The sequence below is a fragment of the Ostrinia nubilalis genome, chromosome Z, assembly GCF_963855985.1.
Source record: "Ostrinia nubilalis chromosome Z, ilOstNubi1.1, whole genome shotgun sequence".
Lineage (NCBI taxonomy): Eukaryota > Metazoa > Arthropoda > Insecta > Lepidoptera > Crambidae > Ostrinia > Ostrinia nubilalis.
This window is the reverse complement of record NC_087119.1, coordinates 4,623,638-4,767,816: the sequence shown is the minus strand read 5'-3', so window position 1 is coordinate 4,767,816 and position 144,179 is coordinate 4,623,638. Positions and strand designations below refer to the sequence as shown.

General features: G+C 40.7%; 5 protein-coding genes across 6 annotated transcripts in view; 2 read left to right on the top strand and 3 right to left on the bottom strand.

The window, feature by feature from the left end:
* Nucleotides 1-4,128, bottom strand: part of LOC135087168 (uncharacterized) — a 17,172-nt gene extending 13,044 nt beyond the window's left edge. The window contains exon 1 of the mRNA XM_063982009.1: nt 3,919-4,128. The gene's annotated coding sequence lies outside the window, so the exon portion shown is untranslated. The remainder of the gene's footprint in view (nt 1-3,918) is intronic.
* Nucleotides 4,129-21,554: 17,426 nt separating this feature from the next.
* On the bottom strand, nt 21,555-49,376 carry LOC135087160 (uncharacterized). 2 transcript variants are annotated; one of them, XM_063981996.1, is made up of 6 exons: nt 49,140-49,376; nt 31,070-31,322; nt 26,109-26,141; nt 25,601-25,773; nt 25,050-25,342; nt 21,555-24,961 (listed from the first exon to the last, which is right to left on the bottom strand). In XM_063981996.1, exons 1-6 carry the CDS (start codon nt 49,299-49,301, stop codon nt 23,323-23,325), a joined length of 2,553 nt encoding a protein of 850 aa, XP_063838066.1. In that variant the 5' UTR covers nt 49,302-49,376; the 3' UTR covers nt 21,555-23,322. The 2 variants fall into 2 exon arrangements, with proteins under 2 accessions (XP_063838066.1, XP_063838067.1); XM_063981997.1 differs by lacking the exon at nt 26,109-26,141.
* A 4,758-nt stretch (nt 49,377-54,134) lies between these two features.
* Nucleotides 54,135-123,533, top strand: LOC135087030 (E3 ubiquitin-protein ligase highwire-like). The gene is made up of 46 exons (XM_063981882.1): nt 54,135-54,151; nt 59,450-59,678; nt 64,410-64,544; nt 66,099-66,461; nt 66,834-66,935; nt 66,992-67,093; nt 67,150-67,251; nt 67,308-67,409; nt 75,217-75,423; nt 76,078-76,230; nt 77,855-77,951; nt 78,033-78,094; nt 78,174-78,268; nt 78,472-78,637; nt 79,124-79,258; nt 80,633-80,819; nt 81,264-81,401; nt 81,759-81,887; nt 82,382-82,487; nt 83,252-83,355; nt 84,372-84,548; nt 85,817-86,011; nt 86,388-86,590; nt 87,686-87,854; nt 89,008-89,246; nt 89,610-89,741; nt 90,360-90,568; nt 91,528-91,615; nt 92,055-92,282; nt 92,563-92,677; nt 94,480-94,667; nt 95,024-95,170; nt 97,237-97,407; nt 98,837-98,950; nt 99,123-99,211; nt 99,710-99,917; nt 102,304-102,476; nt 103,865-104,042; nt 111,396-111,564; nt 112,951-113,078; nt 117,133-117,333; nt 117,921-118,028; nt 118,568-118,768; nt 120,015-120,173; nt 122,070-122,178; nt 122,636-123,533. Exons 1-46 carry the CDS (start codon nt 54,135-54,137, stop codon nt 122,755-122,757), a joined length of 6,951 nt encoding a protein of 2,316 aa, XP_063837952.1. The 3' UTR covers nt 122,758-123,533.
* Nucleotides 72,154-73,887, bottom strand: LOC135087172 (putative nuclease HARBI1). The gene is made up of 5 exons (XM_063982012.1): nt 73,402-73,887; nt 73,050-73,331; nt 72,508-72,895; nt 72,294-72,427; nt 72,154-72,204 (listed from the first exon to the last, which is right to left on the bottom strand). Exons 1-4 carry the CDS (start codon nt 73,654-73,656, stop codon nt 72,297-72,299), a joined length of 1,056 nt encoding a protein of 351 aa, XP_063838082.1. The 5' UTR covers nt 73,657-73,887; the 3' UTR covers nt 72,154-72,204; nt 72,294-72,296.
* An 8,170-nt stretch (nt 123,534-131,703) lies between the features above and the next one.
* Nucleotides 131,704-136,860, top strand: LOC135087028 (sodium- and chloride-dependent glycine transporter 1-like). Its single transcript, XM_063981879.1, has 8 exons — nt 131,704-131,851; nt 132,371-132,608; nt 133,606-133,748; nt 134,258-134,298; nt 134,375-134,467; nt 134,963-135,223; nt 135,595-135,799; nt 136,636-136,860. Exons 1-8 carry the CDS (start codon nt 131,828-131,830, stop codon nt 136,858-136,860), a joined length of 1,230 nt encoding a protein of 409 aa, XP_063837949.1. The 5' UTR covers nt 131,704-131,827.
* The last annotated feature ends 7,319 nt before the right edge of the window (nt 136,861-144,179 follow it).

The following is a 144,179-nucleotide window of genomic DNA, read 5'->3' as shown; positions in this document are numbered from 1 at the left end:
TAAGTCGGAGATTCCGTTACATGTTTTTGACTTTCTTAGAGTGAATTAATATTGGGAATCCTCTAAGTTTACATTACGTAGAAGAGATTTATAGCAGTAACTGGACAGAACATGTTTTTATTCTCAACGAGGAAGCTCTTGCCCTTCATCACACCTGGCGAAAACTGATGATTGGGCTGAAGGTGGAAGGGAACTTCAACTACAGAGGAACTATAGCTTCCCACAATCGTATTACATACATGGGGGTTATTTAGGTAGGGGAGAGGGGGGCAGCTTTGGACAGGGGCAGCTTAGAACAAATGAATTTAAAAATCACTGGTTTAGGCTACAATGGTATAAATCATAATTTATATTGCCAGCACTGATGCGCATAGCCGTCACATCTCATTTTTAATATCTAACTGTAGGTTAACCGGCAAAAGTGGTTTTTTGTTTTTGATTGCCAATTTCGCACTTTTTTATTTTGGTTCTAAGGATTTTGTGGACGTAGTTTTATAAAATAGTGAGTGGTTTGTTTACTATATGGAAGTTTAAATAGTTTCAATGAAGATTTGATAAGAAATTGCGATATAAAAGTATGTTCCGTTATTACATTTATGTTTTTTTCTGGAAATATACCCATGGGGCAGCTTTGAACGAAATGGTTGGGGCACCTTTGAACTTTATAAATTTTCTTTTTTAAGTGGTATTATGAAACCTTAAGTTTTCTAATACTTCGTAGAAGGTTTTTACATATAAAATAAGCAGATTGCTTTACTGTGACAGATACAATTTCAAGCTGGGTGAAGTCCGGGCAAAAGCTAGTTTTAGTAGTTAATTGATATTTTTTAAATTATGCAGTTTTGTCTTTGATGTGTCATTAAACAGAAAGTTTATTAGTATTTAGTTAATTGATATATCTTATATTTACTTTTTTTTAATAATATCCCTAAGTTTTGTGTTACTTTGTACAGAGTGATGTAAAATAAAATAAACATGTTAAATTGATCCCAAATGACACTGATCATTTAAAATTTTGTTTATTAATTATTTTAAAAATACACATTCATAAATATTCAGTTTTATTTCATTGAAAAAAATACTAATTCAAAACTGCCCCAGGCGTGTTCAAGGCTGCCCCGACTACGGGGCAGTTTTGAACGTTTACAGGTCTGTGCAAAAATCTAAATATCTTAATAAGCGTTCATGAATAATTAAGAAGAACATCATTATTTTGTTGTGTGATAACCATGACCTCTATCTAGGAAGAAAAAATTAATGAAATCGTTCAAATTTGGAAGATATTTAATAAAGTATGAAAATTGTTCAAAGCTGCCCCCCTCTCCCCTACACCTTGATGTAAGGAATCTAAATTTTTCTTTTAGACCTCACTGTTTTGGCCACCCTGTATTTTATTACCATTTAGTCGTGATATTCCTAGAAATTAATTATCCACCAAGACCCACTTGAGGTGTAATAATGGAATTAGGCGAGATTGCATCGCGACCTCTCATGCGATCAGGTCAATTGGACAGATATGTTCTAATTGGCTCGGTCGTATCAGTATTTGAGTTAGGATTTATAGGATTAGTATTGGAGCGGTCTGTGTGTCTAAAGCCATTTCATCATATTAATTTATAGATTAAATTAAAAATGGATGTTTTGCGTTAATTAAATTTCAGGATGCGGCTTACAACTTACAAGCCGAATATATTCGTAACGCTCCTACGTTTCGGCTAGATAAACCTAGAAGGTGAAGGTATGTATAGCGCATGAGTCCTGAAAATAAGTAAAATCTCTATTATTACTTTTAAAACTCATTCACTTATTGAGCTTGGAGCTGAAATTAACTTGAAAATCTAAACGATATTTAGCAATTTTTTACTATAGTAAACTTTACAACATCATTGATGTAAAATGTCATATAAATAAAACGTTACATTGCGTATTTACATTGAGTACCATGGTGTTTAACATTTTTTGTAACCCATTTAAATATTATTTTAAAGATGAATCAGTTACTTATTCGATTTTAACTCCCACAAACATATAAAACATATTTTAGTACGATGCGATTTTAAATAGTCATAAATGGGTTGAAAAAAAAAACAACTCTCTGTGAAGAGGTTAATCGCGCATAAATATTTGGCTAACTGTTAACTTTATAGCCGGTTTGGCCGCGTTGAGACTTTTTCGTAATTGTATGCGAATATGTGATACATTTTGTGACTCTATCTCTGTCGTAAAATCATCTCGAATTTTGTAGGTCGCAGGTTTACATTTAATTTTGCTTTGTGAAAATCCAGATTTAACACTCGTATTGTATTTGCAACCTATACAACTGATAAGGACTTTAATGATTTCTAAGAACTAAACCTACACCCAGCGATAAGTATTTTTCAGAGTGGGCATTACCGAGTCGCACGAGTCTAAACAATTGACGGATTATATGCAAGTTGCTTTGTCCGGACTTTATGACCTTTTGCATCCATTGAAAAGAAATAGTGCTGTGCTGAGAACTGATTTATCAACAAGACCACCAAAGAAACAAAGACGCAATCGTTGGCTTATTGTGAGTTACTTATAGTTATTGCAGTAAGTATAGGGTTTTCGATCATATAATGGTTTGTTAAAAGTTATAAAGTCAAATTCTATATAGAGAAAAAATGTGTATAATGTTAAGAAAACGTTAGTGATTATGGTGTAAAAGTGTTTGTTTACATTATATGGTAAAATCTAGAATCAAGGTTTAGCTATAATATCTGTTGCGTTATAAGTTTGTTTGCCTGTTTGAAATAAAACTACAAATTAATTTTAAGGTCTTTATCTTTAAGGTTTAAGGTTTTTATCGAGCTTAGAGGTGAACTTCCACTTAATAATAACATGTTTGTTTATCTTTCTTATTGATTCGCGTCCCAGAATCTTACGTAGAGGACATTCGTCTTCAGAATTATCAAAGTCGTTTGGCAAAGTAGGTCCTCGGTGCGTGTCTGTACGTAGTATCCTACTAGGTAAGTAATATTATAAATACGAAAGTTTGGATGTCTGGATGTTTGTTACTCTTTCACACAAAAACTACTGAACGGATTTTGATGGAACTTACAGTATTATTGTTTATAACCTAGAATAACATATAAGCTATAATTTATGACGATCTGTGACAAACGAAATTTCACGCGGGGGAAGCCGCGGGCAAAAGCTAGTCTATAATAATTGCTACTATGACACAAGTTTTGAGGAGTGTCCCCAGATCGTATTGTGGCGAGAGCCGAGACGTTGGGCCGCCGGCGCACCAGAGGCGATTATTGAGTTAGGGCCTAACGAGCGGCTTCCCGGAGACAGAGTCAGGCCTTATTGAATTATGCAGTTTTCTACACCAGAACCTCTTGGTGATTCCATCTGTCATATAATTACAGTTTCCATTGGAATGCTTTGCAGTACGACGTAGTTCGTTAAATACGACTCGTGGATGTTATGATGGGTAAATAATAAATATGTTTCTGCATTAGGATTTAATCTTGGTGCACAAACATGCAACGATTGCATTTGTATATGTCTCGCATAAGCAAAACATATAATTTTACACTTAAAGTTTGTTCTCGTTAACACGTTTCATTTTGACATTGAGACAAGTGGGTGCCAAATGTTAGAGTCACGGAATTGTTTCCTACATTACGAATAAAGCATGATGTAATAGGTACGAAGAATGAAGATTTATGGATATTTGTTTTTTAAGTAAATTTTGGATTTCATGGTTTTATAATGAGAACTTTCCGGATTATCACGTGTGATTGAATTTTTTTTCAGTTGATAATAAAATACTTTATAAAATAAATAACATAAGTGCCTTATGTAAATATATTTTACCGATTCACTCGACTTGGTTCTGTTCCAATTGTTTGATATTGAAGTAACTAAAACAAATATTTGTATACCAACCTCATAAAGACCGGCTCCGGCATGTATTTCCCACTATGATGACGGCACACGAACTATAAGTCTACGTGTGTAAGCATAATGTTTTTTGACGTTCGTTATTATCACACTTCAGTCAGAATACACAATAAAACACGTAATTTGAAAGGGCAAAGCGAAATCACAGGAAAACAATGCGTGCTTCGTGTAGGACCGCGAGCGACTGATGCGTGCGCGCGCGCCGAGAGGTGCGCGCCCGTCTCGACCTTCGGCGCTAGGTATCGCGCACTGCTGAGACCAACTCTTCTAAGGTCGATAATACACCAATATAGCGCATTGAGTATTGACATCATATCGAAAATAATATGCATAAGCATATCACTACTCAGCGTCACTACTAGGTATATTATGTGCGCAGTAACTTGCATAATAACAGCTTTTTTGTACCTATACTCAATCAGAACGCAATATATCTCCATTATTTTTCTTAGAAATTATCCTAATTCCTAATTCATATTTGGAAAATAGTTGCTAATAGGTCGGTGTTTGCACCATATAAATAACCAATTTCCTTTCCTACTTATTAACTCCTTTAACTCATTATTGCAAAATTTGCATTGTGCAAAACTAAAGTTCAAATAGAAGTCTAAAGTAAATAGGTTTTTTCATTTTATTAAAAGTGTTAGGTTGCCGGAGGGCCCGCGGTGTGAAACAGGATAGTATGTTTAGGTTTGTCGCCGGGTGGCGCTGCTTTTTGCGGCTGCGGATTTTAGTTGGTCCAACGCGTAGCTTTTGTTTTCGAGGTATATTCGTCTCGCCTTGCCTAAGTGCCTAACTATGTGCGGAATAACGGACTACACGATCCGTAACGAACCACGGAACGTATTCAGTGTAGAATGCACTAATTATTTATAACGAGAACGGTCGAGTTGTATTCTATTTTGGACGGTTTCAACGTTTAATTCAACATAAGTATACATATTTAATTATTTTCTAAAAAATACAAACCTTAGCAGTATTCAGGTATGGAGATCGTGAGTTATGTTTATTTGTCATCTACATAGGTATCATTCGCTGAGTCACTTATTACGTGACCTAATTTAGACATTAATTTCGTAGATGGGACTCATCATTGTCACACATACCTTGTTACACATACACGGCTACTTGTGATTCAATAAATGCTTCAAAAATATGTTTTTGAAGCACCAGACTATTTTAGCAGGAATTAACATTGTTGCTGGCAGTTTGGCCAGCAATCCTTTTTGATAATTGTTTATGGTTTTTTACTTTTTTTTAATATTGTTTTTTGGATTTTTGAAGTTGCCTTTTGTACGCTCTGGTGTTCTAATGTATTGAGCAATATACCTACTGTTTTGGCCTCTTTTTTGGTGTTTCCTTGCTTCTAGCATACCTATAATCACCACCGGCAGGCCTATCCATCTAATACAGTCCACTCCACCGTTTTTAACATTCGTAAGAAAAATCCTATACTACTGCTATCACCTAGGTTTGTCATTAAATGTAAAGTATTTTTCTTAAAGTTTATGCCAAATAACTCTCTTTTGGAAAAAGCGTGAAATCTCATTTAAAAAAACCCTTTTTATAGTTTACAATTCGATAGTCTATCTCGTCATTCTCTTACACAATTTTTTCTTGTAAAATAAAATAATAAATAACATATCTTTATTTTTACTATAATAAAAAGGAAAGGTGTAACAACCCAACGTTAATAATAAAACAAAACTAAGTATTAGCGCCATTGTAATAATTTAATCATAGTTTACAAAGTAGTTATAACGCTCACCACTAGATAGCGGTAGGGTAGAAGCTGCATCGCGGTGTTAAAGTATTTTTTCGATTAATGACTCCCCTTCGATAAGTTGATTATTGTAGGTATTGAGCCAAGATTGTATCCGACTGCGACGTCCTTTCTGGTATTGTACGTTGGGACTTCCGAATGCGAAATACCAATTCTTGCCAGCTACTCTTTCGCGTCTGTCTCCAACGTCCTCATTGGATTTGGCTGTCGGACGTGGGGCGTCCTCCATGAGTACATAAGTACACATATTTTGTGTACCTCACGCTTGTACTGCGGATTAAAGTACACCCTTTTTGCTTTGTTAGAATAGAAACCTCGACCCTTCACTTCAGAGGTTTTTTTAGCTGAAAAAATGGCACTTACCAGAGAATGCCTCCACTGTTTTGATTTATAGCCAATTGGCTAGAAGTGCTCGCGTAAAAGTCCCCGCTGACCACAGACAAAATTATCGGCCAATAGTTTGGTCGGCTTCAGATTTGTATGAGGAATCGGCCTATATCAAATCAGTGTAATGTGCATACTTTCGTAGTTGTTCGTGCTGATTAAGAGCGTTTACGTCTAGCGTGGCATGTCAAGTTTAGGTAATTTCGATGCTATTTTTATTCACACTAAAATAATTGTGACTGTGTGCGTGTTCTCACGCTCTATAGTCAAACCAAAATACTTTGATCCACCATCGTAAAAGTGTGCCAGGCTGTCAAGTGACAGCTCAAAGAACTATAAAATCTTCAAATCTTCCAACACCGACTCCATAATTATAAATCATGGTATACATTAGTCCTAATAAATAATAAATACATAAATTCTTTATCAAATAGTAAATTATCAAAGGTTTTTTACTATTTTGAGAATATTTTGTACAGCCTATGTTCAGCAGAAAAAAAATTGAATTTTAATGGTGAGAGATTTTTTCAAATCGGTTCTATTCAATACAAACTTTTCCTGTTAACTATTCTTTTTTTATCCGGAAAATGCATAACATTTCATACCCACCAGCTGCGGGGGCAGCTAGTGGGTTATGTGGGGTTCTTCCTACCAGAAGGTGGGTAGCCCCTACACCCACTAAAAACCTGACTGTTTCTGCCATGATCCATATGAGTGATATGATGGAACGCGGGACATCGCCATTGGCTGTTGCCTGTAGCATTCGTCCTTAGCCGCCACTAGACACCTCCATGTCTAGCGACCGAGGCCTGTTAGGAAGGGACAGTTGGAGACCATAAGCTGTCCTCTTGTGCCCAGGGTGTCGGCGGCGGATAACCGGAGTGTCGGCTGAGGCCTCTCGCTCCCCCTTTCCACTGCTTCTTTCTGTGAAAGAACACTTTCACAGAAAGTAAGCACACTATACCATCAGATTATTTGTCTCATCCCAACTAATATTATAAATGCGAAAGTAACTCTGTCTGTCTGTCAGTCTGTTACGCTTTCCCGCTTAAACCTCGCAACCGATTTTGATGAAATTTGGCATAGAGATAGTTTGAGTCCCGGGAAAGAACATAGGATAGTTTTTATCCCGGTTTTTGAAACAGGGACGCGCGCGATAAAGTTTTTCTGTGACAGACAAAATTCCACGCGGGCGAAGCCGCGGGCGGAAAGCTAGTAAGAATATATTTTATACTAATGTAGATATTGTTTCCGAAAGCGAGCGGGTTCATTCCGTACCTGTACGCTTCATGCGTTCTCTAGCAAAAGCTGAAAATCAGTGTTCTGCCCTTTTGAGGGTAGTGTTTATACTGAGCTCTTTGCTTTTTGCATCGCTGCGGCACACATCACTCTAACGCAGGGAACTATTTGAAACGCTAGTCATCTTTATCTTCTGTTGTATTGTCACTTTTGTTATGTTGCAACTGTTGAAATTATTACTAACCTGTGTAACAAAATACCAGTGGTGTCACCTAGTGTGTTTCTTGACTAACTAACTTTATTTCGATATTGAATAGAATTTCAATAACTATACTTAATGTGTGTGTTACAACAAATAGACAATTTATCTATCTATCTCACGCCTCTTCCCGATTGGTAGGGAGAGGTCATTTCCAACCGCCGCTCGTTCGCTTAGGCTGGGTACTGTTGGAGCGTGTCAGTCTGCTGCGGTGACTCACGTGCCAAGACTGCAGTGTTAACTGACAACCATCTACAGGCTCTCGGCCTATACGGTGGAGGAATGGCCCGAAGCACCCATGGCCCGGTAGAACCTGGGTCGCCCTATGTGTGAGGCGATCATGCCGTCGCACTCACTCCTCTAATACAGGCAGAACTGCCTCTATGGTGCGACGTAAAATTTGGCTGACGGCCAGGCGTACCCTTCAGCACTCTAGGGCCTAGATCCTCAAGCCTCTACCTTTTGGTTTCCACCTCTCGTGGTGCACGTACACGTACATTTCCCCTTGGGACCTATGGTCACCTCGCAACTGGCGTCTATTCTCGGTTGTCGACACTAGCTTTGTCGCCACTGAGGATAAATGGCATAAATAATATCGATTGTCACCAGTGGCGACACATACTTTCCCAGTTGTAGCTATAGGCTTTCTCACAACTTATGACAAATTAGAAAAATACATCCCAATTATGCCTAGTGGGGACGTACACAAATATTGACGCAAATGTCATCGTGCATGACATACGTAAAGTAAAAGTCAAGTAAGACCAGATGAATACAAATATTATTAATTTTATTTTGAACTAGCGGCCGCCCGCGACTTCGTACGCGTGGACCTCGTTTTACTCCTTAGTTCGTAAAATATGTTGTTTGATATCATGTTGATAGATGGCGTTTCACGGCTTCCCCCGCATGAATATTTATGAACGTCAAAAACAGTAGTTTGTCCAGCGCTGTAGATTTTAACCAATGACGATAGATTGCGCTTTTTAGACACGTCTTATTTATTTATTGAAATTTATTTGTCACATATCGTCATAAATTATAGCCTATATGTTAATCTGGGTTATAAACAATAATACTGTAAAGTTTCAACAAAATCCGTTTAGTAGTTTTTGAGTGAAAGAGTAACAAACATCCAGACATCCAGACATCCAAACTTTCGCATTTATAATATTAGTTAAGTTATAGTTATAATATTAGAAGGATAGGAAGTAGGATTGTTATACGTCGCCACTAATGACAATAATTTTTTTCCCATTTATCCTCAGTAGGGACATAGTCAGTGTTCACAACCGGGAATAGACGGACTGCGGATACTATGCGGTATCCACGAATTACCTCAGCCTGTGCCTCAGTGATATCATGCGTTGCGCTTTTTTCAACAGTAGGATGCTCCACGACTACACAGCACTGTGCCATACTCGAGCCCCATATAGGACCAACGCGCGACGTAAAAGTATAGTCAGCGACTCAGTGCGGCCGGGCCTCCGAGATTAGGCATCAACCGGCTTAGTGCGCCGGCGGTAGCCAAAAGCTTAGGGGTGAGTAGAGGTGGGCGCCACGCCGGCGCGCCGCCGCCGCCGCGAATTTTGTCACGCCGCCGCCGCCGACGACCAGCTGTCGGCGCGCCGATACTGATACTGTACAAACTATTTGAAATTTATTCCTCTCATATACTGTACTAATTTCTGTTTCAAACGCAGAAGAACTATTTTTTTATTGAGTTGAGCGGCTATTCTAGTTCAATAAAGTCCTAGTATAACTGCGACCGGTACCGATCTATTGTGATCGCCGCTATTTTCCTTACAGTTCACCTCCGAGTCCTGCATCCATTAGGAATTGCAGTATCTTTTGGGGGGCGATATGTTTTACATCTTGTTGGCTTAGGATGTGTTTGCCCAGGTGTAAGCTCCGCTTGCGCATCAAAGGTCCGCAGTCCGTGAGAATGTGTAGTGGCGTTTCATCTGCCTCTTGGCACATCCTGCACGTTCTTGATTCAGACAGTCCCATAGTGGACAAGTGCTTGTTTAAGCTGCAGTGTCCAGTGAAGGCTCGAACTAAGATGCGCATTTTGATCCTACTCAGTCCTATGATCTGCTTAGAGCATTTTCGGTCATAGGCTTTTATAAGATCTTTGGAATGAGTTAATCCTGGCGTATCTGACCATGCCTTAAAGGATTTGTTAAAATAGATGTTCTCCAGGGTCATTCGAGCGAGACTGTTGGAAATACCACAAAAGGGTTCTGGACCATATTGTGTTCCCTCCGCTCCCGCTCTGGCCAGTTTCACGATTCCTGCGTGACCTGGAACCCATCTCAGCGTTACTCTGTTACGTTTTCCTAGGGTATTCAGTCGACTCATGCAGTTTTCTACCAACTTTGAAGTGATTAAGATGGAGTTTAAGGCCATCAGCGCGGCCTGACTGTCTGAGTTAATGTAAATTATGTGGTTGGCATAATTTTTTCGCAGGTTAGCTTCCGCACATTCAATAATGGCGTAGACTTCTGCCTTAAAGATAGAGGCAAATTTACCCAGGCTTTGAGATAGCCTAAGCTTCGGCTGCTCTCCATACACGCCAAAGCCTACGTTAGGGCCCATTTTTGACCTCCGTAAAACATATTTAACATAAGAACTAACTATAATATTTATTCTTTAATGCCGTATAAATTGGTACACAAGGCGAACTTAATGCCGTTGATATACTAATAACTTGATTGAATAACTTAATACTAACTATATTAACAGTTAATCAAGTACATTATTCAAGTTACTGCTTGGTCTAGTAAATAATTGATCGCGAGAGGCGCCGGTCCCTCTTGCTGTCAAGAAAAAAATCCCCGCCTTCGTCTGGCAGATAACCCACACTATTGGACTATAATTTAAAACTGACAAGAAAAATCTCAAGACTTTCGCTACATGACAAGCCGGTTTATTTAATTAAACCCATTGACACGGATAATCCCTTACTACCCTATACCTTAATAACCTTTCCATTGTGATTTGAGAGGGCTCATTTTGCATCTTTTCGTATGCTACTTCTGGACATTTTTGTACTTGACTATCTGAGGAGTTGACCGCCATGTTTCCGCTTACCCTCCTCAAGTTCAAAGTAAAAGATTGATTCCTACTACGCTAATTGAGGACGAAAGACGCAGGAGGACAAAGTGACTGACATAGCCCACAGAATCGCTAAAATCAAGTGGCAGTGGGCGGGGCACATATCTCGTAGAGCTGATGGCCGCTGGGGCAGTAAAGTTTTTGAGTGGAGACAACGAGCTGGAAGACGTAGCGTGGGCAGGCCTCCCACTAGGTGGACCGACGATTTGGGGAAGGTCGCAAGAAGTGCATGGATGCGAGCGGCGCAGGACGTCTTTCGGCTGAAACGAAAGAACTAACGCTAAGAGAGATGGCTAAGCTAAAGAAATAGCCAAAATGGACCCTCGTAAAGCACTTGCATTTGATCTGATCACCATGAAGTCCATGGTCTTGACAATGACCACACTGAGTTAGAAGAACCTCGCAAGTCTCTTAACTTTGGAAATGATCCATAAAGCTGGCAAGTCGCCTAACGAATTCTCTTATCGCTCAATTAATCTGACATTTGTATTGTTAAAATTATGGAAAAGGATCATTCTTGCTCGTTTATTCCCTTGCCTAAGTATGACCCATGTAATTATAGTACACCCGACCATAAAATGGCAGAAACCATACTAACCATAATCAGTACAATGTTTGGAAAAGAAAGAATCCTGTACGTCTGCTTTCGTTGCGGCTTCAGATGGGTTTATCATAAAGGACTACTCTATGAAATTAAAAAGTACCTTCTAGCACACTTCTACTACCTGCTGATGGATTCTTATCTCAGTGACAGGCAGTTTTAAAAATCAAACTCGGTGACAAAATGAATGCCTTATGGCATTAAGTTCGCCTAATGTTAATATTTTTGGCATTGAAGTATAAATAAATAAATAAAATCTTCTCTTTTTAGCTGCAAAGCTGGAGTACCCCAGGACTCTGTACTTGGTCCGATACTCTATAACATCTACTAGTAAAGTAGCCCAGATACCAGAAAGCTGCGGCATTCGTCAAATGTAACTGTGATCTTAAAGTGACTAGACTGTTGCAAAGTCAGCTGCTTGGCTGACCAAGTGGCGCATGTAATTAAGCCCCGAAGTCTCACCATATTATCATTTAAGACGTGAAACTTATCCTCCGGCCAATCTGGACCTCGACACATTGCTGCAATCAACCTGCATTAAAATCCTGGACCGTAGGATGACATGGAAAGACCATCAATATAAATAAAACAGAACTGAATATAATATTCCACCGACAGTCAGCTAATCCAACATTAATTATGTGCCTCCAAAGAGCTCAAAAATACATGTTAAAGGTACTTTTATCGGCACATTGTTACGCTCGCCTTTAGGAAGTACACGAGAACCTGATCTCAGCCAAACCCGCTATCCAAATATCAAAGTACCTATATGATCAAGAGAGCTAATTTACTAGGGTATACCATTGCTCTAGTGGCTCAAACTGCAAATCACCTGATTAGTCTTGACGACAGATACTAAAAAAACCAGATTAAAAAAAATACCTAATGAACAAAGGTCAAACAAGGTCACGCCGCCGACGCCGCCGCCGCCGAGGTCAAAAAGTCGGCGCGCCGCCGCCGGCCAATTTTATATCGGCGCCCACCTCTAGGGGTGAGACGATTCAAGTGGCCGTCAAATGACCACTGTCCAACTACAATCCGAGGTATCTACCGCAAAGATTTTCCAACTGTAATATGTTGTGCATGCTCCCCCTACAACTAGACGGGACCCTGCTGGCAGAGCATTCCTATTAACTATTCTGTAACCACCTATTTATGGCAAATAAATTATTAGTATTATTCCTCTTTATAATATTAGTATACATACATACATAACTTGCTGTTCCAAATTTTCGTCATTTGTTTTCGTTTCATCGCTAAAAATAACCTAATTTTATTTTTCATTACGTCTGAAATAGAATTTGTTGTAAAAATAGACTGTAATGAAAAATAACAATAAAATATTTTAATTACCACGTGATCGCAAAATCTACCACCAAGATTTTGCGGATACACTATAAAAGTCCAGCTACCTGTCAAAGATCAACGTACGCGTGACACATGTCAGCAGAGCACCGAGCGACGTGACCTTACTCTGGAACGCCTCGAGGCGGACTGAATTTGAACGATTCGTGCGCGGCGTTTTATAGTACTTTTCAAATACTCATAGAAAAAAAAAATACAATGAATTATTTTAAATTTCAAAGTAAATATTTTGGATAAGATATTCTTCTATTATATTAAGCTATTTTTGTGTTGAATAAAGGAAGAATATTGGTAAAAAAATCACTTTGATTTTTGGGTATTTCACGTTCTTTTAATTTGTGATTTCTTATTGTAAAATGCTTTAATCTAAAAATTTTCTCAGATAACTATTTGCCCAAGGATCTATGCTATAGGATATAAATGTTTGTTAAATCGTTTTCACAGTATTTTTATAAAAATTTCAGCTTGTAAACTGACGCTAAAGTGGAAATTTACAAAACCTGTGTGGACTTATCTTGATAGAATTCTTAAATACTAAACTAATCGTAATATTTTCTCAATTAACTATTTAGACGACGAAATTGCCTAACTATTTATGCCTATAACATATTTGTAATATTACTGGTTAATGATTGTAACGAGTTGAAAAAGTACTGTTTTTGCGCCAAACGGCGTAAACGCTCTTAATAACGTGGTGGTTAAACTGTCGGTCGATAAAAAGTCTGTAGTCTGGGAGGTCTTTAAGTGGGATAAGCTTGACTTCAAAGTTTGCCGCGTGCCCTTGCACCCTGCGATTGAGGGGCCATAGTGTTATCACTCGGAATTGCTTCGTGATATCTGTGCGAGAACAGTTCCTCGTTATTGAAACTTATCTTTTCAGTTACACATTATTCCATAAACAACTTACGATTACAAAATATAATCATCACTCGTGTAAATTATATTTTCAATAACTGATGATTAAATTCTGAAGAGTTTTCTTATAATGTTCACAGCTTGATTATACACTTACCTATTTCAGTAGCTCCCAAATATAGATTTTAGTTTAAAATAAATAAAATTGATTGAGAGAAAATTTGGACATAAACAATTGCAGACGTTGAATGGAGCGCTTGCGCTACCTTGTTTTGTAGGGTTGCTTTTATCAAAACACATAATTATCGTGTAAATGTTTTTTTTAAATTGAACAGTGAAAACAAGAAGAATTAAAAAATCATGAACGTATTAATTCTTGTTATAAAAACAAAATACCCTTTAAATTAATATTTCATTGATCATAATTGAGACTTATAAAAAACTGAATAGTTACATGAACATTTTGTAGTTCCATTAAAAAACTTACCATTTATTCTTAGTGTTCAATCATTAAAATCCTTATTAAAATTTTAAACCTCAAAAATGTTTGTATTTTGTGTCCCGTGTTATCGATGTGCTGGTGAGTGGTCTGAGGTGGTGACCCTACCGAGCACATGCTGACGTTGTCCAGCCACGATAGTGTTTGTTTGACTGGCCCGTTTACGCATGGCGAGTTATTTGTTTATTCCTATGCCCACTCGACTCGCCTTCTTTATAGCGCAGAGTTCATTCTTAACTTTGTTTAGTGTTAGAAAATAGACCGACAAAATCATTACTATTTTACCTCAACCAGCTTAGAGACCTGCGGCCTGAAATACGAGCTGCAGTTATCTTTATTATTTTATTTACATACATTGATTACAACTTAGCCTGATCGTCGCTTTCTATCAGATACCTAGAGGTCCTATTTATTACAGTTTCATTACTAAACATCTCGACCCCTTTTTATTCAAGTTTCTGATGCAATGAACCATACATAATAAATATATTGGTTTCCGATTTGCAAATAGTCGTCATGTGTTGTCGAATGTACCAACGTAGGGCGAGGAATGTCGATGTGTTTAAACCTAATTACTGCAAGGGCTTGCTAATTATGTTATTTTAATACTTCAACCGAGTTTCCTGCAATGTATGCGCGCGGTCTCGCTATGCGAGTAGCTCCTGTGCACCGGATGTTGTATTTTAGATCGCTCGCTCTGCCGTAAATTACTCCACCCAAACTCAGTCATTAGAATCTTGGAAATAGCTCACTTTGATTGATAACTCTAGCCATTGTTACCATCCTTCCAAGCAGTCGCATCTTCTGCGAGGATTGAGTCTCCGCATGCAGGTAGATAGGCGTCATTGTGCTCAACATTGTACTAGCAAATTGTTCAACTTAAAACAACTTATTACCAACTAGCTTTTGCCCGCGGCTTCACCCGCGTGAAATTTAGTGTCAAAGATCGGCATAAATTATAGCCGACATGTTAATCTAAGTTATAAACAATAATACTGTAGTTTCAACAAAATCCGTTCAGTAGTTTTTGCGTGAAAGAGTAACAAACATACCTATTCATGACATCCAAACAACCTCACGCATTTATAGTATTAGTAATAGTGGATTAGGCTGGGCTTAAATGTGTAAATCAGGACAGACTAGCCTCACTGCGTTTATACTGCTGCACCTTAAACTGTGGGGTGGTCGCGAGAAAATTACCTATGCATTAATTATTTAGTATTTACACACAGAGCTGCCAAGAGATATCTACGATTCTACAAGATCATTTTCCATAAACATGCAGATTGTACAGATAGGTAATGTTGTATTTCCCATTGCGCATAAAGGTCAGAGGAGGCACTAAGCGCTTTTGATCTTTACCCAATAGAGGCATAATTTACGGTAAGGTCTTAACTAAGCCATTCTAAACACTTGCAAGCCGACGTAATGCACAGGAATGCAGAGTTTATGTTAACCCAGTTACCGGTAACTACTCTCGTGATACAGGATGTTTTTATAATGTAAGTAATCTTAGGTATCCTAATGCCTAAATTTTAAGTGACACTGTTTTTGTCGTTCATATCATTATTCAGTCAATTAAATAGCAATTTGTCAACAAATCTACTAAAAAAGGGAGGGCACACAACCTTTACTTGAAACTTTATTTATCTCAAATTATCGCATGGTGGTGACAAGTGGCGCCGCGCTCCCTACACACTCTGAGACCCTCACCAAACAGTTTAGTTAGTGATTCCATCGTAGGGACATAGATGGCGCATGCTACTCATTAGTTCGCGGTATCATATTGTTTTTCAGTCTTATTTAAGGGAACGGTATTAATTTGTTATTTAAGTAAAGTTAGATTCTAGACGTACAAATACACATACAACCATTTTTTAATACGCATAAGTACCCCCTTTACAGGTACGTAGTTCATGCGTTAAGATTACCGCCAATGAGAATACTTTGGTAGACGGCACTCAGATGACTTGTTGTTCCTGCAATTATGATGAGTACAACTGATCTGATTTGGTGAAGACAAAAAAGAAAGAGAGCGCTTCAGTGGGACAGTAAACGAAAAGAAATAAAAAGGGACGCCATCTTACTTTTGTTGGGAGCTTGAAACCGATACATGAGAGTATCTGGTTCATGGTGACTCTAAGGCCCAGTTTTTTGATTCATGGTTAAAATAACTAATTGTTAAATTTTGCTACTAATCGTTAAATATTACCAAAATGTAAACTAATAGTTAAAGAATGTACTAAAAGTCTAGCTAACCATTGTTCGAGAAACATTTTTTTCTGTTATTTAATCACTTGTCATTTGACATCTGTCAAATTTAACAATTAGTTATTTTAACTAAGTAAAATTTGACAGATGTCAAATGACAAGTGCTTAAATATTAGAAAACTAGCAGCCGCCCGCGACTTCGTACGCGTGGATCCCGTTTTACCCGTCTTCATCTATCTTACGCGGTTTAGATTTTTTCATACAAATGTTTTTTCCCGCTAACTCCCGTTCCCGTAGGAATTTTGCAATATCCTGTTGTAACTAAGCTTTAAGTTTACTAAGGTACATGCATGCCAAATTTCAAGCGTCTAACTTAAGCGGTTTAGATTTTTCATACAAAAGGATTTTCCCGCTAATTCCCGTTCCCGTGGAAATTTCGGGAATTCCTTTCTTAGTGCACCTCTACGGTACCTAAGCTCTGTCCCTTCCAAATTTCAAGTGCCTACGTTTAGCCGTTTAGGCTGTGCGTTAATATGTCAGTCAGTCAGTCAGTTTCTCCTTTTATATATTTAGATAAGTTTTTTAGAACAATGGTTAATTTGACTTTTAGTACATTTTTTAACTATTAGGTTACATTTTGTTAATTTATACTTATTAGGCCTAGTTTTTTGATTCGTAGTTAAATTAACCAATAGTCAAATTTGACAGATGTCAAATGACAAGTGGTTAAATATCAGAAAAAAATGTTTTTCGAACAATCGTTAGCTTGACTTTTAGTACATTTTTAACTATTAGTTAACATTTTGTTAATATTTAACCATTAGTAGCAAAGGACATTGTCAGAAACCGCCTAAAAACCGCCCAAAAACATTAACCCATCATAATTATTTTCTATTTTTTTTAATACATTAAGCACCCTTTCATTCTAATGGACACTTAAGCATTGAAAAATTAAATAAATAAGTCTTTTAACGTTTATTCTATAATACTATTACAACTTCCGGACGTTTTGGTGCGTGGCATGGTCTAAAACCTATCAAGTTCCATAATTTTTGCCGATAAAATCTGTACGAGGCATTACCGTACTTTATTGCTGGGAGTCCATGTATAGTGATGTTCCTGCGGCCATCATAGACAATAAAATATCGATTTAGAAAATAAAATAAATCGATTAAACTGCTTTGAAGACTAGATTTGCGTTAAAAGCTAAAAAGATATTGACACTATTACAAGAAGCTATCTAAAGTGTCCAACTGGTCGAAGGTCGTAAATAAAATAAAAATAGATGGCAATACGTAGACGTGAGGTCCAAATGCTGCATGATTGGTTATTTTTGACATGACATTGACAGATATCCACCAATCATGCAGCATTTGGACCTCGCGTCTACGTATTGCCATCTCGCGGATTTTTCAATCGCGAAAACCCTCATTCATAGCACATGTATAATAATAGACCAAATGAACTTTTATAGATTGTGAAAGAGAAGATAAAGATTTTATTATTTTATTAAAATCTTGCCACGAGGTAGTTTTTCAGTAGAAACCAGGATTGGATAATCGCTACAGGCAAGTATCAGAACATTTTATAAATATTTTTAATCGATTATATTATTATCCTTGTGAATCGTTTTAATAAATTGTCATTTTACTTTTTCAATTAAAACTTTTTCAATCCCTAGTCTTGTCAAACTGTCATAATGTCAACAAATTATAAATGTCACGTCAGTTGACTCAATTTCAGTCTTCTGTGCGTTTATTGTATTTTTATTTCAATGAAATAGTGCTAAAGGGTTAGTACTAAAAGTGAAAGCCTTTTTTCAGAAAGAAAACCAATGTGGTGCCCTTATTATTCATACTGTTTGAAAGTTACAAGTCAGTGATACAGAGTTGCCGACATTATAACTCCGTAGTGATACCATACCAAAGAAGAAGTTTTCCTAAACACTTGTGTTATTTTTATAGTGATCAAATAAAAAGGATTAATTCTACTGCTCAAATGGAATAACTTATCCCATGAGAACGAATATAAAAAAAAACCTCTCCATAGAAATTATCACCATCACGAGGATGTGAATTTTTTTGAGAATTTGATATTGGTCCTGTAAGAAAAGTAGTTGTATTTCAGTAGTAGAATCAACCCTTCTTGTTTCATCAGCAAGAGTAACTATAAAAACGCCCTGTAGGTAGGTATTATTAAGCTGAAGAGTTTGTTTAGTGTCAAAGACTGTCACACAGTGTAACTTAAATTGGCATATTATGATAATGAACATAAAAACTTAAATAAATATTTATGTTAATATTTTTTCTATTTATTTATTTTCCCAAAGCTTCACAGTGACAGCTGAAACAGCAATACTGTTGTAAAACTAAACTTGGAACAAACTGTTACAAATATTTTACAAATTAAAATAAAACCGCATGTTGCTTTACTTTCTCGTATGGGTAATAAATGTAATTAATGGCTAGATTATTAATGTTACTTTGTTACCCTCAATAGTGAGGAGATCTTATAAAATGGTAACCCTGATTTTTATTGTCATTCAAGTGCTCTTTCTTCGCATAGGCTTCTGTGATTTGGCCAAGGGCCACACACATTGCGATAACATTATGCGACATTGATTTGACAGCAGCGGAGTGAAGTCTTGCGACTATGCAAAATGATACCCTGTAATCGTAGCGCATATAGACATAGACGGGGCGGGGCACATAGCTCGTAGAGCTGATGGCCGCTGGGGCAGGAAAGTTCTTGAGTGGCGACCACGAGCCGAAAGACGTAGCGTGGGCAGGCCTCCCACTAGGTGGACCGACGATCTGGTGAAGGTCGCGGGAGGTGCCTGTATGCGAGCGGTGCAGGATCGGTCTTCGTGGAAATCCTTGGGGGAGGCCTTTGTCCAGCAGTGGACGTCTTTTCGGCTGAAACGAACGAACGAACGATACGTATTACCACTATTTACCAGACATTACTACACTCGACAGCAAATAAATCGCACCACCCGCGACAAGCATTTTCAAACGTATGCATCCTTACTTCCCACCAATATTGGCACCATTTAAAAGCCTAGTTCTAAACTCCATTTTATTAAAGGAAAGGTTTTTACCCCAAAAATGTGTCTTTACAAGGATCCAGAGTCACTTCTTCAAAAAATAGGTAGTTACGCTATAGCCATTTTTTATGACTATAAAACTGTTAAGTTGGGATTAATCGCTATCCATCTGTTAAAGAGGACACGTGTGATCATTATTTGGTTTTATAACCATAAAATTTGGTCTAATTGATCCCAGAGGTGAGCCCAAAGTAAGGTCTTTTTTCAAGTCACATTTATGGTATATGTTAATCATTTATTAAGAAATTAAATGTGTTTTTCTTTAAGGATATTTATTGGGCTTTCAAATAACACCAATATTTTTGGGGCACCATTATTGTGTCAAAAGAAAATCTTTAAAGTTCGCGTCGCGGGTGGTGCGATTTATTTGCTGTCGAGTGTATTTATTGCATACTCGCCGGATTACACGTAGGAGCACGCGCGTTACAGCTGCGGCCTTGCATTATTATAAGATCTTGTTCCGCCCTTTTACGAACTTCCTCCGTGAGGATATCCCCGCCGAATTCTATGATGAACCTATCAAAAGTCATATTCTGCAATGTCAACCCACCACAAGGTGGACCGACAACCTGATAAAGGTAGCGGGAAGGCGCTGGATGCAGGCCGCTACCAACCGTGCGATGTGGAAGTCATTGGGGGAGCAAACGGAACAAGAGTTAAGCAAGCAAGCAACTATGTTCAGTAGTGGACGTCCTGTGGCTGAAATGATGATGATGATGATGAAATGAATGAAAATGACAAATCTTCGAACGTGTATAATACCGTGCCAAAGTAATCATATAATTTTGGCACCTTAATAACTATTGCCGTTTTTGTTGTAAAGATCATGCAGCGCTACTTGCGGATATTATTGGAAAGAAAACTATGTGGGCTCTAGATCTGAAGCCGCTTTAACGAACACGAAGTGCTCATACAATGCGGCGTATTTTCTTCCAGTCTTTAGTCAGGACTTTAGTCGAATTAAAACCCCGGTTGAACGTGATATAGCCGCACTAGAATACGATGCTTTTTTGCATAATCGCAAGACTTCGTTCCGGTGACGACCGAATGTTATCATGATGTATGTGGCCCAGGGGTTACCGTAGCCGCTAAGGTTTGAAACTTCTTGCTTAAAATATTGTAGTCTTTGGCATAGACTACGACGGTAGTCATGGAGATAGGAGTTTGTTATCTCGTGTCAGATGTAAATGGTGGAAAGAAAACTCATGATTCGTGTTATTTTTATGCAATATGTAGGTATTTTATAAAAGTGGAACCCCGAGTGATCTCCAAAACCCATTCTATTATTATATACGATTCGGCTTCGATATCTATAATACAATAGGAGTTTATTTCATGTGTCAGATGACAAGGGTGGAAACAACCTACGATTCATGTTGTTTATTTACGTGCAATATGTGGGCATATTATAAAAGTGGAATGCCGAGTTGTATTTCTAAAACTTGTTCTATTATTTTATACTATTTGGCTGCGACTCGGCGTGACGACAATACAAAACATTTTTCGCGAATCGGTGTTCAGTTCATACATTCACACAATACATTAGACGCCATGTTGTCATAAACGACATATTATAAAATCGCTGTGATTTAATATTCTTAATCATTAATTTTATGGCAAGTGTCCATCAGGAATCATTGTTCTTACACACAGAATCGTATTATTTCGCTTTCGGGTAGTAATATGTCAAAATTGTTGGTTCTTAGGCGAACAATGTATGGAGAACGAACATTGTCCTTTAACAATTTGTTATTTTAACTACGAATCAATAAACTGGGCCTTAGTTTTAGTAGCAAAATTTGACTATTAGTTATTTTAACTACAAATCAAAAAACTGGGCCTAAAAAGAATAGTCGTAGTACCTAGGTATATGAGAATCGGGAGTTCTTGTTCCGTTTGCTGTACCTCTAATTTAATCACGTTAGTTTTTCATTACATAGTTTAGACTTAGACCTTTGAATCTTCTAGTTAATTCAATATCATGAGAAACTTGCTAATAAAATCTTGTGGTACTTTTTGAAAACCAAAGGTAATATAAAATATGCTATAGACTAATATTTATATACGTCCATTATTTGTATTAGCTTTGTAATTATTTAAATTAATGAATTAATTCTGTCACGTATTACAACTAAAGTGATAGGCTGATATCTTACAATTCATCAGCTAATCAAAGATGTTTATAAAAATAATAATACAAAATTCTTTCACATTCAACATTTATTTAATTTAATTTTGTTTACAACATCTAACATGAAATTCTACATATTGAAGTGCTACTAGTACATTTATCTGAATAATTGTAGTTGTTGACTGTAACGTAATATGTAAAATATGGCATTTAAAGCTTCATACCAAGTACTACGTGACTATTCCTCCTACTAAATCGTATACTAATAAAAAAATTAACAGTAAAAGTGCATATTGACAAAGATTACACATTTTTTTTGTATTTTGAATCCCTTTCATGGATATTGCTCAAACATCAAGTAAATCTATCTTAAATTTTATTTGAATGAATCTGACAATGTGCCTTAATTTGTACGAATAAGTAAGTGATATTGAGTTCTAACACATACATTATGTGACTTAATAATGTGGATATCGAATAGATATCTTTTAACAACAGCTAATACATGACATATTTGGATTAAGATAATATTTATTAAAACCGTTTATGATGATCTAACATGAATTTTACGCCCAGGTGATCAAGAATTTGTGTTCGGTTCAACAACAATTCGTCTTAGATCTTATACAATAGTTATTCAATATTTTGTATATTGCTAACTCTTGTAAAATGTAATGTAAACAGGCTTGATGTTGTCTCGCCTCATCACACAATTAAATACACGTCCTAAAAACCACCAAAAATGTTTTTCTTTCAAATCTCATCTGCTACTAGAGTGTCGGACGTTCTACTTACTACTATAGCTACTCATAAAGCTTCTTACCAAATTTATCTTGCAGTTTATGGTAAACAACAATACAACATTTAGATCATAATATACATCGAGTTTTCAGTTAATTTACCTACACGTACAGTGATATTACATTTAATAATAATACATAATTTAATAAGTGCTTCATTTATACTAGTAATATTTATATTTGATATCGTAGGAGATAATAACACGCACTAAAAGGTATATTCCTTAATTCTAAGTTAATCAGCAAAATATGATAAAATAAATAAATAATACAAAATTGGCAGTAAAAAAATAATATTCAATTAACACATCCAGAGTTCATTCACGCACAATCTATTGTATGAGTTAGCGAAAACCTTTGTCTTTTGCATAAAAAATATAATTTGAATGATACTTGTCTTATTTTTCACAATATCAATATGTAAAATTTTATAAAGAACTAACTCACTCTACATTTTCACTAACCATATGAGTTAATTTGTAAGAATAATTTACATTAGAAAATATTTCTCGTCTTATCATCACACAAGTATCTTTGAGTCAATTATAAAAATACTTTTGAAAATAATACTCCATCCATATTACATAATAAACATTTTGATGTGTGGTGATCTAACAAGTGATGAAATACATACATTTGAAAAGAGATCTATCGATCTAATACACACGTTTCTATTCAACAATATGTATGTTATTAAAGAAAAGGTAACAATACATATTAATGATTATGTACTTTAGATTACTATTTTCATTGTCTCTCATACATTAATTCACCATAGTACACAGATACGAAGCATTACACATTTTTACGTAATGGCCTCAGGCCATTGAGTAATTAATAAAATTAATTAAATATTTAATATTTACAAATTATATTAAAAGGTGTCTGGCATGACACAATCACTCAAGGTATTGAGATAGTTAAAAGTAATATAAATCAAAATAATATCACAGCAAATAAATCGCGCAAGTCTCGCTGGGTGCTGCTACGGGTGCAGCATCGCAGCCCGCCGCGCGTGCCCCTCGACCCGCGGGCTCCTTTAGCCCACCATTGAAGGGCCTTCTCCAGGATCCGGACTAACCGGTTTTTCGGGGAGCGGCCGATTCATCATCTTTCCTGATGAATTAGATGCCGTAGATTTACCAGACTTCATACTAGAGGGGCTTTGTAGCGGGCTTGTAATTTGGCTTCCGCTGGGCCCAGTCATCGGGCTCTTTTTAATGCTATTAAATGACTTAGACGAGGGAGACGAAGCTGTGCTGGGACTAGAATTCTTTTCACGTACAGCACGAAGGTATGGTCCACGGGGAACCACTTGTTCTACAATATCTGGGATTATGCCCAGTAACGTGCGCTTTTCCTTGTCACAATTAGCTATTTCCGCGTACAGATGAACAGCAAAATCTTTGGGCTCAAAGTATTCGTGTGCTAGCGCAGTCTGTCTATTGTATGGCGACAGCGGCAGTAGCTTGTCCAAAGACGGGGCTCTAGTTCCAACGCTGATCATTTGCTTTTTGTTTTTTCCAATTCTAGGGGTGGTGTTCTGAAAAGGTAACTCATAAATATTTTCCTCCGTTTGCATCACGATCGGTGTATTTAAGTTGCAGCTCTCTTCGACTTTGATAAGTTCGTATAAGTGCTCGATCATTTCTCGGGCCTCAACATAGTTATCTGGATCTTCTAATTTCTCTTTTAAATTTTCCAACAGTTCCTTAGTTAATTCTTCGGGAAGTGTTTGTGTCGTTTTATCGTCCATGGGGGTTAAATCTAAACAAGGCGTTCCAGTTCCAGGCAAAACAGTTTCTACGATCATATTTTCCGGTATACGTGGCTCATTGAGTCGGCGACGCTCTGAATATTCATGTACTGATAGCTCTGATACAAACCTTCCGTTATCAAGTCCACTATTACGCCCACATCCGCAGATTCTGGCAAAAAATGCACAGCAAGTAGATATTAGTGACGTAAATATATTTCTTAGGCGAGCACAACATCCTCTATTCTTCAGCCATCTTCCAAAACTTATAAGCATCACAGTTCCGACGCACACTAATGCTGTTACTATGACAATACTTATCACTTTCTTGTTTCGTTCTGATAAAGTATCTTCTTCATGTTTGTGAGGGAATCGTGGATTTTTTATTTCCGTTGGAATATCTGATTTTTTCTTGTATTGTTCACACTGTACAGCGGATTTTTCATGACACACCTTGTCTATAAATGTACGAAGAATTATGTTTTGCTCGGGAGCATTGAAGCATCGTGCAAAAAATTCATTGACTGTGCAGTAGCTCTCGAGCGCATATATCCCGTCAGGCGTAGCCCCCAAAGCCTCGCCTATCTTCAGGCTAATGTTGCAACTGCACGGTGATCCAAAGTAATTGTTTCTGTAAACAACTTGGTAACCAAATCTGTTATCGATAATTTTCCCTACGAACTCCAAACTGTTTTTAGAGACTTCTTCTACTTCATTGTCTGCGAAGACAAATTCTTCAACCATAGTTGGATGTGCAATCATGGCATATTCCGGTAGAGCGTCGAATTTGAGTTTCTCCATAAAAAGATTGCTCCATGATGACAATTCGATTCCTCTTGTTAAAAACTTATGAAACTCGCTATTTGCTATTTTCACCGTTGCTACTGTCGAGTTGATAGCGCCCGTATCGATGAAGTTGAATCTGAAATATAAATTATATGACTTAGTACCTAAATCTGTTTTATTTATTACATAATTCAATAAATCCGTAAATTCGTACAAAACCATACCTAGTGTGGTTGATATTTAGATAAGTAATAGCAGATTGTATTGCTCTTTGATACATATGCTGTATTCTACAATCGAAGAAGAGCAGGTTGTTAATTAGTGACTTCTGTGCGAATGATTCGCCTTCTATGAAACTGACGATGCATTTGGTGGCGCTGATAACATTGTACGTGTTGGCGGAGAAGGCGCCCGACCGAATGGTGGTCACCACCATGGATTCCAGTATTATCTCAGCAGCTGACGAACCAAATGCTTGCGAAGGGATCTCGGGTGCTGTTAACCGTCTCAGTTCAATCTGGAATGCAATATTTCAATACCATTAATTTATAGTTGCGATTTATTTCACAACTGATAGGCACAGATAAATAAATAGTATAACTATTCTACAAAATAGTATAACCAGTCGCGTTGCATTAACATTCGCAGGAGCTCTTAAGCTTTAAAAAACATATTTGAAGCTTATAAACTCTATAGAGCGTTTTGTGGTTTGCCTGTGCCGTAAGTGGTGTACATAAAGTGGGTTATATTGTATCGATGTTAGGTGCATACTGACCGACATGCCGGGGCCGTGCTCGCCCACGTTGCCGGCCGTGGGCTCCAGCGTGAAGGCGCCCGGGCTCAGCACCAGGGTCCCGACGTCGGTGATGCGCAACTTCAACAGCCACGAAAACGCATCGCCCTCGATTGACACGCGATCGCAATGTCTTATAGTAACCGATAGCGGACCTGAAAGTTTTGTAAATACTAATTACAAATACGTATTCGCTGCGATAAATGACGTGAATAATACCAACCAATCTTATTCACAAGGCTGTATTCTGAAAACGAGATATCAAAGTACAGCAGTTGTAATACGGGAACACGGCTTTCATGATCCGTAATTGTTTTGAACCGAGGGCACACTTGTGAATAAGACTGTTAATAGATGATACATACAGTACATGAAAATTTAGCAATCGGAAAAATGAACAAAAAGAAATTAACAACATCAAACATGTATCTTCGTTTCACGCACATAAAAAGCATAGTAAAAAATATTTTATTCAAAAAGTTGAACTAACGTGGAAAATCATCCGTTAAGTTTACGTAAATACCTGTAAGGACACAAAATGAAAATGTAAAGTAGGTACAGATAAATTCGCACACTTGCGCCTTCACAGTGCCTGTTGTAAAGAAACAAAAATTTGAAATGTAAACATTACAAAACGCTAGTTGTTTGCACCAATAACCGCGCAACGAACACTCGCCTATTGTCTAAGATACATTCACGCTTTTGTATTACACTCTCTCGTCTCATGAGTCATTATCCTGTGAAACACGAATGCCGAGTCGGGGAAACGTGTATTTTTAGATGGCGATCCGTGGACGGACGCTCCGTGCGCGCTGCGGCCACCTATCGCCTTCAGAGATGTCCTCGATTTGGATCTAAATTAAATCATTTTTGGTCCTACTGCTAAGCCGACTCCTTTCTCGGCGGAAACGGTTTCGCTCAGTAGGCGCTCATTTCCAACTAGTACTAGTTCTCGATTATGTCCAGTTCTTGTAACTAGATATTTCCTAAAAGGAATATTAAATTATTTAAAATATAGAGTTGCATACGAGTTTTTAATAATAAATAAGGGAACGCGTCTATTCTTTATTTACTTTCTTTCATTACAAGCTAAGTTAAATGGTTAGTTAGTTACGGTAGTAATAATTACCCATATTTTCATCCGAAAATCCAAATGAAAAGATTAGCTCAGTTTGTTTTGCTTTCCAAAATTCAGATTCGATGCAATATGCAATATACATATTTGATTATAGCATCTTGTCGGTGAAGAAATCAACATAACTTTATTTTAATCATAAATGTAAGACTTCAGCGGACGAATGTTGAAAATCTGTATTTTTTCACCATAAATTCATGAACATACAAATTAAATTATCACATTAGTCAAGGTAATAAAACATTTAATAAAATGCCCATTGTGTGTGTACTTTGAAACTTCTAGAATTAATTGCTGCCTAACCATGTAACCAATTAATATCATTGATGAATGATTATACTAATTTATTGTTTTCAATAAAATCATTCACCCATAGCCACTATGTATTTATTAGAAACTCTTTAATTTTCATAATGATGATATTTTGTAATGTGCGTCATTGCTAAGCTACATAAGCACAGGCCTTGTGCACATGTTTCATTTCAAGCCGACATATTTTTTGCTGTCATTGTGTAATCAGTAGATTCTTAATCAGATGATAACTGTGGCAATTTTGATGATCTCCCTTTAATGAAAAGTTAGTTAAATAACAGGGAACTTCAATTATTAATGACCTCATGGATGTCAAAATAGTACTTTCCTAAAACTTAATCTTGACCTTACAGTATAACGAGATATTTGTTCATGTTCTTAATAAAATAGACGGCTCAATGACTAAATACACACATTTAATCAATTAAAAACCAGTTTCGTTATCGTGCAGCTATCTTATGACCTGTACCCTGCTGTGCACCTAGGTTCCTTTAAGCTTACTTTGCTGTCTTTTTATCATAGCACGATAAGTACTAAATTAAAACATTTATCCCCGATATCTTAGGAATGTTGTTTCACTATAAGAGTATATCTACGCAGGACCGCACTGTGTACAAGTACGGGTACAACGCTATAATCACGTTTGCGTACTGAACTTCGATAAAGCTATGCCACACAACACAGGATAGCGGCATGACCCTATTCCGATGTGACGGAGTTTATCAGTGGGTCGTCATTTCTCACGACAAGTGCACCCGGGTATATTGAGTTCTGCTCGGGACTGGGGTTCAAGTTCTGTGCATCATGCGGGCTCACAAATGCCAACTGCGTTTGCCCCCGACCGCGCTGTGCGCTAGTGCGCGATACTAAGATAAAAATTGCCTCAAGATATCTCAAAGACGGAAAATGAAAATGCGACTACAGTGCTGTACGCCCGTCAATTAGGCAAAATGGTTATGTAATTGCGCCCTTCAGCTGAAAATGATTTCCTTATTCAATTTTACAGAAGTCATATACTAAACATGAGACTTGAAGAAGTTTACGCCATATACATTTATGTAAATATTGGAAATGTGCTGTTTAAATAAGCATTAGCTTTCAAACGAGAAATACAGCTTGACTTTATGCTATAAGTAATCAGGCATTCCTAGTATGTTTACTTAAGTTCGAATTGCTTTCGTTTTTATTAATTAAAGTAAGGATTATAAATATGTTTTGTCCGTTTTGTTAAAATTTATTAATTTTGCATTACTTACACTCATCCCGCAGCAAAATAAAGCAGCAATGCATGTGATGTTTCAATATTGCGGAATCGTATTGCCCATTGCTACAACTCGACGTAATATTATTGTCAAAGGTAAACTGACGACGAGTGCACGTTGACGTTAACTATTAACGTGGGTAGCTAAAGCAATACAAGAGCGGTTCGCTTTACCTTATAATTAAACCGGAATATTAGAGACATGCGGATAGTTTATTATGAAATGAATGCAAATTACCCTTCATTTTTCTAACGTTAAATATTTTTTTCGGATAAAAAGTTTAATTAATAATAATTACTGTAGAGTTAGACAGTTTCATTGCACATATTATGCATTGGCTACATATTAAAATTTATTATTTATAGAATATAACGTACGAGCATGTAATGTAAATTATAATTATGATGCTTCAAAAAAACTCTTAGAACTTAAAATATGGATGCGCGCATTTTAAAATACCTTTGTAGGTATTAATATCGCATATTGATGCTCTCCAGCTCGGGGATGAAGGTTATCCGAATAAGATCACCAAGACAGATATAAAAATGTGGGCATAGACCTAGCATGGCTATTAGCTGTACCAGAAATATTCGTTGAACGCACTCATACACTAATATTTTGGACAGTGCAGTGATTATAAAAGCAGCGTTGTTTGATCATGAACCTTGTTTTGTTCCGTAGTGTATTTTCCTTGCTCTTTCATAACAAAAGAAAAGCTAACTTTCGACAGACACTGACAAGACGGGCGTGTTTTCATCGCATGTAGGTATCATGTATCGTCTGACATAGACTAGGGAATAAAGCCCGCTTATTTCAGGAAAAATAGTGAATAAAGAGGGCCAAAAAAATTGGCTCGCCAGATAATAGTGAATAGATTAAGTTACTCTAAAGTGGAACACGTCAGTTTCTGTGGAGCCGGCGCGTCCAACCTTCATCTGCTAACAACACCGCGCAACCTCGCCGCGAAGCGAGAAAAGCTTTCATTTAACTTACTTTGGAAATTTACAACAACTAACATCGTGTAAGTTTCTTACTTCACTAATTACGTGTAGTCACTCAGGAGCATATCATGTTTATTTTTTGTTTACGGTACCGGTACTTCTATGGCGACCTACGTACGAGGCGACCCGACCAGCGATTTGGTTTTGGAAAAAATATAAAATAGACTTTCAGTTGAATCCGTTGTGGCTAAGTCACAACATTTCAGTTTAGACATCCATAGTTAGTGTTCACTGATAGCCGTCGTCTATGATAGAAATTGTCGCGGTTACACAATCACTACAAATAGTACAATAAACGAAGTCCATCTAGTCGAAATTGAACGAGCCGATAATCGAGCCCATCCGGCGGCCGACCGGTTGCACTGGCCGTGCCGCCTAAACCGGTTCTTTCGCTGAGTAATCGCAACTCCTCATTGATACTTTGTTTTCTCTATCAGCTGACTCCGGATAACATAATTAACCAAGTACTTGCGTTGAAAAATAAATACTGATATCTATTTATTACAATTTATATGTCGCGAAGACCTGTCAACTGAAGTACGACTTCAAAGACATTAAACAAAATCTCAGAAAGTAAGAAGTCTTCCTGAGATACGACCACTACTTAATTAATAATTTTGTATGGAAATTCTATTTACTTTCCATTATCAATAGCTTTTCCAGCTAATCAATTGCAAGCGTAGGTAATTAATGAAATTAACCTTTGACTTTAATAATATTACTATTTATAACTCACATTATTAACCACCATTTATTACTGATTCAATCAAAATTGTGGCTGATAATTAAAACCCTCCAAGCGGATAAAGTTACAGTTGGGTTGCAATATTCGTTTAATAATTACGACGACGACAACTTCAATAAAGACCGAAAAATAATCTGTCATACATGTCACGCTTCCAGCGCCGGTCACCGCTACCACGAGCCCGACCAGCACTAGTGGTGCCTTACGGACTTCCATATACAACCGTAAATGATTACATCCATGGTCAAATCATGCCAACGGGCTTGGAATATTGAGTAGCTCGGGTGCATCGACGTTGCCGTGCTTCTTATCTGCTTCCTACTACGTAAATGAGTTGAAGTACTCTATAAATGAGTTAAAGATCGTTTTATTACAACTTAAAAACGCACGTTACCCCGCTCGCGCTCGTTAGAAATAACCGTACTAATACAATAGACAATTTGACACCATTCCCCAATAATTTGAAATCACAGCTTTTCTAAAAAGACACTACATACTTCATTCTGGTCTTAAAAACTTAATTAATTTTAAACTACCTGTAAATTACGATTTTTGGTCTCATTGTAATTGAAAAAAGTAGTTTAATTGAGTTGAAAAAATTGTGACGTCACTGGCTTGTAGTGCCATACAAAATTTATGGGAGAGTTTTGTTTTGACAGTTTAAGGGCTGATTTTTCAATGGTCAGATAACTTTTATCTGAAAAATAAGTTTGGCACATTGACAGTTTCAGTATGGGAAATATGACAGGGTTATTCTTCAGATAAAAGATATCTGAGGATTGAAAAATCAGCCCTTAATAAAGTACGTCAATTGGTTGGTGGTGTCAACATGTCTATTGTTCATCAAATGTTAAAGTAACTTATTTGATTGATTAAACTATTATTAAGCATACTTTTGAACTCTGAGCATTCTTAATTCGCTGTGCAAAAACTTGGCAAGCGAGAAAATTCTTAACATATCAATTTGTAACATAAAAGTTGTCCGGTTGAACTCACCGCGTAAGTTGCTGAATGCTTTCCCCTCGACGCGCAGCTCCGAGCAGTGCTCGACCTCGACGTAGGCGCTGACGACGGTCAGGTCGACGGCGGCGCCGCGGCGGAACACCACCAGCTTGCTGTGCGCGATGCGCACGAGTCGTAGGTCGTTCAGCGACGAGAACGCGCCGTGCTCCAGCGACACGTCATCGTAGCCGGTCACCACCAGGTCGGTGGTCTCCACAGGAAGATTTCCGCTGAAGATGGCCAGATTCTGGAACGATATTAATCATGTTAACAGGGCCGTATTTAAACTACCGGGAGCCGTGGGAATTAAAAAAACCTTGGGTTTAACTTTCCGTATTAACAGGGCCGTCTTTAGGCTCTGGTCGTTTAAGAATCGTGGGGCCTATTTTCCTTGAAAAATTTTAGCAAATCCTTTATACAGAACCTTTCCGCGATTACGAACTTGTATTTCTTTACAATCGTAATAAATTAGTAGCTTAGTTAGTGTTAATCATTTTTTTAAGGCAGGCGGAGGCCTCCTATACCGTGGGGCCATGAGTACGAGGCTGGTGGCAAAGAGGGGCCTGCGTATTAACATAAGTGCAACCGCTAAACAAAATAGAGCTGATGCGTAATTATCTCAGTAATAAAAGTGACTGAAATCGCTTCACACTAAACGCCTTCGTGGACATTACTCATCAGCGGTTTGTTATTTATTTATGACTAAGTTTGTTATTGCGAATACCCTTTATGTTTTGAAACTTAAGTTTAATTGAATCGGCTCATGCCGTTAATAAAGTAAATATCGTATGTGACTAGAGTTTAAAACGTTAAACAGTTTAGTAGATACACATGACATGAGCTTCTGTTTCATGGCGAAAAACTTTTCTACAACTTTTTTTTCTAAAGTTGTAGCGCTGTGGCTGTATTAAACAATACATTCATAATAACCTTGTAAAAAAGCTTCTTCCCGAGTAAAGTGTGTTGAACAATAATTTTATTGCCGAGATGCATATTTTTCCTGTTACAGGAAAAAACTTAGTTTTCCCCACTGGGATTAGACCTTCTAAATGTTTACAATGTAATCTGAACTCTTTAAAGTCATTATCAAAATTTTTTAACCGACGGTGGCCACCATTTGGAGCTTCGTTCAAAAAGAAGGGTAAGGGTCCAAACGGATACGGGCTACTAATTGAATTACGTCTGAAGTAGGGACAGAGCTCGGAGCGTCGCTGTGCGCTGCTTGCAAGCGGCCTGGACGTAGACTGCGACTGTTAGCTGGCCATGACCATTGTCCAACATCCGACAAAAGTGAGAGCGGTACTTTCGATCCTACCATTGTTTATTCAAATTCCCTGCCCAAACTGCCGCTATCGGACAAAGACTCGTACACCCATCCAACTAAGAATTTATGTTTATGAATATTATCACTGTGTATTGTTTCTGATAAAATTGGCTTCTTGTGTACCTATGTCATCGTCGGTTATCGAGCGTTCGGCTCATGCCCAGCGACGACAGATAAAGTTCGAGTGACTCACCGCGCGGTACAAAGATAGGCACCAAGTTGGAATGTTACGCTAAAAGTTAATACGAATTAACTTCTACGGAATTTAAAACGGAAATATACATTCATTATTAAAGTAAATTATACCAATATTTCACACGTTCCGAATACACATTAATTATATATAAAATATATATAAATATCCTTGGACATTTTACACTGCGCCTCTAGTCCCAAACTAAGCAAAGCTTGTACTATGGGTACTAGACGACGGGATAAACATTACTTATATACTTTTTTTTTTGTAAATACATACATATTATACATAGAAAACACCCAGACCCGTCACAGAAATAAAAATTCATCATTTCAATTTTTGCCCGGCCGGGGATCGAACCCGGGACCTCTCGGCATAGTAGTCCGTTCTGAACCACTACACCAAACGGCCGACGAAATAAATTAAACCATTTCTTTTCTTTTACATTTGTAATTAAATTATTTTAATATTTTAAAGTCATAAAGCTTGTAAGAAATATTTTTCCTGAAAAATATGTTGTCGATATATCGACGCAGTTGTATTCTACGTAAGCGATTTATTTTTCAGGATCAGTCTCCAAATTCTCTTGCGTTGTTTTAGAGTAAGATAAAACTACAAAAGGAAGACGTCCGAGATGACACGTCCGCTCTCACATGCGCGCCAAATAAAAATAAACGTATGCACGCACAGAAACAAGTCAACCGACGCCGCTCCTGGCCTTTCATATTAACCAACTTTCCTTAGGATCAACATCCATTCATAAGTCATTTGTTACGTAGTTAAAGGATGGATGTTTTATCGTTTAGGTATACCGTAGTCAAGTAGGTAGGTACATACTAATATTATGTAGCTAGCGTACTTGTAACACTCGAAATTGTTATTTTTAGACATAGTAGAGCTGATTTATTCATTCTCTATTTATTAATACTCAATTTTTTTATTTCATTTTATTTTTTACTAGCGGCCGCCCGCGACTTCGTACGCGTGGATCTCGTTTTACCCCCCCTTCATCTATCTTACGCGGTTCAGATTTTTTCATACAATTTTTTTCCCGCTAACTCCCGTTCCCGTGGGAATTTTGCAATATCCTGTTGTAACTAAGCTTTAAGTTTACTAAGGTACCTGCATGCCAAATTTCAAGCGTCTATCTTACGCGGTTTAGATTTTTTCATACAAATGTTTTTTCCCGCTAACTCCCCTTCCCGTGGGAATTTTGCAATATCCTGTTGTAACTAAGCTTTAAGTTTACTAAGGAACCTTCATGCCAAATTTCAAGAGTCTATCTTACGCAGTTTAGATTTTTTCATACAAATGTTTTTTCCCGCTAACTCCCGTTCCCGTGGGAATTTTGCAATATCCTGTTGTAACTAAGCTTTAAGTTTACTAAGGTACCTTCATGCCAAATTCAAGGGTCTATCTTACGCGGTTTAGATTTTTTCATACAAATGTTTTTTCCCACTAACTCCCGTTCCCGTGGGAATTTTGCAATATCCTGTTGTAACTAAGCTTTAAGTTTACTAAGGTACCTGCATGCCAAATTTCAAGCGTCTAACTTAAGCGGTTTAGATTTTTCATACAAATGTTATTTCCCGCTAACTCCCGTTCCCGTGGGAATTTTGCAATATCCTGTTGCAACTAAGCTTTAAGTTTACTAAGGTACCTGCATGCCAAATTTCAAGCGTCTAACTTAAGCGGTTTAGATTTTTCATACAAAAGGATTTTCCCGCTAATTCCCGTTCCCGTAGGAATTTCTAAGTATCCTATAACCTGCCCAGGAGTATGAAGAATAATTGTACCAAGTTTCGTTCACAGACAGACAGACAGACAGACAGACAGACAGACAGACAGACAGACAGACAGACAGACAGACAGACAGACAGACAGACAGACAGACAGACAGACAGACAGACAGACAGACAGACAGACAGACAGACAGACAGACAGACAGACAGACAGACAGACAGACAGACAGACAGACAGACAGACAGACAGACAGACAGACAGACAGACAGACAGACAGACAGACAGACAGACAGACAGACAGACAGACAGACAGACAGACAGACAGACAGACAGACAGACAGACAAAAATTTTACTGATTGCATTTTTGGCATCAGTATCGATCACTAATCACCCCCTGATAGTTATTTTAAAAATACAGTAGAACCTCGATAAGATAAAGACCAAGGGAAACGTTAAATAATTTGAGTTATAGAGGTTTTTACTTACTAAGGGTTTAAGTTAAAGAGTGTTTATCGGTTTATATTTTTACTTACAGAGGTTCGATTAAGGGCTTTGTTTAAGACTAATAAAGATAGACGAGGTAGGTTAAATAAATTACTTTATTTTACATTTAAAGGTAGGTAATTTTATTGAAGTTTATTCTGCATAAAATTCTCAGCATAAAATATGTTAATGCTTTCAGTTTTCGTTTTGAATTCATTTTCACTCACAGTGTGCAAAGAGATGCTGCCGAAACGAAGGCTAAAAGATACTGACACAAACAAACAAATAAGTTACTGTACTTAAACTTTAGTCTATTGTTTACATTTTGAAGCCATTTGGTAAACACGTGTAAGCAATGGACAATAACAATGGTCTACAGGAAACCTTCTTTGATTGCACATTCGTCTCACTGACAGATATTGAAGTTATAAAGGTCGTCGTCAGTACAACTTTGAGTTACTGAGGTGTGAAGCCCAAATTATTCGTTTAAGTTATAGAGGGTTCGTATTTTAAGTAAAAGAGGTTTTGGACTCCGAGGGGAAGGGAACACAACATTTTATGAATTTATAGAGGTTATTACGTTATCGAGGTTTAAGTTATCAAGGTTCTACTGTATATTTCATGTACAGAATTGACCTCTCTACAGATTTATTATAAGTATAGATTTAAAAAAAAGAGCCTTCATTGCATAAAAAAATGCATTAGAGCAATATGTGGTGTTCCATAGCCACGATAGCCGAACTGTGAATGGGTCGGACTGGCCGACTCGAGATCCGAGGAACGCGGGTTCGAATCCCACCGCCGTTCGATTATTGTGGTGAGCCCACTCGTAAAACAAGCTTATTTAGCTTACCACGAGGGGCTGTAGGGACTATTAGTAATTTGTGCAATACAAATCCTACTTCCAACTAATAGGCCAGTAGAATTAAACACAAAAATTGATTAAATCGGAAATAATTCCTACAAAAGATTTTTTTGCTTTTTGATTTTTGGCGTCGAACCTTAGACCAGGCATACGGCTAGGCAACGTAGTCGTGCAAGAGGATACAAGGAAGACGGGCAGCCACAGTAGGTAACACAGAGTCGTTCAGGTGAGTGCCAGGAAGAGGTGCAGCAACCGCAGTTAAGGAACGGCTGGGACGAACAAGGATAGGCGCATCCAGCTCGTAAGCCTTGATAGGGTTACACTGGTTGAGGTGGCCCTTTTCAAGACTTGGAAGCCTGTGGGTAACAAACCATTGGACGTGGAGAGGGTCATTAATTATACGCACATTTTCTACTTTGCTGAACTTTAGCGCGAGAACGGTTTGTCCAAAACATATGAATTTGGTCTTATTCAATGCAGGATTAAGTGCCCTTCAACCGTCATGTAGACCACTTTTTGATAGGGTAAGTCCTTTACGCGGTATAACCGGAAAACCGAAAAAATGCCTCTTTCGGGGGCCCCCACCACTTAAGCACAACTCCGTCGAAGTCGAAAACTTAGGAGAGTCTTAATGGGCAACCAATGAAGCCATTAAAACAATAAAATCTTTTGTAGGAATTATTTCCGATTTAAAAGCTAATTCTACTGGACTATAATATTATAAATGCGAAAGTTTGGATGTCTAGATGTTTGTTACTCTTTCACGCAAAAACTACTGAACGGATTTTGATGAAACTTTACAGTATTATTGTTTGTAACCCAGAATGAAATATAGTCTATTATTTATGACGATCTGTGACAAACTAAATTACAGGCGGGTGAAGCCGCGGGCAAAAGCTAGTTACTAATAATCTTTATAAAAAATGCAAAATAGGCATTTGTTTTTTTAAGGGCTTATGACATTTTATATGGCTAACCCAGAAATTGTAGAGATCCACATATTGGTTCTGCAAGATACTCCAAAAACTATGCAATACAACGAAAGCTGTTTGACTATGTGCGTAAAGGTTTTTTTTTAACAATATACCCAAAGAAATTAAAGAATTATTAACTCTAAGGCCTGGCTAAACCTATATAGCATTATTTTCGTAGTTTCTGTTTTCATGAGTTTTTACCATAATTTGCATGCTTAATTCTCTGGCGAAACATGTCTGAATTAACATTATGAATTGTATTGCCACGTTTACTAGCAAATAAACATTATGATCATTATGATTATCATAAACTAATAATTTCGTCATATTAAATGCCTGCCATTATTCTTATTGCGACTTAAAGATTACCGTCCATTAATATTATTACCACTAAATGTAATGTACCTAGTTAAAAATTATTCTTGAAAGAGACTGAGATTAATAAATATGATATTTAGTTACAACATTTTATAAATATTAACAGTTATTGATGCGCTTTTATTGCACAGCAATACAACGTCGAAAGGTAAAATTCGTTCATTTTATGATATGAGTTTTTAAACGGATTAAATCAGATGTCAAACCTTTCACGTATATCGTTTTCGACGTCAGTCCATACGGGTCCACTTAATCCAGCTTACGGCTTTATGGAATATTGGGGCTAAAACAGATGATTTCAGTGCATTTGCATGCTTTGAAGCTGGTTCAATTAAAATTAGTCGAGAAGATTACTTTGAGGGGAAACGAGACAGTTAAAATCAGGGATGTTATCTATATCCATAACCGTAACCGAAACTTTCGGATATCCGAAATAAAAAAATATCCGTAACCGTAACCGAAACCGGTATAATATTATTCCTATATCCGTAACCGTATCCATAACCGAAACTACATATCCATAACATCCCTAGTTAAAATATTAGTGTCATCAAAAATCGCAACAGGCGTAAGTGTCACCTATCAATAAGCTAGTGCAGCTGGACCGGGAGTGGGTCGTTTAAAGTTCACAGGCGGCCTGTTGCGCACAGGCAATCTTCACTGACTCAGAGTCAGGTCTTTACAGTTTTGTTTCGCAATCACGGGTCTTGCTCGCCTTTTATAGCTTCCAACTGATGGCCGCCGATACACTTGCCCCCGCCACCAATTTTCGATCCGTACAGAGAAATTTACATCACTCCTTACTTTTTAAATGTTACTTACTGGTTTTTAACGTTGGTATTTATTTTGTATTGGCCTGCTTTTAAACAGCTATTAAAAGGAAACGCGGGCAGGGTTTTATACCTCTATTTATTTTGTCCAGTTATAGACATTTAGAGGAAATATTTATCCGCATCTCTAGCACACACTACTTAGTCACTACTAGTCGACATGGTATGTTTTTTCCATAACGCTTTTTTTTACACCCCCTTATATACTTTTAATTTTAATTTGTCTAGATTAATACTGTGGAAATACTTAAGTTATTTTTTTCCCGCTAATTGGCATCGACGCGCCGAAGTTTACATTTGTTATTATTAGATAGATAGATAGGTTTAGATAGGTTTATTTTTTATACTAATGGCAAATAATAACTCTGTTTATTTAGTTATGATGATATATTTCTTTTATTTTTTTATGTTATGTGATTTATTACAAGAAGTACTCTGTACAAAATCGAGCCCGTTAGTGCTAGACTAGAGCTGCATTGAATGATTAAGCCCAGCAAATTAAACAGTATTGCGTGAGAAACCTGTTCTGCTGCGAGCCTGCCGGGCTATGGCGAGTCGGGCGGCCGTCCATTACCGCGGGTTTACGGTAATCGTAGCAAATTGTATCGTCTTAAAAAACCTATGGACCCAAACAATGGGCCGCGATCTAGTTTGGTCGTTAGTTTGCGTTAAAACGACGTAGTCTCAGCCGTTCGATACAATGCCCGGAGATTTTCGGTTGACTGTGATGGGGCATAAGTCAATTGGAACAATGGGTGGGTGCGATCGTGATTCTGGTCGCGGTGAGTGGAATGGATACTTTGCAATTGTTTTTGCCAATAATATAGTAAGTATGTAGATTCAACTATAAAATAATTGGTCAAAAGTATATAATGAAAGAAAATGTTAACAATGTGCATTACTTTAGCGAAATTATTTAAATTAGGTAAAAGTCTATCGATAATCATGTATTTGTAATAAGTATACATTTTACACAGAATTTTTTCACAAAATACTGCTCATTATTTGCCTGGATCGTTACTTTGTCAAATAAATTCTATTTCCAATATGATCAAGTCTATTTACAAATGATCAAAGCTGAGGTTTTACCTTCTAAAACATAACTTTAAATTTGATTCATACTATGGATGGAAGTTTTTGCTCGCGCGTTGACCTTGTGAGTTGCGAGCAAGGATGGATCATAAGAACTATATCATATGGTGTCATCGACTTCTACATGTTTATTTAATGATTTATTCAAACTGCTTGTTCTCAAAAGGTTGTGCGCCGATGTTAAATATGTACTTTTAGATCGCATTTATTGGAAATGTCTATGTAAATATAGTGAGCTTAACTTATCATTTTCAGCTGTAGTTAATACGAAATCGCGTTCACATTGTGACTCATGCTTGATATTGTGTTATTTATGCATCTAAGTACATGCTGAGATGCTAATTATGTAGCTGGATGGCATTATCGCAAACGAGATCTCTATTTGCCTGTTCGAGCTCTACAGATGTCAAGATTTCGTATAATGTGCCTTTGTCCTCGGTCTGTTATACTTCTGCAGGAAAGATTATGTGCTCTGCTTCAAAGATGTTACTACATGTTAATAAACGAAGTGCTAGTACTTATTCTGTGATACTACTTAATCCGCGTCGACAATAATTATAATAAATTGACAAACGCACTCATATCATTCACGAACTAAGTTGTAAAGGTACAAAACCATTTGAAAAGCAATTAGTAATTGCAGAAGTAATTAAATGCGAGCATATCTAAATTTAAGAAAAAAATAATGCTAATGAACAGTGATTAGATATTATGTAAACTATTTTATCATTTAGTGAACTAGTTTTACATTTCCCATAAATAGTTGTATTAACAAAGAACTGTACTATTTTTCGCTGCAAAACAGATTTAATCACTCGTAACATTTTTCAAACAAAATGTAATTTGCTGTGGCCTTTGCAGTCAGATTAAAGTTTGTCGTTACGGAGTGGCTGGATTTTTCCAGGTAAAATCTCGTTGCGCCTTATTATTAAACCCGATCGGGATAGTCGATGGCTTCATGACATTACTAACATGCAACAGCATAAATTAAATTCTGTTGAACAATAGAAACTCAAGTCTTCCTTGGAATTCTAATATTGGCTGGAATCCGTAACCTATAAAGGAGAAATATTGAAGACTCCGAGCATTAGTCTTAAGAAAGCGCGATATTATCAACAATGCGCGTCCCCACACCGACATTTGATGCAATGAAAGAAAAATAATATAGGAGTACCTAAGTCAAAAATTTCTTGTTTCCCACCTCTTGCATTTTGTTGATTGAATGTGACCTAATTGGCTTACCAGTGTAACCCGGTTATGGCACTACTACGCAACCAAAATAGCTTTTGAGTTATAATCGACAGTCTAGACTTCCCTTCGCCTGTCGATAAATCTGAACAACTCGATGATTTGTGTGCAGGTTGAAATGTTTCTTTTAGCTAACTAAACTATACAGCTGCTAAGCCAACAATGCAAAGGCCTGCTGTACGTCATAAAGCTCGCCTAAGCTCTGCTAGGTGAATACTGCTATTCAGTTTTATTGATAAAAGAACTACATGAATGCTTAGTTTTTATGCAGTTACGTCTATTTGAGGCTGTACTAACTTTAGCAAAACACCAGAAAACTTGTCGTTAATGGCATCTGTTCGGTGCGTATGCGCCATCTAACCAGTCGGATTCCACAAACCGCAACGGCATTCACTGCCACCGTCCATTTTAATATTAGACTTTATTCCCGGAATATGAGCGTTAGACGTATGAATGGATCGAGATCTGTTTTAAAATAGTTGCCCACCCATCTAAATGTTTCGGCTGGCTATAAAATAATTGAGAACTAGCGATCGCCCCGACTTCGTGCGGATTTAAAATATTCGGTAATTAGTGTTTAGTGTTTAGAAGACTGGAATTGCAGTCGATTTCACCATTGTTATCAAAATATTCATTTATGTAGGACAAGTGCAAGAATGAAGAAGTTATCACAGTTTTAAATTAACAGTATAATTATGTTCTTTCGGGTATTTTCAGAAGCTTTTGAAAAATAAAAACCCACTGATTCAAATGGCGCTAATAAGAACATAATACCGTAAGCGGATGTCAGCAATTCTAATTATTATATCAACTAGCCCATTCTGTGCAACATGATTCATGCACCCATTATTTTGACTCATCATTAGTAAAACACCTTCGGAATAACAAAGGTCTTCAAAAAACTTTACCTTATGGTACTTTGTATTATAAATTTATAATTAGTTAATGTAATGAAGAAAGAATAAAATAATTAAATAATGTGTGCGTTTCAGTCATTTTCAATGGTTATCATTGTCGTCCTTAATTTTTAAATTTACATTGGACAGCCTAAGTGTACGTGTGGGTTTGATGAATAAACGCATGCACAATGGCTTTAATATTGTCACTGGCTGGTGCTTGCGAATTTATCTGCATGGAAGTATGAAAATAATCACGTGTTTTAACGTGAAATAATAACCAATTTTACTTACAATTACCGCAATCATTTTCATCAAAGTCTTATTTTGACGGGTTCCACGAAAAACATTTCGTACCTTATTTTTCACCTTATGTGTTTTAGGACAAAAATAGCCTATATTTTCACAGTCTATATTATGTACGATACGAGTATGCCAAAATTAATCAATAATGGTGTACAGGTAGAGTCCCTATATAGTATTTCATTGCGTATTTGTATAAGATTAGAAGACTTGGAAAGTACTTTGTGTTCTTCTTGCAGGTACCATCACCATCGCTAATAGCTTTCAAAGTAATTAACTAACTGTAAAAGGTTGTTTATGATTTTACCATCATTGAGCTTTGTATTATATTTTTTAATTAAACTGCCTATAGAATAAATCAAGAATTTCCACTGAAAACTTCGTCAACGTTCATAACTAAAGAATGACGTCGTTTTGTTACAGGTTAAAAACTGTATGTTATAGTTTTATACATCACTGTCGATATTTTTTAATTATTACATACAATGAATTATATTTAACTCTATTACAATAATTTTATCTTATCTTGTTAAATCCTATTGATAAGCTAACGCGATCGTAGTCAATCGCTAATCTTGCTAAAATTAAAATGAATCCTATAGATTTTAAAATTAATCTTTTTATTGATTGATTTTCAGGATATTATAGTTTTATGGCTAACATAAATAAATAGATTGTTATAATAAAGCCATAGCCATTAAGTGTAGAAAAGTGATTTGCCCATACATAGAAATATTTTTTGGAAATTAAGACTTTTAGGTAAAGGGACCAGGCGTGTGCAGTACTGTGCAGGGCCGCGGGTATTAGTGCATATTGCCCTTTAGTCCGAGTCCGTTCGGATATCGTAGTAGGAGCCACGTTCGTCACAGGAAGCGATCCTCATTACGTTTTTTTATGGTTTGTACGTTGATCCCGCGCTACATGTTGCATAGCGTCCTCAATGCGAGCAAACATAGCGTACGATTATTTTATTGCTTTTTAACTTCCTAGTGATTCGTTTTCACGTAGTCCGAACTATGTGTCTACTGTAATGAACTGTGCTGTGTGAAATCACTTTTACTCACTGAAAATAAATTGACATGGAACAATTCACAATACGTTTTTGAAATTGCCGAATTTTTGGCACAGATTTCATAATATTTCTTAATTCAATAGTTATAAAACGCCTCAATATCATGGCACTCAATGAAAGTAGCTTATCCGTTGTTTTATCAATTAATTATACACAAAATTATAATTTGTAATGGACATTTCTATAAAATGCTAAATTATTTTGTGCAATTGAAGTTCTTGTTTGGCCCAAAGTTTTACTGGTAGAGATTGCGTTAAGTTTACCGTTGTTATGACTATAATCAAATAAACATTTTCCTTAAAATCTTTATAAAACGACAATTTAATAGGTGAACTTTCAAACTTATCGAAAGGAAAAAAATCGTATGGAATTTCAGAACCAAAGTGGGTTCTTTTTTACTAAAATGCATATATGTAGTAGGTTTGAAACAAAATATCCAAGACTCGATTTTAATTGACATTCCCAAGAGCAGTCATAGAGCAGTCGGCAGCATATTTTTATATACGAAGTAAGTATGTTCGGTATCAGATCAGATATTGTAAGTTAATAATGAATTTTAATCTGGATGAAATTGATTTTAAAGGCTCGCAAAATATCATATATTTTGAGCGTAGAGGCTGCACTGTAGTAGAGACGTGTCTTGAAAGAATCATAATAATCTTACAGTTTTAAATAATGTGTAATGTACGTTTCATTTAATAAACAACTGTGCAAAGTCACTGTTACATTTGCTACTTTCTTTAAAATCTTGTATTTCGTTCTTGTTTCCGAAAATCTTATAAACGGATATAATAGCTTGTCCTTGTTTCTTTGAGTGCACGCTTGGCTGGCTCAACATGTGAGAAATGGTGATTCCGGCGTGCATTCTTCGTTAGACAAGCACCATTAGTAATATCTATTATACAATTGATCTTGTTTAATCCTCTGTTATTGATTACCTCGTTACGTTTACGTCTCGCACTGCTGTTCACGCTATGACTCCGTCCGTCCCGCATTATGCGTTAGGCGCCTGCATCTATATGGAGATTACATTAACGCTACGCCCTTTTAAGTAAGTTTGCATCTTGCTCTTTCTGTCTGTATCTGCCAAGCAATAAGTGTCACGCATATCACTGACTTCCGCCTTAATGGCGAGCCTTACCGGCCCTTGTGATATTGATTCACTTAACTTTCTCTTAAGTGAGTTAAAAGTCAGTCAGTTATTTTAAGACCATTACTGCTTCTTAAATATTTGAACAAACTGCATTCACATTTTTTTACAAATCGAACAGATAAGGAACTGAATTGTAAACGCTAAGATATGGTCGTAAGATTTTCCACTGTTGAATTTCATTATATAATAACATTTTCAATGCTTAAATGACGTCACGTTTAGCTATCTCGTCCATTTGGGAAGAATATCAAAACTATTGTGTGTCATTGTCCCCCACTTTTAACTGTATAATGTATACAAGTGTGTGAGCATAATTATAGGTTGATCATACAAAATATTCGCCTGCCGGAGACCAGACAAGTCGGTCGTTGACACATATTTCTATTTTGTAAAAGTTGAATTGTAGCCAAATTCTGTCAATATACCTATTGTGGGTATTGCATTATAATAAGCAATGATCAAAAATGAATAATCCTTACTTCTCACGACCTAAAGTTCTTCGGACAAAATGGTTTTTCTGTATTTAAGATCATCATCAAGTTATTTGATGTTTATCTTCAACTTAAACGTTATGATATACATAGATGGCGTCAGAGAAGAGTTCCAATAATTTGAGTGCAACTATGCCGTTTGTTGATTGCAAAAATGCACCGTTTATGCGGGGCGCCATTATACCAGAATTTACGTACACATGAACTAGTCGTCAAAATCGCGAGTGCGTTCGCAGTCACCGCAAATAGCTCAGTCTGGCGGTGGCGCGCGATTTAGGTGTGCTTTTAGCTTCCTTACTTTTGCAGTTCCTCATGGAAGGTGACGACAACCGTTCGGGAACTCGCCGTTTGAGTGTAAAGAGATAGTATTGTTTACAAAGGATACCTACTCATTAGTTTAATTGAGCGGTTGTTACGTGCACGATTAACTAGGTCGTTAGACCACGATTATCTGAATATTGTACGTGACAAACAGCGAGCATTTTGTTGACGATTTGTGGAGGCTCTTTGGTGGCGCGGCACTTGTTGCGCGCTCCAACCCTCACCCGACCCCAGGTAGAAGCTTTGTTTGTTTACTCATTTTTTAACAACAGCTTCGTAAGGAGAAATCTACACATCTGATGTTTTGCTTTACACAATGATAACATTTGTGTCAATTTTGCACCATATGTCATATTATTTATCGCAGTAATGAGATGTAATAATGACATATCGCTTGAACCGATGGTTTCTAAAGGACATTGTCAGAAACCGCCTAAAAACCGCCCAAAAACATTAACCCATCATAATTATTTTCTATTTTTTTTAATACATTAAGCACCCTTTCATTCTAATGGACACTTAAGCATTGAAAAATTAAATAAATAAGTCTTTTAACGTTTATTCTATAATACTATTACAACTTCCGGACGTTTTGGTGCGTGGCATGGTCTAAAACCTATCAAGTTCCATAATTTTTGCCGATAAAATCTGTACGAGGCATTACCGTACTTTATTGCTGGGAGTCCATGTATAGTGATGTTCCTGCGGCCATCATAGACAATAAAATATCGATTTTGAAAATAAAATAAATCGATTAAACTGCTTTGAAGACTAGATTTGCGTTAAAAGCTAAAAAGATATTGACACTATTACAAGAAGCTATCTAAAGTGTCCAACTGGTCGAAGGTCGTAAATAAAATAAAAATAATTGGGACCATAAACTGATATTCATGGTATCATAACTGTAAAAGTGTCAGAATCCGATGTTGAATCCAATGCCATTTGAAGTGAGAGAAACATATATCAACCTAGTATAGTTGCCAGTCTCTCATAATCTATGACAATGAGGGTTTTCGCGATTGAAAAATCCGCCAGATGGCAATACGTAGACGTGAGGTCCAAATGCTGCATGATTGGTTATTTTTGACATGACATTGACAGATATGTCAAAATCCACCAATCATGCAGCATTTGGACCTCGCGTCTACGTATTGCCATCTCGCGGGTTTTTCAATCGCGAAAACCCTCATTCATAGCACATGTATAATAATAGACCAAATGAACTTTTATAGATTGTGAAAGAGAAGATAAAGATTTTATTATTTTATTAAAATCTTGCCACGAGGTAGTTTTTCAGTAGAAACCAGGATTGGATAATCGCTACAGGCAAGTATCAGAACATTTTATAAATATTTTTAATCGATTATATCCTTGTGAATCGTTTTAATAAATTGTCATTTTACTTTTTCAATTAAAACTTTTTCAATCCCTAGTCTTGTCAAACTGTCATAATGTCAACAAATTATAAATGTCACGTCACTTGACTCAATTTCAGTCTTCTGTGCGTTTATTGTATTTTTATTTCAATAAAATAGTGCTAAAGGGTTAGTACTAAAAGTGAAAGCCTTTTTTCAGAAAGAAAACCAATGTGGTGCCCTTATTATTCATACTGTTTGAAAGTTACAAGTCAGTGATACAGAGTTGCCGCCATTATAACTCCGTGGTGATACCATACCAAAGAAGAATTTTTCCTAAACACTTGTGTTATTTTTGTATGTGATCAAATAAAAAGGATTAATTCTACTGCTCAAATGGAATAACTTATCCCAAGAGACTGAATATAAAAAAAAACCTCTCCATAGAAATTATCACCATCACGAGGATGTGATTTTTTTTGAGAACTTGATATTGGTCCTGTAAGAAAAGTAGTTGTATTTCAGTAGTAGAATCAACCCTTCTTGTTTCATCAGCAAGAGTAACTATAAAAACGCCCTGTAGGTACCTAGGTATTATTAAGCTGAAGAGTTTGTTTAGTGTTAAAGATTGTCACACAGTGTAACTTAAATTGGCATATTATGATAATGAACGTAAAAACTTAAATAAATATTTATGTTAATATTTTTTCTATTTATTTATTTTCCCAAAGCTTCACAGTGACAGCTGAAACAGCAATACTGTTGTAAAACTAAACTTAGAACAAACTGTTACAAATATTTTACAAATTAAAATAAAACCGCATGTTGCTTTACTTTCTCATATAGGTAATAAATGTAATTAATGGCTAGATTATTAATGTTACTTTGTTACCCTCAAATAGTGAGGAGATCTTATAAAATGGTAACCCTGATTTTCATTGTCATTCAAGTGCTCTTTCTTCGCATAGGCTTCTGTGATTTGGCCAAGGGCCACACACATTGCGATAACATTATGCGACATTGATTTGACAGCAGCGGAGTGAAGTCTTGCGACTATGCAAAATGATACCCTGTAATCGTAGCGCATATAGACATAGACGGGGCGGGGCACATAGCTCGTAGAGCTGATGGCCGCTGGGGCAGGAAAGTTCTTGAGTGGCGACCACGAGCCGAAAGACGTAGCGTGGGCAGGCCTCCCACTAGGTGGACCGACGATCTGGTGAAGGTCGCGGGAGGTGCCTGTATGCGAGCGGTGCAGGATCGGTCTTCGTGGAAATCCTTGGGGGAGGCCTTTGTCCAGCAGTGGACGTCTTTTCGGCTGAAACGAACGAACTAACGATACGTATTACCAGTATTTACCAGACATTACTATTTATTGTATACTCGCCGGATTACACGTAGGAGCACGCGCGTTACAGCTTCGGCCTTGCATTATTATAAGATCTTGTTCCGCCATTTTTCGAACTTCCTCCGTGAGGATATCCCCGCCGAATTCTATGATAAACCTATCAAAAGTCATATTCTGCAATGTCAAAATTAATTTGCCGAAATTCGCCGAGCCAGCTATGTCAAATAATATTATTAGGTGTCAAACAGGATACGTTCAGAAATTAATATTACGATTTTAAAGATAAGACAAGACAACTTTTTATTGACGAAGTTGCTGGGACAGCTAGAAACTATTTTTTTTCCGGCACTTTAAGAAAATAATAAATGAATGAAAACGCAGCGTGGGACGTCCACCCACAAGGTGGACCGACGACCTGATAAAGGTAGCGGGAAGGCGCTGGATGCAGGCCGCTACCAACCGTGCGATGTGGAAGTCATTGGGGGAGGCCTATGTTCAGTAGTGGACGCCCTGTGGCTGAAATGATGATGATGATGATGAAATGAATGAAAATGACAAATCTTCGAACGTGTATAATACCGTGCCAAAGTAATCATATAAGTTTGGCACCTTAATAACTATTGCCGTTTTTGTTGTAAAGATCATGCAGCGCTACTTGCGGATATTATTGGAAAGAAAACTATGTAGGCTCTAGATCTGAAGCCGCTTTAATGAACACGAAGTGCTCATACAATGCGGCGTATTTTCTTCCAGTCTTTAGTCAGGACTTTAGTCGAATTAAAACCCCGGTTGAACGTGATATAGCCGCACTAGAATACGGTGCTTTTTTGCATAAACGCAAGACTTCGTTCCGGTGTCAACCGAATGTTATCACGATGTATGTGGCCCAGGGGTTACTGTAGCCGCTAAGGTTTGAAACTTCTTGCTTAAAATATTGTAGTCTTTGGCATAGACTACGACGGTAGTCATGGAGATAGGAGTTTGTTATCTCGTGTCAGATGTAAATGGTGAAAAGAAAACTCATGATTCGTGTTATTTTTATGCAATATGTAGGTATTTTATAAAAGTGGAACCCCGAGTGATCTCCAAAACCCATTCTATTATTATATACGATTCGGCTTCGATATCTATAATACAATAGGAGTTTATTTCATGTGTCAGATGACAAGGGTGGAAACAACCTACGATTCATGTTGTTTATTTACGTGCAATATGTGGGCATATTATAAAAGTGGAATGCCGAGTTGTATTTCTAAAACTTGTTCTATTATTTTATACTATTTGGCTGCGACTCGGCGTGACGACAATACAAAACATTTTTCGCGAATCGGTGTTCATACATTCACACAATACATTAGACGCCATGTTGTCATAAACGACATATTATAAAATCGCTGTGATTTAATATTCTTAATCATTAATTTTATGGCAAGTGTCCATCAGGAATCATTGTTCTTACACACAGAATCGTATTATTTCGCTTTCGGGTAGTAATATGTCAAAATTGTTGGTTCTTAGGCGAACAATGTATGGAGAACGAACATTGTCCTTTATGAAATTAATTATATTCTGTTATTCACGTTTACGATGTTCATTTTCATAAGAAGCCAAATAAAGACTTGTTTGCCTTTTATTTGGTATTTGGTACACCTGGATTTTTAGTTACTGATTGTTTCATCGGCCATTACTGTTAAAGTTTTAAGGTTTTTATTAAAATTGTGAAAAAGACCACAAAAACGTAGGACAATTGTAATTACACTTAAAGAACTACTAAATTAATGAAGGTGCACTTCACTGGTTGGTTGAGATTTGTCATAAAAGTTTAGTGCCGTTATCTAAACAAAGTTTTGCGAAAACTGTCAGTCGTTACATCCTAGAAACAAGTTAGAACCCGAACCCGAATACTGCTCAAACGTGCGAGTATCCGTCGGCAACACATCTGGCAACGCACATTCACTTTTGTTTGTTATAAAATAATTATGTCTTTTTACCTTTGTTGTGGTCATGTTGCAGTTGACAGTCTTCCATGAGGGGTGTCCGCTGTCCAGGCATTCACAGTCGTGTAGGTTGCACAAAGTATGTTCTGGGATCTCGTCGTAGATCACACATGACACGAGTGCCGGTAGCAGCAAGAGCACGACGAGACGCTGCATGGTGGTGCGCGGGGCGCGGGCGACCGCGCCGGACGAGACTCATGCACGGACTGCTCGGCTCGTCGCTCGCTGCTGCCGCGGCCCGTCGCTGCGAGTGCCGCTGCCCGGCCACTAGTGCCAGCTATATTCACGCCCACGTTGTTATCGATGTCGATGATGCCGCTCGTTAGAACCATTCGCACGTGCTAATTGTTGCATATCGACCACCCATACTCATTCAATTTGCTTCTTAATAATTACCGTGATAATTGATAATGAGTTGCTGGGCCGGTCGGTTAAATAAAATTAGCTAATTGAACGATGACGTCGGATGATTTTTTGCCATTTTTCCGCAAATATTGCCAACCAATAATATAAATCAGATTTGGAGTGCTTGTAAAACTTGTACTATAATATTATTTTTCAATAGTCTATTTATAATTTTAGTCTTATCCGTACCTACCAATTCTTACATTTAATAGATAACAAAATGTTGGTGTGGTGAACAAAATTTAACTTTCACTTACATATTTATAGAAAATTATTATTTTTAAGAAATTAATGTTCAATGTAAAATTTCAGAAAAAACTTTAAAAAGCAAAGTAATTACTTATTTATTAGTTAAAAAACCTTTTTGGTGCTTTAACTTAACATTAATAATACAACAAGGTTACTAGCGTCTTGCCGCGGTTCTTATGGACTACCAAACCAAAGATCACTATGCTTATTGTAATTATTAGAGATGAAACGGATATCCGGTAACTATCCGGTAGGCCGGATATCCGGCCTAAATTTACTATCCGGCCGGATACCGGATAGTAACTCACTATCCGGCCGGATACCGGATATTAAAAAACTACGTCAATTTCCTATTAATAAAATGAAATATAGAAAATCTTTGAGGTAAACATCAATAAAATGGCTTATAATAATAACGGCTTTTATTTAAAGTTCAAAAAGTTACAAAAAGCCATATTAAGGCCTTTGAAAAAACGAATTTCTTTTTCGGGGCTATTCACTCTAATGACGAATACATAAATAGTAAATATCTGAAGTCGAAATATTGCCAAATAAAATAGGTGATCTTTTTTTCACTGATGGTCTGATGTCATGATGCAGTTCAGTCAGATTACGCAGCAAGTAAACTAATTTAATTTTCGCTATTCAATCGCACACTCGCGATGGCAACCGAAATCGCCCGAATTGATCTGCCCCCTAGACAAGTGGCAAAATCTGACATTCTATTCGGACTGATTCGATTTTCGAAAAGTGTGACTAGTCTAGTCTACTAATAGACCCACTGATCGTGTTCGAAGCACCTGTGCGGCGCGAAACTCGTCACGACATGCAACGAGACAATGGGCCAACTATCCGGCCGCCGGATATCCGGCTATCCGGCCTAGCAGCTGGCCGGATATCCGGTATCCGGTATCCGGCCAAACAACTATCCGTTTCATCTCTAGTAATTATCATAGTTAAGAAAGCAGTAACAACGCTCATCACTAGATGGCGGTAAGATAGAAGCTGCATCGCGGTGTTAAAGTATTTTTTCGATTAATGACCCCCAGTGAGCCCCAGTCGATAAGCTGATTATTATAAGTCCCAAACTCGTCCCCCGGACTCGGTCCCCCTCGATCGGGCCCACTAGAGTGAGCTCGCCGTAGGCTAGACCTTGGTCCAACATCGCGGTGGGCAACCCAAACCCTCTAGTTGGGTTCGCCACTGATTGGGCGCTATAAGCGTTCGATACGGCTCGATCGCGAACGTCGGTTTGCGGCTCGTTGGCACAGGCACCGACCAAACGGCTAGCTAGAGTACCTTCTGCCGAGAGCAAAGAAGAGGGGCAGCCACACTAGTTAACACAGAGTCATTCAAGAGAGTGCAAGGAAGAGGTGCAGCAACCGTAGCAAAGGAACGGCTGGGATGAATAAGGATAGGCAAATCCAACTCGCGAGGCTTGACAGGAATACGCTGGTTAAGGTGGCCCTTTTCAAGGCTTGGGAGCCTGTGGGTGACGAGCCATTGGACGTAGAGAGGGTCATTAATTAAACGTATATTTTCTACTTTGTCGAAGATAGGCACAAGAACAATTTGTCCAAAATATATGAATTTAGTCTTATTCAATGCAGGATTAAATGCCCTTCAATCGCCATGAAGATCAGTTTTCGATACTTCAAGTCCTTACACGGTATAACCGTAAAACTGCAAAAATGCCCCAGTAGGGCCCAGTGCAGCCCCACCACTTAAGCACAACTCCGTCGAAGTCGAAAACCTAGGATAGTCGTAATGAGCAACAAATTAAGCCATTAAAACAATAAAACCTTTTGTAGGAATTATTTCCGATTTGATTGATTTTCATGTCTTATTCTACTGGCCTAACAGAAAAAGGGCAATAATGCACATTAGATTTAAATTATTGCTATGGGTGTCGATAGCTGAAATTTTAATAATATCTCTCTCTATTAACAACATTTTCGTTCATTGTCACTTAAAGGTCACACTGAACATAATGTTATCTACATTCATTCACATTTTTTCTTGATAATAATGCTCGGAGATAGTTTATATTAAAATATTAGTTTTATCGAGTATCGATGGGAGCGAGTGTTCCGTCACGGCACTCGGCCGCGGAGGTCGGCGGGTGTGCTGGTACATCACTGCGTATGCAACGCGTTCCCAACATATGTCCTGCGCTGTTTGACGCAGCGCCCAGAAGGCTAGAGATGTGTAACTTACAAGATAAAGCCCCATTGTATCGCTTCAACTTCTACTCATGTTAACACCCAAATAACATAACTGTTATCTGTTACTGCTACTACTTACCAAACTTATAATGATGTACATTTTTTTTTTAAATGGCGATGTATCAGCAAGAATTACTGTTCACACACATCTTTTACAAAGTAAAACAGGTCGGGTCCTAAAAGGTCCTAATATTGATCCCTGAGGCACTTGCATGGTTCTCCTTAAAACAAGATTCCATTAATTAAACGGAGATTATTTTGCCAGATTTCATTAAACTTCAAAAACGGCAATATCAATTGCAAGAACTAGATATGAAATTGTTTGTTTGAGATGCATTACTTGAATGTTTTAAAAGTGCTTGCGACATCTGTGTAAGAATTTATTATTTGATCTTAATACTCTTTCTGCATGCTTACTTATTTATTTAGCTCTATACACACGATATGCTATTCGGCTTAACTTAAGCCGCATAGGTAAGCTTTATTATTAGAATGTAATATCATTCTTCTTTGAAGCTTTACGAGTATGCACTGTCTCAAAGGTTTAATAATTTGAAACCTCTCCTTTTACGCTATGTATTTTATTAAATTATATATCTTAACGTAGTAATAGAACGTTATCAATATGGTTTCCATAAAATAACTTGAGGTTTAAATGTATGGTAAATTAATTAGCGATTTACTATAGCAAAATTAGTTAAGTAACTACACAGAATTGTCTGAATGAATGAACATAATCTAAACTTCACTAGCAGGCATTTCGTCGGTTCTCCATCATTCCTGGAATATTAACGAAGCTATCCGTCGCTATTGTGTGCGTGCGAGTGCCGCGGCTGCAACGGCTCTTTATTCCTGCACACACTGTAACATGCCTGCCACTAGCACTTAACATCCCGCTGTAGCTTTTCTGTTATTATATTCCTTCACCATTTCCACGTAGGTATTGACTTTCCGCCAATAACTTCAGCGCCACATTTCTAGCAGTCTCTATCAAACGTCAGGTACCCAGTACACAGAACAGTTATATCATTATAAACGTTGAACATTTCATAGAGGAAATGATTAGTCTCTACTCGGAAACTAATTTGAATTTGAAACGCAAATATGAAAATCTATTGAAGCACTACATATCAAATTCACATTATGATCCGAGTAGCTCCAGGAATCTGACACAATGATTGACCTAACATTGACCTAGGAAGACACGAAGGGCACGTGTCAATACTGTCAATTCAATGTTCAAAAACAGGTCAGCTACAATATTTATAATTGACCCAAATAAATATTATTCCTCGATTTAATAAAATTTAGATTTACTACCGAATTTCAATTGAAATGTCCACGTATGGTGTCACAATTAATTTCAAAGGTCCTATCTTACGAAATAGCGACGTAAGGCAGCAATGGTCTGGCCTTCGTATAACTTTTATTGAAATTCTAAATTGATTTGTGAATAATACTCGTATTTAATCAGTTTCTAATAATAATTTCCGCACTGCATACGGATGTCAACAATATCGTTGTTAGAGACGTGCTAGTAAAATTCTTTTTCAAACTTATAATGCCATGTACCTAGTAGGTACAAGAAGTGCCTACTTACCCAAATATACTTGATTAACCAAATAAATTTGTACGTGTATCCTATTTTGAAAAACCTTCAAATACTCAATATAATTATTACTCCCAAATCTCTAGAAATTCTTAGAAGAGGTGCCGTAGAATCTCTGGCCAGGGTTAGCCAGAGATTCTAGTCTGAAGCCTATCGATGCTTATATCATCAGCTAACACCCAAAGAAATCATTTAATTGTTACATTAGGTCTAAAATATAGCTATTTATTCTTCTTCAGTTAGTACTACAAGAATTTTTCGGTGCTACATTATGTAACAGAAGTCTGTAAACAAATTTATTCTCAGAACTTAATAAGATTAATATTTTCAGGGTTCTTTACATAGTAAGGAAAATCGGAATCAACCTTTAGTCTTACTGGCACTATTGGAGAGGTTAGTATCTCGCTAACGTAAAGATCTGCTTAGCCAACCATAATACGAATTTCAAGTGACATATGCACTAATATGTATATGCATTTTAATTTTTACTTTAAAATAAAAATGTCTTCTGGATCACGGTTAGATATGTGCGATTTTTACATTGAAGGAATCTTCTGGTGCATAATAATGAGGTCAAAGTCTAGGGGGTTGATAATGGAATCGAGAAAAGAAAAGTCAAATTGGCCGGAACATACCATTTGCCACGGTCTTTAGTCTTTTGAAAATGAAACCTGATTTTAACATTTTAACTACAAACCTCATCGTGATTCGACGGGACAGACGGGACCTCTTAAGCCTGTATTCTTCGCACTTCACCGACTTTATACACGCCAGTGCACAGAAATGATTTATCGAATGTTACATAATTTCACTAGTAGTCCAAAAACAATTTTTTGATTAATATCAGTACACAATCGAAAGATAATAATTAAATCTGGTATAATTTAATACTGTAGATTCATGCAACGAAATATTAATTTGTGCTACAATAATAATTAAGCAAGATATTTCTTTCTTCGTTAATTGGGTATAAAAGCTCTATTTTAAATGCATCAAATTTCTTGTGAACTTCATATTACATTTATTAATATTCAATGAATTTTACATAACCAGTATTACGTTTACTATCTATACGTAATCTGTGATCAGAGTAGGTAATAATGATGTGTTTAGTGACACTTAATTATAAAAGCCGATGTACCTACATACGTATAAATGCACGAAACATTGTGTTCTAACATAACATTACAAACTTAAGTGGGTAATATGTTTTAGTGACCAAAATGTTAATGTTAAAATATTTGGTAATCGTCAAATGACTCGCATAGTTTGCGCTCTACGTGCAAGCGACTCCACGCTGGCATGCGAGCGAGGTTGCTCCTTTTTACCAAAAACCTCGTAGCCTGAAAACATTGTTAATATAACACCGCTTCATTATTTTAAGAGGCAAAATTGCACCTCCAATATAATATGATGGTGGTATTTTAACACTACTTATTTTTATAACTTTCATAATAAAACTAATAACCTGTTGAAAAAAATCTAGGAAGGTATTAAGATAATCACTGCGAACGGCTTAATAAGGTTAAAGTTTGTATGTGTAAAGTGAAATGACGCAAGGCTAGTGAAATACAACCAAACATGATTTGGAACAAATACAAAGAACAAAATCAATTATATTAAATTTCAACCGAATGGCGTACGTGGTTGGCGTGGTTTATACACAATAGGTAGGTCTCAGGTTCGATTGTTAGTTGAGAGTCAATAAATTTTAATTGTACTGTAACTGTGGTTTTCTGAATAAAGAAAAACAAAAATAAAATAAAAGCTCTCGGAAAAAATATGATCTGGTTCTACGAAACTTTTACCTACTTCAAAGATAAATGTTTGCTGTATGATGCCACACATATAACCACGCCTGGATTGCGCAGTAAATAGTACTTGTACACAAAAGTGTAATTTAATTACTTATCAAGGTATCTCAAAATATAAATAAATAGTGCAACTATTAGCACTCACAAAGCCGGAGTCGACGGACAGTTTTTACAAAAGAAAGCTTTTAAAGCTGTTCGTTATTTCCAGCATTGGCTTAATTGTCTGGCAGATAGCGGCGATAGAATAAAATTAAACTGTTGAAACGAGATCGAGGTTAATATGTCAGGCAAATGCAGACCTAACACAGGCATTTAATTTGACAAATGAATTGATTGGACAGAGGAAGAGACCTGTAGGAGCTGAACACTGCGACGGCAGTCAGTTGCTTAGTGCATTATCCGGTATGATGGTTTACGGTTTAAGACGTTTCTCTAAAAGAATTACATTCACTTATAAGAGAAATTTAAAAAAAACTATAGATTACTAGCTTTTGCCCGCGGCTTCACCCGCGTGAAATTTGGTTTGTCATAGATCGTCATAAATTATATTATTTTTTACACAAAGGAGACTCATCACAATCTTTATCATCTTGTCCAATTTTATCCTATTAAGGCTTGGTATTTCTTCTAAAGTAGGTATTTCGCGCTGTCAAAATCTGCGCGCGCAATTCTTCGCCGAAAACAGCGCGTCAAAGAGCTCCCGCCACAATTTCCAGCTATACAGTATAGAAATACGCAGTTGGTTAGGTTAGGTTGACTTCCTTCCCTTCAAGCGTCACACTCACAACACTTTCTAATACAAATCATATCCAAGTGATACAAATTAAACCACCTTTCAGACTTTTTGGGAATATATTCTAGAATCGAATAAATATAAAATATAACTGCAGAAGTAAACACGGTTCAAAGTGGCCGTGGCGTCGCCCGACCTTCTGGAAGTTCTGCGCCGGCTTAAAGAATTTCAAGATTACGTCACCCGACCTATCGGTAGGCCCTTGGGAGCTTGAGCGATTGGAATTTTTTTTTATGATAAGTTACTCTTAGTAGCGATTATTTAGAGCTTGGATAATAAATTTAATTATAGTTGTTGCAATTCACGAAGCTTTGCATGTGGTTAATAACATTAATCAGTATAGGTACGCATCAATTTTGTTCAGTCTCTTTGTTTATTAATAAATAAAAATATCATACTAAAATTGCAGAAACATATTTGTTTGTATTGGTCTGGGTGTTTTCTTTCTATAATATGTATGACGTATGTACGGGGTTCTGTACCTATCGAAAATTGCTATGAGCATCACATGCGGTTACCTGCGTACCTCTGTGCACTCATGGGAGTTTAAGCAGAGGTCCCTAGAGTTTGACTTTGAGCTTTGTTTATAGTCATTACGAAGCAGACTGATGGGAAACTGCACTGTCTTGAATTCGAAATGGTAATTTGACGGTGTTTGGGGAATTCTAGGAATAAATACAGAGTCTCCTCATTGAGATTGAGACATTTCAATTTGAGATTTCACTTGACATTGAACACAATCTGAAATGGAGTTTTCAAACACTTGTAAAAATAAAAAGTAATTAAATCAAAGGCACTAAGTAGTATATATTGATATCAACTTCGAAGAAAATGACTGCCAAAATTACTTTCTACCCGTTCCACACGTCTTTCATGAATTATATTAAGGTATTGTTAAACTAAATTTCAAGTAGATTGAACCAAGGAATCACTTTATCCCATACAAACTTTGCCCCCTTTTTTCACCCCCTTCATTTCATGACCCCATTTCGGAAAATCTTTTCTTATGAGATGTCTACGTCATAAAAAGAACACACCTTCCAACTTTCAGGTCTCTACGATATCCGTCAGTCATTTAGGACAAAGCATTTTTATTAGTTGTTCAAAACTCTATCGTTCCAGGTATGTCATTGACAGGAGGGCGCTACTATCTTAATGGGTTATTCATTAGTCCACTTGACATTTCAGAATCATTTGACTTTAGATACCTAAGCGATTTGATATTCGGAGTCTTTTAATGAAATCAAGTTCTGAAATAACTTGAGGTGTTGTACCCGATCAAGCTTTTCATTGCAGGACAGTTAAATAGTTTTATTATTAGTTTCTTCTCTAAGTCTTAATTTGTCAGAGTAGGTAAAGGCTCCATGAGAGCAAAATTTAGCTTTATAATAGTTTTTAATTTTTTTCTTGAAATATTTGACGCCTTGTAATCTTTTGTAATCTCTCGTTAATATAGGTCCACACAAATAAAGAATGTTTGACTTCGACTTTAATAATTATGCTCTTACATAATTATAAATAAACTAGCTTTCCGCCCGCCGCTTCGCCCGCGTGGAATTTTTTGGTTTTTATATAACCTATTACACTCAGATATAATGTGGCTTTCTATTGGTGAAAGATTTTTTAAAATCAGTTCAGTAGATCCCGAGATTACCCCTTACAATTTAACAAATATACAAACACACAAACTTTACCTCTTTATAATATTAGATTATAGATAGGTAATTTGAAACCCTATTTTGTTTTATTCTTTTTTTTATTTTAAATATTTCACGATCCAAACTAATATTTACTGTAAGTAAATGCTAAATAGTAAATATTAGTTTGGATTGTGAAATATCCTACTAATATTATAAAGGCGAAAGTTTGGATGTCTGGATGTCATGATGTCTGGATGTCTGGATGTTTGTTACTCTTTCACGCAAAAACTACTGAACGGATTTTGTTGAAACTTTACAGTATTATTGTTTATAACCCAGATTAACATTATGACGATATGTGGCAAATACATTTCAATACATAAATAAATAAAACGTGTCTAAAAGCGCCATCTATCGTCATTGGTTAAAATCTACAGCACTGGACAAACTACGGTATGACGTTCGTAAATATTCATTCGGGGGAAACCGTGAAACGCCATCTATCAACATGGGTAAAATGAGGTAAAACATCATATCTAACGGGGGTAAAACGAGGTCCACGCGAACGAAGTCGCGGGCGGCCGCTAGTTTATAATAGGTAGCTTTCCCTCCGCAACCTTATTGGTATTCCATGTATGTGTCTTTTAACTGAGTTCTGTTAAACATTTCATGTAAAATTTGTTCAATTATAACTCTATTTACATCTGCATCTGTAAGCAAGGATTCATGTTCTCCAGCCCAGATGCCGAGTAAACAGAATCGTCTTTCAGTGACGTGCAGCTGCCCCTATATTTGACCCACTTACCTATTTTTTTATTATTTATTTGTGTCAGTGTGCTCTTCTAAAGAGTGAAGACGATTGTATGTAGGTACTATTAAAATGTAATTTTAACTCATTGGTTTTGTCTCATATTTGAGGAATGTATCATGAGTAGAGTCTTAGTTTAAAAGGATGCCAACGATTTAAATTTCAATAGGTAGACAAAATTCAGAATTCTTAATTATCAAAAATTTTAGCTTTCTCCAGTAACACTGGTATTATTATACTGTGACTCATCGAAGTCATCATTGTCAAAAATATTGACAAATCGAGAACTGTCACGGCCAAAAAACTGGCACGCGTCCGTCCTCCGTAAGCGCCACCGCGCGACTGATTGAGATTGTCCAAGCCGTCATGGGCGATTTTTTCCACATTTTTTAACATAGTAACTAAATAAGACGCAATATAAAAATTTCATCCGTTAAAAGCCCTCAAGTTATTTCTGAACTTTAGTTTAGTAAAAGATTCAGAATCTCAAATCGCTTATTTTAAAAATAAAACCATAATTAGAAAACGAATAGAGGTAACTTTGGGAATTTATTCTATCGAGTCAACTTCATCAAATCGTGTTTCCATCCGTTAATAGCCCTAGAAAATATCCTCAACTATGCCCAAAAAAAATCTTAGCCTTTTATTTTACTGTTTAGTACCTCAAAAATGAAAAATGAAAACATCATTTTCGCCATTTTCTCTGTTACCCGGCCTTAATAAATTCAATGTATCTCAACGTATCCTTTGTTTGTCCACAGGTCCATTTCAACGGAGCGTCAATTTCTGACCGACTTTGTGATCGCCAACGAGAAGTCAGCCGGCGGGCGGCTGGCGCGCTGGCTGTCGCCGGCGCCCTTCGTGGAGCCCGACAAGTGCGAGCTGAAGCCGCCCACCTCGCCCGCCCGGCCCTCCACGCGTTTGACCTTGCCCGTCATCGTGCGGGACCAGTATGGCGACCCAGTCGTGTCCCCTGCCCTCAAGGTCGAGGTATGTCCCACTTTCAGCGCAATAAAACCATTGAATGCAACAGGCTTTTAAAAAGCTTTTACGTCAATATAGAGCAACAATGAAATGAAACCTATCAAGGGGATTGTAATCTAAATATAATACCGCCATTCGTTGTGATATCAACACACAACTCTTTTACTAGGTAACAATTTAATTATCTAAAGTTCGAGGATTATCAGAATGGTATTGTGTACTATATGACTATTTTGTTTTATTGTGACAGAATTTGACGGTATGACTAATGTCACTTTTAGTAAAAATGCGCAAACAGTTTTTGTTACGAATATTGCACCTTATTATATATTATATATTAATTTACAAGCAACTACCTACGTGTTTTATGTAGAATCTTTGTTTAGACTATTCGTGGGCATTATGACTAATTGATTTATTGACTCACGAAGTTAATATTAACAAGAGAGCGGTGTCAGTCTAGGCTACGCGCTAGCAGGGAATATGCGCTGGTAGGGCGCTGGTAGGGCCCAAAAGATAAGGAGACATGTAAAGTGCCCCATAAGGGCTACCTTTTAAAAAAAATATATATTTGACGTTCATAAGTGCCACTTGTGGTCTAAACTGAATAAATATTTTTGATTTTGATTTTATGCCATGACACTTTTGTCGTAAAGCGCGCGCCTTCTCCCGTGCCCAGAAGTGCAGTGTGCGCGCGCAGATGTGCAGCGCGCATCCCGCTCATCCTATGCGATACAATGACCCCGCAATAGAGAAAGCTGTTATCGCACATAATGGGACGACAATTGGCAGACGCTGGCACAGATTTGGTCGCGATCTTTGCACCCGGCCTCTTATTTTGCACCCGTGGGCGCAGTTGGCAGCGCCTGCGGGCCGGCTAATAGACCGTTTCCGGATTCTGATACAATCGTTGATAACAGAGGACTGACCTTATGCGTGCGTCTGCCCTGTCAGTCAGGGGTTTCTCCTTTTTGCAGCATGGCTAACTTATGTCGTAATAAATGTAATAAAATTTTTGCTGTCCGCTTTTTTGTACAAAAATATTCATTGTCTCTGTTCTGTAAACTCATCAAAGACTTTTATCTTTAGTATTTTTCTTATAATACTTTTTAGCTTTCAAAGAAAAAATACTCTACGATGTTTATTGTATGCAGGCATTATGAGTAACTTCTGCGAAGAATGTCATTGCATAACAAAAACTGTCTTTCAAACTGCAGCTAGCTTGTTTGAATCGCGTGTTATCTGTGACCGTCATCATTATTTCAATGATAGCATTGATAGCGCATATGTACCGAAGGAAATATATTACAGTATTGCGATCGCCTCACCAACCCATTACCAATATCGGACATCGAGAAGCCTGCTAGTACGAGGGGTGTTCAAAAAGTAATGAGAATGTGATATTTCTAGCCATCACAAAAATCTGAAAAATTGGGTAGGTAGTTTAATTCTTCACTAGAGACTGGTAAAAAATATTACTTAGGTTCACCATTCCGTTTAAGAATTACATTCACCTGAACATGACCAGACGGAACGTCCTTGTTTTCTGTGGATGACTTTTTTTACCAGTTTGTAGTGAAGAATTAAGCTACCTTCCCAATTTTTCCAGATTTTTGTGATGACTAGAAATAGCCCATTCTCATTACTTTTTGAACAACCCTAGTATATTGCGGTTTAAAGTTCGTTTTCAGACAAACGATGTAAACACTGTAGAGGTACCGAGTGGCAAGCGCCATTGTCAGATGATTCGCCTAACGATGTCACCGTAGAATACGTACGAGCTGAAATTGTGAGTTTATTATTTCACTTCGTGAAAATATTTGGTAAGATTTCTTGTTATTTATATTTATTTGTTAATGCTTACTTGGTCTGACTTACTCATAATCCCTCAGGGTTTAGATATGTAGTTTCTGATTTAGGTTAGCAGTGATAAAAATGATTTTCAGGGGATTAATAAATAAAGTAACCAGCTTAAAATACGATCAAGTTGTTTGTCCATGAAATGATTTTAGTAGATAAACATGAAACCACTTCAGCAATAATAACAATTTTGGCAATATCAATTTCCATTGCTTATCAATAACTCAGAATTAAAGTTCAAATTGTGTAGAATACCAATTAGTAAAATCTAATAGTGTAAAATTATGTTAATTCCGGAAAATTGCGAGTAATTAGTTCAACATTTGTTTTGTTTACTCAGCCGATTTGTAAACATTGTTCAGAGCATCGGCGGCCTTGAGTCCAGCCAACGAAGTTATCGCGCACTAATAGGTCCGCCTAATGTATCCATCACGACGTGAATGCGCGCGAGCTCATGTGCCATTTTAATAGGCCATTCATTCAATTAAGTAATATGTCTCCGGCGAATCATCTTTTCATTAGCGGACTGACAAATCTGATTGAACCTGAACTCGATGACCCCAATGTTTGCTTGAGATTACAGATGATTTTATTAGTCCCATTTCATGGCATGGACGTCTAAGGCCTTTACCACACTTGACGGGAATGCCGTCGCGGATTTTCTGCAAAGCAAGTTTTTTATTGCTTACAAATTAGATCACGACCGGTCATCCGCGTAGGGTCCCCGTTGTAGAAAATTATAAGCATTAAATAGCATGTATTGGTGGAAGATTCGCGACGGCCATTTCTGTCAAAGTGTGGCAAAGGCCTAAGGCTTAGCGCGCATGAAACGCCAGACGCCACTTAAGACAGACATCTTCAGTAAAGTGTTGATTCAAGCTTCTAATTAGTCTAAATATAGATCAAAATAAGCTAGCATTTTTAATTAGTTTTAGTAATAATCAAGTTTTCTTCGTTGCGGGCCTAACGTTTTAATGACACAACTATGTAGGTAAATACTCTGTTAATTACTGACATAATTATGTTACTTCAATTTTGTTTACATTTTCTAAGTAAATGTCGATGATCATGAATTCATGAGTAAATTATCTGTTAGGTGCACGTTAAAAGTATTTCAACACAGGATTTAATGTCCAGACCTTCTTTGTGAAATTGCCTGGCAGTGTTGTAAAATTTCGAAACTTTGCGAGTGAATGATGTATGTATAATTGCCGTCTATAGCTCGGCTATGCATTATTATTTCTATGTAGTACCACCACCTAAAATAACTCTAGATACTTAAGTGTTACATATTAATAGGTATTGCATAGAACTAGGTGCATATTATTCAGTATAAAGTAAAATATATTTACCAACAATTCCAATAAGAACCTGTGCAGTTGAATGCTATTTACTGAATCCGTTCAGAAATCGAGAATTATGTTACTCGTACATGCTCAAATTTTCTTCAAATTGAATTGCTTTTCTATTCAATCCCTAGCATTCTTGATCTACCCCAATAAAATATCGACATCTCTTTGCACACTTCGAGTGAAGAACATGTCAAGTGCAAAAGTACGGAGAAAGCTTCATGTTATAATGTCGATTTTGTCATTTACGCCTGACATGGCGTACGCTCTTCAGTAATAGAGTACTGTTGTTGTTTTTAGGGACTTTTATTAAAAGCGTATATACGAGTAAAAACTAAAATATTACGTTACTACATTTTACGAGTATAAAGTAACATAGGGACATTAGAAACACATAGAAAAAGTCTATTTCATCAGCGTAAATAAATAACTGCTGACAAGTGAAAATTTTAAAAGAAATAATTGTACCTATGTAAATTAATTAATTTTTTAGTCAGCTTACACCATGTCACCGCCGATTAAACTTAAAAAAAATTCCGAGTAGAATAATTACAATATTACAATATCACCTTTAGATTTTCATACGTCAATTGAAGGGCATTCACTCACATACCTGAACATAATGCGTAGCAGACGTTAATTATGTACGTTTAAACGCCCTTTTGAAATCTGTCGACGCGTTATGAATATTTATAAGAAAATACATGTTATTGAAGGATCCACAACAACTAACGAAGGTGGGAGTTAGGTATAAGATCTTAGGTGTCTTGTTTATCCTTAGTGAATTTTCTTTCTTTGATTTCACTTATTTTTAAATCAATCAATTCTAATCCCGTATATGGTAATTACAAGCTTTTTACCGGATTAATTCCTCACATTTCAATTATCGCTGACACAGCTCATAATAATTCAACCAAAACAAAAACAAATCTGTGTTTAGAAATGTGTCCGCCTTCTGTTATGGTATGAGATAGAAGCAAATCCTAATAACGTAGGTAACATTGTTTGTAGGTAAGTTCGGCGTATTGTACGGCTCCTCGCGGTCAGTGCACATGCAACTTCGGACAGGACACGCTCCCGAGTTTTGGCTAACTGAATAGAGAATAGAGAGAGAGAGCACTGGGGCAGAATTTACTAGACGTTAACGATGTGTCATCTATGTTTAGTATCGCGTCGGCTTATTATTATGCGTATAAAATATTAATATATTTTTTAGAATCAGTAACTAATTGGGTACTTAATTTCTGAGAATCTGAGAGCGCGTTCACAACCAATCAAACAAACTCTTCAGCTTTATAATTTTAAGGTTTTAGTATAGGTTAGAAAACACCTAGGCCGAAATAATCACTTATGTTTATGTACGCAAATTTCCTCTGACATAGTCCGAACGCCGATACGAGATCCTCAAAGAAAGTTGTCCGCATCTTAAAGAAAATAGGAATAGCGTTTTACTGTAACAATAGGAACAACCCCGCCTGAAGCTGTGATTTGGTCATCGAATTCGTATGTAAATGTGGTCATTGGTTAGGTGGTGGTGCAGCGCGTGGAGGAGGCGCCGCCGCGTGCGCCCGCGCCGACAGGGGGCGCGCGCGAGCCGCCCGGCGTGGCCTACCAGGCCACCATGCGGGACAACATGTGCTTCCACGCCATCACCATGATGAAGGTACGCACGCAGTCACCGCACCAGCATGCCGTCCCGTTCACATGCAGGCCTACACGTAAACTTGCACTTAGGTTTGTCAAACAACAGCTAGTTTTTAATCTAGCGAGCCGCGCCGCAGTGCAATGCAACTCCAATGCCTACCTGGTTATATTACTTTTCATCAAAAACATTGACTTGTAAGCAAAAGTATGGATTCACCCTTTTTTATTTTGTTCCGATCTTAAGAAGTAAAATTAAATGACTTTTAACCGGTGTTTGAATTGTTATTTTTAGCTGAATGTATGTAGAGGTACAGGGTGTCAGGTAAATGAGCTATCAAGCAAACACTAGCCCATATTAACTTAATAATATGCTTAAACATCACTATGTTTAAGCATATTATTAAGTTAATATGGGCTACATAAAGTCAGAAATTTTACATATCATTAAAATATTAGATTCCAAACTTTTGCTCTCGGTAGTCGTTAGTTCGTAGTAGGCTTGTAGCGAGCTTTCGTAGCATTAACATCGATGCGGCTACAGCGTGTTGTGCACAGCCCTAACGACTTGCCTTTGCACGCATTTCAACGTCCGCATTTGCTGTTTGACAAACCCTGTTTTAACTTACCCCCTGCAGATTATAATAGAGTTAGTAGTTGATACGAGCATATTCTCCTATTCTGAAACGTCGCTCAAAACCGGACTATCAAACAAAGTTTCACAAGTTTAGGAAGCTGTAATCTATGCATGAATTTGAATCTGCAAGTGGTTTTGAGGGTCGTTTCATAATACCATTCATAATGTTGCAATTTTATCTTTGTTCATAATGCTGTCTATTTACTGACTCCTGAAAATATTGGATTGTACCTAGGTGTTAGTTTTGCAATTAGCAGTTTTAGTTAATGTAAACTTAATTGTTTTTATTTTCAAACTCATCCATAATCTTTGTAAATGAATGTGTGACAGATAAAAAAATTGTAACGAAATTTTTGGATGTATGTCTGACCTAGTTTGGCCATCCGGCTGAACAGAGATTTAAAATTGTAATCCCATCGAATCCAAATGCGGAGTGGAGGTTGTTTGTTACTAGAATAAAAACTGTAAAATGTTGTGACTGAACATAATCTGATTTTTTACTTTACGTATCCAATGATCAGGTAAAATAAATGTACTTTTTATCTAGATGTTGCTTGTATGTTACGTAATAAAAGTTCGTAATGAAAAAGAATGATAAATACTTAACGACAAAGTGCTTGAATTGTATTCAATTTGGTTCATGACAAAATACGTTAGACTTTCCAGCTGAACAACAACCATCCTCTCTATTTTGTGTAGTTAAATAGACATCTTGAAGTCACGAAAGTTTGAAGCGATTCAAACAACCATGAGTTTATTTATTAATAAAAAAATAAAATAGGTAACATAATGAAGTTTTTCAAAATCAGGTAGCTGATCGACCATTATATTTTATTTGTCAAAAAATCCTACAGTCTCTTGTACATTAGCATTTCATGTAACAAGTTAAAGTTGAAGCAAAAGAAGTCATGCGTAAGTTTGCTCGATGTTTACGTGTAGGCGTACCAGAGCTACTCGTTCGAGGAGCTGCGGCTGGCGGACGGCGGCTGGGGCGCGCGCGCTGAGGCGGCGGCGGGGCGCGTGCCCGCCGAGCGGCTGCCCGTGCGCGCCGCGCCCGACGGCTCCTACCACGCCACCTGGACGCCGCGCGCGCCCGGCACCTACGTGTTCCGCTGCACGCTGGACGACCACCCCGCGCCGCACGTGAGTCCCCGCCACGCCGACGCTCCTGCTGCTCCATCTCCTGGTCTCCTCCATGATCCCGCGCCGCGCCCGACGGCTCCTACCACGCCACCTGGACGCCGCGCGCGCCCGGCACCTACGTGTTCCGCTGCACGCTGGACGACCACCCCGCGCCGCACGTGAGTCCCCGCCACGCCGACGCTCCTGCTGCTCCATCTCCTGGTCTCCTCCATGATCCCGCGCCGCGCCCGACGGCTCCTACCACGCCACCTGGACGCCGCGCGCGCCCGGCACCTACGTGTTCCGCTGCACGCTGGACGACCACCCCGCGCCGCACGTGAGTCCCCGCCACGCCGACGCTCCTGCTGCTCCATCTCCTGGTCTCCTCCATGATCCCGCGCCGCGCCCGACGGCTCCTACCACGCCACCTGGACGCCGCGCGCGCCCGGCACCTACGTGTTCCGCTGCACGCTGGACGACCACCCCGCGCCGCACGTGAGTCCCCGCCACGCCGACGCTCCTGCTGCTCCATCTCCTGGTCTCCTCCATGAGGCCCGCGCCGCGCCCGACGGCTCCTACCACGCCACCTGGACGCCGCGCGCGCCCGGCACCTACGTGTTCCGCTGCACGCTGGACGACCACCCCGCGCCGCACGTGAGTCCCGCCACGCCGACGCTCCTGCTGCTCCATCTCCTGGTCTCCTCCATGAGGCCCGCGCCGCGCCCGACGGCTCCTACCACGCCACCTGGACGCCGCGCGCGCCCGGCACCTACGTGTTCCGCTGCACGCTGGACGACCACCCCGCGCCGCACGTGAGTCCCGCCACGCCGACGCTCCTGCTGCTCCATCTCCTGGTCTCCTCCATGAGGCCCGCGCCGCGCCCGACGGCTCCTACCACGCCACCTGGACGCCGCGCGCGCCCGGCACCTACGTGTTCCGCTGCACGCTGGACGACCACCCCGCGCCGCACGTGAGTCCCGCCACGCCGACGCTCCTGCTGCTCCATCTCCTGGTCTCCTCCATGAGGCCCGCGCCGCGCCCGACGGCTCCTACCACGCCACCTGGACGCCGCGCGCGCCCGGCACCTACGTGTTCCGCTGCACGCTGGACGACCACCCCGCGCCGCACGTGAGTCCCCGCCACGCCGACGCTCTTGCTGCTCCATCTCCTGGTCGGCTCCATGATGCCCGCGCCATCATATAGCATATACAGTGTGAGTCACGTTAAAGTGTACATATGAAAATAGATGAAACTAGACCTATTTTTATCGACAAAAAAGAGGTCAAAATTTTTTTGAGATTTTTTTTTAATTTTTTATAGATTTTTTTTTCTTCCAATTACTTATTGTAAAGAAAACGTAATAACTTTTAAGGTCATGAGTACTACAACAGTAAAAGTAACAGAGTAACAACAGGTTAATGTAAGCAATGCGCAGTGACGCCTAGTTGGCTGGATAGTTGCTCAATTTCAATATTTTTTTTTTGTTGAGCTAACTTTAACTTCTTTAATAATAATGTAATATGCCTTAAAACTTTCTAAATTCCTATTTTATTTCATGTTATAAACCTTAGCAAATCAGTGTAATTGCAAAGTTTTGTAGCAAAATTTTTACATTATTACAGATACACCAATTCAACCTGGTAAAATTATTACAATGTCAGTTACACCAAAATTGTGAAGGAAATCTGAAAGTTCACACCTGAAAATGTCCGTGTAATTGTATTTTTTTTAAAGCTAGAATTTTTTTACGTATACCATTCGAAAGAGCAGAAAAAACTAAGAAAAACTGTATATTTAACTCAAAAACCGTATTTTGTCAGTTACCCCAAGTGAACCTGCAACTGACGATATATGCATTTTATTCAATAAAACATCAAAATAACAATAACAAACAATACGTGGAGAAATCGCATAAAACAAAACCGTCATCAAAGGCAAACGCACACGTACTGACTTAGCTTTGACCTGCCTGAGACAATAATCGTGATTCGATGGTAAGATGACCACCATGCCGATTACTGATTTATTGCGATTGTTTATGTCCCATCCCTATGAGCAAAAGTTCCGACTAACGCAGAAGCAATTCATTTAATATTTTTTCACAATTTTTTCTAAATAATAAACTAATAAATAATTAGAAATTCTTGTTTAGGTTAATTGAGAAAGATTAGTGATTGATATTTTGGAAGGATGAAAACACACAAAAGTAATTGATTTTTACAACTCAATATTTTTATTCGTAGAAAGTTAGAATTAGAGTTGCCGCGAATAGTGGTTATAGCGAATAGTCGAATACCGATTAATCGCCATTCACTTTGGCGAATAGTCGAATAACTCGACATTACTATTCGACATAAAAACATTAAAATTATTTCTAATTTCTTCTAAGGTTGTGAGAAAAGAAAACAATAAAGTTAAAGAAATCTGTTTCATGTTATACATACCTACATATATGTAGTAAATTTTGGGCATGTTTTGAAGAATCATCTATAGAGCAACCTACTGAAGAGCACCCCAAGAATGCCACTGCTGAAGAAATCGCCCACTACATCGTATTGGCAACGGCTGACAGAAAAACAAACCCATATGAATGGTGGACTTTGAGTACCAATAAGAATAGATTTCCTATATTAAGTAAGCTTGCTAAACGATACTTAACCACACCAGCAAGCTCTGTTTATTCAGAAAGACTATTTTCCGAGGCAGGTTTAATTTACGAGGAAAAACGAAACCGACTTGCTCCCGAACGTGCAGAAAAAATTGTTTTTTTGCACCACAATCTGCCTCTGTTGGATTATAAATATTAATTAAAAAGCCTAACTAATTTAATTTCATGAATATGATAGGCACAGGTACATATTACAAATAATAATTGATATTGTGTATTGTTTTATTAGGGAAAATAATAAAAATATGATTATTTTGAACTCATTAGTTTTTTTGTTCACTAAAAGTTTATTTTAGACGACTATTCGCCGAATGCCGAATAATACTAGCTATTATTCGGTATTGGACGAATATCAAAAAAAATGTCGAGTAATGCCGAATACCGAATAATAGCGAGTATTCGCGGCAACTGTAGTTAGAATCATAAAACGAAACGTTTTATCTGTCTAAATCACCATCATAGGTTGAATGAACTATAGAAAGATTTGAGTACAAAACTTAACATTAGGTGTATAACCATTACATTAATGTAATCGTTCAATTCCCCGTTTTAGTTTTTAGCTTAGACTTCTGAAAATTGATTTATGTATTTTTAAACAAATACCTAGTTACTTCAGACTAACTAGATAAAGTTTCTTAGATCAACATACTTTTTGTGGCTTACTTACGAACCTCATGACATTAATACACCCTATGCATTTAAAATGCCGCGTTTGTTTTTCATAAACTCGCCTATTTTGCCACGCATAATACTTACGTAAGATGTGGCTGATGAAAACCGATGTTGTCCATTATTTTAAAAGCTTAGGAAAGTATTACGCACGTCAAAATAGATCCATTTAGTGTCCGACACGCGGTCACATTTAATGGAACTAAAAGCACTTAGGGTCTTATTTTCCACTCGTTGATTAAACCCATAATATTTATTACGAACAAAAAAATATTCTGACAATATTTGGCACATTAACAAGCAACATTTATTTGTTGTACTGACGTATACGTCAGATAACTAACGACTGACGGTCTTATTCATAATAAAATGCTAATATAGGTTTAAAACCTACATTAGCTAAAACGTTTGATAGGCTTAAAACACTCTTATAAACCTCTGATAAAAAACGTTATTCATAATCGTTTATAAACCTTTGATAGCTAAAACAGAGTTTAATATTTTCTTTCCACAGACTATACAAAAAGAATGAACGAAAACAGCTTTTTTGGTGATTTAACTTGATGGACCATGTAAAATCATAGACAAATCGCAGAAAAAAAAAAACAAAAAATTGGCAGCTGTGACGTTTTACTTACTGACATTGACATTTGGCACGAAAATTTAATAAAGTTTTCGGTTTTTTCGATCAACTCCCAAGTTTTATCAAACTTTTATAAAACTTGGGATTGTATGTTCTGGATTCTGTACCTCTTACCCTGTACTCTGCAATAAGCTCTTACGACGACCCGGCTAGTTACATCGGATACTAATTATGTCCATGACGAAGGAGAACAGACCGCCTAAAAGGCAACGATCAGAAAACTGGTTGGAGGAAGATAAGGTAGTACTTATTTTTAGCCTGATAAAGTGCCTACTAATTTTTGTAGCATGGTTTTATTTATGTTTGACGCCTAGTGTTTGCTTTTCAGTATTTGCTGAAAGAGTTGGTGAAAGAAAGAGTAAATGCAATCGAAAATAAAAATACAGACACTAACACGAATAAACGGAAGGTTGCGGCTTGGGCTGATTTACAAACAACGTTGGTACATCTTTTGATTTCTGCCTTCAATATAAAATTTTGCCTTTACCTGTAATTCAAAATCCTGTCATTTCTTTTTCAGGTTTAATTCAATGTGCGCTGGTATGAACCGCTCCATTACCCAGTTAAAATCGCAATGGAGCCTCATAAAAATCAGTGCGAAGAAAGACAAGACCATTGCTAGGCAGGCTCAAATTAAAACTGGCGGTGGTCCACCATTATCAGTGCCTGACGATAGGGCTGATGATATAGCATCTTGGTTGCCCAATGAATTTGTAGTCGATGTTAACAGATTTGACTCGGACTCAAATAAAAGTGAATTAATTAACATTCAAGAGGAGGAATCAACTCAAAATACGCAAGATCAGGAATTGATAAATAATGAAGAAATCCAATATGAATTGGTGGTACTTGATGAAGAAATAGAAGATACACATGCTTGTACTACTAGAGGCATATTGGAAGATAAAGAAAATAAAAAAGTAGAGGCAAAAGAAAATAAAGCAAAACCTAATTTTAAAGCACCAGCAATCAAAAAAAAAAGGAAACTGTTAAACAAAGAAGGCTTAATTGATTTAAGCAAAGTTAGGATTTCCGAAATTGCAGAAACAGAATCAAAATGCCGGATTGAACTGCATGAAGTTCAAATGGAAAACGAACGGAAGAAAGGGAGAAACTTGGATCTTGAGCATCAATTATTACAGGAAAAACTTAAATATTACACTCACATTAATAAAGAATAATAAGTCTTTTGATGTTAAAGTTTTTCAAGTACTAACAGATTCTAAATAATAAGTTAGTTCCTCCCTTACTTCTGTTTGTTTTTAATTTGTATTTTATGCAGTTCCAATCCGCATTTTGATTGTGTTTCTGCAATATATTTAGACGGCTATGAATATGTTTACTAGTCATAACTTAATAAGAGTTTGAGATTACTATTAACTAGCTGTTGCCCACGACTCCGCCTGCGTAGACTACTATTTCTGTAACCTACAGGATCTGTGCATTTTTCCAGGATAAAAAGAAGCCTATATGTTATTCGAGACTATATAATCTATCTGTTTTAGCAATTTATTTGTTTATAAGAATTGAACTGTGATTTTTAGTAAGTAAGTTTAATAATTGTACTTAAATTAGTGATATAAAGTAAATACACATATGCCTAGTCACAAACATTCGCCTTTATAATAATAGTGTAAATTATGGTTATTTTGTTTTAAATGTAGAAGGTTGATAACCTCCGAATAGAAACGTTTATACTTAAGCAATTTCTTTGTTTTAAAGAATTGAACTGTGATTTTTAATAAGTAAGTTTGTTGAAACTAATTGTACTTAAATTAGTGATATAAAGTAATTTGTTTTGAATTTTTGCAGAATAATTGCTTTTTTAAAGAGAACTACAGGTTTTGTTTTTGTGATAGTAACAAATTGGACTGAAAATTGAAATACAGGTATTTTTCAATCAAATATTCTTTTTATTTTCATTAAGATGCCAGGAACAGTATCTGAAAAATTAAAATACAACATTTTCATGAACTCAAATGACATTACATAAAAGTAAATCGTTGGAATTTATCAAAATGTATTTTAGTACCATTCAAAAATGTTGATTTATAAAATTTTGTAGTATCAACTGCGACCTACGCCTCAACAATGAAGGTCGGTTGTCGTGAACACTGTTCTCCGTCGAAAGTTGCGGAGTTACAGGGACCTGCTCCATATGTTGTTCTGAAAAATATTATGAATTTGTCAACATTTTGTCATAAAGATTTGTATTCCTTATGTACAGTCAAATTGATAACATTTACCTAACAATGTGTCATTCATATCAATGGCTATATTATGTAATACAGCCAATGCTATGATCACAGCTTTTCCATTTTGGAGGCTTACTGGTAAGCCATGGAGTAGGCATTGGAACCGCTGCTTCCACACCCCAAAACACCTTTCAACAGTGTTCCTAGTTGAGATGTGAGCATTATTGTATGCTTCTTCTTCTGGACGACTAGGCCTTAAAATAGGTGTAAATAGATATGGCAGAAGAGGGTAGCCCGAATCGCCAATAAGGCGTCCTCTAAACTGCCTATCCTCAAATCGTTGTTTTATATTGCTCTCCATAAAAATTCGACTGTCATGTGTACTGCCTCGCCATCTAGCCACTATATCCATTATTTTGAGGTCAGCATCACAGACAACCTAAAATAAAAAAAACAGTATCCTGTAGGTAATCCATCCAATAATATAGTGTTGAATGTTGCTAAAATTTAGATCATACAAAGTAAAAATTATAGACATTATTAAAACAAATCTTTCTCTGTTGTAAACTGTATAAAATCAAAATATATTTTACCTGAACATTCAGGGAATAATAGCCTTTTCTATTAATATAGTACTGGGCCATGTCACCTCCGGTTTTTTTAATTTTAATGTGGGTGCAATCTATGGCTCCTATCACCCCAGGAAAATTTTTAATTGCTCTAAATTTGGCACTAATTCTTTCCTGCTCTCCTATAGTGATAGGCATTTTGATGAAGGAATTTGCCTTATTCGCGATTGCATGCGCGACTCTGGCGCATATCCGGCTCACTGTCGGCTGACTTAGGCCATGGAGGTCACCAGCATCATCTTGTACCTGAAAATGTATGAAAATAATTATAGCAGCCACGACAAAGGGATAAAATAAAACACTTTTTTGTGCTTACCTCACGACGTCCCCAACATCTTATGGCCACTAAAACTTGCAGTTCAGGACACGTGCCACCACCTCTAGCGCTCTGAACCAGATCATCTTCCACCAAATCTATGATGGTGCGCACTGTGTCCTTATTGAACCTATATTTTATTTTAAAATTTAGGTCCCGCAAATCGAATGGGTTGCTTCGTTGGCGGTAGAGCTTTCTACGTCGCGCTGGGTCGGCATTATTGGCTAAATGCACAATTGCATTTATAGCATTCATTTTCACAAGCAAGGATCACAGCAAGGATATTTTGAATAAATAAACCAACGAAGTGACATTCATATGAAATGACATTTATAAAAGTTAGGTTAAAATAGGTTTATTAGAGCTTTAAACAAGGCCCGAGCTCTCGATAACTTATCACACAGTTATAAGAGGATTTTAGCGCTAAATGACGATTATGAATAACAATTTTTATCAAACGTTTTATAAACCTCTAATAAGCATTTGATAAAATGTGAAAAATGATTATGAATAAGACCGTGAAAGTTTATGAATGACTAATTGGCATTAGAAGTTTACTGCGGTTTTCGCCGAGCAGTTATGAGTGAGGAAACCTGTGCATACATGACTGTGGTGTTTACATTGCCGGACATAAAAATTAATTCAATAATTTAAATATATGTATAAAGTCTGTTCGCCGAGAGTTGATAAAAAAAATTAAATATCAGAGGTTCTAAACTCATTATAAATTGCGGCCAGCTAATTATTTTTGTCCATATAATGAAAAAGTTGGTAGATTATCATTATTATCTCTTTTAAATTTACGGGAATGATTCCGGTTAGATGGATGGTGGGGATTCGGATCAAACACGTGGCGTCCATGTGTTGGATAAAAAGTATTTCATTATTATGAAGTGGCTTATAGTGTATCCCAATGTTGGGCAAAGCCCTACCCACTGTCATACCATTAATTTCGGTCTTATGTAAAATAAATCTATTCCGTTTCACACATTGCGGCCCGCCGGCCGGGGCGCTTGACGACATCTGCGTGGCTCATACCATGGTACTCAGTGCGCGTTGTGACAAACGACGCCCGCCATACAGAATGCGATAATTAAGCGACAGTCGCTATTGCAAGACATTTCATAATATTTATCAACTCTCGGCGAACAGACTTTAGTTAAGGTAATTAATAAGTTGCTATTAACTATAACGTTCTATAACGAGCTTCTCGGTTCCCTCGGTTGTTTGCATCTGTTCACCCTCGGAAACCTCGTACCCTCCGTGTACCCTCGGAATCGGAAATTATGATAAAAATCAAAAAGGTAGCTTGTGAGGTAGCTTGCGTCCGAATATGCCTTCTGCTTCACGCATGGAACATCCTCATCTACGATTATTGTTTGAGTCGCGCTCTTGCTGCTGCATTTGAGCCCAACCTGGAACATTGCATGGTACGGGAGGCAGGACTGTTACATAGAAATTGTAAACCACATGCATATTTCTTGTACTGGTACGAAAATAGACAAGACATATTTAACGTTGCCTTTGCATAAAAGCTTCTCTCCCTCCATTATTCAAGTAAATTGATAATATGAAGCGAAGTTATTTATAATTTATGAAGGCGAAGGTTCAATCGACATCAGAAATCGATTCACACATATCGGCAAAATTCCGTCAACATATTCGCTCAGTTCATTGTCAGTGTTACAATGTTGCGTCAGTGATTCAATTCGCACTTGTCAGTACTAAGTTCAGTGACACGTCTGCGATCTGTGACACTGACAGCGCTGTGTGGTCACATCACATCATGTGTGTGACCTCAATTGTTTGGTGTAGGAGGTGACCATCGAGATGGGCGACGACCCGACGGAGGAGTGCGAGGAGCGCGGCGTGCAGGCGGACGGCGCGGCGTTCCCGCCGGCCAAGACGCGGCGCTTCATCGCGCGCTACACTGCCGGGCTGCGCGTGCGCGCCAGCCCCAGCCTGCAGGCCGAGGAGGTGGGCAGCGTGCCGCCTGGTGGCACTGTTGCCTACGTCGAGGAGGTGTGTATGCGTTTTTGCACCACATTCTTTTTTCAGGCGCCGTCGACGTGCGTTTGTTACGCTGCTAAATTAGATTGCTTTGCTAAACTATAGTTACATTGGTTGCGATAATATCGCGTCCACGGCGCGTGTTTCATTTACATGAAATGTGTGTCGCCGACGTCTGGAAAAACGTAGTGACCTTATGCTTACGGGACTATTCCCACCCCTCTTTCCCACCACTGCAACTCCTGTGTAGCCAGGATCTACAGCTTGACCGCCAATAAAAATCCAACCAGTGAAGGTCAAGTTTGTCCCGGGGGAAAGTTAAACTGTCATTGGAACGGCAATGAAATTAATCAGAAGAACATAGAAGGAGTTCGAAGTTAAGGTGACCTTATGCTTTTGGAGCTTGCAAAATAAGCGGGCTCCAAGCCCGGTAATTTGTGTGATACCTGGAAAATAATTTATCACAGTTCTTTCATTTCACGAAGACGACAGCTTTACTCGTTGTAGGTGTACACACACATGGCGACAGACAATGTGTTTGTTGTCTCAGTTGCGAGCGAGATGTCGCTCGGGTCATCAGTATTGTCGTGTAATTTGTGTAAGATTAAATGGATTGTTAATTTGTACATTTGCGAGAGTTTTCCATTGACACCGCCTTGTCTCCAGGTGACCAACAAGGACGGCACGTGGGTGCGGCTGAGCGAAGAGTCCGTGCGCACCTACACGGACACGGGTGCCGCGGTGGCGTGGTGCCTGCAGCACAACCGGCACATCGACCGCGTGCTGCTCGTGCCCGTCGAGCCTTATTCCTCGCCGCAGGTCAGTGGACTATCAGTCGCACGCCTTTCAGCTTGTAAGGCCCAGAACAGACGGTGAAACGCAACTGCAACGAAACTGCAACTTTCTGATGATTCTTATGAATGAAACTGAAACCAGGTCTGTTCATCTCCGCGAGTTTACATCAAAAACAAAACACGCACGATGGCCCACCTATAGGATACTATTCGACAAGGCCTCACATACGAGCGAACATTGACTCACGCACGCGTATTCTAGTGTATGATGGAAGAAAATAAAGAAAATGGTGTACTAAATACTGTACAGTATTTAACTGCCTCAATAATAATAAAAACACAGAATGTACTTTTTTAAGTTGCCTTAAGACACTGAGAGGTAAATAAGTAGTTAATATTATTCATGATAATTTAATTCATGCTAAATCATGTATTTCCTCCGCCATTTTCCGCAGTTTGGCACCTCACGTCACATCATTTTACCGAAGTCAGCCCTATAGTTGTGCCTATAGCTTCGGCGCAGTGCCGATTACTGACGTTTGTCAACAAAATGGTGCTTGACTCTTGAGACAGGCTAAATTACACCATATTGTTAATGACATTGAGCATCCATTTTTGTAAATACCTTCGCGAAGTAAAACTTCTGTACGTAGTACTTACCTATTATTATTCTGTGCTGAAACTGAAAGTTTCAAACTGGTCGCGCAATAATAATATGTGGTCTCTCAACGGACGCTATGGCAGAAACTTAGATGCAACTCAAAAGTAACTAGCAGTTGCAGTTTCGTTGCAGTTGCGTTTCACCGTCTGTTCTGGGCCTAACTGTTGGAGACAGAATTGATGCCACCGTATTTTAAACTTTAGTGAGGTAAGGTTCAAAACAAATGAAAAATATTTTTCTCTTTACCAGTTAAAGAGTTAAGGCACGAGTGAACAGGAATCTTTTGAGCAAGCTCGCTCCACTAAGATCGCACTATATTCCCCCCTAGGGTAAGATAGTTATCAAGAGAAAACCCAAGTAACATTATACCCTGTCGTTTCAACAAAAAGAAATCTTGCTGGACATATAGGTTTCCAAAGATTTCCAAACCGAGCGGTTCTGCGCTGTCCACAGTCAGGAGCCTTCTACGAGCTTCACTAGATCGTCTGTCCACCGAATAAAAAAATTAAAGTTTTTTACAGATGCAGAGGTATTATATTATTTTAACAAAACACAAGTTTATACAAACATTTCATTCTAATGTAATGTTTGACATACCTTTTTCATAAGTTTACAACCTATTTCTCTTTGTACATTTTTTCTATTCTAACTTTACACGCTTCATCGTGAACGAAGGCAACTCTCGGAAAGCAAAAGTACACGTTAGAATATATATTTTTCATTTTCAACAAAGAAAAATGTTGCAGAGTTCTAAAATATTGATGTACAGTGAACTTTTTAGCCTTGCATGGCTGAATACATTTCTTAGGTCTTGGAATTGTATCGCTTTTTTACATTATCAAATGCAGACAAACTTTTTACGCTTGTTTTGTTATAGATCTCCGGAGTTCTTGATATTTTTTATGGACGTGTTCTTGGTAGCGTCGCGTCGTTTACAAAAATGTCATGAAAAATGTCAAGAGATTTATCTCTGGTTGTTATATTGTAGTCGGAGTATATGGGTGTATGGAGCGGGTACTGGGAGACGCAAGGCGAGGTGCAGTGGCCGCAGGAAGAACCGGAAGACCTTGACGTTCCCGGAGCAGGTAATTAATCGTATATTTATTCTATTACTGTCTTTATCTGGCTCAAAAGATAGATTTATCACTGATTAATCTTTTTCCTAGAAATCCAACGCATTGATCGACGATGTCCTCCTTCTAGCAGTCAAACTGATCTGGTGAATGAGGTAAATGAAACAAAAATCTCGATGTCAGTCATCATTTATTGTGAATGAATATGAGAATAACCAAGCATTTACATTTCAGGGCGAAACAGCTACCATGCCTTTTGTGTACGCATTCGAGCCCTCAAAGCGTGCTCGAGTTATGCGCAATGAATCCACATCAATGCCGACCCCGAGGTTTGTATTAGTTATTTTGTAATCTGGGGAGTTTTATATAACACTTATTGCCTGCAATGCATAATTCAAATGTAAAGTGGGTTTGGCCGTATTCTATCACACATTACTTCTTTATGAATATGTGTGTGGCTATCTGTAATTTCTTAGAGACTAACGAGAAGTAGTAAAATTAAGATAAATAGTGTAATTGATGTGAATTTCAGACGAATCCGACGGTCGAACGGCAACGCAGACGAGTACTGGTCGCCGATGAAGACGCGCTCCAGCGACAACGTGCGCGACACCACCATCGTCGAGGCAAGTCCCTCGCTTGCTACCCTCGCACTGAATGTTGTCCAATGGAGTAATCCTGGAATGACACTTTTTTCGTAACCCCAATGAATGATATTTTTATTTGCTAATTTGAGAACTGCAAATTCTGAATGAACCCAAATCTATTAGTTCAAGCTACTTGTCCTTATTATTGATTTATGTGCTGATATCTAAGCTAACTATCGTTGTATACTTCGAGCGTTATTATGTAGAAACCAATCGGCAGTGTTTATTTCAAAATTCAGATATTTAAAATTTTATTTTGGCAGTAAATAAATGTTTTCCGCAAGACTACTCTATTTGAATGTTATGATTTGCTGCTGAATCGTGCCCCGTGTGTCCGTTTTTGTTTGTGGGGGGTGGCAGAGGGCGCGGCGCCGGGCCGCTGTGGGATGTTTCTCATTATTTTACCGTAAATGGTTTGCTAGATAGCGTCAACACATTCTGATAGCAGGGACTTAGACCGGATCCCTGCCAGCTCCGGCTCACGTTGTAGCTACGGACCTCCCTATTACGGACATAAGTAAGTAGCTGTGCTTGCAGACGGAGCTAGAGCCGGAGGAGCACGAGGCCGTTGGAGCGCGCCTCGCGCAGGCCGGCACTCAGACCTCGCCCGAGAGCGCGCTCTCGCTCGACGACGCGCCCAGCGCAGTACATTTGTACCTCGCCGGGAACAAGGTAAGTGCTTGTTCACGTAGGTACGCGCGGGTGCGGGTGCGGGTGCGGGCGCGGGAAACGTTGCGAGCTCGTGTTCACATTAACCACCAGGCGTTCGCGCGAGTGTGACGTACTATCGTTTCTAGCGACAAGTTCAAACTGGTTGAACTTACCTGACGTCGTGAGTGAAACGCGCGCGCCGCCGCTTGTTTGACATAAACACACACAAACATCTTCACGCGTTGAAATTACCGCGAGCGCTCCGCGCGCACCAGTCGCTAGCTTGCCCGCTAGTTAGACCGCACCTGCGTTTCGTACGTGAACACTTGGAATCACTACATATGTTTGATATTTCGTCACCGCGCCCGCCACCGCGCCCGCGAGTCAACGTGAACAAGCACTAACGCCTCCGCTATACCACTCGCTTCGGCGAACTACTGAACTTAGCCGAGTAGTGAAGTCAAACGCTTCGTGTTCAAACTGCGGAACGCCCTAACCCTTTGACTCGGGCTCAACAATCGGAAGTTGGTCGAAGGTTGCTCGAAGAGATGCGTGTCCACATTATCTTACTTCGATTAACCTCGACCAACTTCGCGAGTAGTGTAGCGGAGGTATAAGACGCTTCACAGAGTCATCGCACGTCACCGGCCACTGTCATGCTGCTGCAAACGGTAAGCTAGGCTTAAGTGACATCAATGATTTCAACTGTCCTTTATCGGCAATTCGGCATACTACACTTGACACTTTTATTACACAGTTAATTTAAAAACTGAAATAATAAATAATAGAAATAATAATAATCATAATCCATTTTAGAGATGATTATTAAATTGCTTCCTAGGCACAATACCATCTTTTGTATAATATATTTAGTCTTCAACTTAGCATTTGATAACTTAGAAAACAAAAATAGATATTAGTGCTTCTTCGTTGCAAAACCAGTTGAGCCATCATATCGATTTCAGTAAATTCACATAGTTTTCAAAAACACATTAATCTTAAAGGAGTTCGACATCAAGTTAATAATTTTGCTTGATAACAATTATTCTATTAATCAATCATCGCGGTGCACATTACACATTTCAAACCTAAAAATACTCACTCATACTACACCACCAAATGCTTGTAGTTTGTTTTAATCAAGCTGATACTGTAAAACTACAAGTCTCAGAATTTGTTCACGTTTACGTTTTGTGACAAAGAAATATCTCCATTTGCACACAAATCGTTCAGGACAGAATTGGTCCTTCGAGCCGGATAAAAAATGTTACATGTCACAAAAAATCTTTCGAATATCCTAACGTGATTGTGTGTCAGCTCGTTTAAAACCGCAAGTGGCGCGTAGCTACGATTGTGCAGGCATTGCATGTGTGTTGACATGCTTGTGTTGCGCAGGACGGGCGCTTAAGTCCGCGCGCGGCGGTTCGCGAGCGGTTGTCGGCTCGGCGACTAAAGCGAGCGTCGTCGCCGCCGCCGCTGCCAGCGCGCTCAGCGCCGCCGCCGCGCAAGCACGCGCTTAGCCCTGCGCAGGCCGAGTGTCTGCGTGCCATCTTCGCCGCTTTGCTGTGGCATGAGGGTACGTGTAATGATACAGACAATTTGCAGGCTGCTTTATATTTTAAGGAGTGGTCTTGATATGTCATATCGGTTATGGGTGGCATGGGTGTTCTAAAATGATGCTGAATTAAACCATTAAACCTTATGGCGCAATTTCACTAGTCGATAGGGTCCGCATGCGGCGTGCCGGAGATTTCTGGAACGCATGCCACAGGGCCCGCAATCTGGGTGCGAAGTTTACTAAAAAATTGAAACAGGCATGGCGCGTCAGACAATCTGAATGATGAATTTCATTGGTCGATAGCACGGTCGGTATAATGCATGCGGGGAATCCTCCAGGCGTTGTACCGAACGCGTATCAACTTGCAACTTTCATTGGTCGTTATCTCGCATGCGGGGAGTCCCCGCATGCTGTATACCGAACGAGTTATCGACTAATGAAAATGCGCCATTATTCCAACAGGCATAGTGCACGACGCGATCGCGTGCGCAGCGTTCCTGAAGTTTCACCCGCAGCTGCCTAAGCAGGGCGCGCGCGTCGTCACCCGCGCGCCGCACGACCACGCCGCGCGACACCAGCGCCACTCCGTTGAAGTTTCCAACGCTGGTTAGTGCCTATTTTTTATCTAATTCCTTAGCTACTCTACTCAAATGGTGCTTCGACGAAGTTAGCCGACTGGTGTAGCCAGACACTTCGTGTTCAAACTTTGTTTCGAACGCTTCAGGCCCTTTGACTTGAGCGCAAAAATCGACTACAGTCGGAAGTCTGGAGAGGAGACGGAGTTTAATCGAAGCGAAGCTAAGAGAAATGCGTGTGTACACATCTATTAATAATTCATAATCTATCCAATGAAGCCATATCCATGCTAAGTACTCGCGCTTTTAACCTTAATTGGTTTTGTTCACAGCACACAACCGGTTTGTCTCGTTTGCCAGCTTAATTAACAAGAATTTTATATTTCAGCTGGTCAATATCTCAGCATGCCGCCGGCCACCCTCGAGACGTTAACGCGTTCGGGCGAGGAAGCGAGCTCCAGCCGCGCTCGCAAGTCTGACATTGACACGCCCATCAACGAGGAAGACGCCGGGGAAGGTTTGTCATTTAAAGGCTCCCACAGACCAAACGCGGGTCAGAAGCAGTGCGGGTCAGTTGCAGCGCGGCTGAGGCACACTGAAAGCAGCGCAGTTTCAAAGCAGTTGCAACGCGGGCGGTTGTCAAAAATTTAAATATTCGAAAACCGCTTTCAACGCGCTGCTACTGCCCTGCGTCCGGTGTGTCATGCTAATATGGCCGCCATAGTAATGCAACAGCGCGGGCCCGCATTCGCGCCACTTCTGTCCCGCACCCGCGCCGCCTTTTTGTATTTCGGCAGTTGCAGGGCAGCGCGGTAGGAGCGCGGGCCCGCGTTCAAATTTGGTGTGACATACTTCAAAGAGTTTCTTGTTTTACAACTTGCGCGGGCCCGCATTCAAACTGCGCTGCTACTGCCCTGCGTTTGGTCTGCCCAAGGCTTCTCTACAATTCCTTATTCAATCATTTAAAGTTTCTCGGTGAATAATACGACTCAATTATGTATAATTTTTCAGCATCAACGTCCTCGGTTGTAAATGTATTGCCCCCTGCTCTGCGCGCTCTGGTCGCGTTGTGGGATGCACTCTATGACGCCAAGCAACTTAGAGTTGCAACTGAAAAGTAAGTCACTACACCCTAACTTTTAGATCTTTGGAAACATGAACGTGATATAATGCTTAATTCAATACAACATACATCTGTTTCCGCAATTTATTACACCGATCTTGTCGCGACAAGGAAAAATTTCCGTGCTTTTAAGCGATTTTGTGAAAAATATTATTGGCAGGTAGTTGCTAATTGCTCATAAGATAGGCCCCCTTAATTTAATTTATTGTCCGTGGTGCATAATCTTTTTCTTAGGCCCGGTTTTTTGATTCGTAGTTAAAATAACCAATGGTCAAATTTGACAGATGTCAAATGACAAGTGGTTAAATATCAGAAAAAAATGTTTTTCGAACAATTGTTAGCTTGACTTTTAGTACATTTTTAAACTATTTGTTTACATTTTGTTAATATTTAACCATTAGTAGCAAAATTTAACAATTAGTTATTTTAACTATGAATCAAAAAACTGGGCCTTAAAGGTTTTAAACCTTTGTTTGTCACCTGTCATCCGCTTTGCAATGCAGGGAAGTCGAACCTTAATTTCGAACTCCTCCTATGTTCTTCTGATTAATTTCGTTGCGGGTCCAATGACAGTTTAACTTTCCCCCGGGACAAACTTGACCTTCATTGGTTGGGTTTTTTATGGCGGTCAAGCTGTAGATCCTGGCTACACAGGAGTTGCAGTGGTGGGAACGAGAGGTGGGAATAGTCCCGTAACTTTTAGAAATTGACAAAATGTCTGATATTTAATACTAATCGTGAACTCGTTTCTTTTCTAGGATAATAAAAGACAACTTTGATAAAGAAGACGATGATCCACGACCTATAATCAAGGTTCGACAGAAGAAAGTGTGGCGGTCGATTACTAAGACTCCGTATTCGAGTAAGTATCAATCAAGCCGTTGGAGGCTGCAAGTTATGTGTGATTTATTATTATAACCGGGGTATGTCGTTATTAGCGGGATAATAGAGGATCGCGGCATGAATTTCACCGCCTCAGCAGCAATTCGGTCGCACCTACCGGTGTACGGTGTAGGGCTGACACCTAGGAGAGAACAATTGAGGCAAAATTCTATGCCATTATGTACCGAACGTCATATTGACTGTGTTTTTGTCATAAGCTTTATACAATTCAAGGAGTTCGCATTGTATCCGCAATAGCATGCACGGTGGCGATCATTGCGCTGCAAAAGTCGTATCCACTGATGCAATCTATGCTGTAGTATACTATTATTTGGGAGCTATATTAAAATCTTTAGATCTCGAAAAGTAAATAAGGAAAAAAAAACTTGATTTGATATAAGAAGAAAATACAAAAAAACAGAGGGACTTAAAACATTGTACGCATATTTTTGTGCCAAAAAAGCGCCCGCTCAGCATTAAATCGTAAAACTACTGTCATAAAAATGAATTTGTCAACAACCTGGTGTTATTATCACATCACGGGATTTTACAACAAAACTTTTATAACGGTAAATAAGATAGCTTATCTATTTACGTTTCAACTCGGTTGCACGAGTCATGATCGCGGGCAGACTGAAGAGATGCAGCTTCGCCTGCTCCGGCGCGATTAATTTTCTTCACCTACCCGCATTTGCACAATATTTTCGTCAGTGGTACAGTCAGTCCGACAACCTGGTGTTGTTCTACAGTAGAATAAATACAAATGAGTAGGTCATCTTCATAGAAACGCCCGAGCGCGGTTTGTATGTGAGAGCGCGCCAATACGTATGCGGCGCGCACGCACACACTGACAAAATTTAGCGTGGATTAGCGGGGTGTTGCGCCGAATTTTGTCAGTGTGTGCGTGCGCGCCGCATACGTATTGGCGCGCGCTCACATACAAACCGTGCGTTTCTATGAAGATGACCTACTCATTTGTATTTACTCTGTCTACAGTAAGCTGCGAGCTGTGCGGCGGCGCAGGAGTGCCGCCCCCGCTGGCGGCGCATATGCGGCACGCGCACCCGGGCTGCCGCGCGGCGTCCGTGCGCGGCTACGACCGCTCCGGCACCTACCGCCGCTGCGACACGCCGCAGGACGTCGTCGCCTCCGTGTGCGGACAGCTGGCGCAAGGTACCACCCGTATCCCACTGTAATAAGGTTTCAATTCGCACATGCGGCACGCGCACCCGGGCTGCCGCGCGGCGTCCGTGCGCGGCTACGACCGCTCCGGCACCTACCGCCGCTGCGACACGCCGCAGGACGTCGTGGCCTCCGTGTGCGGACAGCTGGCGCAAGGTACCACCCGTATCCCACTGTAATAAGGTTTCAATTCGCACATGCGGCACGCGCACCCGGGCTGCCGCGCGGCGTCCGTGCGCGGCTACGACCGCTCCGGCACCTACCGCCGCTGCGACAAGCCGCAGGACGTCGTCGCCTCCGTGTGCGGACAGCTGGCGCAAGGTACCACCCGTATCCCACTGTAATAAGGTTTCAATTCGCACATGCGGCACGCGCACCCGGGCTGCCGCGCGGCGTCCGTGCGCGGCTACGACCGCTCCGGCACCTACCGCCGCTGCGACACGCCGCAGGACGTCGTCGCCTCCGTGTGCGGACAGCTGGCGCAAGGTACGACCCGTATCCCGCTGTAATAAGGTTTCAATTCCAATGAAATAAATTAATAGAAGCCGCGTACCGGAAAGCGCAGCGTAGGACGTCCACCCACAAAGACCTTATAAAGATAGCAGGAAGGCGCTGGATGCAGGCTACCACCAACCGGCCATTGTGGAAATCATTGGGAGAGGCCCATGTTCAGCAGTGGACGTCCTATGACTGAAATGATGATGATGATGAAATTAATAGTTTAAAAAACTAAAAACACCCTTTGGTCACCTCCCGACTCCATCATCAGGACCTTGGACATCGTCTAGCAATAAAGTGCTCGAAAAGACAAAACCAATGAACCCAAACTCGATGCGATTCCGCCGTTTCATTTAGGAGTTCCTATGATCACCTTCCGGTCCCATCATCAGACCAGCTCGTAGTACCATTATATTGTATTGTCATCTAATTTACATATAATTGCCAAGTTTCATGATGATACAAGAAATCTGTAACTCAGATTCTTAGATTCCATCACATAGTTAGTTACATACACGACGATCTAATAAAAGCGTGTTAAAAACCTGTTTATTTCTGTCAGTGTCTAATACAGCCCTGTACCTTACGAGAGCAACAAATTGAAAGTTACCTGAATTCACTTTCATTGATTCAAAGGATCTACAGCCAATAAGATCATCCTTTCATCCTACATTCCACTTTAACTTTCGCTGTACCTGGTGACTTTAATACTGTTACGGATTCTCTCATAATACTTTTTACAATATCTTTTTTTTAAATAGCGTGCCAACTGTGGTACACATTCTGCGAGAGGTGCCGCGAGAAAGCTCTCAAAGCCGCTTCGTCCGTGAAGCAACCAAAGACCAAGTCGATCTCGGAACTGAGCTACGAACGCGTCATGTCCTCCGAGATAGACCACCAGGTCATCAGGGAGAACGCAATGTTCTTGCTCGACCTGGCTCCACTGACCAATTCAGGTAAGTGCATGTAGGGGTTATTTTCTCGTAAATGTTAATATTTGACATGCTTTTCTTTAACATTAATGATGTTATTATAAACATTTAAGGGGTTGGATCAGATTTTTAAGAATGGTCCCTCATACTTTTTTTATGCATGACAAGGCATGTATTTGACCGCAATCGCACCTGGTGTTAAGTGCGATGCAGTCTAGGATGGTACATAATTTGCCCTGTAAGTGCCTGTTCACGTAGACAAAAACGAATCACGTAAGTGTTACTCCTCGGTACGCCCATGAATATCAGAATAATCTGTCTGCATATTAAAAAGACCTATCACAAAATCTGCTCCAAGCTCAGCATTGATCGAGTTATGAACAGTCGCATCTTGTCATAGAATCGCTGAGCCGCATGTCGCCGATCCACGAGGGGCAGGTGCGCAGTCCGCCCACGCCGCCGGGCAGCGTGTGGCAGCCGGCGCCGCCCTTCCAGTGCCTGCCCGCCCTAGGGCTGGCGCCCAAGGCCGCCCTCGCCGCAGAGACCGCGCGCTACCACTCGCTGGGGCGCCCGCCGCCGTCAGCTGCGCATGCCGTAAGTGATGTACCTCTTTTCAGGGTCTTGGAAGTCAGGACTATTTTAGCTACTTCTAACAATTGAATATAGTCCGGTCGCCGAGCGCGTAGAATTTCGTCCAATGACAGCAATATAGTTACGCGCGAGCAATGAAGATGGGTAGCTTGGGGTCATTGGACGAAATTCTACGTGCTCGGCGACCGGGCTTGAGTTGACAGCAATAACCAGCTAAGACAGACCTGATGACGTAAAAGCCCCCTTTGATAGCTCACAAAATATATTTCAGTTAACTATGGATAACCTATCAGGACTATTTTATTTTGAATTTATTACTATCATAAGTCCATTGTGTGTTTAATATACCTTTGTCGTCCGTGCCACTGTCGAGCGGACACATTCTCGTCATTTGTGTTACTTTCAGCATAAATTACACGCCTCCTGGCGTGACATTCCGAAAATTAGCTTCCTACAGCGGCGAAATTGCATCATCCATTGCAAACATTATACAGGCTGGAATTTTCTAATGCCACCTGGAGGAAAACTACTCTTAATATTGTAGATAGAAAAATTTTCTCAAAGAAAACATTCCTTTATTTTTGAAAAGAAATAGAACTGCATTCAAAGATTTCCAAAAAATTGCTTGCCACACCCGGGAATCGAACCAACTAAAATATGTTAAAAATTACACCCTGTATTTTTATTGCATCGATCGTTAGGGTCAAGTATAAGGATGAAATCTCTCTAACAAACTTGATAAATCAAATGAAAGGAAATCCATAAAATCTTAAATTATTTTAATTATGTACAGAAAATTGTATGGTATGGTAGTGAATTTTCGAAAAATTTTCGAAAATCTATGAATGCAGTTCTCTTTCTTTTCAAAAATAAACGAATGTTTTCTTTCAGTAAAATTTTCTATCTGCAGTATTAAGAGTACTTTACCTCCAGGTGGCATTACAAAATTCCACCCTGTATAAAGGGCAGTCAAGGATAACATGCGACTGACGCGTGCAAGATCCGGAGACCGTTGTTCCAAAGTGACTTGAGTCTTGACTATCAGGGGCGGACTTAGACTTCAAACTATAGTTTGTGTCGGTAGCTCCTCAACAAATTCGGTTGCAGGAGGCGAGCGGCTCCGGCGAAGGTCCCAAGGAGGCGGCGCCGCGCGTGCAGCGCTCCGTGTCCATGGGACAAGCGGGCGCGCGCGACCTGGCCGCCGCGGCGCGCCGCTCGCACGAGCCGCTCGCAGCTATCGAGCGAGACATAGACCAGGACACGCTCTCAGGTACGGGTCACACTACCATTTATCAAACCCAAGATCGTCGTCATCATTTCAGCGCATGCCGCTCGTAGCTATCGAGCGAGACATAGACCAGGACACGCTCTCAGGTACACCCACACTACCATTTATCAAACCAAGATCGTCGTCATCATTTCAGCGCATGCCGCTCGCAGCTATCGAGTGAAACATAGACCGCTCTCAGGTACATACAACAGCCCATGAAATTCAACCTCATTGCTACTACAAAGACCAGACAGTACGAGTATATTGACGCACTGCACGTGAATGCGAGTCAAAAGCGGCATTAGCCTAACGGTGAAGGGCCGATCCGAGATCCGTGGAAGGCTAGTTCAGTTCTAATTAGTGCAATACAAAAAATACATCTATACTGATATTAATAAATAAATTATGTAGCATTTCCTCCGCCATTCTGCGCAATATTGTCAAATATTATAAGTGTCAAACAGGATACGTTCAGAATGTAATTTTGCTATTATAAAGATATACTAAGAAATCTTTTTAGTGGGCGGTACGAAGTTCGCCGAGACAGCTCGTCACAAATAAATCTCTGCGATAGTAAAATACTAAATTGAATTAACCTTTTCAGCTCGCAAACGTGGGTGTGCATTTTCAGATATCCCAGTGATTTGTCATTGGAATTTCCAATAATTAATTTTCCATTTCAATATGAAAATAGGATCGTGGCTAGTCTGCGAACTCAAAGGTCAGCTCTGTTGTTCACTCGCGAAAATACGTAGAAATGCGAATGCATTTATATCTTATTTTGAAACACGAATTTGATCCACGGCACGTGTAGAGTTCTGTGTTAATAAAATTATTTATTAACGTCGAAATACTGATTGTTATTTGTTGGTCTAGTATTTTGTAAGAAGTAAAAGACTAGCCTGGTTAAAGACTAAATGATGACCTGATGATGATGATATGAATAATTTACAAAAGTTTAAAATTGTTCTACGCGCTCACTATGTTTTTTTTTATTAAAAAAAAACAGATTTCTTAAACCAGGTTAATTATATCGCAACAGTGATTCGACCCCATACCCATTCGTAAAAAAAATAACTTCTAGCATGAGTGCGGCAGGATGTTCTTTAGATTGTGTGTCAATAGCTTTGCGATATTACATCGGCTTATATTACCGTAGGTGTCGGCTCATCCCTGCTGTCCCAGCCCAGCACGGCACTACAGAAGCTGGTCGGCTGCGGCGAGGACGCCGCCGAAGGCTGCACCGTCTCGGCCTTTGAGGCCCCACACGTTGACTCGGACGCGCTTATGAAGCGTCCCGTACTGGAGTTCGTGCTAGCCCGAAGGGACCTGCACGCCTTCACACAGAAACTGGACGGAACCGTCAGGATCAATACTGTTCGACAGTATGCTTTTGAGGTATGTGACATAGACATTGTAGTCTTTTAGTCGGCCGTTTGGTGTAGTGGTTCGAAACGGGCTACTATTCCGGAGGTAGCGGGTTCGATTCCCGCACAGTACAAACATTTGTGTGCATGAACATATTTGCTTGTTTTGGACTGGGTGTTTTCTATGTATAATAAGTATGTACATATGTATTTACAAAAAAAAAGTATTTAAGTATGTTTATATCCGTTGTCTAGTACCCATAGTACAAGCTTTGCTTAGTTTGGGACTAGAAGCGCAGTGTAAAATGTCCAAGAATATTATTTATTTTTTATTTTATTTTTTTATTTTGTCAGTCCCATGACACAGGGTATACAATAGTTGTTTCGCTGGCAGGCCCTGAACTGGCTGCTGCGCTCCACGACGCAGCCGACGTGCGTGCACGACGTGATGTGGTGGTTCTGCAACGCCCTTGAGAAGTACGCCAACGCCGTGCCGCCGCCCGCCAGCGTGGACGACAACAAAGAGGCAAGTGATCGCTCATGCGTGTCAGAGAAGCATTCTGTAATACGATTTATTTTATTTTATTTTATTTATTTGGTTCACCAACAGTTAATTACACCAATACAATTGTATAAATCTTAAGAAGAATAGGTACATGTTCAATGTATTAACTTATTACAGGCAAACACAGGATTTAGCTCAGTAGTCCTCTTAAAAAAAGCAGTTGTAGAGTGCGTGAAGTGGTACCTAAGCAATTTCTTTAGAAATTGGTTCAGGATGCTTAGAGAGTAAACAATAAACATACTAAAAGTCCCCGCCGCTAGAGGGGGCCCCGGAGTGGGATGAAGGGGTTAAAGTTCTCACTTTTGAGTTATTCGCTAATTATCTTTTAAATTTTGCTTCATACAGAAAAATATCTATCACGCGATGAAAGCCAATAATTTTTTCTAGATCTTTTGTCCTAAACACTTTCTTCAAATTCTTACCGTTTTCGAACTACACGTCCGGTAAAATTTTCAAAACAAACTCCAGCTGTTTCCCGCCCCCTTTTTGGGTGAACTACAGGTACAACACGCTAAGTTCATTGCTGGAATAGTTCTGCTGACTAAATCAAATCCCTTGCTACAGGCGGCTGCCAACGAGAACACCCGCAACGTGATAAAGTTCCCGGCGGCGTCGAGCATGTGCCCGGGCGGCACGTCGGCCCGCGGCGCTCGCACGGCCTTCCACGCGCTCCTGGGCTCGGTCAGCACGCTGGCGCCTTCGCTGCCGCCCGCCAGCGCTGCCGGGCTGCAAGCCGTGCGCTGCTGGGCGCTGCACTACGCGCCCGCCGACCGCGCCTTCCTGCACAGGTGACGTCACTATTCTTCTTCGGTCCCTAACTGATGAGGATCGCGACCACAGATAGTGTTCCTCCACAGACAGCGGTCATAAGCTGTATGAACCGCACGATGCAAACTTCCGCCCACCGCGTCCGACCATCTCGTCGGTGCCCCGAGCACGTCTGCCTTCCATTTGTCCCAAGATAATTTGTTTCTCCAGACAATGCCTTGGAGACCGCATAATGTGTCCAAAGAAACAGAGGGTACGCTTTAGGCATATAGTGGAGAGCCGCGTGGTGATTTTGAGCTCTTTTAATATGGACTCATTGTCGACGTCACTATACACCTTCAAAAAGTCATGGCCCACAGATCACAGAAACTAAAGGTAGATGTGACAAGGGGGCGGGGCCGGTGTCGCAACAATATGCCCAAAAATAGAACACATTGCTCGTAACAGCAATGATGACAGCAGCGACGTCCTAATGTAAACAGCTTACATTGCTTGCGTAGTACTAAAGATTATTCGAACGTTAAGTACTGAAACCGCAGTGGATAATGAGCACATATTTTGATTTCTTTGCGCATTAGTTGCAATCTCTATATTTCTATGGCATGGCCATATGTAGAGGTAACACTGTGTCGAATCAAACATCTTCACAGGTAACAAGTATCCTACAGCACAGCAATCATAAGCAAAACCTGTGTTGAACCTGTATCGTAACATCGGCCTAAGAAATATTGTATCGCACAACGCTACAGCTCAATGTTCGTGGTGAACGTTTCGGCTGGTCGACGATACGCTGTGTCTGCGATAAACTTAGATTATCTCAATAGAATAATGCTGTTTTCTGTGTAACGTTCTCGTGATACCATACTGACAATCTTCTTAATCAAAAATATGTAATATGTTTTATTATAATGCGACCATTGATGGTTATGTATTTTACGTTAATGCCGCTGGATAGATCGCAAGTGTTCAGTGTGATCAGCAAAGTGCTGTCTCACTCGGACGACCCGAATTTCGAGGAGGGAATGTTGGGAGCTCTACACGACAGCTTCCACAGCTATACTTACAAGGTAACGTATACGAAGGTGGCCATGAGAGTGCTACAAACGAGCAATACGTGTGGCTTTGAGAGTTACTTTTATTGTTTTGGTTTTTTGTTTTATTCTAAATTGTTTCGTTTTATTTTTAGGTGTGCTATGCAATGAGGTAGAAAGGAAAGAGCTTTTGTCGTAGTAGATATAAGAGTTATTTCATTATTTCTTTTTAAATTTTTGTTATTTTTTTGTTTTAGCTTAATTCTCTTATCGTAATGGTGACAAAATAAAAATAGCTAGAAAATAATACAAGATCAAGCTTGTCAATTATACACGCAGGTTGATTTTCAAAGGCATGAAAATTCAAAACATTCTTCGGGGTTCGTCGCGTGATACATGCTATTTAAAACTAGCTTCTGTGTTGTTAGAACAAACACTTCAAATTAATAATAATCAATCACGCATTCTACAGGAGAATTACGTATGGAGCTGTCCCGACGTGACGAGCTGGTGCGACATTGCCGTGTCGTCACGGCAGGGGATGGCGGGCGCCCTCACAGATGGCAGCACTGAAACGTTCTGGGAGAGCGGCGATGAGGATCGCAACAAGGCTCGCTGGATCGAGATAACCTACCCTCCCGGCACCGCCGAGGACCGTCCACACATTGTTTGTGTGCATCTCGATAACACCAGGGATACTGTGGTGAGTATATCATTCGCTTTTTATTTATTTAACTGCATTCAAACCTCTTTAGGGGGTTTACATGTGCCAATAATAATGTCAAGTGGAAATTGATATAATTCGAACATTGGCAATATGGCGGTGCAAGACCAGGGCATGAGCCTCTCCTTAACTCCTAGAAGATGCAGTTTAGCTAGTCAGATTTTGTCATTAGGGTGGCAGCAATTGAGTCACTGAAAACCACAAAAATATAATTTATGAATAATGATCTGATGAATTCAATTGATGTTATTTGTTTTAGAACAAGACAATGCTGGCTTCGTTCCTGTACAGCAGCGGTTCCGAGGAGCTGGTACATATGCAAGACATAGAAGTTGATCCCAAAGTAGCGACTTGGCTCTGCTATTCGTTGCCAAGTAAGTTTCTTGCTTCGAATTCGAATATCACAATGAATATAAAGTATGTATTTGATTCAGGTTGTGGTCCAAAATATTAGTAACCTGTCTGGTAGGGTACTTCTTGTGGAAATAATCCCACCACTGCATCCTTCACTCATATAACCAGCATCTACAGTTTTGCTACTAATTAAACACAATCGGGTAAGTAATTAAACACAAGCTAAGTAGTCACAAATGACAGCTGTCTTGGCTCCCGCAATGAATCTAATTAAATGAATATAAGAGAACTTCTAAGCATAATATCAATTATATCGATAGGGTTTTCAATTGTACTTGGATGAGAGGGGGTGTACGAGTGTTCATAAGTATAAACTTAATAAAACTACCTATAGATGGCGCTGTGCTTACTTAGATCGCGCAAGTGAAGTATTCCGCGAGCCTTTTATATGGTAAAATCGTCTTGGGAACAATACATAATAATATAGCGTTGTTTGCTATGTTGGCTTTTATTTAGTAAAGCCTACCTAGCACCCTTGACGAGTCCATGGAAGGCGTCTTGGTCGATTCTAGTACCCAAGGCGCAGTCCACTATGCGGTAGAGGGAACACTCCAGAGTTTTAGTGGGATAGTGCCCCCCATAACCTATTGCCCCTCGGCAGTAGGTCTGATCAACGGGCCATTTCCGTGTGTGGTATTGTCAAAGTTGCGCCCCCCTGCTGCGTTCTCCCTGCTGCCGGACTTGTGGACTCCTTTCTCTTCTTGCATCTCCGTCAGCAGGGGTACGCCGTGACGACAGAGGGCCCCCGCTGAAAATCAGTTTCAAGACAAGCTCTGGCGGTCTTCATGTACGCTGAGCGGGTGCCTTTTTGTCAGAGGTGCACAAGCAGTTAATTGTCCACTTGTTTCTCTCTATTTGAATCTACACTCAACATTAAATAAACCGCATCTTCCGCGACGCGAACTTTAAAGATTTTCTTCTGACACAATCATGGTGCCCCAACAATATTGGTGTTATTTGAAAGCCCAATAAATATCCTTACAGAAAAACACATTTAATTTTTTAATAAATGATAAAAATACACCATAAATGTGACTTGAAAACAGACCTCACTTTGGGCTCACCTCTGGGATCAATTAGACCAATTCTTATGGTTATAAAACCAAATAATGATCTCACGTGGCCTCTTTTACAGATGGATAACGATTAATCCCAACTTAACAGTTTTATAGCCATAAAAGTTGGCTCAAGCGTAATTACCTATTTTTTGAAGAAGTAACTCTGGATCCTTCTACAGACACATTTTTGGGGTAAAAACCTTTCCTTTTATGAAATGAAGATTAGAACTGGGCTTTTAAATGGTGCCAATATTGTTGGGAAGTGGGGATGCATACGTTTGAGAAGTGCTTGTTGCGGGAGGTGCGATTTATTTGATGCCGAGTGTATGTCTTGGCTGCTTGTATATCAGGGATCGCGAACCTTTATGTATCAACGTGCTACTTTTCCGAAAAAATGTTTGATAAAGTCTTAAACGTGCCATCAAATATCACCTAATGCTATCAATGAGGGGTATAGACTATACCCCTCATTGATAGCATTAGGTGATATTTGATACTATACCGTATAGTACAAGAGGGCAAATACGATAGCCCTTATATAAAACACATTATTTTATAGTGAATTTTGCAATAGGTGGGCGTGCCCTAAATATTGTGGCGCGTGCCATCAATGGCACGCGTGCCATTGGTTCGCCATCCCTGTTGTATATCTTTCTTGCAAATAAAAAGTTTTCTACAATAGTTTTGTAATGTGGTCTCCGCAGAGATGCCGAGCAGTTCCGTGCGCGTGCGCTGCGAGCTTCGCGGCGCGGAGCCGGCGGTGCGCGTGCGGCAGGTGCGCGTGCTGAGCGCGCCCGCGCCCGCGCCCGCCGCCGCCGTCGCGCCCGCGCGCGTGCTGCACGCCGTCGCCGAGGCAGACGCGCTGCGCGTGTTCAGGCTGCTCACCTCGCAGGTATTTACGGCGCCAGTGTTACCACACCTGATGCAAAATAAAATGCAACGCAATCATCCGACTATCTTCCGTAACAGAGTGTGATGTGTGACATACAAATAGCTTGATATAAAATGAAACGCTGCCTACCGTAGCACAGTTAAAAAAGTATTTTTTTTTGTGTTTAGGATATGGATTTAAAAAGTGAATTAATTAGGTCTAATGAAAAATTAACATGAACGATCCTTTATTGACTGTAAAATTATAGATACGCTCACGTTTGGCTCACACATCCTTTGATGACGTCACTTGTCAAATTATGAATTACCCCTTGTGTGTTCTGTGTTAAAATGGTACTAAACCCCCATTCTTCCCAGGTGTTCGGCAAGCTCCTCGAGTGGGAGCGTAGCGAGCCGGGCGAGGCGGCGGCGGCGGAGGACCCGGCCGCCAACGACAGCGACCTGCGCGAGCACGTGGTCGGCATCCTCTTCGCCGGACACAAGCTCACCTCGCTGCAGCGCCAGGCAAGTGTCGAACACTGCAGGGCACACACTAGGCACGCTCCTCGAGTGGACGCAGCGAGCCGGGCGAGGCGGCGGCGGCGGAGGACCCGGCCGCCAACGACAGCGACCTGTGCGAGCACGTGGTTGGTATCCTCTTCGCCGGGCACAAGCTCACCTCGCTGCAGCGCCAGGCAAGTGTCGAACACTGCAGGACACACACTAGGCACGCTCCTCGAGTGGACGCAGCGAGCCGGGCGAGGCGGCGGCGGCGGAGGACCCGGCCGCCAACGACAGCGACCTGCGCGAGCACGTGGTCGGCATCCTCTTCGCCGGACACAAGCTCACCTCGCTGCAGCGCCAGGCAAGTGTCGAACACTGCAGGGCACACACTAGGCACGCTCCTCGAGTGGACGCAGCGAGCCGGGCGAGGCGGCGGCGGCGGAGGACCCGGCCGCCAACGACAGCGACCTGTGCGAGCACGTGGTTGGTATCCTCTTCGCCGGGCACAAGCTCACCTCGCTGCAGCGCCAGGCAAGTGTCGAACACTGCAGGACACACACTAGGCACGCTCCTCGAGTGGACGCAGCGAGCCGGGCGAGGCGGCGGCGGCGGAGGACCCGGCCGCCAACGACAGCGACCTGTGCGAGCACGTGGTTGGTATCCTCTTCGCCGGGCACAAGCTCACCTCGCTGCAGCGCCAGGCAAGTGTCGAACACTGCAGGACACACACTAGGCACGCTCCTCGAGTGGACGCAGCGAGCCGGGCGAGGCGGCGGCGGCGGAGGACCCGGCCGCCAACGACAGCGACCTGCGCGAGCACGTGGTCGGCATCCTCTTCGCCGGGCACAAGCTCACCTCGCTGCAGCGCCAGGCAAGTGTCCAACACTGCAGGACACACAAATGGCACCCCTACACATGTCCCTACCGACATAGCGTCACTGGTAGGGATATTGTTCATTACAGCATCAGTCCCAGTCAGAGAGCGAAAAATAACTGATGTCTTTGTTATTCTTTAAAGAAAACTATACCCATCGAAGAAGTAGGTACTCGTTTTCTTGCAGCGACATGCTGCTGATGTAAGAGTGAGTGGTAGCGAGGTGACGGCGGCGGGAAGATCCATGGTGGACACACCTGCAAGGCAAGCTGCTGCAGTGAAAGCGCAGTTGCATAACCTCATACTGATCTCACGTTACAGATGTTTGATGTTAGCATATTTCCTCCTTAAGCTTCTTACGACATCCACAGGTAAAAGGAGAGATTGTCTTTACTCTACACAGAGATAAAAATGTTTATTTTTATTCTGAGGAATTATTAAAACCGTGCGTTATATGAACTAAATAACTTCTATCGATTGTTATAGGCACGATTTTAGTACGCAATACTTTTTTCATACACTAAGGGCTGATTTTTCAATGGTCGGATAACTTTTAACTGAAGAATAAGTTTGGCACATTGATAGTTTTAGTATGGGAAATATTCTTCAGTTAAAAGATATCTGGCGATTGAAAAATCAGCCCTTTAAACCTGTATTCATCCTATAAATATTCATACAAAATAATAAGCTTGCAATTTCTGATGAACTCGTTTGTTGTTCAGTAATTCTCAGACATCACAACATGGTTTACATTTACATAAATTATCTCATATGGCAAAAACAATTTGAATCTTCAATGACTTATGAATAGAAATTCGTTAAACCGCTTGGAATTTATTAGCGATGTTAGAATTTGTTTAAAGGGCAGGCCAAGGGTGTCGAAGGGTGCGGTTGTTGCCCTGAACAGAGCTGTGACCTCTCCTGAAAATGCGTGGGCGAAGCTTACTGACTGCAAACGAACAAATTGGATTTCAATATGAATATGGTGTATAAGTTTATTGACATTTAGCCATAATGAAATTACTAGCAATCTTATCATATAACAAAGATTTTTATAGTTTTTTAATGTTCGATATTGTGGTAAATTCACACGTAACTTGCTCAGGGATAACGTGACTGTTGATCATCATTATGCTAGCTACATGTTGCCATATAGATTTGCAATAGAGATTTGCTGAACCAACTAACATTGAATCCATTTTGTGGTGCCCAGGTGATGTCGCACATAGTGACCGCCATCGGCTACGAAGCGGCCCGCGTGCGCGACGACTGGGAGACGGCGCTGCTATGCGCAGAGGCGGCTGAGCGCTCCGGTGATGAGATCACGCACAGGGCCATCCCTCAACCTACTGTGGATAACTACTGCTTCGAAATGCTGGCTCTGGTAAGTGACAGATTCACCCTGTGCCTCGGCTAACTTTTTGAAGTAGATTGCGACCTAATTCTAAACAAAAAATGTACTTTTCAGACTTATTTACTGACTAGTGGCCGCCCACGACTTCGTACGCCTAGATCGCATTTTACCCCCTTAGGGGTGGAGTTTCGTAAAATGCTTTCTTAGCTGATGCCTACGTCATATTAACATCTACCTGCATGCCAAATTTCAGCCTGATCCATCTAGTGATTTGGGCTGTGCATTGATGTCACTATGTCAGTCGTCAGTCACTTTAGAGTTATATACGAGGTGTGTTCAAAAAGTAAGGTGACTTTGTATTTTTAAGAAAAAATATTGATTTATTTTTCAATATTTATGTTGTCCCCTTCAAAGTAATCCCCCTCAGATACAATACACTTATGCAAACGGTTTTTCCAATCCTCAAAGCACTTCTCATAAGCACTTTTCGGTATAGCCTTTAGCTCTTCCAGCGATGCAGTCTTTATCTCCTCAATCGTTGCAAATCTCCGTCCTTTCATAGGTCTCTTTAATTTTGGGAACAAGAAAAATTCACATGGGGCCAAATCCGGTGAATATGGTGGCTGAGGCATGATTGTGGTGTTGTTTTTAGCCAAAAAATCTCCCACAAGCAAAGTTGAGTGAGCAGGGGCATTATCGTGATGCAAAAGCCATGAATTGTTTTTCCAAAACGTTACAAAAAAATTCATGGCACGAGCCAAGCGATATGCCGATATCCTCAGCAACTTCTCTGATAGTGATTCGACGATTTTCCAAAACAATTTTCTTCACTGCTTGATCGTTTTCATCAGTTGTTGACGTGCTTGGGCGTCCAGAGCGAGGCTCGTCATTGGCATCTTCCCGGCCATCTTGGAAGAGATTGAAACATTTTTTTTTACTCAGAACAGTTTCACCGTATGCCACTGTCAACATTTCAAGTGTTTCGGAGCACTAAATTTAAATTTTTTTACACAAAATTTGATGCAAATCCTTTGATCCATATTTTTCGATAGCAAAAAATAGCCGAGCACGCAAAACACTTATAACCTTTACGCCTCTCTCAACCAAACGAAAAATGCTATACACTTGAAACTTGGTACAGATGTTCGGGAAGAGTGTACCAACATAACAAAACAAAAAAATCGATAATCGAAAGTACGTTGCCTGCGAAATTTGAAAAGTCACCTTACTTTTTGAACACACCTCGTATATTTAGATTTATATTGTTGGACAATTTAAAAAAGAACGAGTTTTTCGTTAAAAAAATAGTTATTACTTACTTATGCCAATTTTCGTTGAAGATTCCATAGAGTTTCTCCGACTAATGTTTTCTGAAATAATATTGTTCAGAATATTTGTCAATATGCCAGTACCCACAACCTTGGGTCTTATTGCGTGTAACGAAAGTGTTCGTTTCCAGCTGTTGGCTCTGAGCGGCAGTGCTGTGGGGTGCGCGCACCTGGCCCAGCGCACGGAACTGTTGGCAGACCTGCTAGCGCTGCTGCACACCGGCAGCGAGCGCGTGCAACGGCAGGTAAGCATTCCCCCTCCCTCCTCATTTCACCCCGCTCAAATGAACAAGCACAATGTGATGATAAAAATTACGTTTTGTAATTCGGCTTTTCATTTTACTTTACTGTAGATAAAGGTCTTTCTGTATTTTTTTGAATAAGTAAGATTGTGTTACATAACAATTTTGGTTTCAGGTTATTTCATTACTCCGAAGAATGATATCAGAAATCAAGCCACAGAAAGCGCTTGTGGCCATCAACTATGGAAATGATTTGAGCACTCGGTAAGTTTTTAATTCAGACGATCACAACACTAATTTACCATCTATTTATGGTTGTTTTACTTGCCTACTTCCATTTAGTAGAAGTTATTTACAAATTGGAGCCAGTGGCGGCGTAGCATAGGTTGGCCCGGGGTGATACATCAGTAAGTTAGGTATACATATAGCGGGGGTTAGGGCACCTCCGAATGGTCTCGTGCCCCCCAGGATTTTTGGGTTATCGACAGATGGATGTCAGTAAGTAACTAAGTCATGAGCTATATGATACCCCGTATCATGACATATCAGATACGCCCGCGCCGTCCTTGTCGTGTCCCAGATGCGCCAGTGGGTACTAACCTGCGCGCCCTGACCTGATGTTGGCACCCGGGGCGGTCCACCCATTACGCCGTTACTGATTGGAGCTGTACCGATAGAAAAGCCAATCAGCTTGGATAAACATTTCTGTATGATCCATCAAAGTGGCTACCGCATATTCGATGTTTCTGCCTTTTTTCGCAGCGTGACGTTACTGGACTACCTGCTGAGCTACCTCGGCAAAGCCATCACGGTGCAGATGAAGGTGAAGGGCGCCAGTGGGTCCAGCCCTGCCACGGTCACCATGGGCTCCAGCGTCGCGTCCACGCCGCCCTCCACCTGGTTCCTGCGCGGGGAGACCTCCAAGAAGCACGCGCACCTGGTCGCCAAGCTGCTGGCTGATATGGCCGAGGTACGTTGGGACGTTCTAGATGAAGGTGAAGGGCCCCAGCGGGTCCAGCCCCGCCACGGTCACCATGGGCTCCAGCGTCGCGTCCGCGCCGCCCTCCACCTGGTTCCTGCGCGGAGAGACCTCCAAGAAGCACGCGCACCTGGTCGCCAAGCTGCTGGCTGATATGGCCGAGGTACGTTGGGACGTTCTAGATGAAGGTGAAGGGCCCCAGCGGGTCCAGCCCCGCCACGGTCACCATGGGCTCCAGCGTCGCGTCCGCGCCGCCCTCCACCTGGTTCCTGCGCGGAGAGACCTCCAAGAAGCACGCGCACCTGGTCGCCAAGCTGCTGGCTGATATGGCCGAGGTACGTTGGGACGTTCTAGATGAAGGTGAAGGGCCCCAGCGGGTCCAGCCCCGCCACGGTCACCATGGGCTCCAGCGTCGCGTCCACGCCGCCCTCCACCTGGTTCCTGCGCGGAAAGACCTCCAAGAAGCACGCGCACCTGGTCGCCAAGCTGCTGGCTGATATGGCCGAGGTACGTTGGGACGTTCTAGATGAAGGTGAAGGGCCCCAGCGGGTCCAGCCCCGCCACGGTCACCATGGGCTCCAGCGTCGCGTCCACGCCGCCCTCCACCTGGTTCCTGCGCGGAGAGACCTCCAAGAAGCACGCGCACCTGGTCGCCAAGCTGCTGGCTGATATGGCCGAGGTACGTTGGGACGTTCTAGATGAAGGTGAAGGGCCCCAGCGGGTCCAGCCCCGCCACGGTCACCATGGGCTCCAGCGTCGCGTCCACGCCGCCCTCCACCTGGTTCCTGCGCGGAGAGACCTCCAAGAAGCACGCGCACCTGGTCGCCAAGCTGCTGGCTGATATGGCCGAGGTACGTTGGGACGTTCTAGATGAAGGTGAAGGGCCCCAGCGGGTCCAGCCCCGCCACGGTCACCATGGGCTCCAGCGTCGCGTCCGCGCCGCCCTCCACCTGGTTCCTGCGCGGAGAGACCTCCAAGAAGCACGCGCACCTGGTCGCCAAGCTGCTGGCTGATATGGCCGAGGTACGTTGGAACGTTCTAGATTATCTCGGCCTTTTTACTTGTCACTTTGAAGAAAAACTACCGGTGTTATTCGTACGTAGTCTGACGCGGGCCTATTGCTACAGGCCTAAGACAGTCCCGCAGTGTGCGCCCGCGTATGGAAACCTGTCCCACGCGTCCGCGCCACATTTCGCTGCTCATACTTTTTACCATAAAACCGTTCGCACTTTGTTAGAGTACCTACAGTTTACAAAGTAATTAGATTAGTGATTTTTGTTTAAACTCGACTAAGTGCCCGGTTCGGGCTCGTTTAGCCGGTGAGCGAGCGAGCGAGGATGCGTGGTGGGGAGTGCTACTCGCCTGTTATAATAGAGCAAAAGGGATTGACTCGACGAAACGACTCAGTAACCTACTCGATTTTTTTTTGTGGTCGGACACGTTTAGCTACTTTACCAGAAGCTTCCAGTCGAGTGAGCTCGTTCGTTTAACATTGACTATGGAAGTCTCACTCACTCACTCACTGTGATATGAGTGACGATGACACCATACATACACTCGACATCAAATAAATCGCACCTCCCGCGACAAGCATTTTCAAACGTATGCATCCCCACTTCCCACCAATATTGGCACTATTTAAAAGCCTAGTTCTAAACTTCATTTCATTAAAGGAAAGGTTTTTACCCCAAAAATGTGTCTTTAGAAGGATCCAGAGTCACTTCTTCAAAAAATAGGTAGTTACGCTTGAGCCACCTTTTATTGCTATAAAACTGTTAAGTTGGGATTAATCGCTATCCATCTGTTAAAGAGGACACGTGCGATCATTAATTGGTTTTATATCCATACAATTTGGTCTAATTGATCCCAGAGGTGAGCCCAAAGTGAGGTCTTTTTTCAAGTCACATTTATGGTAAATGTTAATATGTATAGTCGGCCGTTTGGTGTAGTGGTTCGAAACGGACTACTATTCTGGAGGTAGCGGGTTCGATTCCCGCTCAGTACAAACATTTGTGTGCATGAACATATTTGTTTGTATTGGACTGGGTGTTTTCTATGTATAATAAGTATGTATTTACAAAAAAAAAAGTATTTAAGTATGTTTATATCCGTTGTCTAGTATCTAGTACCTAGTAGTAGTACAAGCTTTGCTTAGTTTGGGACTAGAAGCGCAGTGTAAAATGTCCAAGGATATTTATTTATTATTTATATTTATTTATTAAGAAATTAAATGTGTTTTACTTTAAGGATATTTATTAAGCTTTCAAATAACGCCAATATTGTTGGGGCACCATGATTGTGTCAGAAGAAAATCTTTAAAGTTCGCGTCGCGGAAGGTGCGGTTTATTTGATGTTGAGTGTATATTTGTTTCTTCAGGATAAAATATCAGCCGACTGGGGCCAGGAGACGCGCACCGCGCTTGCCAACTACGTGGGCGCGATCGCGCAGATCGCCGAGAGCGAGCGGCGGCCGGCGCGCTGCGTGTCCTCGCCCGCCATGTGGATGGCTCTCGCCGCGCTCTGCGTGTGCGAGCAGCCGCACATCGACCTGTGAGTACTAAGAGCACAGAATAATAATAAGTACTTCGTACAGAAGATTTTCTTCGCGAAGGTATTTAAAAAAAATTATGCTCAATGTCGTTGACAATATGGTGTAATTTAGCTTGTCTCAAGAGTCGAGCACCATTTTGTTGACAAACGTCAGTGATCGGTACTGCGCCGAAGACATAGGGCTGACTTCGGTAAAATGATGTGTGACGTGAGGTGCCAAACTGCAAAAAATGGCGGAGGAAATACATGACTTATTCATTCATGAATTATATTTTGTGTTTCTAATATTATTCAGGCAGTTAAAAAATACTGCACAGTATTAATTGCACCACCGTTTTTACATATGGTTTAATGTCTTTACAATGCAAATGGATGAAGAATACGTGCGTGCGTCAATACTCGCTCGTGATTGTCCTGTCTATTTGGTATCTCAGGAGGGGTAGTCGCGCGTGTTTTGTTTTCGATGCAAACTCGCGGAGATGAACAGGCCTGCTAAGAGCGCTTTCACATATAGACGTTTTTGTCGCGCTGCACAGTGAATCTCTTCACACTTCGGCGGCTGTAGCGCGGCTAAATCGCGATGCCGTTGCTAGCGACAGCCGCGCTTCACAGTCGCGCTACAGACGCGCGTTGAACTTGGGGTGGAATAAAGGTGATAAAAAATATGAAAGAGAATTACACCAAGTACAACTGATCGCACGCGATTACGCGGCGTATACTGCCACCGTTAGACTGAAGCGCTGCAGCTGCGCTACATAAATATGTATGGATACGAGTCTCTAATGCTATTGCTACGCAATATTCACACTTATCACCTACTGGTTAAGGTGGTGGATCTTGGAATCATTTTGTGCTGTTTAGAAACTGACGCAAAATTTTGCTTGAATTATTTAGGACTACGTGACTTTGTGCGGTGTAGAACAGGCATGAATAAAGCGTCATTTGACAGAAGTTGACGAAGTGGGCAATATAAAGAACGTGGTGCACTATCTACAACATAGGCGATCACACTGCGCCGCGCTCCGCCGCGATACGCGGGACGACAGATTTAATCATTGTATGCAAGTACCTCAGTTTGTATAGAAAACACGCGCGGCACAACACACTGACAACACGTCTGCGCGCGGGATTTTTTATATGAAATCACGCGGACTGCGGCGGAGCGCGGCGCAGTGTGATAATCGCCATAATGTTGACCTTTCTTCTTGACTGATTTTGAGTCCTCAGTGTACTTTACAATACGTCTTCTGCCCTTCCAACTCCGTGCAGACTTTTTACTACTTTGTTCATCTTCACTGGTGTTAATCAGCCTCAGTTTTATTATGCAGCATTGTAGCCTGTATGGTCTGACTGATAAGCCCTTTGCTTCATAAAACACTTATTTGCAGGATCAACGGCACAGAAGGTCGCGAGTCGCGTCGCGAGCCAGAGGCCCGGCCGTTCTGCTCGAACCACGACGACGGCGCCACCGTAGCGGTGGTGGAGTGCCGCACATGCGGCCCGCTGTGCGGCGAGTGCGACCGCTTCCTCCACCTCAACCGCGCCGCTCGCACGCATCAACGTCAGGCAAGTACACTAGCAGCTGCCACCTTAATTGATATTTATTGTCCGTGGTGCATATTCTTTTCTTAAAGGTTTTAAACCTTTGTTTGTCACCTGTCATCCGCTTTGCAATGGAGGGAAGTCGAACCTTAATTTCGAACTCCTATGTTCTTCTGATTAATTTCGTTGCGGGTCCAATGACAGTTTAACTTTCTCCCGGGACAAACTTTACTTTCATTGGTTGGGTTTTTATGGCGGTCAAGCTGTAGATCCTGGCTACACAAGAGTTGCAGTGGTGGGAACGAGAGGTGGGAATAGGCCCGTATAGCAGTTGCAGGTCCCATCTACTGTGTGACGCAAGAATGTAATGGTTTAGGATCACACATATAAATTAGGAAAGGGATCGTCACTGTATCGACTCGAGACGTTCAGTATTCTGCGTATGAAACTACAGCAACGCACACTGATCGGAGTCGTAACGTAATTGCTTCACGCCGAAACAAGCTCACGTACTGCGGTGTATTCGTGGTCAACTTGTTTACGGCATGTCATCCGCGGGGTTATGGGTCTTCTTTCAGATTATACATTATAATAATATACAAATCCAATTTATATTTTATTTACTATCGGCCACAGTGTTAACTACCTATTCCCGGTCATGTCGTCTCGTTCCATCGCAAAGAATCAGCATTTGATGAGAGCGAGAGCAAAAACGAAAATGGATAGTTAACACTGTGGCCGATAGTACACTGCAAAGAGGAGGAGCTGTAGGAGATTGGGATAGGAACGGGATGGGATACCTTCGATTGAGCAGACTCCACAGGACGGTCCAAGCTTGGTTCTTCTTTCACTTTCACAAACACTTGAATTTTTATTGAGTTGAGTTTAGCGCGCGATTTGGGTTTATTTGAATTGGTTTATTTTGGATACTTATTTAGTAATTAACGCCCAGATAGGTAGGCGAAGCGGCGCGTTGCGATGCGAGAGCGAGACTGAAGGTGGGAGGGAGAGGATAGGAAAAAAAGGACTGTCAGAATGAGTGATAGAATAGTGTGACATGAGTTCGAAATGTATGAGGTTTTAATGCTGGCGCGTACAACTCCCCCGGCCTAGAGGTCTTCCTCTAGATTGAGTAGCGTTTGTAAAAAAAAATAAAGTTAAAAACGTAAAAAAACATGCGTTAGAGAGAACTAAACGAGTTAAATTAGCGTTAAAGTTGTGTTAAATTAAAGTTAAGGTTAAAATAAAGTTAAGAACATTATTTGAGTTACTGTAAAGGAAGAGGACAAACTCTAACTACAGGCCGAACATAAGTACCGGTTGCAGTGCGAATCTTTAAGGTGCGAATGATTTTGTCCTTTCCGGGATATACTTCCACAACCACACCCAATGGCCAACAAAGAGGATGCGCATTGTCATCTTTTATAACAACAACAGAGCCCACATCTATCGGTTTGGTCACCGTATTCCACTTTTCACGGCGTTGTAGAGAAGTTAAATACTCCTGACTCCAGCGACGCCAAAAGCTTTGCACTAATTTATTGACTAACTGATAACGCGTTAACCGATTGTCAGAAATATCAGAGACATCCTCTACTGGTAAGAATTTCAGTGGAGTTATATTGAGAAAGTGATTGGGAGTGAGAGCGGATATATCAGATGGGTCAGAGCTAAGAACACACAATGGTCTACTATTCAATAAGCCTTCTATTTGTACAAGTACAGTGTTGAACTCTTCGTATGTTAACACTTGAAGACCAATAACTTTATAAAGATGCGTTTTTACATAACGAACATTTATCTCCGTGATGCCGTTAAAGTGCGGACCATATGGTGGACTATGAAGAAACTTAATGCGTTGTTCAGCCAAATGTGAACTTAAATAATTTTTGTGAGAGTCAGATTCTAAAAGAGCGTAAATTTCGTCAAGCTTGCGTTTAGCGCCAATGAAGTTAGTACCTCCGTCGCTATATATCATGGAAACGGGGCCTCTTCTACAAATGAATCGACGAAAAGCGGCGAGAAATAGATCAGAGCTTAAGTCTGAAACTAACTCTATGTGTAGAGCCTTAGTTGTAAGACAGCAAAATAAACAAATATAAGCCTTCTGGCTTTTAACACCTCTGCGGCGAATGTGAGTAATAAAGAAGGGACCTGCATAATCGACCGATGTATAAACAAAGGCTTTAGCTTCTGAAACGCGAAATGATGGCAAGTCGCCCATAAGAGGGTTTGTAGATTTAGGGTTTAAACGAAAACAGATATTGCATTGATGCACTCTTTGACGTACTAAGTTACGTGCGGAAAGTATCCAAAATTTCTGTCTAAGCAGACTGAGTAGAAGTGAAGGACCAGTATGTAAATTACATACATGAAAGTAATCAACTAAAAGTTGAGTGAAGCGATGTTTAGGCGATAGAATGATTGGATGCTTTTGTCCATAGTTGAGTTGAGAGTGATTGAGTCGACCTCCGACACGAAGCATATTATCAGAGTCAATGAAAGGGTTAAGTTTGAGAAGCGATTTGTTAAAGGGTTTATTATTTTTAATTGCGTGCATATCTTGAGTAAAAAATAGTGCCTGTATATGGCGTACTAAATAGAGTTCAGCGAGTTCTAAATCAGAGGATGTAACCACTCCGTTTGAACGTAGTATTTTAGCGAAGCGTAACACGTACACAGTAGCGCGTAATAATTTTGGGTACGTGGAAATGCGATCAATTAATCGATCGAAAAAGTGAGAGTTCGATTGAGAGTTTGTCTCTGAAACAAGAGCGATAGTTTTCTCTTCCAGTCGAACACTGTTAGATGAAACTTGAAATGGCTCGATAGGCCATTGCGAGATTGGCTGAGCTGTCCATTGAGGAGAGTGAAACCAATTTAATTGATTTAATAATGCTTTAGGAGTTACAGGTCGCGATATTACATCTGCAGGATTTTCATTTCCATTAACATGATGCCAAATTTTTGCGTTGAGTTTCGAATTAATTTCAGTAATTCTATTCGCAACAAATGTGTGAAATTTGTACGCGGGAGAATGTATCCACGTGAGAGTGACAGTCGAGTCTGAAAATGCGTAAATTGAGTTAACAGGATAACGATTCTCTATACTATCGCGAACCGATAATAAAAGATTTGTCAAGAGCAGCGCTGCGCACAGTTCAAGCCGCGCAAGAGATATTTTCTTTAAAGGCGCGACGCGCGATTTGGATGCGATAAGAAAGACTTCACCGGGTGAATCTGCATCAGAGCTCACGCGCACATAAACTACAGCTCCGTAGCATACTTCGCTGGCGTCCGCGAAGCCCATGATAGTGACGTGACAACCCGCGGTGATTCCTATATGACGAGATATTTTTAATTGCGATAAATAGTTAATCTCACTATCAAACCGATTCCATTTATTTTTTATTGAGTCTGGAACTGGCTGATCCCATTCAAGTTCGCGCTGCCAGCATTCTTGAATTAAGAGTTTGAGAAACGCTGTCACAGGGCCTAGCAAACCCAAAGGGTCGAATAATCTAGCGGTTGCGGAAAGAATCGTGCGTTTTGTGCATTGGTCAGAGTTAGTAGAGTTAATTTTGTAAAGAAAAACGTCATCATTAGGTTGCCACTGCATGCCTATGATTTTTGTCGTAATTTCTGAGTCAGTGTCAAAATCGACGAGCTGTGGATTTTTATGCGAATCGGGAATCTTATTTATAAGCTCAGGGTTGTTCGAGATCCACTTAACCATTTTAAACCCCCCGGCCATGAACATCTTAACCATTTGATGGTAAGATTGTTCAGCTTTTTCTAACCCGTCCATCGATGAGACATAATCGTCCATATACATACAGGATTGAGCTTCAGACGCGGCGATAGGATAATTCGCGCGCTCGTCCTCAGCGAGTTGGCGAACGACACGCATAGCGAGGTAAGGCGAGCTAGAAACGCCAAAAGAAACCCTATTGTATTGATAAGTATCAATCGGTGATTCAGGATCAAATCGAAATAATATGCGTTGAAACGGGTGGTGATTTTGATCAAGCTTTACACAGAAATACATCTTTTCAATATCAGCAGATAAAGCGACTGAGAAAATGCGTAAGTTAATTAAAAGATCAACAATATTACTTTGTAAGTTTGGGCCAGTGTAAAGAACATCATTTAACGACTTTCCAGAAGTTGTTTTACAACTTGCATCTAAAACGACTCGAGTTTTTGAAGTGAGTTTATCTGGTCGGTATACTGCATGATGAGGTATATAATAATTTGGAGTATTTTCCTCTGAATTCGATGCGTTTTCGACTTTTGACAGAAAACCGCGATCGATACAGTCTTGAATATTTTCATTATAGTTAGTGCGTAAGCCCGGAGTTGAGTCTAACTTTTTCTCTAAGTTATAGAAGCGACGCCTAGCAGTAAAGTAAGAATCGCCGAGTTCTGATGGGTCGAGTTTAAATGGCAATGAAACGGTATACGTCCCAGAGTCGTCGCGAGAATGAGTTGATTGGAAAATGTTTTCACATATTTCGTCGTCAGGGCTGATGTGTCTCTTAGTAGGTACACTTTCAAGCTCCCAAAAGCGTTGCGTGAGTGATTCTAATGAGTGCGAGTCTACATTGCAAAAGAATGCTTTATTATCATTGCGTGAATGAGCTGAGTAGCACTGAGCGCGTCCCATAGCGAGATATCCGAGCGTGGTTTCGATGGCGATGACAGAGGATTGCGGTGAAGTTATTTTATTACTACCTAAAAGAAGCGGGAATATCTCATTGCCTAACAAACAATCGACTTCAGCAGGGATATCGAAGCTGTCATCAGCCATAGGAAGACCTTGTAAATGCGATAACTGGGTTATGTCAACCTTTACATTAGGTAAATAATCGGTTATTGTATCAATGACGCGTGCGTTAATTGTGTATTTACACCTGGGATCAAAGCGTGAGGCAATTGTGAAAGATACATATCCTAGCGACACACTTTCAGACTGACCTATGCCCTTAATAGTGGTAGGTAGCGGATTGACTTTTAAGTTCAGTCGCGCACAACATTTATTTGTGATAAAGTTGCTCATCGAACCTGTGTCTAGAAACACGCGTAATTTTTGACACGTCTTATTATTGTCATAAGTATACACTGACGCGGTGGGTAATAAGACCGTGGTACTAGATTCATCAGCGATCGACGGCGTGACTGCGGAAAGAGATACATTGTTGGTTGGCATCGATTGCAACGGCGGCGTGACCGGACCGGGCGCGGACATGGACGCGTCGGTCGGCGAAAGCGTCGCGCTGCAAGTCAGCTGTTGTGACGTCATAGGTCTATTCACGTTAAAGTTATCTATATGAATAAGAGTGTGATGTTTCCGTTGGCAAACTGAGCAACGATTTTGAGATCTGCAATCTTTAATGTTATGAAAGCCTAAACAATTGAGACAAAAGTTACATTTAGTAACTAAAGAGTGGCGAGTTGGCGCATTTTTCGAGAGAAAATAACTGCATTTGAACAGGGCATGTTCAGGTTCCGTCTTACAAAGTTGACAATTCTTGCGTACAGAGGATGGAGTGTATGAGCCTTGCGAATTCGGTTGAGATTGGAAGTAATGTTGCTTGGGTTTTACTCCAGAAGCTGTATTAGAAACAAACGACTGTGCCGGTTTCGAGTTTTTAGACTGCGATGCGAAATTCGTTTTATTATTAACGTACGGCTTATTCTGCGTAAAACATAAGCGTAAAGTATGGATTTTATTCTGTTCTTTTATAAAAGTCTTGAGATCATTAAACGTAGGCATTTTTACGTGCTTAATGGATTGTTCAAATAAATTTAGAGTGTCTTTGTCTAATTTACTGAGAGCAATATGAGTCAAAATGAAGTCGGAAAGGTCATCAATCTGTAAACGTCGTAAGGCAGCTTCAGCTGAGCAATACTGTTCCAAAAATTCATCTAAAGATTGCGATTTGAAGTTTATTAATTGTTCCAAATACATAGAGGCTTGTACTCTTATGTCTTGGTATTTTTCTAATAGGTTGTTCCAAATTATGTAATAGTTCTCACCAGTAGGTGGAATACCCGAGCAAATTGTAAGTGCTTTTCCGGAAAGTTTTCCTATAAGGTATTGAGCCTTTTCACCTGGAGACAAACCAGTGTTCTCATGAATAAGAGTTTTAAAATTTTGGTAGAAAACGGGCCACTTGGAAGGGGCTCCGTCGAAAGAGACTAGTTCTAAAGGCGGTAATTTTTTTACGAAATCCTGTTTGCGACGCTCTGTGTTGGCCTTTAGTTGTGCGATGGAGCTTTGCACCGAAAGGATGTTACAGTACAAATCGTCAAACGAGTTGAGTGCGGCAAATGTAGGTTTGAGTTCCTCATCATTTTTCATATAACACAAATTAAGCTCGTCAATAGTATCAAGAAAATCCGATCTTGTTTTTTCAATCGAATGCATGCGAGACATGAAAATTTGTTCAATCTGAGGGTCGGAGACCTTTAGGCTGAGGTCGTATAATTCCTGAACCCTCTGAAAAAGCGCTTCTTTTTTAGCTTCAAGCAAATTAATTTTGCGTTTTACTCCCTCCATTGTATTGGTAGGTGAGCAAACACACGCACGAGAGCTAGCGTTAAAAATGAGTTGAGTTGTGCGTATTTATTTATAATCCAGTAGGAAAATAAAATGCGTAGCGTATGTAAGCGAATTTGAAATTGAATTGAAATAAAATTTTAAAAGATTGAATTTAAAAATACACGTGTTTACAAACAACGAGTTGACGTTTGAGCGAATAGTAATTTCTAGAATGTGTCAAATGTCAAACGAATCGAACTTTCCAGAAAGAATGTGTCAAACGAGCGAATTTTCTAGAATTTTCTAGAGAGTTGTCAAAATGACGGATGCGTGAAAATGTGTAGTTGTGATTTTCTGTAAGTGTAAAGGATAGGAAATGAACCATGCGGCTCGGTAGGACCAGAAAGGAGCTGTAGGAGATTGGGATAGGAACGGGATGGGATACCTTCGATTGAGCAGACTCCACAGGACGGTCCAAGCTTGGTTCTTCTTTCACTTTCACAAACACTTGAATTTTTATTGAGTTGAGTTTAGCGCGCGATTTGGGTTTATTTGAATTGGTTTATTTTGGATACTTATTTAGTAATTAACGCCCAGATAGGTAGGCGAAGCGGCGCGTTGCGATGCGAGAGCGAGACTGAAGGTGGGAGGGAGAGGATAGGAAAAAAAGGACTGTCAGAATGAGTGATAGAATAGTGTGACATGAGTTCGAAATGTATGAGGTTTTAATGCTGGCGCGTACAAGAAGGTCTCCTTCAGGACGAACATATCAATAAAAAAAAAATCTGAAAATTTCGCAGCTAGTGTTCTAAACCACAAAATTTTATTTGTAGATCTGCAAAGAGGAGGAGAGTGCTATCCGTGTAGACATCCACGAGGGCTGCGGACGCGCGAAGCTGTTCTGGCTACTGCTGCTGGTTGACCGGCGCACGCTGAAGGCGCTGGCCGAGTTCCGCGGCATGGACGCGGCCGAGGGCGACGAACTTGGCTACGCGGGCACGTGCCGCTTCTGCGGCGCTCGTGGCAGCACCGGCCTGTTAGCTATAGGGAACGTGTGCGCTGATCAGCAGTGCCAGGTACGTCACTACTCATTACTTATACTCTCTTAAGCGGATGAAGTTGAGTCAGAGTTCCGTGGCATGGACGCGGCCGAGGGCGACGAACTCGGCTACGCGGGCACGTGCCGCTTCTGCGGCGCTCGTGGCAGCACTGGCTTGCTGGCTATTGGGAACGTGTGCGCTGATCAGCAGTGCCAGGTACGTCATTACTCATTACTTATACTCTCTTAAGCTGATGAGGTTGAGTCACAGTCCCGCGGCATGGATGCGGCCGAGGGCGACGAACTCGGCTACGCGGGCACGTGTCGCTTCTGTGGAGCTCGTGGCAGCACTGGCCTGTTAGCTATAGGGAACGTGTGCGCTGATCAGCAGTGCCAGGTACGTCATTACTCATTACTTATACTCTCTTAAGCTGATGAGGTTGAGTCACAGTCCCGCGGCATGAATGCGGCCGAGGGCGACGAACTAGGCTACGCGGGCACGTGCCGCTTCTGTGGAGCTCGTGGCAGCACCGGCCTGTTAGCTATAGGGAACGTGTGCGCTGATCAGCAGTGCCAGGTACTTCACTACTTATTACTTATACTCTCTTAAGCTGATGAGGTTGAGTCACAGTCCCGCGGCATGAATGCGGCCGAGGGCGACGAACTAGGCTACGCGGGCACGTGCCGCTTCTGTGGAGCTCGTGGCAGCACCGGCCTGTTAGCTATAGGGAACGTGTGCGCTGATCAGCAGTGCCAGGTACGTCATTACTCATTACTTATACTCTCTTAAGCTGATGAGGTTGAGTCACAGTCCCGCGGCATGAATGCGGCCGAGGGCGACGAACTAGGCTACGCGGGCACGTGCCGCTTCTGTGGAGCTCGTGGCAGCACCGGCCTGTTAGCTATAGGGAACGTGTGCGCTGATCAGCAGTGCCAGGTACTTCACTACTTATTACTTATACTCTCTTAAGCTGATGAGGTTGAGTCACAGTCCCGCGGCATGAATGCGGCCGAGGGCGACGAACTAGGCTACGCGGGCACGTGCCGCTTCTGTGGAGCTCGTGGCAGCACCGGCCTGTTAGCTATAGGGAACGTGTGCGCTGATCAGCAGTGCCAGGTACGTCATTACTCATTACTTATACTCTCTTAAGCTGATGAGGTTGAGTCACAGTCCCGCGGCATGAATGCGGCCGAGGGCGACGAACTAGGCTACGCGGGCACGTGCCGCTTCTGTGGAGCTCGTGGCAGCACCGGCCTGTTAGCTATAGGGAACGTGTGCGCTGATCAGCAGTGCCAGGTACGTCATTACTCATTACTTATACTCTCTTAAGCTGATGAGGTTGAGTCAGATTCCCGCGGCATGGACGCGGCCGAGGGCGACGAACTCGGCTACGCGGGCACGTGTCGCTTCTGTGGAGCTCGTGGCAGCACCGGCCTGTTAGCTATAGGGAACGTGTGCGCTGATCAGCAGTGCCAGGTACGTCATTACTCATTACTTATACTCTCTTAAGCTGATGAGGTTGAGTCAGATTCCCGCGGCATGGACGCGGCCGAGGGCGACGAACTCGGCTACGCGGGCACGTGTCGCTTCTGTGGAGCTCGTGGCAGCACCGGCCTGTTAGCTATAGGGAACGTGTGCGCTAGGGTTTGCTCCCGGGAAATCCCGGTACTCATTTTTCCCGGGAATTCCCGATAATCTAATCCTTTATCTAGTTCCGGTACTGACGATGCAATTCCCGGGACTTTCGGTACTTTCGGGACTTCAATAATTTATTTTTAATAACAATTTTTTGACTAGATGCCATCATCTTTTTACGTACACACTACTATCCTTTTAAGACTGATTGTTTTATCTGATTGTACTTAGATACTACTTATTATTTCTTTCAACAGCGTGTTTTTTTATAAACCTAATTTAGTTAATTTATGTTTTGTCCCTAAGAGTAGGCGCACACCGTTGATTTTTCGTCGGCCGATAGTTTAGTCGGGCAGTTGATCAGTATGCTATGGGCATGTATGGGAGTGCGCACACTACGCCGATTCGATTTAGCCGATTCTTCATACAAATTAAAATCGGGCACAACTATCGGCCAACTAAAAATCAACGGTGTGCGCCTACTCTAACTCTTGTCGCTGCCAGTATTTGACATTGATAGAAAGTGAGAAAACATATTTTAACTAAAATAGGTGGATTAAACGATTGTTGCTTTTTATGAATAATATGGCGGTTATGATTTTTAATAGTCATTTATAACTAGTTTTGTCGTGTTGTGTAACTGTTTGGACTGATTTATTATTAAGGTAACAAACCAATTGAACTGAACAGAAAAAGTTTAATATTTTTGTTAACCTATGTACATTTTTATTAAAATTACGTTCAAATTAGGTAATTTGTTTTAATAAATAATAACCATTCACGGGGGTACCGAAATTCCCGAATTTCCCGGTTTTCCCGGTACTGGCTTAGACCTGGTACCGGGAATTCAGTAACACTCCTTAGTACCGGGACTTGCAACCCCTAGTGTGCGCTGATCAGCAGTGCCAGGTACGTCACTACTCATTACTTATACTCTCTTAAGCGGATGAAGTTGAGTCAGAGTTCCGCGGCATGGACGCGGCCGAGGGCGACGAACTTGGCTACGCGGGCACGTGCCGCTTCTGCGGCGCTCGTGGCAGCACCGGCCTGTTAGCTATAGGGAACGTGTGCGGTGATCAGCAGTGCCAGGTACGTCACTACTCATTACTGGCCGTCCTATACAGGGCGGAACGATAAGTGATCTCACTCGATTATTTCTAAACTAAGTATACAAGATTTCAAAAAACTAGTTACTGATCCTGAAAGTGCTTCATTAGCTCTATCAAATAATAGGTTAAAGAATAAACTGGATCTGTCCGAAAATTTAATATTTGCAGCTATCATTACACCTTTTTACGCAGGAGCACGGGCGCGAGGCGTGCAACCGCGTGCTGAACTGCGGGCACATGAGCGGCGGCGTGCGCTGCGAGCCGCTGTGCCTGCCGTGTCTTTCTGATTTTTGTCCAATTCTAAACCAGTCTAATCGAAGGCTAAGATTCCCTTTGCTGTACCATACATCCTAGGGCCGTCTTTAACCTACTAAGGGCCCTGGGCACTTAAGGATCAAAGGGGTCATCAAGACCAACCCTTATCATTTGGAAAAAGGTCTTTTGAGCAGATGGAGGCCCCTTCGGTCGCGGGTCCCTGGGCATATGCCCATAGTTTGATCGTTCGTTCGTTTCAGTCGAAAGACGTCCACTGCTACACAAAAGCCTCCTCTAAGGTTTTTCACAAAGACCGGCCGCCCTCATCCAGGCACCTCCTGCGACCTTCACCAGATCCTCGGTCGACCTAGTGAGAGGCCTGCCCACACTACGTCTTCTGGCTCGTGGTCGCAACTCGAGAAATTTTCTGCCCCAGCGGCCATCTCTATGAGTTATGTGCCCCGCCCACTGCCATGTGCCCAAAGTGGCCAGTGGGAAAGAGGGGCCTGATACGAATGTCCCGCAGGAGCACGGGCGCGCGGCGTGCAACCGCGTGCTGAACTGCGGGCACATGTGCGGCGGCGTGCGCTGCTAGCTGCCGTGTCTTTCAGATTTTTGTCCAATTCTAAACCAGTCTAATAGAGGGCTAAGATTCCCTTTGCTGTACTAATACATCTTAGAGCCGTCTTTAATCTACTAGGGGCCCTGGGCACTTAAGGATCAAAGGGGTCATCAAGATCAACCCTTATCATTTGGAAAAAGGTTTTTAAGCATATGGGTCGCGGGTCCATCTGCTTAAAAACCTTTTTCGCGGGTCCTAGGGCATGTGCCCATAGTTCGATCGTTCGTTCGTTTCAGTCGAAAGACGTCCATCATCATCATTTCAGCCATAGGACGTCCACTGCTGAATATAGGCCTCCCCCAATGCTTTCCACGTTGATCGATTGGTAGCGGCCTGCGTCCAGCGCTTCCCTGCTACCTTTACGATGTCGTCGGTCCTGTAGTACCTTGCAGGTGGACGTCCCACGTACGCGGCCTCCATTCCAGAAACTTGCTGCCCCATCGGCCGTCAGTTCTGCGTACTATGTGCCCTGCCCTGCGAAAGACGTCCACTGCTACACAAAAGCCTGATACGAGTGTCTCGCAGGAGCACGGGCGCGAGGCGTGCAACCGCGTGCTGAACTGCGGGCACATGTGCGGCGGCGTGCGCTGCGAGCCGCTGTGCCTGCCGTGTCTTTCTTATTTTTGTCCAATTCTAAACCAATCTAATCGAAGGCTAAGATTCCGTTTGCTGTACCATATATCCTAAGGCCGTCTTTAACCTACTAGGGGCCCTGGGCACTTAAGGATCAAAGGGGTCATCAAGATTAACCCTTATCATTTGGAAAAAGGTTTTTAAGCAGATGGGGGGGCCCCCTCGGTTGCGGGTCCCTGGGCATATGCCCATAGTTCGATCGTTCATTCGTTTCAGTCGAAAGACGTCCACTGCTACACAAAGCCTCCTCTAAGGTTTTTCATAAAGACCGGCCGCCCTCATCCAGGCACCTCCTGCGACCTTCACCAGATCGTCGGTCGACCTAGTGAGAGGCCTGCCCACACTACGTCTTCTGGCTCGTGGTCGCAACTCGAGAAATTTTCTGCCCCAGCGGCCATCAGCTCTACGAACTGTGTGCCCCGCCCACTGCCACGTGCCCACAGTGGCCAGTGAGAAAGAGGGGCCTGATACGAATGTCCCGCAGGAGCACGGGCGCGAGGCGTGCAACCGTGTGTTGAACTGCGGGCACATGTGCGGCGGCGTGCGCTGCGAGCCACTATATGGGGCTCACCAAGTCAGAAGGACGAGGCATACCCAAAGAGAAAAGAAAGAGGGGCCTGATACAACCAAGAGGATTTAAGACACTATTTAAATCAAAGATGTAACGGCTAAATATTATAAATGTGAAAGTTTGGATGTCTGGATGTTTGTTACTCTTTCACGCAAAAACTATGGAACGGATTTTGTTGAAACTTTACAGTATTATTGTTTGTAACCCAGATTAACATATAGGCTATAATTTATTCCTATCTGTGACACTAAATTTCACGTGGATGAAACCGCCGGAAAAAGCTAGTAATGTAATAAATAATAATAATAATAACCTGTCCCGCAGGAGCACGGGCGCGAGGCGTGCAACCGCGTGCTGAACTGCGGGCACATGTGCGGCGGCGTGCGCTGCGAGCCGCTGTGCCTGCCGTGTCTTTCTGATTTTTGTCCAATCCTAAACCAGTCTAGTCGAGGGCTAAGATTCCCTTTGATGTACCATACATCCTAGGGCCGTCTTTAACCTACTAGGGGCCCTGAGCACTTAAGGATCAAAGGGGTCATCAAGATTAACCCTTATCATTTGGAAAAAGGTTTTTAAGCAGATGGGGGGGGGGGGGGGGGGGGCTCGGTTGCGGGTCCCTGGGCATATGTGCCCCGCCCACTGCCATGTGCCCAAAGTGGCCAGTGGGAAAGAGGGGCCTGATATGACCGTCCGAGTGTCCCGCAGGAGCACGGGCGCGAGGCGTGCAACCGCGTGCTGAACTGCGGGCACATGTGCGGCGGCGTGCGCTGCGAGCCGCTGTGCCTGCCGTGCCTGGCGGGCTGCGGCGCCGGCCGCTGCGCCGAGAACGCGCCGCTGCGCCAGGACGCCGACGACATGTGCATGATCTGCTTCACCGAGCCGCTGCAGGCCGCGCCCGCCATACAGGTAAGTACTACACATCCAAGGCTCGGAACTGGTTTAAAAAATACCGTTATTATTTTGTTTTTAACGTTATTTGCATAAATTTCGTTCCGAGCGAAAACGAAATTCATTTCGTTCTATAACCAAAAAAACCGGTTGAACCGCGCGGCCAACGTTTTGCATAAAGTGGGGGTGCGTGGGCCACAGGCACACGATAGAGCGACAACATCGGCTGTGACCCGATATAACGGTTTATTGTGGTAAACGACAATTGTGGTAAGAAGACAACGTAACCGAAAACTTGGTTCTGAAAATAACGTTATGAATACCAGTTTCGAAGAACGAAAACGAGATTATTTCGTTCTTATGTACTGAAAGCTATTTGGTTTGAAAAATTAACCGATATTCGAGCCTTGCTAAACATACCATTCACCCGGTATGGTACCCTAGCATCGGATCGGGAAACTACGCTGACAATTCTGACCAATAATCAAAAAAGAATAATCGAAATAAATCAGAAAAGAAGAGGTTGGTTGATAATCAGGTATTTTCTAATCTTTACAAAATATTTATAAAATCGTGTAAAATAACTCGTTATTTCTGTTTGACAGCTGAAATGCGGGCACGTGTTCCATCTGCACTGCTGCAAGAAGGTCCTGAACAGCAAATGGATTGGTCCGCGAATCACATTCTCCTTCGCACAATGCCCCATCTGCAAGGTAAAGCAATTCTTTATTATATTTGGTACGAAGCAAATAATCGCCCTTTATTAGAGTCACCATGCTTTTTATTAGTAAGAAGAATTAATTTATTGATTTGCATTACTGCTGTCAAGTTGAACTTAATTTCTACAAACGTACGCTCTTGTCAGAGAGAGTAGCGTAGTGTCTGAGTCACGTCGATGTCAAATGGTCTCAGAGTAACGTATGTCATAATGTGTCTGTGTAATATGTTTAAAATACCTACAACATGCCTTTTTGTTTTAAACTTTCATGGTCACCAACATAATTATTATTAATGACCATAACATCTCATCCGCAAGTTTCCTCAGTTTACTCCGTGACCATGGCGCTTGCAACAGTGCCGAAATATCGGAAACTCAAAATTAAGGTACAGACAGGCACGTCAACGTAACCACTATGGGTTCTTGTACAGTTGTAATAGGGGCGAGTTTGCAACAAAAATGGGTAACCTGCTGTGCTGTCGTGTGTACATGGTAGCAATCATAATAATGAACATACCTTGTTTGTTCCCACAGGAGGACATGGACCACTGGACCCTCGAAGACCTGCTGGACCCGATCCGGCGGCTGCAGGACGAGGTGCGGCGCAAGGCGCTGATGCGGCTGGAGTACGAGGGCGCCGCCGTGCCGGGCGCGGCGCGAGGCCGGCCGGTGCTGGACCCCGCTGAATACGCTATGGAGCGCTACGCCTACTACGTGTGCCATAAGTGCGAGCGGGTGAGTTGCTCCGATAGTTCTCTCTCATTCGCCCTCTCTTTCCCTCTCTCTTATTTATTTATTTTATCTACTATACAGGGTGTTAGGTAAATGGGTATATGAGCCGACACTAGCCCATGTTAACATGGGCATATAAATGGTATGGTGAAGTCAGAAATTCGAAATCATCATTTTATTTTTTTTAATTTTCATACAAAACAAATTTTATAAAATCCGATTTGTATGAAAATTAAAATAATTAAAATGAAGATATCAATTTTCTGACTTCACCATACCATTTATATGCCCATGTTAACATGGGCTAGTGTCGGCTCATATACCCATTTACCTAACACCCTGTATAAAAATAAGTCGGGTTTTCCTTCCTGACGCTATTACTCCAGAACGCACGAACCGATTTCCACGGTTTTGCATTCGTTGGAAAGGTCTCGGGCTCCGTGAGGTTTATAGCCGCGCGATAAAGCTTTTCTGTGACATACAAAATTGCACGCGGGTGAAGCTGCGGGCGAAAAGCTAGTTAGGTATACAAAACAGGACAATATCGTAACAAGCAATACAACGAAGATATGAATACTTACTTATACTGTCTCTCTCACTCTCAATTTGTTTCGATTCCTCTTACCCTATCGCCATATCTCTATCCCCAATCTCTCACTTTCCCTATTTCCTCTTCATTCTTATCCTATCTGTTGCTCACTCTCTTCCTATCTATCCTCATCCCACCCTCGCTATATTTCTATCCACCCACTCTCTCCTTTTCTCTGCCTACGGGCCCATCTTCACTTAGATGGACTGTCTATTTTCTTGTCCGTCTATAGAGACGGAAATGCCAGTGGTAGTAAAAATTATATGACACTGTTCACCGTGTTGTATCTATTATTTTTGTATGAGGCTTTATTGAGTGTTGGTTGTATCCTTGTGCGTAGGAATATTTCGGCGGGTTAGTGTATTGGTGTTATGTATATTTTTATGGGGATCGAATGTTGTTGTTATTGGCACTTTGCATGGATGAACCAAGATCCCTGGGCCAGGAGTGGAGACCCCGCAACAACACCCGCGGCAGGGGAAGACCGCCTAAACGGTGGACAGACGACATCCGGCATCAGGCTGGAGTGAAGTGGATGCGAATTGCGAGTGGCCAGGGACAGAAGTCGGTAGAGGGTTGAAGAGGAGGCCTATGTTCGAAGGCGAACCCCCTAAAGACTGATTAGATAGATTGATAGAATGTTGTTGTATGTTTATTCAGGCATACTTCGGCGGTCTGGCGCGCTGCGAGGCAGAGACGAGCGGCTGGTGGGAGCCGTCGGAGCTGGTGTGCGGCGCGTGCAGCGACGTCGCCGGCGCGCGCACCTGCCCCAAGCACGGCGCCGACTTCCTCGAGTACAAGTGCCGCTACTGCTGCTCGGTCAGTACATTTTCGTTTCAGCCAAATGACGTCCACTGCTGGACAAAGGCCTCCCCCAAGGTTTTCCACAATGAACGGTCCTGCGCTGTCCACATCCAGGCTCTTCCCGCGACCTTTACCAGATCGTCGGTCCACCTAGTAGGAGGCCTGCCCACGCTACGTCTTCCAGCCCGTGGTCGCCACTCGAGAACTTTCCTGCCCCAACGGCCATCGTACATTAACTCAAGCTAATGCTAGAGAAGGTTCAGAAGGCCTTTTTACGATATTAAGAGAACTTTTGGATATTATCCATTTTTATATCCTACGAAGTTTTTATTTGGTATGCTGGGCATGTGCTCGTTGGACCAGATGATCACGGCATTAAAAATACTGCGTGGCCATACTCAATGTCCCTAGCTCCTAGAACAATTATCGTGTTTATTCGTGCCCAATAATTTGTTCGCCCGGCCACCAAGCCGCACGGTAGCGCACGCTGAGTCCCCACTCTGCCGAATACACACCGCCCTCAATGCACTCCTGGAAGACTACCCTCATCATGTCATTTTTGCGGACCCTTGGCATAAAATATTGTCAACTTGCCAATCCTTTTGTGAGCAGTGTTCTCTTTAGTCTTTAAGATGTTGTTATTATGTTTGTTGTTACCTAACTATTTAATTACGTAATAAGGTATAAACTTGTGCAATTAAAATAAATAAATTAATTAAGGCCCAGAACAGACGGTGAAACGCAACTGCAACCAAACTGCAACTTTCTGATGATTCTTATGAATGAAACTGAAACTGAAAGTTTCAAACTGGTCGCGTCATGTGTGGTCTCTCAACGGACGCTATGGCAGAAACTTAGATGCAACTCAAAAGTAACTAGCAGTTGCAGTTGCGTTTTCACCGTCTGTTCTGGGCCTTACACTGAATTTTGAAGGTTATTGAAATAAACTGAGGTTCGGAGTTTCAAGGAAAAATTAAGACATCCGCAAGAAAACCAAAATCACCAACATACCTCGCAGAATCGTATTTAAGTGGCAGTGGGCGAGGCACATATCTCGTGGAACTGATATCTGTTGGTGCAGAACATTTTTCTAGTGGTAACCATAGTCTGGGAGACGTTGTGTGAGCAGACCTCCCACTAGGTGGACTAACGATCTTGTGGAAGGTGACGGGAAGGTATCTAGTTGAGAGCAGCGCAGGACCTGTGGAAAGGTGGAAACCCTCCAGCAGTAGACACGCGCGAAGGGAGGCGCTCGTGACTTGTACCAGGCCTGTTCATCTCCGCGAGTTTACATCGAAAACAAAACACGCACGATGGCCCCTACAGGAGTACTATTCGATAAGGCCTAAGCGTGAGTCAATGTTTGCTCGTAATGCGTGCTCGTATGATGGAAAAAAATAAAGACAATGGTGTACTAAATACAGTGCAGTATTTAACTGCCTAAATAATAATTAAAACAGAATGTACTTTTTTAAGTTGCCTGAAGACACTCCTCTCATCAATAAGTAGTTAATATTATTCATGATAATTCATGCTAAATCATGTATCCTCCGCCACTTTCTGCAGTTTGGCACCTCACGTCACAACATTTTACCGAAGTCAGCCCTATAGCTTCGGCGCAGTGCCGATCACTGACGTTTGTCAACAAAATGGTGCTTGACTCTTGAGACAAGCTAAATTACACCATATTGTTAATGACATTGAGCATACATTTTGTTAAATACCTTCGCAAAGTAAAACTTCTGTACGTAGTACTTATTATTATTCTGTGCTTGTACTAGCGGTGGCCGCCGCGGAGCGCAGGGCATTAGCCATCCAAATCAAGCACATATGCTCAGAGCACCTGCGCAAATCTTTGCGTAAGCCCTAATAGCCAAACCAAATGGATCAATAAGTGGTATATCGTTTCAGGTGGCGGTGTTCTTCTGCTTCGGGACGTCGCACTTCTGCAACGCCTGTCACGACGACTTCCAGCGCGTCACCAACATCCCCAAGAATTCTTTGCCGCAATGCCCGGCGGGTGAGTGAATTATTTCATGTTCTTAGAAAAAATATGCTTTAGGGCGGTAGTACCGAAAGGGGTTACAAAAAAATGTAATCTGCTCATTTTATTTGAAAATGTTTGCCATTTTTGCTATATTCTTGAAATATGACTCATTTCAAGCACACTAGTCGTACTCGTACAGCAAAAATGACGGAGACGCCCATTTTTAGGCAGGTCATTTCATGTCCGCTGTCTTATGTTTCACTATTTCGACAAAATGTATGTAATCATTACTCTTAAATTCCCGAATGAGTAGCATAATTATCATTATACATAATGTTTACCCCGGGCAAATTTGACCTTCATTAGACCAACTTAAATCCTGGCTACACAGGAGTGGCGGTGGTGGGAATAGTCCTGATTATTATGCAAAACAAGTAATGAAAGAATCATTTACAAGGCAGGAGTATCACAAATAGCTATTATTCCGCAGGTCCCAAAGGCGAGCAGCTGCCCGGCTCCTCCGAGGAGTGTCCTCTGCACGTGCAGCACCCGGCCACAGGCGAGGAGTTTGCGCTCGGCTGCGGCATATGCCGGCACTCGCAGGGCTTCTAAACCCGAGGGCCGCGACGCCCGGCCGGGCAAACCAGGCGCACTGCAGTCTTGCACTCGCTTATAACAGCCTGGCTGGGCTAGTGCTGGTTGGTGTTTTCTTTCTGTTCCATTTTGTCGTATAATTTTGAATTAATTTAAATTAAACATGTAGGAGTAGTGGCAATAAGTCTATAACAGATTGTTTATGACGATTCACACTAATTTGCAATGTATGTATTTCCTTTTTAAAATTACATAATTTCATTTGCTTCGATTATGAATGTTAATCCTAATTTGTGTTAATAAAATTGGTATGTATGCGCATACAGACCACATGGACGTACTATAAAAATATTCCAAATATGACACAAACTCGATTTTGATACGAGCCTGGTGGCACTTAATGTATTGTGCCATTGGGCAGCGACGTTATACAAACCTAAGACCCCTACACGTCCACATGGACGTCCTAAAAACATTCCAATATTACAAAAACTCGATTTTGACACGAGCCTGGTGGCACTTAATGTATTGTGCCATAGGGCAGCGACGTTATACAAACCTAAGACCCCTACACGTCCACATGGGCGTCTTAAAAACATTCCAATATGACAAAAACTCGATTTTGACACGAGTCTGGTGGCACTAATGTATTGTGCAGTTATTTCCGCAGTTTGGCACCTCACGTCACATCATTTTACCGAAGTCAGCCCTATAGCTTCGGCGCAGTGCCGATCACTGACGTTTGTCAACAAAATGGTGCTTGACTCTTGAGACAGGCTAAATTACACCATATTGTTAATGACATTGAGCATACATTTTTTTAAATACCTTCGCGAAGTTGACAGATGGCGCTGCCATCACGTAAACACAAGGCTCCGTAATTTTTAACTCTTAAAAATAGCTAAAGTTCTCTTTTTGTGTTTCTATGTCTTTTAATTTGCTTTTTAAGATGTTATCTCTAAGTGAAAGCGTTATCTACAACAATGGTGAAGATTTGACTAAGATATTTGAACATGGACTGAAAAGTGTGTGCATCTACTAAAATAGTGTGAAACAGACTATGAGTGTAAATAAATAAACTTAACATAAACATTGACGAAATCTGTGAACTGTGACCATTATTATATTTATTATCAATCAATGCAATTAACTATTTTAAATAATGTGCAAAACAGTGAGTGAATAGTATCCTTCGAGGGTAGACAGAGCAAAATATTCAAGTGCAAATTAGTCCTAATAACGAACACTTTCAAACACTGCTGTCTACAGTACTTCAATTTCGTCCAGTCTTGGGAAGGACGGATAGCCTTGCGGCTACTGTGTCATACGATCGACGAAAAATAACTAACTTCAAATCACGCACTGCGGAATCTTTTTGTAAGGAAATATTTTTCTGTGAACAATAATTTCATACTAAAAATGAATTTCCTAGAGAACATAACATTCCGGCGTACTCGAACACGATCCGACTCTAAGGACAGATCCTGCATTGCGTCCTCACTAGATGACACTGCTAGCAGTCTACCAGATTTATCAACCGAAGATGGGAATGACCTATTATTGAGTAAGTATAAGGAGCAGATAAATGAACTCACTACTCAATTAAACAGCGCACACACAGAAATTGAAACCCTTTCTTTGGAAAATAATAAATTGAAAAAATTGAACAATGAGCTCATGAAAAAAAATGACCTATACAAGAAAATTACTGACAGTCCAATTAAAAAACAAAAATCGAACACACCAAAGAAACAGGTCCAAACAATAAAAGCATCTTCTAAACAAACACAAACAGATAAAGATGAAAAATCTAAAAAAACAACGGAAACGAGAAATTATAAAGTTGACACAAATAAACAAAACTTGGACATTGCTAAGCCTGCATGTAAACGTAAACAAACTGAGCATCCTAAAAAGTTATGCATTTTAAGCACTAATAAAAACAATAAAATACTTAAAATCGCAGAAAAAAGCCTGCAGGGTTACTTATTGTGTCACTACCTGTACCCAGATTGTGGCATCAAGCACCTACTGAATAATACTGAGCAAAAGTTGGCGGGATACACTATGGATGATTATTGCGTAGTAATGATAGGAGAAATGGACTTCAATACGACCAACGATTATTTTGAATTAATCTACTATATTCGTGACACTATACAACAGATCAAGCACACGAATATTATAATATGCTTACCGACCTATAAATATGGACACCTACAAAACATGTTTAATTGGAGGGTTGAAACATTTAATAACCTCCTACACTTGGACATAATGACCCATGAACATGCATACTTATTTGACTCTAATAAAAAACTGAATTATGACTTCAACATGTTTAATGAAAAATTCGGTTATGTAAATAATTACGGAATGCAAACTATATTCAATAATCTGCAAGAATTAATTTCTGAAATTGAAGATTACAACTTGAACGAGAAATTATCCAATAGTAACCAAATACCTACCAAAGAAACTGAGTCAATATTTTTTCGAGACTAAGTTTCTATACATTCTTCATCAAAACATTGCGGGTTTGTTAAGCAAGTCTGATGCCCTAATGATTAATCTGGATGAACTACTTGATAGACATATGAGTGTTGATGTAGTTTGTATCACAGAACATTTTATGAAGGCAGGTTATGAATCATTTCTAAATCTCCCAAATTATGTATTGGCGGGATGCTTCAGCAGAGAAAACGCTAAGAGAGGTGGTACCTGCATATTAGTCAAGAATGGACTTAAATGGAAAGAACTTGTGGAAATTAAGCTGCTTTCTTTGGTTAATGTATTTGAATGTTGTGCAATTGAATTAACTGACTACAAAATTGCAATCATATGTGTATATCGGGTACCAAACCGAAATAATAATTTTGATGTATTCTTTAATAAATTGGAAAAACTTCTAGTGCATAGTTTAAATTTAAAATGTAATAATATACTCATTGCTGGCGATATAAACATTGACATGTTAAAGAATAATAGAATCACATTGAACTTAGAATGTTTGCTGTCAAATTACAATTTTAAATTGGCTCTAAAGCAACCTACTAGACTTGTTAGCAATACATGCATAGACAACTTTGCCCATAACTATGGAAAACCATGTAAGACAGAAGTGTTTGAATTTGGCTTGTCAGACCATACTGCTCAATTAATAAAATTACCAGTTAAAAATGTAATTAAATTAAAATATTGGTATAAAGAAATACGGGATTATAGCAGGGACAACATAAAAAAGTTTAAAATGTGTATAGGAAGTCTATCCTTTTCCGAAATGTACAGTACAGATGACCCAAACTTGGCATATAAATATTTCTTGCAAGAATATCGTCTGTTCTATAATTTATGTTTTCCACATAAACGAATTAAAATAAATGTAACCAATAAACCAAAGTGGATATCACACGGCTTAAAAATTTGTAGCAAGAAAAAAAGGAATTTATTGTGGAAATATAGAAAATCACCTTCTAGCACGAACAAATTACATTACAAAAAATACACTAAACTCTTTAAAAAAATTATATCTCTGACTAAACTAGCTCAAAATAATTATAAAATAAAAACAAGTGACAATAAATCCAAAACAACATGGCAAATTATCAATAAAGCCCGTTTGAATATCCCAACACAATCCATTTCAAAAATAAAGGTTGAAAGCCAGTATATAACTAATCCTAAACAAATAGCGGAAGCCTTTAATAATTATTTCATCGACAGAATTAAACCATTGCAAGGATATGATAATAAAGCTATCTTAACCTCAAAACACATGCTCACTTCCATGTTTCTGGCTCCGAGCCTACCGATACAAATATATTACATAATAAAAAAACTAAAAAACACAAGTAGCGTAGGTCATGACGGTATTGCAACAAAAATTATTAAAACAGTAAATAAAGAAATATGTCAACACCTAAGTCATATCCTTAATCTTAGTATAGAAAGAGGTATTTTTCCCGACGATCTTAAAGTGACTATTGTCAAACCTCTATTCAAAAAAGTTGACAGAGAATCTATGGAATATTATAGGCCTATTGCTCTAATATCGATTTTCTCCAAAATATTTGAAAAATATTTATATAATGAAATAAATAATTATTTGGAAAAAAACGATATTTTGTGTCAGGAGCAGAAAGGTTTTCGCAAAAATAAAACTATAAACATGGCAATTTTTGACTTCTATAAAAATGTAATAACTCACGTTGATAAAAAAACACCGGTATGCTCGTTATACTGCGACATGACCCAAGCTTTTGACTATGTTGACCACAAAATCTTAATCCGAAAGCTTGAAGCATATGGCATTAGAGGAAATGTATTGGATCTAATCGTATCTTATTTAAGCGAACGTCGCCAAAGAACTGAAATATGTAGACTAAACACTAGCTCCAAATCTGAGGAAATAAGTTTGTCGTCGGAGCGTTTAGTTAAATATGGTGTGCCACAAGGCAGTGTACTAGGTCCTCTCTTGTTTATAATATACATAAACGATCTACCAATTGCTACTGCACAACCCATGACTTTATTCGCTGACGATAGTACAATAACTATAAATTGTAATGACATTAAATCATATAAAAATGACATAAACAATTCATTAAATTCGATAATTGACTGGCTAAATAATAATAACTTAAAAATTAATCTAAATAAAACACACATTATGCACTTTAATCAAAGATCCCTTTCTCCGTCTAATATCGAAATATGCTACAATGATATTTTAATCAGTGAGGTGGATACAACACGATTTCTCGGTATACAAATTGACAAAAAACTAAATTGGAAAAACCATATAGAGGAACTGAGCAAAAAAACCTGTAGTTCAGCTTTTGCTTTGTTTAAACTTTCCACCGTAGTAAGTACTGATGCTCTGCTCACAGCCTATTATGGACTGGTGGAATCAGTCCTTAGATATGGTATCATTTTTTGGGGAAACTCAACGGATAAAGAAATAGCGTTTAAAAGTCAAAAACGATGTATCCGAGCTATGTTTGGCCTTCAGACAACCGATAGTTGTATTCCATACTTTAGAAAGCATAAAATTCTTACACTTCCGTCATTATATTTATTGGAAATAGCACTATTTGTAAGAGCAAACTGTCACCTGTTTCCGCGGCTTGCTGACAAAGTTGTCCGCAATCGTCGCGATGGTAGCAAATTATGCTTGCATAATGCAAAGACAACTCTGATGCTGAATAGTGTAGTATGCATGGCTCCCAAAATTTATAATAAGATTCCCCAGGCCTATAAATCGCTTAATAATAATCTCTTCAAGAATAAATTTAAGAAACTATTAATTGAAAAATGCTATTATTGTATAAATGACTTTCTTAATGATAAATTTTGACATTATATATTTTTAAATTAATTTGTATTTGACTTCGATGTATTGACTTTTCATTTTTTATCATTATATAAAAACAGACTAAGTAATTATAATTTTTACACGCCGAATATCGGTAAGACATGTTGATACTAACAAAATCTACTAACACCAAAAATATATTTCTGTATTGTCTCACACATGGTCTGATAAATAAAAATATCTTTATCTTTATCTTTATCTTTAGAAGTAAAACTTCTGTACGTAGTACTTAATTATTCTGTGGTAAAACATCCCAAATATGACATATATTCTCCATTTTGTCATGTACCACAGGATATACAAACCTAAAAGACCCTTACCGTCACGTCCACTTAGACGTACCTACTAGAAATAACATTCCAAACATGACACATACTTCCGATTTGAGATTCCAAAACAAAATACATTAACATTACGAATTTAAAAGGTTATAAAAAAGAGTATTATTTATCGAAATGTCTCATACTACGTCACGTGTGCTGCTTTAACGATTTTTTACACCATAAGTACTTCTAAATCCTCATTATTTCGACTATAGATGCCTATCATGATCTTTTGGATTGCAAACTAGTTTGTAGCCCGAATAACCTCAGATGAGTTGTAAACATCATGATGAGACCTAACGACAACATGCGTTATTGAAGTTACATTTCTGTGGCGCTTGTGTCACTGCGTCGATCAGTCGAATGCAACAAACAAATGAGTCACTCTGCAATAACAACACAGGTCAACAACAACGTAATATGACTCTGTTATCATAACCAACTGTATGATGAATCTGCATTTAAAATATTTGGGGCAAACTAATAATATTTTCCGCCTCTTGAAAAGTCAACTTATTTCGTCTACTACATGAATGACTGTCAGTCATTCAGTTGACTTGTGCAACTCCTTTGTTTTTAACTTTATAACAGTAACATGTAGTAACAACGCAAAATATTATCAAGGTTTTATTAGTAGCGATATTAATCAGTAGCGATTTACCGACATTTAAATTTAATATTATCACTGTCGATGGTAATTTTAACCAAGTATACAATAGTCATTATTCGATTTTAAATAAATAAAGTATAATAATAATAATATTACTCGTAGATGATGAATGGTTTGTGTCTGTTTAATGAGATGTTTGAATGGGCGATATTTTAGCTGAGTTGAAATGTAGGAGGGAGATTGACTGTTACTTAAAGTAAAAATTGTTACTTGTAAATTAAGGGAAAGTCAATTCTTGTCCTTCCGTGAGATCCGAATTGTGCGATACTAACATCGAAGCGCGAAGCTGCACGCGACAGGCTGCTGCTTCACGCGACGCGACATCGCGCGCTTGTCTGTCGCACTCGTCTCTCTCCTTGAAGCCGATGCCATTAAAGATAAATGTTTAGCTGTATTTAACACTCAGCATCACACAAAATTTCACCTTTAGATCCATAACACAAACCAGCTTAGCCACATACTCTCATTTTATATTAGTCTGTAGGTAAACATATACATATAAGGGTATACTTAAGCATTTTTGAGCTGTTTAAATCGAAACCGTTCCTTATAAGCTATACTAATGTTTCAACAGGGATATCGGAGTTTAATATGGCTCCAAATATAGCATGCTTAACATTTCCTACCACTTTTCTACACTGCTTCATTTCTTGTATAGGCAAAAATGCCATGAATGTGTAAATTGCGCGTTAATATTTTGCATGTAGGTATTGCCGGTACTTCGGCTTTGTATATTAGTGCTAAATTTGGCTATTTTTGATATGTTTTGATCGCACCAAGCCGCGGGCGCAGCCGCCAGCTTCTTCCGTCGGGCGCGGCCGTTGTTGTCTAGTTGCGTAGCGAACTGATTGTTGTCGAGTTATAAAATATTTTTACACCTACGAATTTCACACTACTTTCATTTTAATATTGTGCAATACATTAGGCAGAGTTGATCTATATTTTCTATAAAAAGTTATATCAATAAACTAAATTAAGTAGAGTAGAACATTACGTTTGTTAAAAGAAATTAAATATTTTAATTTTTATGTTCTACTTGGATGTGAACCAGTTCAGTCGAAAGGATGTCGCTCCCTGACCCTCCTCCAACGCAACCCCGATTCTTTGCCACGAACTGTCCCAGCACTCCGGCCTCCGCTGAGGTCACGGTAGCCCCGTTGTTCTAGTACGTACATAGATATTATTCAAACATAGTCATTGGTGTTAAGCTGGCGACGCGGTGTAGCCACCGGATTATTAGGTTTTGAGATTCTATCGGAGATTGATGATTGGGCGATGATGAGAGAGGATGAGATTTTGAAGATAACTGATGAATGAAGATATTGGAGAAGGCTCGTGCACGTTGGTTAGTCAGGCGGCTCTGGCGCGCAGCCAGCTCGATTGATGGAATTATTCGTAGCTAGTAACTCGTTTAATGGAATCAGTGTGAATCAATAAATGTGGTAGATGAGATTACTTTCAATGTGAATTAAGTAGATAGTCTATCAAATATGACTTTTGAATGATTTACAATGTTAAGTAGATGTTTTAATCGATGGAATCCATAAATTATTATCTAGTGCAGTTTCTTGATAGGTGTTTTATGTTTATTATTATGTTTTTATTTTATAATTTATGTTACTTTACTGTATTTTTCTGAGTATGTTATTTTATATTAAATTTCATGTATGTATTGCGTTGTAAATAATAATATGTTTGTTTATATAATTCTATTACTTATAATAATAAATTATTTTAAGAATAATGTACCCACTTTCCTCCTTTACCGTGCCTTTTACTTGATTATGTGATGTAGTGCGCTGCCCGTCCGTCGGCGGCGCTAGTAGTATCGATGAGTTTAACTGTACCGTTCCTAAATCTTTGTTTATTCAGAATTATGTAAAGTAAAATCAAGAAACTGTAACATTATTTATAAATCTCGGTGTTTTAGTGACGATCTATGTATTTCTCAGATACATTACTTATATAATATTGTAACAGTATATGTTATTTATCAATTTTAATGCACCTTTAGGCATATACATCAGATCAAAATTATTAAGTTAAGAATTTAGCTGTTAAGAAATTTTACAAATAAAATTTAAAAGGTCATATTTGTGTTTTATTCCATTTTATTTATGGCTTCTTTTCTTTCTTATTATTAGTCAACTTACTAAGTGTCGTTTGTTTTAAAAATAATAATAAGCATAACCTCGGTACAGTCGACAGCAAAATTGTCTTTACAGCTGGTGCTCAAAAACTGTAAAAAATATATTTACAAACGGGCAAAATAAAAGGGGATGAATTATCGATCAAATTGATGCTAACAATTTATTATTAATCAATCTCGTAACAATTTGTCGTTTGAGTCTTTCTCTTACACACTCAAATTATTATGATAATAATCATCGAATGACGAAGGTCGGCGCATGTTTAAAAACATCTGTGTGAAAAACAACAAATTATGTACTTTCCAAACATGGACTGCGGTGACCGGCGACCTACTGCAGTATCTTGCCGCAGATAAGTCGGTCACCATCCAGGAGACACTTAAGGCCTGATAACCGTTTGAGACCGATTGATTTTTAGGATCGCCCTGAGATAACTTTATCTCACTTATCAAAGCGTTGCAAAACTGTTCAGTTCAAGAATTCTTTCTGCAGTATCACCATAACAGTTCAGGTGCATTGTAAGAAACATTATGTGATTCTGTTGATTTATTTTGTTAATTTTTGGATAAAAATGATTCAGTACTACAAAGTGAAGGTAAGCATATCAGTATTTTATTCCTACTTATTAAGTTAGCAACAACTCAAAATGTGATATGTGATAATTAATAGCTGAATAAAATCTTCATAATACATCTTTTTGTTACCAAATACGCTACTTGAGACAGTAGCCTTATCTTTTGCCGAGAGGTTTTGTTATTATTGGGGCATGTTTCACTGCTCTCTGATAAAGTCCCTGATATCCTAAAGAAATTTGATTTGATTTAGAAATTTATCTGCCAGATGAATAGGTCTTTATCTTACTTAATGCACGTTGGCGGCGAGCGCTGGCTTAAAGGTTCAGGCAAACCAACGGCGATTACACGCGATCAGCCGGCGTGTAGCGATGGCGAAGGCGATCAATGCATTTAAGTCTGATCGCGATCGTTTGGCTGAACCTTTACTGCACGTGGTGCGCTCTTGAGGCTATCGGCTTCAGAGGGCTGCGTCAGCGGCGGCGCTGCATACCTGAGACCATGAATTGGTTAAAAGTAAAACTGTTATTTTCGTTGTTTAGCAATGGATCAAATGGCCGCTGATCCGTGCTCACCTATGCACCCTGGCCGTGAGCGTGGGCTTCAGTTCAACGTGGCGCGCGCCGCGGGAAGCTTTCCGCTTCGGCGGGCTTCAGTTCGCGCTGGCGGCGTCGACGGCGGCGCTGCTGGTGCTCCCGCTGGCGCTGCTGCAGCTGGCCTTGGGGCAGCTCAGCCAGCAGGACGCGGTCGGCATATGGCGCGCGGTGCCTTTCTTCAAAGGTTCAACTTTATCGCACTCAATAATTTATTGTGAAACTATACAGTTTCAGTCAAGTGGTCGCGCCGGTGAGAGCCACACGTAAAGCGCGCCATGTCTCGCAGGGGTGTCACAGGGTGTTTATAACCGTATAAAATAAGACACATAGATCACAGACACTAAAGGGAGATGTGACAAGGTGGGTGCAGGTGTCGCAGCGCAGCAATATGCCCAAAAACAGAACACATTGCTCGTGACAGCGATGATGACAGCAGCGACGTCATAATGTAAACAGTTTACATTGCTTGTGTAGTCCTACTAATATTATAAAGGTGAAAGTTTATGTGGATGTTTGTTACTCTTTCACGCAAAAACTACTGAACGGATTTTGTTGAAACTTTATAGTATTATTATTTGTAACCCAGATTAACATATCGGCTATAATTTATGCCAATCTGTGGCACTAAATTTCACGCGGGTGAAGCCGCGGGCAAAAGCTAGTACTAAATATTATTCGAACGTTGAGTACTGATACAGTGGATAATGAGCACACATTTTGATTACTTTGTGCGTGTGAATTTCTAATGCGACACTGAGTTTCGAACATAGCGCATTAGTTGACATCTCTCTATATCTCTATGCAGAGGGTCACACACAACTCAGGTGTCTTGGTGGTGGATTCTACGGACCACTTCTGCAGATTTTACTTAGACTCTGAGAGGCAAACTATCTTTTGGTTACAGAAACATTAATTTGTAATGTATGGTGGTATTGGTGGTATAGTCTGGTCCGTGAGCACGTAGAATTTTGTCCAATGACGCGTAATTATGTTGCTATCGCGCTCGCACTGCGGGTGCCAGTCGCACAGTCGCGACAGCAATATAATTACGCGCGAGTGATAAGGATGGGTAGTTAGGGGTCATTGGACAAAATTCTACGTGCTCACGGACCGGGCTTTAGAAATGATGTTTTAAGTCAAGTGCTCTAGGTCGCCGGAGTATATGTTTATTGTAATTCCAGGCGTTGGCTACCTCCGTCTGCTGGTCACTGCGCTGGGCTGCGTGAGCTCGGCGGTGTACCTGGCGCTCACCGTCGCCTACTTCCTCTACACGCTCAGCAACTCCATCCCCTTCCGCGCCTGCTCCGACCCTCGCCTGAACGAGGTTGGTAACCTTTGCCTGAATATAAATAGCTATGTCAAATCGTTAAATCTAGACCAGACCTTTAGCAGCAAAGAAGGAATCGAAAAAGAGTTCTCCCCCCTAATCAGACTCTCGTCCAAGATCAGACCCAATCTGGATCAGATTCCCCTCTGAATCAAACTGCGCTCCGATCAGTCTCTCTGGTTCAGATTAACCCCCCAGATCAGACTCTCCCCCCATGAACCAACTATCCTTTTTAGATCAGACACCACCTGAATCAAACTATGTCTCCTAAATCAGACTCCCCCTGAATCAGACTACTGTGCCTGATCTAGGAGACGTAGTCTGATTCAGATACAGGAGTATCAAACTCCTAGATCAATCTCCCCTTGAATAAGACTCTCAAGCAGTAACCGTTAAGCGCAATTAGTAGCCGCAGTAAAAGGTTACTATTTTAGATTAAGATTGTCGTAGATTTATTATATGTATTACTTACTGTCTTGTTTAGTAAGTTTTTTTTTCTTTTACAGGATGGCTTCGAAGATATAATAAACACGACCAATTGTTTAAAGTAAGCTTTAAAATATTAGAAATTCTACTTTATTCATATTTAAATACACCACTATAAACTTACATACAATTTACAGCGCAACGTTCCTGGCTCCAGTGAGACAGAAGCCCGAATATTTCATTGCTATGTCATTGATTATTTGTTTCATATGGATAGCATTGCCTTTTCTGTAAGTATCACTTTGTATGATATGTATGTATGTATTATTATTATTATGTATAATATTTTAATCTTGGAAAATGTCCTAGCAATGAGGGCTGTCGTTTTAGCGCTCACTATTTAGAGCCAATGTAGAGTAAGGTCGCTGTCACTTGCTAGTGGCGAAGATGACAGCGACTTGACCTTTACTGGTTGGGCTTTTATTGGCGGTCAAGCTGTAGATCCTGGCTACACAGGAGTTGCAGCGGTGGGAAAGAGACGTGGGAATAGTCCCGTAGTGGGGAAGATAGTGGCGCCAAGTGATGATCGCTGAAGCGGTAGGAGGACGATAGCATCGCATTTGAATTTTCCAGAATGGCGCCACCTTAAGAGTCGGTGGTGCCAACCGTTAAGTATAAAAACGATAGCTTTCATTAACCGAGTTTATTTTGGATTTTGTGGAGTTTAGTCAATATTTCTCAAACTTTCTATTGTGGTTGTTTACGTTAGCCATTTGTTCGCACAGCCTTTACAGTCCAGTGAAGTTGATGAAGCGTGTCTTCTATATCCTGGGCCCGACGCTCGTAGTGTTGGGCTTCGTGGTGGTATCCGGCATCGGGTCGTGGGGCCGCCTAACGTGGTTCCACGAGGCGCGGCATTGGCGGCACTTTCTGGAGCCGCGCGTTTGGATCAGCGCGTTAACGCAGGCGTTGTTGGCGACCCATACGGCCGGCGGTTACTTGGTCTCGGCTGGAGACGCTATCTACAGCGTTACCAATGTGCAGTGGTTTGTATAATTATTTTATTTAGGCTTGTAGAGTTAACAGTTAAACGTTTAGTCGATCCTCCGATCACTGATGCTAATGTGATAATTATTAATTATTTTATAATTATCACACACATTAGTTAATTAAAAAGGTTATTTGTAGTTTAAAAGCCATTTTTCTAAGACCTGAATAAGGATTAGTAAATTCGCAGCTAAATAGCTGCGATTTTAATAACTAAATAGTTTGTCTACTATCGTCCATGGAAAAAGAAAATGTGTAGACTAGGTAGTGAAGGCCCGGTATACAAATGACTAATTGATTGTTAAAACCACCTCAAATTCTTACAACTTTTGCATTTAAGTCAAGTGCCTACCTTTATCGTTCATTCCAGGACAGCTATAGCCTTCGTGGCCACCAACATCGTAGCGGGCTGGCTTGGGCCTCTGTTCTGGTTCGCGCTGGGTGCTCCTGAACCCGACACAAGCGCGGCCGCCGTGCTCGAGCAAATCTACCGAGCTGCCTACGAGCGCGACCTTAGCATCGCGTGGCCGCTGCTCGTGTTTGCCGCGCTGTTCCTATCAGGCGTTATTACCATGGTGTGTAGCTGCTTCGTAAATTATTAGAAGACTGTGTTTGGTTTGCGGGCGCTAATGTGACGGACTTAAGTCACTGTTTTGGTTAGTCGCAGACGAATGCTTAGAACAATAACTCTCGGTTCCGTTTGATTTGCCCTAGAGGACACTGTCGGGTTTTAGTAAGTAAGCCCCGCCTCTTCTGGTCTACATTATAATACACTAGCTGACCCCATCAGCCAGTGGGTACCTAAGCGCAATTTTTCGGCGAAAAAAAAGGTCGATGTTCAGGTCGCTTAGTGCCTAGTAATACCACAGAATAATAATAAGTACTACGTACAGAAGTTTTACTTCGCGAAGGTATTTAAAAAAATGTATGCTCAATGTCATTAACAATATGGTATAATTTAGCCTGTCTCAAGAGTCAAGCACCATTTTGTTGACACGTCAGTGATCGGCACTGCGCCGAAGCTATAGGGCTGACTTCGGTAAAATGATGTGACGTGAGGTGCCAAACTGCGGAAATACTCATGATTTAAAATGAATTATCATGAATAATATTAACTACTTATTTACCTCTCAGTGTCTTGAGGCAACTTAAAAAAGTACATTCTGTGTTTTTATTATTATTTAGGCAGTTAAATACTGCACAGTATTTAGTACACCATTTTCTTTATTTTCTTCCATCATACACAAGAATACGCGTGCGTGAGTCAATGTTCGCTCGTATGTGAGGCCTTGTCGAATAGTATCCTGTAGGTGGGCCATCGTGCGTGTTTTGTTTTCGATGTAAACTCGCGGAGATGAACAGGCCTGGTAATACTAAAATCAATACATATCAAATCTATCGTCAATTCCAGCTAACATTCCTGTACCCGATCTACGACCGCGTCCGGCGTTCCGGCGGCGCGCGGTGGCGCGTGGCGTGCGCCGGCGGCTCGGCGATAGGAGCGGCGGGCTCGCTGGCGGCACTGGCCGGCCGCTGGGACGCGCTGGCCTTGATTGAGGATACCGCTGTGCCACTGTTGGTTTGCCTCGCTACTGTGCTGGAGGTCCTCGCCTTCGTCTTCATCTACGGTAAGTAGCTACAATAATGGCTGTCGTTGTAGCGCTCACCAGTTGGCGCCACTGTAAAGGTCCGGTGGCTCGCTGGCGGCACTGGCCGGCCGCTGGGACGCGCTGGCCTTGATTGAGGATACCGCTGTGCCACTGTTGGTTTGCCTCGCTACTGTGCTGGAGGTCCTCGCCTTCGTCTTCATCTACGGTAAGTAGCTACAATAATGGCTGTCGTTGTAGCGCTCACCAGTTGGCGCCACTGTAAAGGTCCGGTGGCTCGCTGGCGGCACTGGCCGGCCGCTGGGACGCGCTGGCCTTGATTGAGGATACCGCTGTGCCACTGTTGGTTTGCCTCGCTACTGTGCTGGAGGTCCTCGCCTTCGTCTTCATCTACGGTAAGTAGCTACAATAATGGCTGTCGTTGTAGCGCTCACCAGTTGGCGCCACTGTAAAGGTCCGGTGGCTCGCTGGCGGCACTGGCCGGCCGCTGGGACGCGCTGGCCTTGATTGAGGATACCGCTGTGCCACTGTTGGTTTGCCTCGCTACTGTGCTGGAGGTCCTCGCCTTCGTCTTCATCTACGGTAAGTAGCTACAATAATGGCTGTCGTTGTAGCGCTCACCAGTTGGCGCCACTGTAAAGGTCCGGTGGCTCGCTGGCGGCACTGGCCGGCCGCTGGGACGCGCTGGCCTTGATTGAGGATACCGCTGTGCCACTGTTGGTTTGCCTCGCTACTGTGCTGGAGGTCCTCGCCTTCGTCTTCATCTACGGTAAGTAGCTACAATAATGGCTGTCGTTGTAGCGCTCACCAGTTGGCGCCACTGTAAAGGTCCGGTGGCTCGCTGGCGGCACTGGCCGGCCGCTGGGACGCGCTGGCCTTGATTGAGGATACCGCTGTGCCACTGTTGGTTTGCCTCGCTACTGTGCTGGAGGTCCTCGCCTTCGTCTTCATCTACGGTAAGTAGCTACAATAATGGCTGTCGTTGTAGCGCTCACCAGTTGGCGCCACTGTAAAGGTCCGGTGGCTCGCTGGCGGCACTGGCCGGCCGCTGGGACGCGCTGGCCTTGATTGAGGATACCGCTGTGCCACTGTTGGTTTGCCTCGCTACTGTGCTGGAGGTCCTCGCCTTCGTCTTCATCTACGGTAAGTAGCTACAATAATGGCTGTCGTTGTAGCGCTCACCAGTTGGCGCCACTGTAAAGGTCCGGTGGCTCGCTGGCGGCACTGGCCGGCCGCTGGGACGCGCTGGCCTTGATTGAGGATACCGCTGTGCCACTGTTGGTTTGCCTCGCTACTGTGCTGGAGGTCCTCGCCTTCGTCTTCATCTACGGTAAGTAGCTACAATAATGGCTGTCGTTGTAGCGCTCACCAGTTGGCGCCACTGTAAAGGTCCGGTGGCTCGCTGGCGGCACTGGCCGGCCGCTGGGACGCGCTCGCCTTGATTGAGGATACCGCTGTGCCACTGTTGGTTTGCCTCGCTACTGTGCTGGAGGTCCTCGCCTTCGTCTTCATCTACGGTAAGTAGCTACAATAATGGCTGTCGTTGTAGCGCTCACCAGTTGGCGCCACTGTAAAGGTCCGGTGGCTCGCTGGCGGCACTGGCCGGCCGCTGGGACGCGCTGGCCTTGATTGAGGATACCGCTGTGCCACTGTTGGTTTGCCTCGCTACTGTGCTGGAGGTCCTCGCCTTCGTCTTCATCTACGGTAAGTAGCTACAATAATGGCTGTCGTTGTAGCGCTCACCAGTTGGCGCCACTGTAAAGGTCCGGTGGCTCGCTGGCGGCACTGGCCGGCCGCTGGGACGCGCTGGCCTTGATTGAGGATACCGCTGTGCCACTGTTGGTTTGCCTCGCTACTGTGCTGGAGGTCCTCGCCTTCGTCTTCATCTACGGTAAGTAGCTACAATAATGGCTGTCGTTGTAGCGCTCACCAGTTGGCGCCACTGTAAAGGTCCGGTGGCTCGCTGGCGGCACTGGCCGGCCGCTGGGACGCGCTGGCCTTGATTGAGGATACCGCTGTGCCACTGTTGGTTTGCCTCGCTACTGTGCTGGAGGTCCTCGCCTTCGTCTTCATCTACGGTAAGTAGCTACAATAAGGGCTATCGTTGTTGCGCTGAATGAGGAGATCAGTAAACGAACTAAAGTCGCTGACATAGCCCGACGGATTAGCAAGTTGAAGTGGCAGTGGGCAGGGCACATAGTACGCAGAACTGACGGCCGATGGGGCAGCAAGGTTCTGGAATGGAGGCCACGTACCGGAAAACGCAGCGTGGGACGTCCACCCACAAGGTGGACCGACGACCTGATAAAGGTAGCAGGAAGGCGCTGGATGCAGGCCGCTACCAAACGTGCGATGTGGAAGTCATTGGGGGAGGCCTATGTTCAGCAGTGGACGTCCTATGGCCGAAATGACGATGATCATGATGGTTTTAGCGCTCACCAGTTGGCGCCACTGTAGAGTAAGGTCCAGTGGCTTGGTGGCGGCTCTGGCCGGCCGCCTTCTTCTTCATCGGTAAGTGGCCAAAATCCTGAACTTCGTTCTTTTTAAACTCAATCAGGAAATATTTGGCCTGGCAAGCCGGAAGCCGGAGGTGAAATCGAGCTACACCCGGAATCTTCTGGTTAAAAATATTAACTGTTCACTTGCATCTCTCTCTGCAGCAGATATGCGTAACGTATTTCCTCCGAAAAACTTAAGGTGTCATGGCAGTGCGCACTAGTTTCAATGACCCTAGATTAGCAACACAATAGTTTGTCTAAGGCAGGTTAACGTTCGCATCTAACTGAACGGTTTGACTGTCGCGAACACATCCCGTTTGTCACCTTGGTCTTATTTTAGAGAAATGCGTTAAGAGGCAAATAAAAAGAAACTTGAATTATCTTTCAAGTTTCACAACTTTTTTGCCATGGAACTATAGGATTATATCGAATGAATTCTAAAGTTAACTTTGAGCTGCTCGTCTATTTGGAAGTTCTAAAGGTTTCAAAGAAGCCTCTAATTTCCTAAATAATGTGAGCAAATCCTTGAAAAAGAATGTGATGAGTGAGATAGCCAATAACTCCTAATGAGGGCTATCGTTTTAGCGCTCACCAGTTAGCGCCACTGTAGAGTAAGGTCCTGTCACTTGCTAGTAGCGAAGACAGTGGCACTAAGTGGTGAGCGTGAAAGTGGTAGGAGGACTATCGCATTTGCACTCATCAAGATGGCACCACTGTAGAGTAAGGTCCTGTCAATCGCCAGGGGTGCCAACTGTTAAGTATAAAAACGATAGCTCTCATTGAATTTTTGATTTCCGCAGGTTGGAAAGCCCTGATGGAAGACGTTGAGTTCCTAACTGGGCGAGCACTGTCAAAGTTCTGGATGCTGGGCTGGTGTACAGTCCCTGGCGTGGTCGCGCCGCTGTTGCTTTGGTGGCTGGTGGTGGCGTTAACTGACGGTGGCTGGGCGGCGCCGCCCTGGGCTGCCAGTGGCGCGGTGGCTACCGGCGTGGTTACCATCTTAGTGGTGCTGGCGCTAGCGGCCGTGACCGTGGCTCGCCAGGTCCAGTACGACGTTATCGGGGTGAGGAAGATGATTATTAGGGTATTAGTTCAAAAGTTGGTGTGTTGCGCGGTTGTAACTAAGAATCAGAAAAAAACCTAATATTAGTAGAAAAGTAATAGTCTTCTCTTAAAAAAATTGCAGTTATCAACCTACGAGTAATCTTAAACTAAGTTTTGTCAAGTTGCTAGAGTTTCTTAAAGGCACATATAGCGTGTTCACGCTCGCTACTAGTCAAAGCCTTAGTAACGGCTTGAAATCATCAAACATTTGGTACTATTATCTTGATGTCAACATCGATATTAATATTTATGCTAATGGTAGCTCTAATGTTGGTATGTGCGATCTGCTTGCGATGCAAAGCGAGCGCTAAGGGCCTCATGCAAATGTGTCAAGCTCCGCTTCCTATATATGTGATTTCCTCTGCTCTGCGAAATAACATAGCACTTTTCCTCGACTGACATCTGCTACTATTAAGGACGGGGCCTTGCCTAGTCTAACCGTAACATGCACGCGTTGTGAATTTAATATTGGATTGTTTCCTGTAATTTGTCTCGGAAGGAACGAGTGTAGAATGCGTTAATCCGCAGAAACTGAAGTCGGCGTTCCGTCCGTCGCGGCACTGGGGCCCGCGGGACCCCGTGGCGCACTACTACTGGCTGGCGCGGCGCGAGGACCCGGCGGGGTCGGCGGGCGAATCCGGCGTGCGCGCGCGCCGTTTCCGGCGGCGGCAGGCGGGACAGCTCTCCGGCGCGCGCGGCTCCCTCGACGTCCCCGCCGCCGCGCCCGCCGGCACCGACTTCAACAGCAACGAACTCAAAAGACGCTCCAACTCCGACGATTGGATCTATACCGTGTACAGAAGAAAATACCTCGAAACAGCGTTCTCCCATTACTTAGCTAAGGGCAGAAAGTTCCGGTCGCTGTCGGTGGACTGGGCCCAAATGCCGCGGCAACACAAAGATTCTATGGACTTAAAAATATTGAACAGTAGTGTTTACATGACGCCGGCGGAGTCTATAGAGATCGTCAAGGAGGGTTACTAGTAAATAAGTAGGCAGTAATTTATTTTATCATAATTATAGAAATGCAGTTTGTTATTTGTTGAAGAATAAATGGTTGTTTCTTTCGTTATATCATTATTTTCCGATGTTTCAAAGAAAATTAACTTCAAAGTAGAAACGTCGTCCGTCAGACAGGATCCCATTTGGGAATTAGTTATTGCCGTTGATACTTCCGTTGATTCTTCGCGCTCCATGGGTTTAATTTTTCTTGTGTTATTGTTCGCTACTGAGCTGTGTCAACTACGACGTATCTAATAGTTTTATGATTTTAAAATTGCGACATTAACATGTAAGTACATACACAAACTTGTTTTCTTGACGGAAGTGGGCAAGGTTTTTTGATAATATCATCAAAATTTAGGATATACTCGTTAGATCGTCAGTAGGTAGGTAATATTGTCAACGACTAGGAAATGAGCCGGCCGACGTGACATTTGTTCTTGTTTGCCGACCTTCCTTAGGAAAATGACGTCCCTTATACGGCAGGTCCATTGTGGCGAGATGCGCCATAAGTATTCGGCGCACAGCCGCGTGGCGTCACTGAAAGGATGCGGTGAAAAAGAATCACTCATCAAATAATGAATTATCCGTGCTTAGAAAAGCTTGCTGTCTACTCGAAGCGAAGAGATGGGTGTAAATGTGAATGCACCTTCAGTAGCTACGAATAGCGACCAAGTGACCACTTTACTACTCGCAACAATGAGTTGTCAAGTTACATGTAGGGTCAGTTTTTAATACCTTGTTTGTACCACGAAAGGCGATAGGAATACATATTTGATTTTTAACACCTTTGCTGCGGCAGTAACTTTCTAATACTTTCCATTCCTTCGGTACAAGGTCAGTAAACCTGGTATTAAAACTTACATTGTGGCGGCACAAGGCTTAAAGACCTTGTAATATTTAAGATATATTAATTTAATTTTTGGCTTCATGTTAATAGATATTGTGTTTTTTTTCTTTGAATATTAATAATAATGCATTTATTGACATACACCTGAAGGCGTTCGTGAATAACTTGTTTATAGCCTGACCAGGAACATAAAAACCCTCGCCATGTTGCGGAAAATTAATGGTACTAATTTCTTTTAATGGCAACAGTAACTGAAAACTTCATTGACATGTCACCTTACATGTCAGTCTATTGTTGTCAAAGTGTAAACAAACTTTATTTTAAATGTGCGCAATTGATTTTGTGAATTAAATTGCTAAAATATTTTTATAGTCGTGAAAGAAAAGTGGTTCACAATGTGTTAAAGTATTTGTCGAAGAGAAATACTAAGGGTTCGGACAATATTTTCATTGAATAATGTTTCCGACAAAGGTTGTCAAATTGACTGACATGTTTATCGTATAGTACAGTCAACTATGAAAATTAGCTGTGGTTTGTTTCAACTACCTATTTTAAAGTTTTTTGTAACTTTGTAAGTGTTGAATTTTATGGAATTGGGAAAGAAGTACCGAGTTTGAAGCGTTCATGAGCAGACATTGTAGTTGAATATTCAAGTTTAGAATTTGATTATTGATGAATAATAATAAAATCCTACTTGCTCGATTGATGGTTTCATTAAATTTATTTAAACCAGTTTACCTGTTTTATAATATTTTTTGTTAATTTATGAAAATATTACATTAGCCCATAATCCTAAATCCTGATACATAAAGTTAGCCTATTAATTTTATACAGGTACGACTGTACCCAGTGTTGCACTATCAAATGCAATTGACGCGCCTCTATGCCAGGGTTTTTATGTTCCTGGTCAGGCTATAGTATAAAAATTATAGCTATATTCAAAATACAAGGCTTATGCACCCTGTGCCGCACTGAAGTAGGGAAGTCTGGTGGGTATTCTAGGGATGTGAAATACAAATATCGATAGTTTAAATTAAGTTTAATAAAAAATTTAAAAAGTAACAAACAAAGATGTTTTAATAATTTAGTCTAAATATTTTACAATTAAGACACGTGCATAAATACTTAAATAAGCTATATTTAAAGAAAACATATTATTTAATAACATTCAGTTACAACTTCAAATGTTTGTCACGAAAAACATTATTTAAATTAGCAATAAATCGTGTAGCAAATTAAATTATATCAATTTGCAGTTTTGATTTTGTTTGTTTCTCTTGACGCCATGTCGACATGTGCGTTTCTTACGAATGCGAGGCAACACTGGCTGCACGAAGCTAGCGTGGGGTGCGGTACCAGGTCTAAAAACCTGGTATTAAGGTAGGTACATCATTGGATTCTATTTTAAGAATACATCATAGATATATATTCATCACTTTCCTACACCGGACCCAATTGAAGTTATGCCTTTCGCACGACAAGGAAGACTATAATTTTCTTAGCCGCACGGTAAGCGAGACGTACACAAGGTCTATAGACCTGGTTTCGCACTCAACGTGTTAAAATAAAAAAGAAATTCTTTTCATAAACCAGCTTTTATTGCTCTAAAATGAATAAATTTTTTTTCAAACACATGCATTTATTATATTACTCAATTATATCACTAAAAGCGTTAGGATATAAAACGCCTTGATAAGGCTCCTGCTCCTCCTGCTGTATGTAAAATGGCGCTCTTTGACGTTAATCCTCACGTCTAGCAGTGAATTGCCATTTGTTGAAAATTAAAGTCGAGACAGTTCGACGTTATGTAATTCACTTGCGTAGGGTTGAACAAAAAGCGATCACTTTTTGTATTCTATCAGCTGAGCAACCTTCATGCCGGCAGCAGCGTGAC

Bases quoted from the DNA above. Each gene is read 5' to 3' on its own strand.
- LOC135087160 (XM_063981996.1), bottom strand. From the start codon at position 49,301: ATGCAGCGTCTCGTCGTGCTCTTGCTGCTACCGGCACTCGTGTCATGT. The intron at 31,323-49,139 runs GTAAAAAGACAT...ATATCGTTCCAG, and splicing joins GCAACATGACCACAACAAAG to AATCTGGCCATCTTCAGCGG. The intron at 26,142-31,069 runs GTGAGTTCAACC...GTGTCCTTACAG, and splicing joins AGCATTCAGCAACTTACGCG to GTATTTACGTAAACTTAACG.
- LOC135087030 (XM_063981882.1), top strand. The intron at 59,679-64,409 runs GTATGTCCCACT...GTCATTGGTTAG, and splicing joins CCCCTGCCCTCAAGGTCGAG to GTGGTGGTGCAGCGCGTGGA. The intron at 84,549-85,816 runs GTACCACCCGTA...TTTTTTAAATAG, and splicing joins GTGCGGACAGCTGGCGCAAG to CGTGCCAACTGTGGTACACA.
- LOC135087172 (XM_063982012.1), bottom strand. From the start codon at position 73,656: ATGAATGCTATAAATGCAATTGTGCATTTAGCCAATAATGCCGACCCA. The intron at 73,332-73,401 runs GTAAGCACAAAA...ATACATTTTCAG, and splicing joins GATGTTGGGGACGTCGTGAG to GTACAAGATGATGCTGGTGA. The intron at 72,896-73,049 runs GTAAAATATATT...TTTTTATTTTAG, and splicing joins ATTATTCCCTGAATGTTCAG to GTTGTCTGTGATGCTGACCT.
- LOC135087028 (XM_063981879.1), top strand. From the start codon at position 131,828: ATGATTCAGTACTACAAAGTGAAG. The intron at 132,609-133,605 runs GTTCAACTTTAT...TTGTAATTCCAG, and splicing joins CGCGGTGCCTTTCTTCAAAG to GCGTTGGCTACCTCCGTCTG. The intron at 133,749-134,257 runs GTTGGTAACCTT...TTTCTTTTACAG, and splicing joins CCGACCCTCGCCTGAACGAG to GATGGCTTCGAAGATATAAT.